Source organism: Cryptomeria japonica, chromosome 5 (genome assembly GCF_030272615.1).
Source record: "Cryptomeria japonica chromosome 5, Sugi_1.0, whole genome shotgun sequence".
Classification (NCBI taxonomy): domain Eukaryota; kingdom Viridiplantae; phylum Streptophyta; class Pinopsida; order Cupressales; family Cupressaceae; genus Cryptomeria; species Cryptomeria japonica.
This window is the reverse complement of record NC_081409.1, coordinates 195,844,270-195,988,448: the sequence shown is the minus strand read 5'-3', so window position 1 is coordinate 195,988,448 and position 144,179 is coordinate 195,844,270. Positions and strand designations below refer to the sequence as shown.

Here is a 144,179-nt window from a genome sequence, read left to right as displayed (position 1 = left end):
ACCCTAGTTGTTCTCCCCTCTTCCAACTCCGAGGAGAGAGAAGGGAGGTTCGCTAGGATTCGATGGTTTTCACTTAGGGGAGAGACTTTACATTCAAAAGAGGGGTTGAAACCCACTAGATCCAATCCCACGCAATGCAAGATTGGATGCTAAATGTGTTTCAAGGGTTAAGACAGCAAGGCTACCCTCTTTTGTAAAGAATGTGCATAGAGGAATTGAGCTAGAAATGCATAGAAAATGACAAAGATTTGCTTATAAACTGAGTTCGGATTATAGGATGAAGCTGTGGACCTGGAATTAGCAGTAAAATGTCGATACGGCGCTGTCCTGCAAATTTGAGCAAAAGTTGTTGGGACGATGGCACCCGGCGCCACGGTCCTCCGAAAAATCCGCGAAACGAAGGGGGATCTGTTCATCTCTGCTCAAGGATTCCAGATCTTCAATTTCAGCTGCGTACCTGCAACCTACACATAGAAAAGCGAAGACGATTGGGGGGTTAGGGATTAGGGGTTTGCCTTTAGGTCAAACCCCGGTTTTGGAATTAACCAAGAAATGAGCAAGAGCTGTAAATGTAAATGACTATAAAACAAGTACTAATACCTTGTTCTAAGGATGTTTGTATCCTTATGTGCGAAGGTTTAGATGTTGTATGTAGCATGTAATATGTGATCTCCTCTTCAATGGTTGAATCCTTGTCTTGAATGCAACACTTAGCCTTGAATGGAGACTTAGAAGGAATGCTTGAATGCTTGAATGCTTGAATGCTTGAATGCTTGAATATAATTTCCACGCCTTTTCCATCATCTATGCAAATGAGAGAGGAAAATGTAGTTTATATACTTGTCATTTAGGGCTGATAGACTGATTTTCCCGACCTTAGGCCGACTAGGAAAGTTAATTTCCAAATTGCAAACAAAAAGACCCGAGCCCCTTAGGAGACCGGGCCCAAAATAGGACCCAGGGACTAGGGCGCTAGGTGCCATGGTCCTGGGGACCAGGGCGCTGGGCGCTCTGGTCCCACCTCCCGGGACAGCAAGGTGCAAGGAGGTTCAGGCCAGGGTGCTTGAAAAATGCAGTTTTCAGTGTCGTGAGCAAGTTTCAGGGTCTCCATTCAGGTTGCGTGTTGCGTCATCATCATGAAGACCAAAATGCAGTCAAAATTGCAAGTGTCGCAATTTTAGGACGCTACAATCTAAACAAACAATTTCTGGGTTACTTAGATCTCACTCTCACCTTTCCAAATCATTTTGTGATTTGTGATTTGGAAAATAATTGAAAATTGTCATTGAGTTTTTAATTCTACTAATGTAAAAGACAAAATTTTCAAAGCATTCATGAAACTTTCATCTAGATTAATTTAGATTGGTAAATTAATCATGCAACTTTCATTTAGATTAATTAAGGTTGGTAAATTAATCTTACATTCATTCAACTTTCATCTAGATCCATTTAGCTTAGTAAATTTATTAATCTTGCATTCATACAACTTTCATCTAGATTAATTTAGGTTGGTAAATTAATCTTGCATTCATGCAACTTTCATCTAGATTAATCTAGGATGCTAAATCTGACAGATTTCACACAGATTAATCTAGGAGCTCAAAGAATCACAAATTCAATGGATTGATTTAATCATATGGTTATTTGAGATGTATTTGTTGTAATCTTCAACATGTTTGACTATGAAAATAATAATTTGTCTTGGCTTAAGATTACAATATGGTTTTGGTGATTTATAGTTCTTGAGTTTCTGATGTTGTTGGCAACTTTGTGGCAAATACAAGTCGAAGTTTAGAGCACAAACTACTAATGTATCTGATGCAGGATGCAGTCAAAGAAAGAATTTCAAACACAGTGTTTGTGTTTTCTAGCTTAGATCACATTTCAATTTCATAATGGGTAAAAGAGTGATTGTCTTTTGTGTTTTATGCATCTATATTATGTAGAGAGGATCCACCGCTGCACTTAATATCCTCTCCTCTTTCCTTCGAGATCTCAGGTGTAAGAGAAAAGTGATCAATAATGCTCAAAAAAATTATTTTTGTAGAAGGGCCTACCTCCCAATTTGTGAGAGGAAACGACCCAAGCAGTACTTTACTTCGGTCTGCTATATAAAAAAGGCCTAGGTGAAAGTCGAAGCTACCTAGTGACATGCATCTAGACTAACAGTTCCCTCGGTATCCACATTCATGTGAGATGTGTAAAAATCCTTTAACAAGGACTAGACTAAGCTCTTAAGAGAGTCAACGCCACATGGATAGACATTGGGAACCCGAAGGACCCATATATGAACCAATGTTTTAGCAGCCAAAAACCCTCTAATCATTGATTAAGGGAATGTGGATCTATCTCGTAGATACCCCTCATGTACTCTTCAATATGAGATAGATAATTTCTTGAGAACTTCAAGTCTTTTGAAATTTGAAGTTTGGTGTGCCCGAGAAGTGTGTCTTGTGTAAGGGGGAGCCAGTGCCACCAAACTTCTATCTATTTGTATTGTATGTAGTATTTTATTACAGTGAGGGCCTCAGCGAGTATTGCCTTTTCCGAAGCCTAGGTTGTATGTTTACAAGTGATTCCATTTTAAATTCAAGAAGTCAAACAACAATTTTGTCTACTTTTTCTTATGTGTGTGCTTACAATAAAACTTTCAAAATAAAAACCACAACAAAACAAGTCACATCCAACAAATTGGTCACAAAGTTCAAAAAGGTTCTCAAACTCCAAACTTGTGTTGAACATTTAAGCTATCATCCCAATTTCAAAAATATGCATCAAAAACTTGGGTTCTTTCTTTACAAGATCCATCTCACTTTAAGTTAGGCTTCACATAAACCTTATTGTTCATTGTATTGTCCAATTTAGGCCTTATAACATATCCATTTCCCTTCTTAATGGTCTATTTTATTATCATTGTCTTTTTGCATCTAGGTCTTAAAATAATATCCTATCTCTTAGCTTCATCCTTGCATTGTCCTAAGTGTAGGCCTTAGTTTAGTCCAACCTAGTCATTATCATCTTAGCTCATGACATTTTCCTTCATATCCTTCATTTATACCTTAGATCTCTAAGCTAGGTTTTGTAAACTCCAAAAATCAAATCTTTAGATTGTACCCTAAGTCATTGTTAGGAGGTCTTGTCCTTGTCCAAACCTCTTGTCAACATTATCATGTCAAACCCTAGGGGGTAAAATTGTCTTTTCAAGCCTTAGTTTAGTATCCAAGCAATAGGTGATACACTTGTTATTTTATCCTTTTGTCCTTTGTCACTTAAGGTCTTGACTTCATTTCAGTATTCAAAAGTTACATCTTTAGGTTAGTGTTCCTAAAAGTCTATCAAAATATTCAAAATCTCCAAAAACATAGCTTGCATTATCATCCTTTACGGTTGCATCTTGTCATTTCTTAGTCCAATTTTTCAAAAATACCAAAAACATATAATCGCATTCCCATCCTTAGATCGCATCATCATCCTCTAAGATTGCACCTAGTTGCATCCCATTGTCATCCCAAATATTCAAAAAGGTCCAAAAGCATAAGTTGCATTTTCACTTTTAGGGTTGCATTTTTAATTCCCTTAGTTGCATCTCATTCCATCCTTAAAATCCAAAATCCCAAAAAAATAGCATAGTGGCATGCCTGTTGAAACAAGGTCAAAATCCAAGAAACCTCAAGAGTCTACATATCAAGCCATGACTTCCCTAATGGATGATTTACCAACAACACAAGTTCAACATTATCAAATGCAACAAATTGATGTAGATCCAAATGTGGGTCCTCCTAGCAATACATTACCACAATATGGGATGGTACAATTAGGAGCACCACTACACTATAAACCCATATTTGTGCCAATGAAACTAGGATGTAAAAGTGTACCACCAACACCATCAGGAAATGTGCCATTTGATTTCAACCAATCAAATCAAGAACATGTCCAACAAGCATCAAATTCATATGAGGAATCAAATCTCTTACAAGGAATTGGATTAACCATAGACCTTCAACAAGAAACTTAATTAGATTACTAGAATCAGACCCATCCACCAATTCAAACTCCTCACTAGTACATTTGGGTCAAGATTTCAACGGCCAATCATCGGAATTCCGACCATATTTCGTCGCACTACCGACAAAAAAGGCCGTCGAAAACTTTGTGTCGGAAGTTCCGACTATCCTTGTGATCGTCACAATTTCGACATTACCTCCAACCTTTCCGACGACCACCATGCATGCTCATTCCACGAACGAATACCATCGCCATCTCGGGCTGTCATCAAAATTCTGACACCAAAGTATAAAATTCCGACAGAGGAGTGTCATCGGATGCATAGCATCCTTGTCGGGCATTTCATTAGAGGTCGTCAGAATTCCGACGACAAGAGATGATGTGGGTCGAACAGCTTTGTCATCGGTGCATGAAAGCATTGAATGAGTTCTACTTTTAAAAATTACATGAAACATTTTTAATTTATTTGATTCAGTGTTATTTGCAAAAAATGATTATCAATGATGTTTCCTTTCTCCAAGAATTGTCTAGGACCTTTCCGTCAGATAATATGTAACATCGAATGACTAAATTTTTTCTTTACAATTTCTTATTTAATTTAATTATTATCTCAGCGTGAATTAAAATTTATATCTGTACGAAAACAGAACATACAAGTTGAAGAGTCTCTTGCATGCAAATTTCCTAAAAGAAAGCAAGTAGGCATTATCTTGAATGACATGGAAACAAGCTCATCAGCTGCCTAGAAGAGAGCAATTGGAGAATGGTAGAGGAAAGTGTTTAAGGGTGATAAATAGATAGATAGTATGCAATATAAACAAACAATGTCCGGAGTGTCTGATGTGACATCTCTAATTTATGTTTGGAGGGTCTAACTGGTTTTGGAGTTCCTGCGAAACCTATTGGGCCATGCTTGGAGGAAATCAATGTGTTCATGCAAGGAGCACCTTTTTTCTATTATGAGAATGATACTTTTGCACCTAGGGATATTTGGAAGTCAATATCCAAAAATTTCTATAGTGTGGAACAAGAGTTGGCAGACTCGAAGTATAATTGCCAGCTTTTAGAAGACCAAGAGGTTATGTACACAATCTCCCAATAGAAGAGCGACCACAAGAATTACCTCTCCCCCCCATGACTATTCAGGAAGCACTTCCTCAAACAAAGGACTATTGGCCTCCATGGGATCAAAGAAAAAAATTAAAGCATAGACTCTAGACGATGTGGTGGTGCCCTCAGTGAAGAACTCTACACTATAATTGAAAATTCACAAGGGAAACTGCAAGATAGTGAAGAGAAATACAATCTTGAAAAGTGGGAAGAATGGATCTTGGTTTGGGTGGGGCCAAGTCAGGTGGCTCCTCTAGAGGTTGACGAGATAGAAATCATATTAGGATTTGAAAAAGATCACACTCGTGGAACTTCGTGTGCGAGTGATCGATTGCAGTGTTTGGGTAATGCATTCCAAATAGATACAGTTGCATTCCAAATGGGTATCTATTTGGAATGCATTACCCAAACACCACAATCAATCACTCACACACGAAGTTCCATGAGTGTGATCTTTTTCAAATCCTAATATGATTTCTATCTCGTCAACCTCTAGAGGAGCCACCTGACTTGGCCCCACCCAAACCAAGATCCATTCTTCCCACTTTTCAAGATTGTAATTCTCTTCACTATCTTGCAGTTTCCCTCATGAATTTTCAATTATAGTGTAGAGTTCTTCACGAAGGACACCACCACATCATCTAGAGTCTATGCTTTAATTTTTTTCTTTGATCCCATGGAGGCCAATAGTCCTCTGTTTGAGGAAGTGCTTCCTGAATAGTCATGGGGGGGAGAGGTAATTCTTGAAATTGCTCTTCTATTGGGAGATTGTGTACATAACCTCTTGGTCTTCTGAAAGCTAACAATTATACTTCGAGTCCGCCAACTCTTGTTCCACACTATAGAAATTTTTGGATATTGACTTCCAAATATCCCTCGGTGCAAAAGTATCATTCTCATAATAGAAAAAAGGTGCTCCTTGCATGAACACATTGATTTCCTCCAAGTGTGGCCTAATAGGTTTCGCAGGAACTCCAAAATCAGTTAGACCCTCCGGACATAAATTAGAGACGTCACATCAGACACTCCAGACATTGTTTGTTTGTATTGCATACTATCTATCTATTTATCACCCTTAAACACTTTCCTCTACCATTCTCCAATTGCTCTCTTCTAGGCAGCTGATGAGCTTGTTTCCATGTCATTCAAGATAATGCCTACTTGCTTTCTTTTAGGAAATTTGCTTACACATGACTCTTGAACTTGTATGTTCTGCTTCCGTACAGATATAAATTTTAATTCATGCTCAGATAATAATTAAATAAAATAAGCATTTGTAATGAAAATATTTAGTCATTCGATGTTACATATTATCTGATGGAAAGATCCTAGACAATTCTTGGAGAAAGGAAACATCATTGATAATCATTTTTTGCAAATAACACTGAATCAAATAAATTAAAAATGTTTCATGTAATTTTTAAAAGTAGAACTCGTTCAATGCTTTCATGCACCGACGGCAAAGCCGTCTGACCCACACCATTATGCATGATAGAACAAATCAATATAATAGGCTATTATAAAGAATATATACAAAAATATGAAAGAACATTAAATTACCATTACAAACCCATAAACCATTAAATAGTGAAAATAGATATAAATTTGTAAATGTCTCCCTATAAACACCACAACCATAACCAAAACAAAAAAAATTCTTACCCGCAAAAACTTAGTTGGTGAGTTGAAAGTCTACAACATCTCTCAGATGATCAAACCGTTTCTTAATTTTGTTCTTCTGGTTAGTCAATGGATTTAGTTGCATGTTCAATTTTACTATTTGAAGCCTTCCGTTTCCCTATATTTGAGACATAATAAAATTCTTGTGAGTAGGAAATTGATTCAGGAGTTACGTGTGAAGAATTTGGCAAAGTAAATGATGACAATCAAACTCAAATTTTATCTATCTTGATTAAAGACTTTTATCCTGATGGCATTAAATTAAAGTTATTTCTCTATTTTTTGGTGATCTCTAGAGCAGAGGTTGCTTTGCATCGACCTGGGATACATTTAACTTGTGTTGTATCTACGGAAATAGGTATCCTAGGATGATGCAATGCAACCTCTGCTCCACCAATACCAGATAGAAGAGAAAGTACTTTAATTTAAAGCCATCACAATAAAATTCTTTCAAGACATATATTAGGTATAAAAGGAAGCCTACCCTGTCATTTGAAGGGGTTTACCTACAGTTCAAGTGATCTCTTAATTATAAAATCAATTCAATTCCAAGTGAACGTGCAATCAAGCATATATCAAGAATTGAAGGAGAAATAAAGTTAATAAAGATATTTAATAAAGATATCATCTTTTAAATTAAGAAATGGGCAGGAGATTAAGAGTACAAACCTTCCATATTGCACACTTCAAGGTATATTAAAATTAGTTTAAAGTGTATTCATTTAGGGACCTTTCATAAAATATTTTCAACTTACATATCATAAAAGGATCTGCTCCACCAATACCAGATAGAAGAGAAAGTACTCTAATTTAAATCCATCGGGATAAAATGCTTTCAAGACATATAAAATCAAGTGATCTCTTAGTTATAAAATCAATTCAATTCCAAGTGAACAAGCAATCAAGCATTGAAGGAGAATTCAAGTTGGTGCAAGTGAATTTGGAAGACAAAAGGACTCAATGAAGCCATTAAAGACTTTTGAAGGTCTTAGGAGTGAAGAGCCAATCAATTATGCACACAATGAAGCCATTAAAGATAATCACTATTAGCATAGATTGCAAGATATGCACAAGATGTGTTTGAAATGGATTTAGAAACTTCCAACCAAATGTGATTAGTGAGTATAGATGTTGTAGTGCAATTGCCCAGGTACACATGCATGCAAAATATGTAAGCTTAGATAAGGCACATGAACTATTTGACATAATGCCTCAAAGATCACCCAATATCCAATGATGGTTGGGAGAAAGAAAACATCAATTTTTTGATAATCTTAAATATTTCTTTATTCATCACTATAAATCTATTATGAATATAGTCTCAATATTGCAGAAATTTATTCTATTATGAATGCAATATTTAGGGATGTAATCTTTATATTTTTTTTTTAATTAGCAAAAGGTCCTAATAGAATCCCCAACTAATTAATCTACAGAAAGATACCTCTAAAGAAAGAAATTCAATCCTCACCACTATGGTCTTGAAGGCTTTTAAGACACTTGGATTCCTATTTTGGCCCACTTTTCCTTGACCCTATGTTAAGATAATAAACTGTTTGAGAGAATCTATTGGGTGGGAAATTGTGTATGGTTGCAATTATTTTCATGCATGGAAAGTGATTTAAAGTTTGGACCAATAGAGGATAAGTATTTCTTGAACCTTCAAGGACATGCGTAGAGCACCGCATGGATGTTTCTCCATTATTGAACTCTTTGAATATGTAAGTAAATTATTTTTGGTTGATGACACAGTAAGTGTGGTATTTTTCTTTTCGATATGTTGTGGATAATATTAATCAAATATGGAATTTTTTTGATGCTATATACACTATGTTTTGGATTGAATTTAGGTAAGCGAAGAGGTAATGGAAGAATAAAAGAGGTACATAAAGGAAGAAGAGTGAAATAGGTGGTTTGGGATGGAGGTTACCTTATCAACATGAATGAATGCCTCATCTACAGAAGTAAAAGGTACCTCTAATGGTTTCAAAATTTGTCAAAATAGTTATGATATACCAAATAATCAAGTGGAATATCCTTTAGGTAACTAATATTATCTTCAAACTATTTATTTTGATTTTCATCATATCCTTTCCATGTGCATTTCCCTTGGTTTTAGTCCCATTTTTTCTTTATTTTATATATATTTAAAACAAAATTTATAGATGCCTCTACTTGTCTCACCACTCATTAATTGTTTGGGATTTTCATTCCATTCACCAAGGTTGGCATCCATTCTAAGACTTTGTGTCATGGCCAAGCTAAATTATTATTCTCTCCATCTTGTTAATGACCATTTCATTAATGAATCCTTCCTCATAATTTTGGATAAGTGAGACAATGTTAGCTCAAGGAATCTTTTCAATCTCTTTCAAGATTCTTTCCCAAGTAATAATCTTGCATATTGGAAAATAAATTACGCTTCTATTTTTCCAAGCTACTCTTCCTTGTAATGTTTATATTTATTCTAAAGTGCTCATTGTGACTCATGTTTACTACTCTTCTTATTAGTCTCATTCCAATATCTCCTACAAAAATATGGAATGATTACATTTATATTTTATTTGTGTCTCCTAAATATCCACAAAATTTGGAACAATAATACAATTTTTCAATAATACTATGACCATCACTTTGATGAAATGAGTACTAAGTGATCCATTCTTATGAGGGGTTCATAAGAACTACTCATGAGAATGGGTCAGCTTGACTCTAAAACTATGCAAGTGAATCTTGATATAAATATCATAGTATGAAAGTCTTGTGAAAACACTCATTCTTCTAGCATTGAAAGTTGTGAGAGAGTTATTAAGGGGATTCTTGTGTGTATAGATTCAATGTATAAGTTCAAGACAGATTTTGAGGTGATATTTCTTTCCTTTTGGTACATCTATCTTTAAATTGGATGTTCTTTTGCCTTCATGGTAGGGAGTAAGTAATTTTTATGTGGGTTCCTTTTTTCATTCTTGGATTATTAAGGAAAACATAGTTTGTGAAGAGGAGGTTTTGCTTGTTATCTTATAAAAAAATTGGGTATTAGCTATTATAATAAATGATAGACAAAACAATGTCCTCTAAGGATGTTGAAAAGAAATATCTATATGATGGATTCTCTTCCCAATTTATCTTCAAAGTTATTTAGTAAATATTTGGGAAACCAAAATAGGGTATGTTGATTTGCAAAGGAAGAACTAAATCTCCCAAGCTTGTTCCAACAACCATAAAATTTTATGATTGGGATGCAAGGGAGATTAGTGGATTTGATGGGTTGGCTTTGGCTAGATTCACCTAAGACAATTGATGATTTATTAGGCATTGTTGTCGTCGATGCATTGTTAAGGTTATTATGGTTGATTATCAAAGCTAGTGGGATTCAAATATAGAGGCGTGTTTAAGATAATTCTTATCATTGGTTGGTTAATAAAAATACGGTTTCAAGATTGATGCACAAACATATTAGAAGGGCACTTTTATGATGTATGTGAAATAATCACATTATTAAGCAAACTAATAGTTAATCTATAGGCAAGAATACTCCATATATAGATATTCTATATGAGGGACATGACTAATTCCACAAACTATAAGATTGACTAGGCTTTTCTCATTAGTGGAATCATATAATAGCTAGTGTGTATTGTTGGCTAGATGTATGAATTTGTAGTTTCCATACAACTAAGAAATGATAATGTTTCTAAGTACAAACCAAGTGGGAACTATAGACCCACTAATCTAATTTGTAACCACTCGCCACGACTATATTATGATAACTCTCTTATTGATAATAGAGAGTATCTAATACATTTATTAAGACCCTGATTATGGTCATGGTAGACCACACAAAGAATGACTTCCATAGGAGGCTAAGAAGGTGATCCATGAACATGAGTTTGTTTCATTCAATCCTTAACATTAACTATCGTTAAGGTGGAGAAATTTTTGAGGTGAGAAATTTAGTGAAATATTACTTAACATTCTAACTGGAGATATTACATACTAATCATGAAGTGTGAGTTCATATGACTCACTGATATATAATGATAAAGTATTACATAATTAAAATTGTAAAAAACACTACCTACTTGATATTAAATTTATTATTATTCTAATGTGCAAAGAATAAACAAGATTATCTAGGAATTAAATCTGTTACAGTTTCATCATTAATAGATGGATGGATTGAATGAGTGATCGGTGAAGTAGTTGCATTTGTGCCTATACTTGTAGAGGTTGGAGAGTTTAAAAGTATTGCATGTACATCGATCATTGACGGTTGAATTAATGCATCTACTTGTGCACATAAACGGCCCACATGAATGCATCTTAAAACTTACTCATTAGATATGCTTTCTACTATTGCTTTGTCAATCACATCCACAATATTTCCTCTCGCAAAAGATTTCCATACCTAAACAAGAATGACTAATACTCATCTTGATGAGATATATAATATAATGTACCTCTCTGTCTGGATTCTCTGTATTACATGGGGAGAAATGGGGGTGATGGGGGAGGAGATTACAATCTTGTATCAGGATGTAGATTTATTTTCCAACCATATTAATGTAACAAAAATGAACCGAAAATTATCTTGATTAATCTGTTCTAATACCCTAACTAGAAAGGAATTTTGTTGATACAACTGTAGCACAAGTTCAAGAAAATTTCACCGCAAAATACCAGTCCTCAAGAGAGCTCGCATCCATAAATCTTTCTCAAAGATGACTTCTTCCTCCGTCTGTAGCTCTTATTGCTATTGACGAAGGCCTGGGCGTCGCTGTTTACACAGCCCATTTTGGGCTCCCTTGCAGTCGTCCTCGCTGGTTACGTGCCAACCCTTAGCACTTTGTGCCCATGGCACTTCATTCCCCCGTTCCCCGCTGTGGTCGTGTTTGTCACACCAATGATCGCTACAGAGGCGGGACGAATGAGATAGGCGGGATTTTGTAAAGAGGCAAGATTTTGGTCTTTTCTTTTTTTTTAAGTAATGCACGCGTTCATCGAAATTCTGACAAACACGGGCACTTTTTCAAAAAAAACCTAATGTCATTGGATTATCGTCGGAATTCAGATGAAATCGGGCATTTTTTCAAAAAAAAATCAAGTTTGATCACAAAATACCTTCTCCATCGAAAACCTCCATCGGAATTTTAGGCTAAATGTATTAGTGCCTCAACAGAATTGGATATGGCTATTAATGACCCCAAGATTTCCAAAAAAATGGATAAGTTAATGGACAAGTTGCTTAAAAGGAATCCCATGAAATATTTCAAGATGATTAAAGAAAAATTCATCCCAATATTAGAATCTCAAGATGATGTTCAATTGCAATTTGAATTAATCAATCCATTAAATTTTGAGCCTTCTCAAAATAAGATTAAATTACAACATGGGGCTCCAAGAACATTACTTGAGAAGCGTACATTCAAGAGTTTAAGTCTAGAGATTCCCCCAAAGTCAACACTTGAAGCAATAAATAACCCATCATTCAATACAACCTCACTTGTGCAAAATCAGAATGTATTATCACTAGCAATTGTGACAACAAGAACTATGGCAAGCACATTTAGCCCAAAACATCTCAAGTTCCTCAAATTAGTTCACAAAAAGAGATGCAAGAGACCTTCACTATAGGGATGTCATATATTCCCAATGTGCAAGGTGTTAACACACAACAAGATACCTCTCTTAAAATTAGCAATGTGCAAACCAATTAAACATCACAATGAGGCATTTATGTGCAACCAAGTTCCACAAATATGACAAGCTATACGCAAACAAGCTAGATTTTCTTACAAAATTTAAGTGCCCAACTAGGGGCTTCTATTATGACTATGCATCGTGCAACTAGCAATACCCAAACGTAGAAAATGCTACAACAACAAATCAGTTTGCAAAAAAGTTCTTCAATCATTTTGTCTTATCCCATGTCAATTAATGTTTAAGTAAACTAAGTGCAACAAAAGATTCATATCAAACAAAAAGAAACACTAACTCCTTTGGTTTCACAAGTTATGATACCTTATGTGGTGCCACAAGTTAACACAAACATACAACAACACCAACTTAGGCATGATCTACAATAAACCAATGTGAGTATGATACCAAAAGCTAAACCTCAAAAAAAGAAAGAGCCTAAATTTTTCACTCATGACTTATTAAGCTTGTTGGGTCATGGAAAACCCAGTCAAAGTCAACAAATTCCCCTTCAATATCAACATCAATTGCAATAACCAATGTCAAATCGGAAAATCCCAATGCAAAACCAACAAATGTTTATGCAATATCAGCAACCTCAACAACAAACAAGGTAATACCAACAAATGAGAAATTCAACTAAAACAACAAATGATTCCCCAATATGTGGGACAAAGGAAATCTAATTAGTATGTGCCTCAACAACAATAAGGAAATGTTTACTATCAACCTAGGGTACAATTTCAACAACCAATCCAAATGAAAATGGCAATCTCATCCCAACAAGTACAACTAGTTGATCAATATCAAAACATGGTGATGGCACAATAGCAAGAGCAACAACAAAATGTGTCAGAGGCAAGTACTTCAAAGATGGTGATGTCCAAACATCAGAACCTAGTTGGTGGCACCATGTATCAACAAAGAGGAAATTTGGGCATGAACAATAACCCTCCAAAATTATCACATTCTAATGCATTGATGCAACAAGTCAAGAAATTACAACAATAAGTTGAGACTTTTCAAACAAAGGGACAAAGAATTTTTACACCGAACAAGATTTATCTCCTAATTTGTTTGATAAGAGTTTGTACATGCCTCATTTCCCCAAGAATTTTGAAGCACTCACCTTTGTGAAATATAAAGGAAGGGGCATCCCTAAGGATCATATTCATGCCTGTTATGCATCATGCATAGAAGTACATCATGATGATACATATGTCATGCGTCTTTTTCCTCGAAGCCTCGTTGGACAAGCTATGGATTGGTATGCTCCACTTCCTAGTAATATCAAAATATGGAATGAATTGGTTGAGAAATTTATTCATCACTTTGCCTTCAATGTCAATAACAAGGTCACCATGTCAAACGTATGTGGAACCAAACAAAAACCAAGAGAATCATGGGTCAACTTCTTGCAACAATGGTGAAGTTTGGTTAGTCAATGTCCCTTTGATATTCTTGAGGAACAAGAAGTAAATTTATTCATCCAGAATCTGGTACCAGAGATTATGTATGGGCTAAAGATCAAGATCCCTAGCACCATTGGAAAGATCATTAAAAGGGAATAAACATTGGGAATGCTCTTGTGTCAAAGGGAGTCATTAAAATAAATAAAGATAACAATAATTCAAACAACTCAAATGACAGGAGTAACTAGTCCAGAAATAGAAATGTCACCAATGATGCAGTTGTTGATACAAGAATAGTTAGTAACACAAAGCCAAAAATAACCCTTAAAGTACCGACTATTCCTAATACTCAAGCACCTAACAAAACTCAACAACAAAATTAGCAATAGAATCAGATGACCAACATGATTCAACAACAAGGTCAACAACGCAAACCTTTTAGGTCAAGAGATGTGCTTCCCATATAGTTTATGCTATTGGGAGAACCCATTGAATCAGTATTGAAACAATTTCTCCAAGCAAATTATATCAAGTTGCTTGAGATAAAAGAAGAACCACCAGTAAAACCCAATTGGTGGAATGATAATACCTATTGTGAGTATCATTGTTCTAAAAGGCATAAAATTGCCTCATGCTTTCAATTGAAAAATCTTGACCAAGGTGTAATTGAGTTTGATCCTCCGATCAGATCTTCCAACACTAATAACACTATTTTCAAGAATCCTTTACTTGATCATGACAAGGGAAAGGCCACTTCTTCTAGTTCGAACCAAAAAGGCAATACCAATTATGCTAGTGCTTCCCACATTTACACCATAAATTGCCTTTGTGAATTAGCCTATTATGTACCCACCATAAGGATTAAAGAACAAAATGCCCCATGTGCATTGTCCACTCGTGGCTCTAAGCTAACATTACAAGGAGATCCTCCTAATCCTCCTAAGCCACCAACGACAAGCCAGTGTAACCTTTTTGACCATCTTGAGAAAATTCCCACACAAATTTCAACCCTTGAATCGTTGAAGATGTCCCCCATGCATAAATGTGTTCTCAATAAAGCTTTAAAAGAGTCTATTGTACCTATTGATATCAATGTTGACCATTTTGAGGCTGGGATAGGGCATCTTGCCACCTCCCAACATATTGCCTTTATGGATGATGGCATCCCCCTATGACAAACCATAACATAATGATCCCTTGCACCTAGAAGTGTTTGTCCATGATTGCAAAATCAAACGAGTCTTGATAGATGGTAGAGAAGGCTTAAATATTTGTACTTTTAGAGTCATAATTTCTCTTGGCTTTATTGAAAGTGATATAGATCCTTCTAGGAGGATAACAATAAAATCTAATGATGATGTTGAACACTTTTCCAAGGGAGTAATCACTTTGCCTATTCGAGTTGGTCCAGCTACAAAAAACACTTTGCTACAAGTGCTAGACCTAGACCTCCCCTACAACATGATTCTTAGTTGCCCCTGGATCCATGAGATGAAAGCAGTCCCCTCTACTTACCATCATTGTCTGAAGTATTCTTACAATGGGACCTAAATAATAATTCCAGGAGACCCTAATCCTTTCTAATTTTGTGCCAATTTGAAAGGGACACACGCACAATAGGTACCAGTCAATAGAGAAGCACCCTCTTCTAGCTCCTCTAAATATATTGACCCTCAAATATTACTAAAAGAAGCCAAAGGAAAGATAAAGATCCAAGATCAAGGATGTGGAGAATATTTCATGGCTCAATCATTTCTTATTGGTAAATCACCTATCTCACCCGTCATATGGGAAACCACGTCTTTTATAGAAACAATTTAAAACCATCATCTAGTACCAACCCCTACCGCATTTGAAAAGTGGGGAGAATTGAACAAAGGAACCCTTGATGTAGATGTGTTAGATTGGCTCTACAAAGATGAAGAAAATAGAGCACCCATCCAGTTTCCCATGGAACAATATGGAAAAGTTTCACCATCATGTAGAAGAAGGGATATGATGGACATAGTGGTTTGGGTTTGCACAAACAAGGTATAATTGAACCAATTATACCTTAGATGTGATATTAAACTTTGGGGCTAGGTTTTGTACCATTACATTAAATTGGAACCTTATCTACCAAAGTGACCTCATGTGAAAAAGGGAGCAATTCTAATGATGAAATGACACCTGAGGAACCCTACATTGAAATTGACTCCAACGAATTGGAGTGGGACTCTTATTCCTCCATCTCGTATGCTTTATATAATGTCTCGATTGATCCCGATGAATTACCCATGGAAGACAAACATGGAAATAATCCCCAACCTCCCAAAACCTATCCTCAAGCTTAGATAGAAACAATTTGGGATCCTACCACAAAATCTAAAACAAGCAGTTCAGATAGTGATTACATGGACATTTATGTTTTCACTATTACAACCCAAGCTTTATACAATATCTATGATGACATTCCCCTTGTCTACTCCAACCTTATCCAATGGGACTAACAAGAGCCACTAAGTCTAGGTTGTTTTGAAAATGACAAAGTTGTTGTAGAATTCTTTGAGCTTTAAAATGCATACCGTGAGGTGATCATAAAGTAGGCTTTGCTATTACTTTAGACTTCAAAACATATTTTGGGGAGTCAATTCCATCTTCTAGTTGCAAAAGTAAAAATGAAAATAAAGAAAAAAATGAAAAGAATAGGTCTCTTGATGAAAACCACAAGGCACCTTTAGACCATAAAATAGTAAAAATAAAGGATGTATCTGAGGGTGAAAGCCTCTCTGAGGTTCCCAAGGATGGAAGTTTGGACATAACCCGATAAAGTTAGGAAAAACCATCATTGCTTGTGGAGATGACTGAATAAATCAATTTGGGCACACCTAACAATCCTAAGATTATTCATTTTGCAGTCTCTTTATCAAATCAAGAAAGGCGGAATTCATCAAGTTCTTCATTAAAAAGAAAATCAATTTTGCATAGTCTTACGTGGATATGCTAGGCTTAGATCTTGAATCAGTTCTTCATCTCCTTCCATTGAAGCTTGGCTCAAAGCTAGTCAAACAAAAGTTGAGGAAAATGCACCCACAAATTGCATTATTTGTCAAAGTTGAGCTCAAAAAGTTGTTAGATGTGAGTTTCATAAGACCTTTTGACTATGCGTAGTGGATTTCCAACTTAGTATTGGTCAATAAATCCACTGGGGGCATCAGGATTTGCACTTATTTTAGAGATTTGAATAAAGCATGTACCAAAGATGATTTTCCTCTGCCTAACATTGACATCATAGTAGACAGGACAGTTGGCTATGAAATGTTGACATTAATGGATGGTTTCTCAGGCTATAACCAAATCAAAATAGCTCCTGAGGATCGGCATAAAACAGTCTTCACATGTGCATGGGGAATGTATTTCTAGAATGTCATGATATTTGGCCTGAAGAATGTTAGAACAACTTATCAAAGAGAAAAAACAAACTATGACTTTATGCACACACTAATGGAAGACTATATAGATGACTTATTGTGCAAATCCCTCACTAGAGACAATCATCTTGTCTATAATCTTTGACAGAATGGAGGGATACAAGCTTCAGTTGAACCAAAAAAAATGTTTTTTGGTGTTGTATTTGGAAAATCAATGGGATACATTATTTCTTATAGAGGCATCAAAGTGGATCCAGCAAAGGTGAAGCTATTACAGATATGCCTCCACCTACCAATCTTCACTAGCTGAGAAGCCTTCAAGGAAAGTTGCAATCAACTCGAAGATTCATAGCATAGTTGGCAAACAAATTCCATCCCTTTCAATATTTGCTTCACAAAGGGGTAGTTTTCAAATGGACAGAGCAATGCCAACAAGCATTTCAACACCTCAAGGACTCTCTTTTGTCTTCACCAGTTTTAATGCCTCTTATTAAGGGGAAACCTTTCATTTTGTACATCTCTACAACAACAAAATCATTGGGAGCTCTCTTAGCATAACATAATGAAAAAGGAAAAGAGAGAGCAATTTATTATATCAATAGGACATTAGTTGGATATGAGTTAAATTACACTACCATCGAAAGAGCATGCCTACCAGTAGTTTTTGTTATCCAAAAGCTTTGACACTACACATTGAACCATAAGACTTTACTGGTGGCCAAAATTGATCCATTGAAATATTTACTCAACAAAGAAACTCTCACTGATCAACTGGCAATATGGGTAATGATCCAGAGTGATTTTGATATTGAATAAAGTGACAGAAAAGAAATCAAAGGACACGTCATAGTTGATCAGCTCACAAATGCGCCTATTCAAGATGATTACCCCTTATTGACTTATTTTCTTGATGAGTCAATATTTGCAATAATACTCTCTGATGAATGGCAACTATTCTTTGATGGATCACATACAAGATTTGGTTCAAGGGCAAGAATCCTATTTATCACTCCTCAAGGAGATGTCATTCCAAAGTCCTACAGAATCACTTTTGATTGTACAAATAATATTGCAGAATACGAGGCTTTGGTCATTGGACTCAAAATAGCAGTTCAATGGTACATCACACATCTCCATGTTTATGGGGATTCCCAAATTTTCATTCGATAAGTAAATGATAATTATGGGACAAAGGATGAAAAAATGTTCCCCTATAAGAAATTGGTAGAGTTTCTTAAGACAAAGTTCATTGCCATCAAAATCAGCCAAATGCTAAGACTTCAAAATAAATCAGTGGATGTCATGGCAACAATTGCTTCAATGTTGGACATGCCTCAGAATGTTGAAAGGTGTGAATTCTTAGTGAAACAGTTATTAATGCCTACTTTTGAGATTCCATAGTCAAAACTTGTGCGTCAAATTGTTGGTCCCATATCCCCTTGGTACAAAGACATATATGATTGCCTAAAATTCTAAATTGTACCCTCGAACCTTTCCCATAACTAATGTCGATCCTTCATACACCAAGCTGCAAAATATGTCATCATCGGTGATACCCTTTATTGTCGCTCCTTTGACCAAACCCTCCTCAAGTGTTTGGATTTCAAAGAAGCACAAGTGGCTTTACACAAGGTTCACGATTGTATGGTTGACATTGGATTATCATTGATGTCAACGTGAAAGAGATGAGTGTCACAGAGATGAAGCAAATTCGCAAAGTCAATGCAAGGAGTTGAACAGACAGAAAGAATCAATGCAAGGAAGGAGTCAAACAAATAGAAAGAAGATGAAGTAATTCGAATCGACAGAACAAACAAAAAGAGGATGAGTGCAAATCAAGAAAAAAAGGCAAACATGTGGGTGTGTAATTTGATCTTAACCATCAATCCCACATTGGTAGTATGAGGGCAATTTTGAGTCTTTTTATAGACTAACATGTGGAGGTTAAGTGAGAAATAGCTCACATGCTTTTGTTACCCAACCTGGAGCATGCGTCAAGGTGACTGAGAAAACAAGGTAATGTGTCTAATGGCATGGATGACCCATTGTAGGTAGAGTGTTGACATGGGTTGTTAAGTGCAAGTTCGCAACGGTCAGGACAAACCATTAGGTGAAGGTTGTGATGGAACCGTGGGAGTTAACATGGAGTGTTAGGCGCAAGATCATAGCATTCAGGACAGATCCTCAAATAAGGTTGTAATGTTGCGATGAACAGCACATGATCACAACGGTTTAGGTTGACTGCCAGAGGAAGCTACGATGTTGTGATCAACCATAAACTGTCACAGCAAAAGTTGAGCCGCATCCTCGCGGCTTGGAGGTAATAGTAGAATGTTAGCTCGTGATGTGGCGAGAGACTGCCACATGTTGTGTTGGGGTCCACATAGCTAGAAGGATAGAAGAGAGCACAGTGTCACATGGAGAAGTGATGTCACTGAGAAAGGCTTGAGATGAAGTGATCATCGCCATGTGTCCCTGACAATGTGACATAGATAAAGACACAGGGAGATTGTGTTGATAGTAATGTGGTGTGGCGCATGGAACCATCACGATGACAATAATGACCAAATATTTTTGGTCATATCATGAGAATCAACAGTCCATATTTAAAGATTTAGAAGGAACTTGTTTTGGTGTGAATAACTGGGCATTCTGGGAACTTGCACAAGTCAACTTAGATAGCTATTTACTTAATGCTATTGGATAGTTACAAAATGGGGTAGATTCTCCATGCAATGATGATAAGAACATAATGAAAACCAACTAAATGAACGATCCTAAAGCATCATAGAGAGTTGTACAAATCATGGTGTATGATAACGATGCAAACTATGTTCCGTTTGATCTGTGATGAACTATGTTTTGGCCAACCTTATGGAGGTAAATACAGAGTATACAACTAGTATAAGAATTGGCATAGTTTGTAGTGTATGTTGAACAGAGAAGAGAGTGAGTTACAAAGTTGAAAGAGAGTGAACCAAATTTCTGAAGAGGCGGAGAAAAACTACAGAGGTTCATTGTTTTAAGAGTGTGTGGTCGAGAGAAGGAGCGAGAGAGATTGCACAGAGCTTTGGACGCTTATCTAAGAAAAGGTGCATAACAATAAGTGTGTATGCATAATAGAGGAGGAGAGGACACAAAGAGAAGAAGAATGCAAATAGAGGAGAAGAGTAGAATAGAGAGAGAAGCAGAGGCAAAGGTGCAAAATACATATCAATATTACAAAATATCATTTGTAACAAGGTACTTCATTGTAATTGAAATTCATCATAAATCTCAGGGGTTGGTGCTCCTCTGGGTTGGTGCCCATAAAATTTGTAATTAAATTATTTCAATTGTGAGGTTATATTAGAGCACTAGACTCTAGCATCATTTCTCACCGAGGTTTTTCCCCACCATGGGTTTTCCTCGTATACTTGGTGTTATGTGTATGCTTTCCTTGTGCATGTGTTTTGATCTCTTTGTATTTCAGTTAGTTGTGTTTGATTGATTATAAAGTAATATTTTAATTACCATTGATTCACCCCCCCTCTCAGTGGTTCATTTGTGTTCCTTCAATTGGTATCAGAGCCCTAGGTACCCTATCAAATAAGCTTTCTCTAGCTTGGGTAGATTCACCCTTCGAAAAACTTATTTTATTTGATGAATTTCACCAACACAATACAAAAGAACATGGTGAAGTTACATGTCCAAAACTATTAGACATGACTCTTAGAGAAATGATAGATGATAAAATTATATAAAAAAAAAAAAGTCAATATAGTTGGAATCGGAAAATTAAGAACATGGACATGGTAGAATTCTACTCAATGAAGAATTTCATGAAAATATTTGAACCAACAATGTAGAAAATAATTATGAATGTCAAGATTCCCTACATTTGATATAAAATCAAATAAAATTTGAATTGTAACCAATCCAGATGATGCAAAGAAGAGTGAATGTAATGAAGAATATATATAAATGATTCTAACTTTTATGAGGGCATTGGTAAAATGATGGTGAGATTTTTAAGAAAGTGAATCAAAACCAAGAACTAAAATTGTTTGTCTCCACCTCTATATCCTTCCTCTATATCCTTCAAGTGATAAGGAAGAATAAATTAAAGTCACAACAACATATTTGCATTCAGATCTATGTCAATAAATAGATGGGCTTTTGGTTTTACCTTATATATTTCTAATATCCCCATAAAAATATTAACAGACTACCACTTTTCAATTGTGATGACATCACTTTTGTTGTATTTTTAAATAGTTGAGCCCCACTTTTAATCCTCTCATCTCTCACTTGTTTCTTAGCACAACTTTAACCGATAAAAAGAAAAAGAAAAGCATTTCCACAAGTAAATACACACAAGTGTGGTGCCAAATAGGCAATGTGTAAATAACATTGTGTTGGAGTAATACGAAAGAATGTAGATTGTCTTAATGGAGGCAAATTGTAGTGTTCAACAACTAGATTTTAAAAAGGGTGTTTTATGTGATGAGACTTTCGTAGGAGTTGTAAATTCTTACTATTAGTAGGCATATTCTCTTGAAAGCGCTATTGTCATTATTATAATTGGTAGTGAAAGACATTGAAATTCTATGTTTGAATGTTGATTTAATGTCTACATCCATAAGAATATATACAAATTTTAATATAAATTGTGTCAAATCTTTTATATTAATATTTAAGATTATATTTCATGATCTATAATTAAAACATCTTAGATAGTTGTCGATTGTTATCATGAAATATCGCTATAATAATATATCAATTTTACATCGTAATCATGCAATACCATTCAAATTTAAACATAATTTTAAATATTAATTTAAATATAATTTATAGTAAAATTAATATATATTTATTGTTACCTATTACTCTTAATTCAATATAAATTTTTGTTTGTATATACATTAAAAATTATTAATTTCCTCTCATAGGATGTCAATACAAATATGTAAAAAGATATTCAATTAGTTTGCACCAATCAAACGTGATTATTATTTTTTCTTAAAAAAAGAAGCTTGGTTTTTGTAAAGTTAATATTTATATTTTTAAATTTAACATATTGTAAAAATTATTTATCTACACTATGATTGGTTGTAAAAAGTATTGCAAATTTTTAGGGATGATAGATTTTTAGGTTTTTTTTGGATTCTTTGTTGAAATGTCTATTTTAAATTGTTTTTTCATTTTTTATCATTTGTAATATTGTAAATAAAATATTTTTTCTAAATAAACATATAAATTTTAATAATTATTTTTTATCTCAAAATATAAATAATAAAATCAATTATAAGGATTCCATTTAATTTAAATGAAATTAAATGAAAAATTAAATACAAATATTTCTATTAAAAAAATAAACCTAATTATTATATATATTCTTTACAATTATATTTTATATATTTTTTGAAATCATTCTATTTTTTAATACTTTTTTTAAGTCATAAAGTTTTTAATCATTTTAATGTATACAAAATAATTTAATAATTTTTAATGATAAATTTAAATATTTTTTTTAAGTTATTTAAAAAAATGTTTATTTTCACTTTTATAATTAGTAATAGTTATTTTATTAAAACTAATTATAATTGATATTACATAAGTATAAAAAATAATATAAGCTTTATTCAATTAGTTTGCACCAATCAAACATGATTATTATTTTTTCTTAAAAAAAAACAACTTGGTTTTTGTAAAGTTAAGATTTATATTTTTAAATTTAACATATTGTAAAAATTATTTATCTACACTATGATTGGTTTAAAAATTTTGGTATTATAGGAGCAAATTTTTAGGGATGATAGATTTTTTCTTTTTTTTTTGGATTTCTTTTTATTTTAAAAATCGAAATGTCTATTTTAAATAGTTTTTTCATTTTTTATCATTTATAATATTGTAAATAGAATATTTTTTCTAAATAAACATATAAATTTTAATAATTATTTTTTATCTCAAAATATAGCTAATAAAATCAATTATAAGGATTCCATTTAGTTTTAAATGAAATTAAATACAAATATTTCTATTAAAATAATCAACCTAATTATTATATGTATTCTTTATAATTATATTTTATATATTTTTTGAAATCATTCTATTTTTTAATACTTTTTGAAAGTCATGAATTTTTTAATCATTTTAAGATATACAAAATAATTTAATAACTTTTAGTCATAAATTTAAATATTTTTCATTAAGTTATTTAAAAAATATTTATTTTCACTTTTATAATTATTAATAGTTATTTTATTAAAACTAATTATAATTGATATTATATAAGTATAAAAAATAATATAATATTATACTACAAATTAGTAATTATATTTGAGATTAATTTAATTATTATAATTATAATTATAATAAATTTTTAAAATTAAATTAAGATTATGCTTTTAAGAAAAATATATATTCACTATAAAATTTCTATTATATTATAATTATTATGTCGAAGCATTCCCTATATGAAATGAACCACCTACTTATTGAAATCAATGGTTTAAAATTGGGGAGAAGAATGAAGACTATAGAATTAATCACTTAAATTTATATAAATTTTAAAAAGGAGATCTTTTATAATAAAAATAAAAAATATACATTTTAATATTATTTATTAGGAGTTAATTTTTCATTAAGTTTAAAATTTATTTTAATTATTTATCTTTTTATAATAATTACAAATTATTATAATTTAATCTATAATTATTTGTCTTATTAAAATTTTCATTATGATAGAATAATTATATTTTGAATTAAATTCTTTCTTTTCTTATTATTTTATTTTAATATTATCTTCTTTTATTAGATATTCTATTATTTATTTATTTATATCTCTCCCTCTCCCCCCTCTCTATTTTTTTGTATGTTTTTCTTTCTCTTTATATCTATCTCTATATATCTTTTACTCACACACATTTTGTCTTACTCCCTTCTTATATTTATATCTATATCTCTCTTACTCACACAAACACACAATCCAGCCTATTTCTCCCTCCCTATCTCTATTCTATCTCACTATCTCTAGATATTATACACTCATCTTCCTTCATCTCTCTCACTCTCCCCATATCCCTCTCTACCTCTCCATATATCACTTCCTGTATCTTTATCTTTCTATCTCTCTATCTCCCCCTCTCGAATTCTCACCATCTTTCTATCTCTATTTCTTCCTCTACCCCTTTTTCTCTCCTTCTATCTCTCTCCCTCTTGCTCACCCCCTCTATATTTTATATTATATTTACTCTCTAGATCATTTCTATCCCTATAACTATATCTTTATATCCTTATATATCGCTTCTCTCCCTCTTTCTATCTTATCTCTCCCTATCTCCCCATCACTCCCTCTTTTTATATTTCTCTGCTTCTTCTCTCTAATGTATATACATACACTCCATGTTTCTCCCTCTCTCTCTATCTCTATATTTCCCCCTCTTTATCTCTCTCCCTCTCTAAAGTCTAAACCTTTCGCTCTTTATTACTTCTCTTTGTCAACTCCTTTCTCTCACTCTTGCCCCCCCCCCCTCTCTCTCATTTTCTCCATATCTCTTGCATAATATATCTTTTTCTATATTTCTCTTCATCTCTTTTCAGCTCGTCTATCTATCTCTTTCTATACATATATCTCTATCTCTCTCTCTATCCCTCTCTATCTATCTATATTTTCCTTTATCTATATCAATTTCCCCCAACACACTCTCTCTTTGGGCCATCCCTCTCTTTATCTTACCCTCCTCTCTATTGCTCCCCATCTCTCCCTCCCCCATTCCCTCCATATCCCCCTATTTATCTCTTTATCTCTACCTCTCTCCCTTTTTCTTCATGTGTATCTTTTTTTTTTTGAAGGTAAGTGCTATCTTTATGGGGATAGCTCCCTTTATTGATAATGAAAAAATTTACATTGAAAACTGCCAACTCATGGCAGACTATACCAGAGAACATTAGCCCGACAATCCCCTCAAGCAGCTCCAGAATAGCTATCTAATTACTCGAAGAAACATAGCAGCAGCAGAATTCTACATACCCCCCAAAAAAAACCTAATACATACTAGGACCATACACAATTCAAATGCAATTACATAAGGTGCAAGATGGTAGCCGCTCGATTACCCAGAGCTACCAATTTTTCTGTACTTTCATCTAACGAACAATTTACCTCAATATTCATCATCCTACAAAAGGGAGCCAAGGCATAGTTGATTACCCCAATTCGGAATACCTCCCAAGACTTGACTAGAAAGTTTTCCTTCCTCTTTCTCTTCATGTATATCTTTATATCTCTCTATTTCTCTTCCAATAAATATCTATGTCCCATATTTCTCTCACCCTCTCTCCAGCTCTATTTGTCCAATAATTTATCTGTCTCACTCTTCCCCTCTCTATATATATCTAATTCTCTAGTTCTATCTCACCATGTGTTTGTGTGTGTGTCATCTCTCCCTCTTCCTTTATATCTCTCTCTATCTCTTCCTCTTTGTATCTCCCTCTCTATCTCCTCTCTTTCTATCTTTATCTCCCCCTCCCTTGATTTATCTTTTTTTCCGTCCTCTTTTGCTATATCTTCATATCTACCTCTATCGTCATCTCTCCCCTTAATCTTTAGACATGCCTCCTATCCATCCATCTCTCTCATTCTCCCTCTTTTTGGACCTCTATATCCATATCTATTTTCCTCTCTATATCTATCTCCCTATCACTTCTTTCATTTATCCCTCTATCTTTATCTCTCTGTATTGGACTATATCTCTCCCTCTCTCTCTATATCACTTCCTATATCTTTATCTTTCTATATCTTCATCTCTCTCCAACTATTTGTTTTTATCTTCCATATCTATATATTCCTCTCCCCTCTCTCTTTGTCTCTCTCATATCTCTCTCCTTCTCTCCATCTTCCTCTCCCCATTCTCCATCTCCATCTTTGATTCCAACTATATCTTCGTTTTCTTCTCTATCTCTTTACCAATCTCTCTATCAGTCTTACCCCTCTATGTATCCCTCTTTCTAGCCCTATCTCAACTTCACTCTCGTGCTCACCCTATTGCAAAGATAATATGAGCCCATTGCTAATAAAAACTTGACTATCTTCTCAATTCAAAGGTTTCATTTTAGTTATGATTGAATCCTTGTAAGTGGATGCATGGTTGATTTTAATCTATCACCTCTCAATTAAGCCGTTTGTTATACAAACATCATAGCCACAAATTGACCTCATGCACTACACAAATTATCCAAAATATGGACCAAATTTTTCCCAATTGACCTTCCACACCTCTCTAGAATACCCATTGCACACCAAAGTGCAATTGCTAGTTTATATTATTTTATTAAAATAAGAGTTGTATTTAATATTACATAAATATAATTATTTTGATATAACTTTAAAATAATAATGATTTAAAATTATAATAATTTGTATTACAATACTATGATGACAAGTACTCGCCACTACGTGGCACTTATATAAATTGCAATCAGTGATCATTGCACTTTGTTTCGATGATGCTAATTGTATATACGCTAGAAAGTTTGTGTCCCTGAAGAACAATAATTGGTCATGCTAATATCATTGAAGAACAATAATGGTCGTGCTAATTATATACGCAGGGAAGTTTGTCTCTCTGAAGAACAATAATGGTCATGCTAATTTTATAAACGCAGGGAAGTTTGTCTCCCCGAAGAGCAATAATCGTCATATATTGAGCTCATGAGGATTTGCATGTCTAAACGTAGAGCTTTGAATAATAATTTCATTATCATATATCCCTGAGAGATGATTTGTAATTATAATGTATAGATGTTTGTAGCATTTCACTCTGAGTCATGGACTCTTTTAGATAGATTCATGTAATATGATGCTCAACAATTGGCCCCGACACTTCTGCAGGGAATTCTAGGGCATCCTAAACGATGAATAGACTCTAAATATAAAGTCAAATAATTTTATGCTTTCCTGATGTTTGCAAACTCTTATAGCTCAAGACAATAACCACTTTTGGCCTTTTTGGTTTTCGCCACTCCGCGTGCTTGAAAGTAAAGGATTTCTTTCGTATTCTATATTTTAAAGGTTGCATTGCACAAGCATTTAAATACACGTGTTTGAAATAATCATAGCTTTCTCATTATAAGACTCATGGTACTGTGGATTAGAGCATCACAAATTTTTAAATGTATTCACTTCGCCAAGAGGACAACAGTTTCCCTAGCTTTTCAAACAATCCAAACCTTAGTTGTTAGTTTCTTCAGATTGGATAGTACTCAAGAATGGGTGATTTTGGTACTCAGAATAGGGGGGAAGATTAAGAGCTTCCTCAGCAACGTGCCTGTCCTCGTGAATTCTTTCTATCAAACTTTCTAGTGATGGGAAGTTAGCCTGCAGTTACCATAAAGAAAATGAGAAACAATACTTTTCAGATCAAAATCAGAAACAATACTTTTCTGTTAAGGAAAAACTTGTAATCAAATACAACAGGATGTCTTTGTAGGAAATACCTCAGGACGAATGTACCCAACAACAACAAGACGCAGTTCCTCCCCATAAAAGTCTTCTTTGAATTCATGAAGAAGCCATGGTTCCTTCAATTACATTACATGCAGTACACATCTCCAAGATTAAATCAGATTTTATGAAATGCCTTACAAATTTCTTAACCTTTTACTTGGTAAACAAACTGGAAAAAAAATTCAAAGTTGTTGTCATATCCATTACATTCCATATACTCACAATTGTCTTTTTGGAATTGTTGAAGTATGGGTTCCATCCTATGCTCATGACTGTCTTATAGATACCATGTTTAGCAAGTCCAGCCCACCCAAAGTATACACCACATGCTTGCTGAGTAAGAATTGAGAAGTCGTCTGCTGATAAATTGGCTGAAGATGGATCTCGATGAGTTAATCAGATTCAGCAAATTGCCAAAAACATAATGACAGACAGTTTGGTTTTGAAGGAGCCTTCCTGGCTTGTTTTTTTTTAGATTTTTTGGCAGACCTTACATTGACATACCAGTAGGTATTCCAAGCATCTTTGAACCACGACCAAATCCCTTAATAACAGGTCCTCCAATGTACCAGGGTTCGACTGGCAAAGTGTTTGCTATCCCTGCATGCAAAAAAACAATTAAGTCATCTATGGTGTTGTGCTCAACTTAAACGTTTAAAACCATTTGAACAAAAACCATGACAGATTTTTTACTCCAAATAAAAATGATCACTTTTTATAGTAGAGCTTTGCTTACACAATAAATTGCATTTTCCCAATGTTAAGGAATAGCTGTAGTGGGGATGAGATATTTTTGTGTGAAGCGCTAAATATTTAACTTTGGGGTTGCTTTTTCAATAGGAAAAGGAATCACATGGGTAAGTTGGGTGCATGGACATGGCTTAGTGTTTTTTGATGGATGATTATTTTATGCTTAGGAAAAATGATATTGTAGCTGGGCGCCTAAGGCATTAAGAATAAAAGGGAGGATGCTAGTTAGGTTGGCAACGTGGACATGTGTATAGCCATGCATGTACAAATTTTTGGTATCACCTGTATGATTTTTTAGAACGTGTCCAACTGACCATGTTTTTATTGTTATTTTCTCATTAGGACAATGGTTTGGAATGGGTTTTCCTCTGATCACAATTGAGACTCGTAAAAGGATCCTGATCAAACCTGCTTTGGCGAATAGATCTGCAATCCTGTTGTGATTTTTTATTTCATGTTTTATATTAATATCTTGGAGATGCTCCATTATTGTGGAGATGTTCCATGCACTACATGATCTTGACATTATGTATTATATTTTTCAGTGACTGGCAGAGGGACTTCTATTCATCCTATATTCTGTTAATGCCTTCCTTACTTTGCTGACCAGAATAATGATAATCCGAGTCCCTTCTCTATATAGGCGAAAAATATAATTTTCTTCTGCCAACTTGACTCCTTTGTGCAAGACAAAAAGCTTGGCATAGTTATTGTTTGTTTGCCAGTGCTTCATTCTTATATTACGATTCATTTTCCCCTTGTGTTTCTGATGATCCTGCGAATCCCAGCCGTCCCTACTTGCCTTGGCTGCCCTATCAAAATTTAATTTGTAGAATCCTAGAGAAAAAGGTCCCATGCTTCATACTGATAATGAATAGTCCAGTGCAGATAAATCTGAAAATTTGTCATACTTGGCAATTGAAACTTGTTGGATGAGCTTGTTGTGTATATCAGAGCAGTGGTGTGTATCTGTGTGTGAACTAGCCAGGATAAATTCCATAAATGAATCCCGATGTTAACCTATGCATGCATTGAATTATCTCATCTGTCTCCAGTTTTCACAAAAAAAATAGGACTTTTTGCAAAAGAACTAAGAGTTAAGAAGGTGATGCCAAGAGAGTTTAGTGGAGCCTTACAGATTGCTTTGGCATAGGTATAGTCTATAAGTAGATGCACTATAGTTTCCTAACCTTTCTGACAATTTGGACATTTTTTGGAACCACTCCATCCTTTTCATTGCTTGTTATTTTGCCATGAAATACAAGACATATTAAACGTTTCATCTTAGGCCAGACTTTCATTTTCCATTGGTCCTGCTTTCTTTTATCGAATCGCAGACAATGGCATGTTCTATGAACACTGTGCATTCTTCCCCTGTGGTTTACGGCCAAACTTATGTCTTCTTTAGCAGAGTAGAAAACAGGTTGTTGTTGGATACTTCGGTTATTAAGGTCTTCCTGCATACATTGTTGTTTTCCAAGGTGGCTGCATAGCCTACTTTGTATTCATGCCTGTGTTTATTTAATTCCACAAATTGTTGTAGCTTCTTTAGTTGGAGATTTTTAGTGGAATGTGATTCCAGCAATGTTCCACCAAGTTTCTAAGTTTCTAGGATGGGATTGCAGGGGATGGGAGGGGCATTTCCAGGACGGATATTTTTAGGAGACAACAGGGGACAGCTATATAAAAATAGTTAAAAAAATATTCAAATATAGAAAAATTTCATATATGATAATATTGACAAGGCATTCATCGTATACATTATAGATTTTAATACACAACATTCGAGTTGAACTGAGACTTCACAAGAGAGTTGAATAAATTAACAAATGTCAAAATTTAATTGCTTTCATAATTCTTTGTCAATGTCCATATGATATATTAATATATTATATAAATTTAAAAATTATAACAAAATGTCCAAAAGCTGCAAGTTTCAACTACAAAATGACAGACATAGAAAGTATGATGCTGCCCCTAATTACCATCTGCCAACATTGCATCGAAATTGGAGTCTGACTTTGAGGCACTGTCACTATTAGAGAACCCCTCGTCCACTGTAACTCCAACCAATCCCTCTTATGCCTCATTTCATCAATCTAGGTAGCATCTTAGAAATCAGCATCCCACCTTAAAGCTGGAGTTTGTCAATACTCTAAAGTCTGACAATCCTCCAGTTGCAAAGCACTATGTGTAAATGATGTTCAATTTACATTCAATATCTAAGTTATATTCTATTATCTAATTTTGGTATTATTCTTATTGTATATATCTGACTATATTCTTTCTTGTGAAGGATGAGAGGAACATTTAATATTTTCTATGTCCTATCTCACGAATGCCACTTACTATAAGTATATGACAAACAAGGCACGGTCAAGCAATGCCTTGATTGGTCATGACCGATCAAGACATTACTTGATCGTGTCTTATTGTTAATACTAATAAACTGCATGTTACGTAAATGTCAATCGGTGTGGAGTATAACCGATAATTATCGGTGTTAACCAAGCGCTACCACCCGATAGTATATCGGTGGCTGTCAATGCTAACAGCCGATAGTTATCGGTGTGTTAGCCTTGACAACCAATAACTATCGGTGTAGACTAACACACCGATAACTATCGGTGACTAACATAACACTAACCGATATGCAATTGATATATACTATATGCACCCTGATATAATATGCAACCCGATCTAATGTAATCCGATCTAATGCAATCCGATAATATATTAATCGGAGTCATCATTATGTTAGATCGATATTCATCTAGATACAAGATTCATTAGATAGATGAACATGAGAAAGATGCATAGTATGATTTAATCAATAGTTTGGTCATATACAAATATAGAATGACTATCAAGGATGATTCAATTGCTTGATGGTTTTATCATAGTTATCGATATGATAAATGATTGAATGAGAGACTTCATTTATCTCTCATTCAATCATTTATCTTACCGAAGCTATTATGCATTAACACTATGCACATAGCTTCTCTACTCTAGAGCTTGGATTAGGGACAGCTAAGTGTTTTGGTAACACTACAGATCCCAATAAAGCCTGATGGCTTCCAGTTTTTCTACACCCAGGCTCTTAGCATTTTGGAACTTGGATAAGCCCCTATGAAATGTCTAATTAATGCTTGTCTTTTGAGCACTGAAATTCTTTGTTCCATCACATCCATGGTGAAATGTAATTCAGATTATCAAGTAACCACCATAGTATTTCCATTGTTGGGAAGTTAAGCCTAAATATGGGTTTTTGTGCATTCTAAGGCAAATGTTTGATCAGAACATATCTAGATACCTAGCTGGTTTCCTCGGAGACTATTAGTACCTGCCCCAAAATGCAGAAAATTTTCTAGGTCTGCTGCTCCCTTATTGCCTTGGCCTTACTTTTCCCTTTATTGATAAATGATTAGAGAATTATTTTAATGCAACCCCCTTGATCAAATTTTTGCTTGGTGTTGTGTTTTGCCCCTCATCCTTTTGCCATGTTTCTAAATGTCAAAATTCCAAAAAAAATCCAAGGTTTACAGTGTTTGAGTCAATTTCTGGCCCTGAGCAAGTTTTCAGGTCTCTCCTTACCTTGGTACCTTATTCACAAGTTCCCTGTTTCCCGAACCCCCATTCTCCTTATACATCGAAGTTTTTGGACTTTACCATGCCAATGTCCCTTTTCCTTCATTTCCCTCAAGTCCCCAATTCCCCAAATCCTCACATTTTGGGGTCCTGAAATTTTCATTCTCGGCATGCCTTCCTCTTGACCCCCAAGCTCCCGTTCATATGTGATGATATTCTATTGCATCATAAAGTCTCTTCGTATTTCAAAGTGTTTTGCTTTTCATTAACCTGATGGGCATTGAAGCTATGTGGCTTTCTTCTTTCTTTAGTACATTTCCCTCCAAGCTCCTATTTTCCGCAAGCCTTGATCACTATTAAGTGGCAAGATTGCAAACTTTTCCCTTCCATCTTCTCTAAATAAAATCGCATCACAACCCCAAACCCCAAACCTCAATGGCCTTTCAATCCTTCCTTTACCTCAGCATTGTGGTATCAAGTATTCTATATCTCTGATCCTAGCTCACGTCAAATATCTACTACTCTTGATCTCTGCTCACCCTCTCAAGCCATTTGCAGGCCCCCCAAAAAATTCCATCCCTTGTTTCTAAAGGCACAAGGTATCCCATATCCTTGAATCCCAAACCCTAGGTGCCATTCAGGTCTTCTCTTTTCCTCCTATGTTGTAATATCGAGTATCTCATAGCCCAGATCCCTACTTCCCCTTCAAAATTGCTCATAGGCTTTCATATTACTGCATCCCCTATTCCAACTCATATTAGCTATGTCAAGATCTCGATCCCCACATCCCTACTCCATATTTCCCACGAGTTTTCAAGATTTTGCTTCCCTCTTCACATTTCATCCTATGGTAGTGCATATCCCATTTTCTCAACCCCTATTCCCCAATCCTAGATTCCTCCTTAGACCTCTAGTATTTCTAATACTTGCCTAACTGTGGCAAAATTGTTCCCTGGCATCCCAATTCTCCAAATCTCACTATTCATCTATTCTTCCTCTTGGGCCCAAGAGCTTTTGTTTCCCTGTCCACCCTTGCATCCCAATCTCCCAATCCATGTGCCTCCGTTTGTTACTCTTGCGGATTTCCAACCCTTTTTCATGCAAATTCCCAAATCCCTGCCATTTGAACACCAAACCCTACCTACATCCTTGCACACCCAAGGAAGCCACTAATGGCCCTAAATGAATGCAATAAGACAAGAGAAGGCTCTCAAACGTTTCTCAGCACATGGGGACCCCTCAAGGATATAGTTGTCAATTCAAGGAATGTGGTTTTAGGTACCAATGTCATGTGAATGTGATGCTAGAAGGCATGGGTGACATGTACACTTGCAAACGAATCTTGCTCTCCCTGCAAGATCACGCAAGGATGTCACAATGACATATATATGCAGCTTTCATTTTGCACAGGAGGTGGATGAAAATAGGTTGCAAAACATGGGACAGTTGCAGTTTGATGTTTTGATAACCTGTTGTAGACCAAGTGCATTTCGATTGTAGTTTTCTAGGTTTTCTCCCCTGTTATGTAATATGACTATGTAATCCTGAGCAATTATAATGTGTGGATTTGATATCTATTTGAATGTCTCCATATGAGCATTTTATGAGCTCTCGATGGTTTTATTGACTATCCAAGTCACATTTGCTGATCCAAATTTTACTCTTGAACAGTTTGTCAGCTAAAAGATTGTAAAAGTAATTGCAAAGATTTTGTAAGACATATTATCAAGGCAATATATGAGGTTTGTGTGTTTGTTCATGGATTATAAAGGTATGTTCAACTAGATATGTTGTAATTCTCTGTGTCTTTTAGCATGCATGCATAGAGCCTAACTTATGTACAGGAGTGTGAAACATATCCCTTGTCACCTCATTAAGGTGTCTTCTGCTGGATTACATACATGTTATTCTTTGATTGGAAACATAGACTCTATCTCAGAATTTCTGCAAGCTTAACCGTAAGTGGGATGTGCATTGTTGTTATTTTACATCCATGTATGATTGTATGCTAAAAGTTGGACATCATTAAGCATTAATAAGGAAATATCTTTGGACTCCTTACATGCCTATGTATTTGCTTAATGCAGGTGTGAAGTACTTGTATCAGCAAATCAACATATATGATATAGGTGCTTAGTGACAACCAAATTGGAGTTTCATATAAAATGGGTATGGTTTGTCTCAAGGTCCACTCTTTTGTCATTTCTATTTAATTCTCTTGAAGATAACACCACAAGGAATATTGCATGCATGACCACAATTGGCACCGCAAGATTTGTCTCTAAATCTGCCAGGAGTGGCAGGAATGGGTAATTATTTCTCCAAGAAATATTGACTAGTAATTTATCTCTGCATCAGGAAGTTGGACAGAGAGATTTGTAAAGAGGCATCCATGTTAGCACGCGATAAAGCTAAGGAAAACGTGATAAAGCCCCATTGGCTGTTTCCATCATTTGTAAAGATTTAATAAACACTCCGCGGGCCAATATCAGCATACAAAAGATTAGTCGTATTAACTCTGCAAATTCTACCATTATTTGTTTTTGGTATATTAAACTTTTGCTAAAGGTCCCACTGGCTTCTGCACAAGATGTATATGACTACAATTTTCATTTTGGTTTTTCTTGATACAAAATAAATCAGGGAAAATTAATAGACCAGATAATTACAATCATCAAATGGTGGAAGACCCCAGTGTTCAGGCCGCAAGTCAAACAGATTACTCAGCACAGTATCAGCTTCAGTGTACAAATGAGCTTGTTTTGGAATAGATGGCACAGCTACCACCTCCATCCCAGCAGCCTTTGCAGCTCTAACACCAGGCCTGTTAGATATGAAAATCATTATAATTGGAGAACTTTCATCAAGATTGATATACTTTTGAAACACAACATTTCATTTATTTAGAAAATACCATATGCACAACTGTGTTTTAGAGGCACAAAGAAATTGAAACCCAATTCCAAGTTTCTAACATCTAAATAAACCCCATTAAGTTCTAAAGATAAGTAGAAACTGGTGGAAACAGATCTGAGATGGGACTGAAAATAGTATTAGCATCTTGACAAATTTGAATTAGAAGACAATAGTCCGTTTCAAATATTAGTGGAAATTTATTGAATTTCTAAAATATATGCATAAAACATTTGGAGGCATTGGAGTAAACAATTATTTTTGCCATATGAGATTAGCGGGACTTTGATGCCTCCAGCCACTGAATATATAGAGGCTGTAAGAATAACTGTTAAAAACTAGAACTTAAGGAGAAACTGGAATAATCAATTAGCTCAAGCAACACATCAAATTCGTCATTAATATTTGTATTAACCATTTATGAATAATGTAGATTACAATCCCATGTATTGCTACAACCTTATATAATATATACAATGTATAAACTTGCTACAATATGCTGTGTTGCAATGTTAGGTGAATTCTGATGGAGATTTTCAACACATCAAAGATTCACACACATAAAATGTTATGGACCATTTTCCATATATTTCTATTCAATTTTAAAAATTTGAAGCTTGATTATCATTCTGAACTGTAGAAAAATCCTAATGAAGCATATTTAAAAATAATGTCAAATATTTAAATGAAATGCTTGTAACAATAGCTACTTGAATTTAGGAATTATTTGAATCTCAAAATAATGGTGCACATCAGGTATGTCATCATTAGTTCAAGAGAGGCTAAGGCAAATTTACTATCTGAACTCTCTAAGCCTCACTGTCCTCTGCCACAACTGTTCTTAATTAAGAATCAACTAGTATCATATTGAAATTTTGGGTAAATTCTACCTTTTTCAATGTGAACTAGGTATACTTCAGAGCTTCATTATGCATCTTGAAGAGTATCAAGTGAGACTCTCCATTGCAGATGATACTGTAATGCTTATTTGATTATCATGCTAACCCATTGATGAATTCCACTTTGTGCAGAGCTTCCACCACCATTTCTCTACGATTCCCTTCTCCTCCTAAACTAGTCATAAATTTTAGGCCTGTCCAGACCTTTAACATGCTGGACCTAAATTTAAGTTCCATCCTACCCTTTAGTGTTGTGGTACTTAAGCTTAGGCATATCCCACCCCTTCACACCTTACCATACCCTTTAGTGCTCCTCCCAATCTTTTAGGCTCAATATAAATTCACATCAAGGAAACCTATTCCACAAGCACGGCAACATTTACCTGTTCTCACTGTCACTCATTTCTACTAGCCCTCACAGCCCTGTGCACTAAAGTTGTTGGATATACCAGAAAGATCATAGACAGGACTTCTACCTTGCTCTTCCATGCCTCCAACAGTACTACATCAAATTTTCACAGGTATCAATTTTGTGCTTACCAGTAGCATTTAGCATATGTGTTTCTCGTCATATTCTTCATATCGTAGGCACCTTCTTCGTGTCATACTGTCATACAGTCCTAGGCTGCTTGAAAATTGGTAAATGGTCTCTGTATATGCATTTTTGGAGAAGAGCTGAAGGGTCCCACATTAGTTGGATAAAATCTTTATTTTGTATCACTGCTATCTTTGCAAATCGAGGGTCTGGAGTCTGGACATCATTGATTGTCATTGCTTATGTTAGAGCACCATCTTGGTTACATATGTCACATAATTTTTAACCCTGTTTCTATTTTCATAACACCTTCTCTCACCATATGCATTTTCAAATGCGTGTATAACTTCATAGAGTGGAGTGGCAACAGTTGTTGCCTCTTCAACATGAAAATATTTTCCAGCCCTCTTCATACAATCTTCAATTGTTTTTGCAAACGTAAAATTGAATTAAAATTGTCTACAAGTTTCCAATTTCTTGAATCATGTCTCCACTACCAAATATGGTTCAAATCTTTAATCCCCATCAGCTATATCCTCCAATATGACCACTCCAAATTGAAACCTAAAGAGAGTAAAGCTTGGAAAGATATACTGCAAACAAGAACGTAATGCTTTCAGAAGATTGTTTCAGGAATATAAGGATATCTTTGGGTGGATCTATGACGAATTGAAGACATCACACTGACATGATCAGTCATTCAATACCCACTAAGACCAGATGTTAATCCTATCAGGTGAAGAAAGGGTCGGTTAATCCTAAGTTGACACCTGCAATATAGGCTGAATTGCAAAAGCTACTTGATGACAAGATTATATTTTCAATTCACTAATCCTCTTGAGTCACATATTTAGCTGATAGGCTATATTATATGGGAGGTTTTGACCTGAAACAAGTCCCACACTGTCAAACAACTACCAGGTTGCCATTAAACTGTCAAATAGTTGCTGGTTTTCAGTTGCATACTTTCTGTAGGACAATTGCTATTTAATTATAAATCTTCCAACAAATCTTGTAGCTGTCAAATCATATCAAATATGCCTGTCAATGTGGTGCCATAAATGACCCATTTTCCATGGTGTTGATGATTTTTTATTTTGTTTGATAAAGCCCCAAATTTCGTTTATTGTGAACAGATTGAAGCAGACTGGTTTTGGTTCATCTCATCTTTTAAAATTTCTGCTTTGGTCAGTTTTAATTATATTTTTCCTTCAAACTGTACCATTTTTTTCATCGGCACCGTGGACAGCATGACAGAATTTGTGCAGAATCTTGAGGTAAGTCACTTGCCATGGTGTCAGTGATTTTAAATTTTGTGAATCTATACCCGGCCAGATCATTCTTTGTTGTGTTTCATTTCATTCTAAAAGAAATCTGTCTATATCCTTCAACTGAATATCACTCACCACTTGCAAGGTCTTTTTTCTATGTAGGATTGCAAGGTCAAGTATCATGTACTCCAATGCATATTCAATAATATTGCAGGTGGGTAGGTTTCCTTTTGGTATTTTTCTTATCTCTTCCTGCAGTTAAAGCTGAAAAGGCTCAAGGCCTGGATGCTCTTGATTAAAAGTCAGAAACTAGAATCATAATATGTCACATATACTCAAAGCATATTATCATACAGTATGACACAGGCTGCATCAGCAGAGCATGCTCTGATTAAGGTTAGCTCGTTCCCACTGCCTTACCAGCAGGGTGTTATGCAAATGAAATACAAGTTATCTACTAGGATTATTTCTTTACTAAAATCCAAGTTTCATTGTAATTTGTTAATTTTGAGAAAGTAAAATAAAAACCCAAAAAATCATTATATATTTGGACTTGAATCCATCCTCACAAGCTTGGACTCCATAGTTTTAAATTATAAGAGATACAGTTCATTTGGTTATTTAATATCTTTAGTAATTCACACCAAAAATGTTGTTCAGAACAGGTAATGTATGAAATTACAGAAAATCCCCTAGGCTTAGCTTCCATTCATAATTAAGACTAGAGAATGATGAAGCTATGCAGATTCTTTAAATAATTTCAAGATTATATGATGGATCTTCAAGACTAACTATTTCTTTCATCCTAATGATGGATCATGTAGTCTGATCCGAAGTGTTGATGATGAAAAGTATCACACACAGTTCAAACCAGAAAGAGAAAAAAACTAACATTATGGACTGTAGAAATTACATGACTTTGACAACTGTATATGTTAGAACTTATCCACCAACTGATAAACCACAAACTAAGGTTAAGGATAGTGTCTAAGTTCTATTATAGAACTTTCCCTGCAATAACTGATCGTGAATACATAACACAATTGTTCTGTAACAATTGCATCTTCAATTAATACCTAATCTATAACATTTAGTTGTTACACGAAATAAAACATGCAGGATATTTGTTAATACATTATGCTATTTATAGCTTTAGCTTACAAAATCTAAGTAAATTAACAAAAGCACCTTATCCAACAAAGAATTCAGCAAAGGAGTCCTCTAATTTAGACAGGTCCCTTAATCCTAGGTGTTCAGCCTCACCTCCATCAGTGGATGGATATAAATCCCAACATAGTTTATATCAAAGGCAGAAGAAAAGGACTTACAACCATGATAGCAAGGAGAAGTTGTGATGATGGAGATTTAAGAATGTAAATTGTAGCTCACATAAGAAATGGTTGTCCATTCTTTTTGTTTTCCAGGAAGCATGCTTGTATCATTCATTGTTAATTTTGTAGCTTTGTGCAGAAACAAGCTATTAACATGAATTTAAATGTACTTTAAACAGAACAATAAAAAAAATTGAGTTCATTTGGCGATATCTAAATTAAACAGAAGCGTACAAATCATTCTGTTGTACTTAACAATTTCCTATGCAAACAGTGGGCAATTGTCAGCAAGAAATATTAGTATCATTTTGAGCTAGCTGGTTTTATCTATTGAGTAATGTGGAGCGCATTGTGGTTAGCATTAAATAATTTACAAAGAATATAATGATTTTAACATGCTAGGCAGATCTACCCAGCAATGAAGAAGATGAACTTTATCACTTTGCAGCATAGGCCAACTATGGTTACCTTTTGTTGCTATGCTATTTTGTCCTTGATTTTAAGCTGATGATAAATTGCAAATGTCACCACAGAATTTTTTTATGATGCTGAATATTTTTACTCTAGAATAAATACACTCTAAGCTTTATATTATTTTTTAGCATTCACGCTCAAGTCTTTTCAGGTCTTGCAAACATGAATATTATAGTAAACAATATTTATTGCTTTTGAATGTTAATTATCTGGTGTCTTTATTGGAACTCACGATTACTGTGGTTGAATTATGATTAACAATGCTACCGCTGGTTGGCTTGACCCCCACTTAGCCTTGTGCCCTCACTGGTTCAAACCGGTTGGTTCTTTTTAGTTAAATTCTATCAATGAAATGTTTTGAAACGATTTTCATGTGATTTTTATTATTTAGTTAATGAAGTTATCAATGGAAATCAGGGCATGAGTTAGTGACTCAAATTGGTTAATTTGGATAAATTCTGGATTAAAATGCCTATTAAGAATTCATGTTTTATTCGCTTGAATATTTAATGTGAATTTTATCCTTGATGGGATATTGATTTGGAAATTGAATGAGGTGTGAATGTCATGAAAGAGTGTTTTATTTAATTTTCAATCAATGATGTTGCAAGTGCTTATGATGCTGATTTTCTCAAAGATTGTCTGAGTGCGGACTTAGTGAATTAGCTGTCCTTGCAAGTGTATATTGTGTTATTTCTGGTTTGTGGTTCAGTCGTCCTGTGATGGAGTATTTGGTACCTTTGAGCAAGTGATATATGTTGGCTTCGTTGTCTTAACCATGTAGTGTCTTTGCCTTATGGTTAGCCAAGAGTCAGTATGTCCTTGTTTGACCATTTGTTTGTGAAAGTGGTGTAATGGTTGTCTGCTTCGCCATAGGGTCCTCGGGGAGTGACCATGTCTGTTTAGTGTCCTTTGAGAGAATGGCTTTCGAGCAAGGGCTGCGCCTAGAGTGGTTGGCAGGTTACCCCTCGAGAGTCAAATAATAAGTGATAATCTAATTAATTGATTAGGTGGGTAGTTCATAACATTAATAAAGATATTGTACCTCGCGCATAGGTGAGTGCTTGTATTGAGGCTCATAATGTAGTGAGAAGCCCTGAAATGGCAAATTGACCACCTTGTCTTCACGAAAGGTTGGAAGGGTCCGCATGAGACTTAGTTGGAGCCAGAGGTTCGGGAGAGGTTACCAGGACTGAGAACCGGGACCTATGAGGGCCTACCGAAGTAACCATCAAGCTATGCGATGACACTCTCTCTTTAGGTTCACTGGTGTTTTGTGATGTCAATTCACTTGTGTTTTGTGAGGTCGAGTCACTTGTGTAATTGTGATGTTGAGTCACCTGGATTATTGTGGAGTCTCTTTGTGTTTTCATGGTGTCGTATTGTTTTGTCGACCATGTCATGCCTTTGCTTGCTTGAGGGTCCTCAACTACTCCTAGCACGGTGGGGTGATTCCATTTTAGGAGTTACATGGTCGAGTGGTAGTGCCACTTCCCATTGGATGTTCTAGTTCGTATCTTCATGCGAGGATTGGCTTCGCAGGGGCTTTTGTGGTTTGTGGCTCATGCATAATCTCATGTTGGAGATTATTATTCTTTGGAGACCTAAGTGGTTCTTGTATCATTGAACTTTTGTAACCTTGTATTTGGTTTAGTTGTATCTTTATATGTATTTTGAGAAGCTATGTATTGGAAGAGCAATGTAATCCTATGTATGGGATGTTTTTATCAGTTCCTTTATGATATGTATAAATGCTTATTGAAGTGGAATTATATTGTATCCTTTCAATCTTTCAATGGTGTAATCTGTTATTGCATACGGCTTCTTGTGATCATTAAGTTAATGATGGAGATTGGATTAATCTCAATTGTGTAATTTATCTTTTGGTTAATTCTTTGTTGGTAACCCTTAAGGAATTCTGGTGTAAGTCTTCCGCTTGTGTTATCGTGCATGTTGTGTAAATGCACTTTTGATGTTTATATTTTAAAAAAAAATTGTTTCACCCTTGTTGTGGGTTTTCCTTCGGGGTTCCTGGCAGGGTATTACATGATTTAACAATTTACAATATACAAAAATAGTAGAGTTGCATTGGAAGATAACCCAAAAAATTGGTTGCTGAAATATAAAAAACATTTCATTTGTCTTTCTCATTTGGTGTAGGTTTTGTTTATACCAATTTTTATTTTTTAAATTGCGTGAATGAAGTTTTTTTAAATTAAATTTAAGAATATTTACGTCAAATTTTGAAAAAATCGAATAACATAGTATTTGGCTCAATTGGAAATCAAAGTTTTTTGGGCATATGTGGGTACAGTATCTGACATGTATCCGGGTTGTATCCGATATGGGGATACGCGCGTCCAGGGAGGGACACAGGAGTTTCCGGCTACTCTGAATATAATCCTAGTTACTCAGTAAGATCAACATAACATAACACTCAGTGCTCCTTAGGATAGTTTTCTGCATATTCAAATGTCATTTGAACTCGTGATTGTGGAAGCAACATTCAAGAGTAGATGTGAAAGATAAAAAAATGGTTGCAAACCATAATGGTCTTACTATGTTTAACTAACATGGCAGATAACTTGAGCCATCTAAGGTGAGTTTTTGATGGATACCAAGAGTTTGGAGTATCACTAAATTCAAAGTGACTTAATGCAAGCTGCTGGGACACATCATATCTAAGGATGAAGTAACTACAAGTGCGTTGAAGCAATTGCTCAAGTTTCTCTCCTAGAAACAAAAGGGATAGACAAGTGCCATGAACTAAGTCTTATGTGACTCAAGGCAAGCTGCTAGGACACATTGTATGTATGGATGGAGTAGACTCCAAGAGAGTAGGTGCAATTGGTCAAATTTCTCTCCATAGAAATAATAAGGATATCCAATCCTTCTTCATGAAAATAAATTTCTTTCAAAGGTTCATACCAAACTTTACAAGATCATGGAACTAATTGTCAAAGCATTAAGGGATAAGATTTATAATGGATGAAGACTTGAAAGGAGGCATTTGAGCAATTTAAAAAGATGCTTGCAAAAGTGCAACTATCGGTAAGCCTTGAATATGGAAAACCAAGGTAACCTGGGGACGCATCCTCATCTTGAAAACCCCCGTCCTAGTCCCAGGGAAGGCCAAGGGATGTTTCCCCCCTGTCCCCAATATGCCAAGATTTTCCAGATAAGTCTCGAAAAAGGGGAGATGTTGGCTCTCGCTGCAGGGGGACGTCTGTTCATCTCGAGGACGTCCCTTGACCATCCCGAGGACGGTCGGGCGTCCCCCACGGTTAGGGCATTTTTTTGTAAGTTAAAAACATTAAAAACACAACATTTAAAAAAATATATATATATTCCTAATGTGGGCCCCTACCTCCAAAAACACCCTACATCTATTCCTTGACTCATTTGGTCATTTGTGTGTGAAGAAAAATGTTGGAGCAGCAAGAGGGTTTGAAGGAAGCCATCGAAGGAGGAGGTCCAGCAGTCAATAGAAGACAAAGTGGTTCAGTCTAGGACAAGTATCTTCTTTCAAGCTTGAAAGAGGTAAGGTTCATTCTTCCATTTTTGTATTTTCCATTTATTTTCAAAATTTGAAGAATGAAATGAGAGAAATGTCTGATTTTTTTTTAGTTTTTGTATTTTATCAGTTTAAACTTTCATTCAAACTCAAAAAAATGAGCAGCAATGAGGGCGATAGTAGTAGTGAGAATGAAGTGGAAGTTGTTAGTGGAAATGCAAGTGGAAGTGCTAAGAGAAGTAGTGGGCAGCAACCTAATATATTTAAATGCCCTTCAAAAATTATGGAAACATATGCAAAGGGCCCTTTCAATTAAAAAAAAAACTCTTCTCCAATATGTTACACCTAGAGGTGAAAGGAAAAGAAATTTGGAAGGGAGTAGGGTGTGGGATTGTCATGTTTGTTTGACAGATTTTAGGGGCAGCTACACAAGGGTAAAATCTCATTTTTTGGGTGTTCCAGGCCATGGGGTCAAAGCTTGTCCAAAACTAGGGATCAAAGATGAGGAGAGGATAGAGTGTCACAAACTGCATATGGAGGCAGAAATGGAGAAACAAGGTGTGGCAATACCGGCACCTTTTTTTGCATGTTCACAAACATCTGGGCTTATGACATCCACTAGTGGTAGTAGTAGTCAAGTTGAGACAAGGAAAGAGGAAGATGGGTAGTGAGAAGGGAGGGTCGGTAGAAGCTTTGTTTAATGCACAAGGACGTGAAGCTACAAAGATTGCTAGATTTTTTTTTGTTAATGCCATCACATTTCATGTGGCACGTTCCTCTTAGTCCAAACAAATGGTCAAAGATATAGCCACTATCAGTCCCACATTCACACCCCCTAGAGATCATAAGCTACGAACTACTCTCCTAGACAAAGAGTATTCTAAGGTTAATGTGTTAATAGAAGATATGAGACGAACTTGGATAAGGTTTGGTTGCTCTATTGTGATGGATGAGTGGACTGATGTTAGACATCGACCACTCATCAATATCATTGTCACATGCCTTGCTAGATCTTATTTTTTGAAAGTCATGGATTGTTCAAGGAAGTGTAAGGATGCAGAGTTCTAGTTTAGCATTTTGAGAGATGTCGTAGAGGAGGTTGGGGCTACTAATGTTGTACAAGTGATCATTGATTCAGCATGTGTGTGCAAATCAGCAAATTGATGGTGGAGGGTGCTTACAGACACATCTTTTGGACCCCATGTTGTGTTCATGCATTGAACAATGCATTGAAAGACATAGGAAAAATAGATTGGGTGAAGCAAGTGGTGGCAGAAGCTAGAGACATTCAAGTGTTCATTTGCAACCACCACACTTCACTTGCTCTCTTTAGATCATTTTCAAAGGAGTTCCTCAAACCTGTTGAAACAAGGTATGCCACTTAATTTTGTATCAAACTTCCAAATTTTTATTTTAATAAACATTGAATATAGGTATGCACTTAAATTTTTTATTATTTTTAATTTTAATGAATGTAGGTATGCCACTTTGTCTTATTGGAGAGCATTCTTGAGGTGTGTGATCCTCTACAATTGATGGTGGTGAATCCTAAGTGGGCTAGATAGCGAGAATCAAACTCTACTGAAGGAAAATATGCTAAACAAAAGATCCTTGATGACAATTGGTGGTCCACTGTGAGGTAAGACATTGCTGATTTTATTATTAAATTGCTGATTGTTTTAAAAATTAAATATTAGATTGCTGATTTTCATATTTTGATTTTAATATTTTGAACTTTGCACTTGCAGATATGTTTGCTCTTACATCTCACCTATTGTAGATGTCATCAGATATGTTGATACAGACTCTCCTAGTCTTGGAGAGATAATGAGACATTTGACAGTATGCTTGGGAAGATTAAGCAAACAATTTTGGCTAAGGATCCTAATTTGGGGTTCTATGAGCAATATATTAGGCCCATTGTGACACGGAAATGGAACATAATGAACACACCACTTCATATGGCAGCCTATGCAATGAATCCCAAATGGTATGCACCAAGGGGTGGAAGGGTGCCTCCATGTGATGATGATGAGGTTTTAGATGGATTCACATGGGCCATTGATAAGATATATCCAAATGAGGAGGCTTCCATACTTCACACACAATTCCTTGACTTCACAAATATTTGTGGTCCTACATTGAGTAAACCACAGGCGAGGTTGGACATAGCCATATTAGCCCAAAGAGACCCTATTGGATGGTTGACATGGCATGGGATGGATACACCACAATTGAAGTTGCTTGCCTCTCGCCTCCTTTCATAGGTTGCTAGTTCCTCTGTTGTAGAGAGGAATTGGTCCACATATGGCTTTATCCACTCTATCAAGAGGAATAGACTTACCTCTATACAAGAGGATAAACTAGTGGTCGTGCATAGTGCTCTTCAACTTCAGGATCGTTAAACTCCAAAGTATTGGCAAACTCCAGCTTTACGATGGGATGTTGATCCCAAAGATGTGGCCCAAGTTGATGAGGAGGAGGCACGAGGGGAATTGGTTGGGATTCCATTGGATGAGGTGAACATGGACCATGACAATGGCATAGACTCAAAGACTCTAATTTTGTTGCAATGTTAGGAGATGCAGATTAGGGGCACCATTGTACTTTGTTCTTTTGTATTTTCATATCGTAATTGACAATGAAACTATATGGCAGCAGTCTAGCCTTTGGGCATTTTGTATGTTATTTCTTTAATATCTATTATCACATGCATATTGACAATGAATTCTGAATTATGAGTGCATATTTAAGTACTGACAATGTTGTATGTCCAAACTTTATGTTCTAAAATGTTTTCATAGTATCATACGCATGTTATATCCATGTTTTTATATGAATATAATGTATATATGCATGCTTTATCCATGTTTTCATATGAACATTTAAAATTTCCCTATATTTTATATAGCCATCCCCCCCCTCCCCTCGTCTCCAAATTTGGCAAAAACATTCATCGTCCCAGAAACTCGGGGTTGTAAATGATGTTCAATTTGCATTCAATATGCAAGTTTATATTCTAATTTAATATTTATTTTATCTATCATTGAATTGTTATATAAATCTGATTGTCTTCTTTTATGTGGAAGGAGAGGAGGAGCATTTATAAATTTCAATGTCCATTCTCACACATTTCATTTGATATATGTAGTGGGTTGGGTACGGTCAAGCAATGCCTTGACCGGCCATGTCTTTTGGACATGGCCGATCAAGACATCACTTGATCGTGCCCCTTCACGATAATGATGCATGGCATTTTATTTACCAACCGGTGCATATATTAAAACACCCGATAATTATCGGTGGTGCATGGTTATCTTACCACCCGATATAATTATCGGTGGAGCATGGTTATATTAACACCCGATATAATTATCGGTGGCGCATGGTAATATTAACATTATCTTTTACACCTGATATAATCGGTGTATGCCAAACGGTGTATCCTTAACACCCGATATAATCGGTGTGAACATAGACTAATCTAAATATCAAACGATAGTTTAACCGATAATCGTTAAGTCTTATTTGCAAGAATTAACTCAATTTGTCAATCGGTGAATATGAATAGATTGATACTATGATTAATATAAAGGGAATGTTTATCAATTGAATGCTTGAGTTTATTCATTTTAATAATCGATATGATAAATGATTGAATGAGAGACTTCATTTATCTCTCATTCAATCATTTATCTTACCGAAGCTATCTATACATTAACACTCCCTCTTAGCTAGGTAAGATAAATAAGAGTACTGTATCAAGCATCACAATTCAACTGATGGATAGCATTCATTTACATATTTTAATCTTCTAGGGGATCATATCATCTACTCACGAGATATGAAGTATCACCTAATCACGTGATACAAGATGTCTATCACATTAGTCTTGTGATGACAGGATATCACCTCAGCACGTGATACCAGTATTACCTAATCACGTAATACTTAAGGATAATCATATGAGAAAATATTCAATTCTCACCTTTATCCAAGTTATGGTAAGTGCACTAACACTTCATATGAATGTTTTACCATAACACAATCATGGCTTCATCCATAATCCACCAGAGATCCAACATGATAACTGGTTTGGACATTATAAAATCGTCACTTTATAATGTCCACATACAAGTGTTCACTATCTTGAGAGATCGTCACCTCTTAGATGTGAACTCAGGGGATAGAATCCAAAAATTGTCCTATCATGACAAAGAGGTTTACACATTAAACATCTTATAGGTATGCAAACATAGATTACAAAGCAAATTACCTTTCTATCATACCTAAACCTTTTCTGAAGTGATCAACCTTCACTCTAGAAAGAGGTTTGGTCAGAATATCTGCACTTTGATCTCCTGTACATACATATTCCAATTGGATTGCATTCCCATCTACCATATCTCGCACATAATGGTATGGAATCTCAATATGCTTGGATCTGTCATGAAACACTAGGTTTACTGAAAGTTTTATGCAGCTCTGGTTGTCACAGTGTATAACAATGGGTTTCATAGGTTCTCCAAACAACCCCACAAGCAACTTCCTTAGCCATACTGCCTGTCGAGCAGCCATAGAAGCTGCAATGTATTCTGCCTCGGTGGAGCTTTGAGCTACTGAAGATTGTTTCTTGCTGATCCAAGATATCATGGCTGAACCTAGACTGAAGCAACACCCTGAAGTGCTTTTCCGGTCTGTCACACTTCCAGCCCAATCTGAATCTATAAATCCATGTAGATTTATATCAACCTTCTCGTATTTGAGACCAAGTTTTAGAGTACCTTGTAGGTACCTCATAATGTGTTTTACTGCAACCAGGTGTATCTCCTTCGGTTCACACATAAACTGACTTAGAGCATTAACTGCATAACAGATATCTGGTCTTGTATTTACCAGGTACATCAAGGACCCAATCATCTGTCTGTATTGAGTAGGATCAGTGGGTTGTGACTCTATTGATGCTTCTTTAAGTTTATGTAAGTTGGTTTCCATAGGAGAGGTCATGGGTCTACAATTTAGCATTCCGAATCTCTTCAAAATATCCAAGGTGTACTTTCCTTGGTTTAGTATAATGTTGTCAGAATTCTGCCATACTTCCAATCCTAGGAAGTAATGAAGGAGTCCTAAGTCCATATCAAATTCTTTGGATAGATCATTCTTGCATTGATCTATAAGGTGATCATTTCCTGTGATTAATAAGTCATCAACATATAAAATCAGTATTAGCATATCACCTTTATTTATTTTGTAGTAGAGATTAGGATCTGCATCATTTTTGGAGAAGCCTAGTCCTAAGAGATAGGTGTCAATTCTTTCATACCAGGCCCTGGGAGCCTGTTTGAGCCCATAGAGAGCTTTCTTGAGTTTACACACATGAGACTCTGCACCATGAATTTCAAAACCTTCAGGTTGCTCTAGGTCGACTTCTTCTGAGATCTCACCATTTAGAAAAGTTGTCTTAACGTCCATTTGGTGTACCTTCCATCCTTTTGTTGCTGCAATGGCTAATACAGCTCTTAGTAATGTATACCTAGCAACAGGTGCAAAGGTTTCTTCATAATCTATTCCCTCCCTTTGTGAGAAGCCTCTGGCTACAAATATGGCCTTGTGTTTTTCAATACTGCCGTCTGCAACATGTTTGATTTTGAACAGCCATTTAGATGAAACCATAGATTTCTTAGTTGGCCTAGGAACAATCTCCCAAACATCATTTTTCATAATGGACTGATACTCTTCAGACATGGCATCCTTCCATACTTGATGTTCAAGTGCATCTGATACATTGTTTGGTTCAGCTTTAGAGAGGTCATTCATAAGGGCAACATAGCTAGTGAATTTATTAAGCCTTTTGCTTTCTCTGAAGGTTCCTAAGGGAGCAACAAACTTCTGAGCTTCTTCTACAGTTTTGGTGGCCCATAGTGGTCTTTTCTTGAGGTTTTCTCTAGGTGGACTTTGAGTTTCACTCATAGTTTCCTCAGGATTCTCCCTCTGAAGCTCAGGAGTAGGATCTCTATCTAAGCTAGGGTTGGGAATATAGACTTTGGGATCTAGAGAGCTTTGGGCTCTTTTGAAGGCTAAGTTTTCTTCAAAGATCACATCCCTACTTAGTTCAATATTCTTTTGACCAGGTATATATATCCTATAGGCTTTGGAGGTTTCACAGTATCCTACAAAGATTCCCCTTTTTCCATAAGGCTCTAATTTTAATCTTTTCTCCTTAGGTACATGAATATAGACAGGGCATCCAAAAATCCTAAGGTGGCTTATATCTGGTTTTGATTTAGTAAAGACTTCCTCAGGGGTCTTGTCTTCAAGATGAGAGTGAGGACATCTGTTTTGAATATATATAGCAGTGCTAGTTGCTTCTGCCCAAAGATTGATATTTAGATTCTAATCAAGGATCATAGCTTTGGCAGCTTCAACGATTGTCCTATTTTTCCTTTCTGCTATCCCATTTTGTTGAGGGTTGTAAGGTATTGTTAACTCCCTCTTAATCCCTAAATTTTTACTAAACTCTTTAAATAATTCTGATGTGTATTCCCCCCCATTATCAGTTCTTAGGGTTTTAATTTTGTTTCCTGAGTAGTTCTCTGTTAGTGATTTGAATTCTTTAAACCTATTAAGGATCTCTTCTGATTCTTTACATTTCAGAAAGTAGATCCAGGTTTTCCTAGAGTAGTCATCAACAAATATTACATAATACAGAAATCCCCCCAATGAATTTACAAACATAGGTCCACATACATCAAAATGAACTAACTCTAAAATTTTACTTGTTTTCCTAGTACTACTCTGAAAAGCACCCTTACTATTTTTACCTAGGGCACATCCTGTGCATGCCCCTGAATGATATTGCTTTAGCTTAGGTAGACCTGTGACAAGGTCTCCCATTGATGATAAAGCTCTAAAATTTAGGTGGCCTAGTCTTCTATGCCAGATTTCATTGGTATATGTAGTTTCATGAATTAGGGCTAAGTTGGGCTCTATGCATAACTCATATAAGTAGCCTTGTCTTTGACCAATTGTTTTAGCTTTCTTGATGAATGAGTTCTTTGGCCAAGCTAACACTTTGTTGTTCATGAAGGTCACTCTGTATCCATTGTCCTCCAGTGCTGATATTGAGACAAGATTCCTCTTAATGCCTGGAACATATAGCACTCCTCTAAGTTGTAATGATACACCTGACTTTAGTTTGATGGTGCAGTTTCCAACTCCTTTGACAAGGTGTGTCGAGTCATCTCTGATGGTTACCTCTTCATCAATCTCCTCTTTCATGGAATCTAGTACTTCTCTGAATCCCGTGATGTGTCTGGATGAGCCACTGTCGATCACCCAGGAGTTCACTTTGTTTGATGCTTGATTTGTGAGTGCTGAATAGAGTACATACTTCTCGGAGTCCTCTTCCCTTTTCGATTTTCCTGTTTTGGCAAATGTGGCTTGTTTAGCTTTTTCTGGACATTTGGCAAAATAGTGCCCAAATTTGTCACATCTGTAACACTGAATTTGAGAGAGATCCTTCTTGAAGGAGTTCTTGTTGTGACAACCTTTTCTCTTCCTAAATTGCCTCTGCTTGCCTTTCTTGTTTGAGTTTGTATTTAGAGCTTGTAGGTCTTCATCTATATTCTTCTGTTTGATCCCTTTCTTATTTTGCCTTGATTCTTCTTGGAGACAATCAGCCTTTAGCCTATCGAATTTAGGAAAGTTGTCCCTTGCACTGATGCCTTGGACGAATGTTTCCCAGATGCTAGGCAACCCATCTAGAGCAATGAGGGTTAATTCTTTGCTTTGGATCTCATATCCAAGGGTTGCCAGTTCATCCCTTAAGGTAGATATTCGCATGAAGTAGGCATTGACTAATTCTCCTTTTATCATGGTTATATGATTTATCTCTCTTTTTAGAGCCAAGGTTCTACTGGCATTGGATATCTCAAAAGCGTCCTCAAGTGCTTTGAACATGTTGAAGGCTGTTTCGTGCTTCTTTATAATGGGCATAATATTGTTCCTTACCCCATCAACTATTATTTTGATAGCCTTATCATTTCCTTCTCTCCAAATTGCTTGGTCAGGTTCAGTCTCAGGTTCTTTAGTTTCAGTCTTTACAAATGATTCAACTTTGTTATCTTTTAGAATCATTTGAATTTTGAACTTCCATGCGGAGAAGTCATCACCCCCTGCGAGTTTGTCTTCAAATCTGATAGCGCCAGCCATTGATAGAATTGTGATGTTAAATATATACTTGATTTGAATTTTACGTAAAATTGAACAGCCTCAGGTTCGATTTAACTATAGCTCTGATACCATGTAAATGATGTTCAATTTGCATTCAATATGCAAGTTTATATTCTAATTTAATATTTATTTTATCTATCACTGAATTGTTATATAAATCTGATTGTCTTCTTTTATGTGGCAGGAGAGTAGGAGCATTTATAAATTTCAATGTCCGTTCTCACACATTTCATTTGGTATATGTAGTGGGCTGGGTACGGTCAAGCGATGCCTTGACCGGCCATGTCATGTCTTTTGGACATGGCCGATCAAGACATCACTTGATCGTGCCCCCTCACGATAATGATGCATGGCATTTTATTTACCAACCGGTGCATATATTAAAACACTCGATAATTATCGGTGGTGCATGGTTATCTTACCACCCGATATAATTATCGGTGGAGCATGGTTATATTAACACCCGATATAATTATCGGTGGTGCATGGTAATATTAACATTATCTTTTACACCCGATATAATCGATGTATCCTTAACACCCGATATAATCGGTGTGAACATAGACTAATCTAAATATCAAACGATAGTTTAATCGATAATCGTTAAGTCTTATTTGCAAGAATTAACTCGATTTGTCAATCGATGAATATGAATAGATTGATACTATGATTAATATAAAGGGAATGTTTATCAATTGAATGCTTGAGTTTATTCATTTTAATAATCGATATGATAAATGATTGAATGAGAGACTTCATTTATCTCTCATTCAATCATTTATCTTACCGAAGCTATCTATACAACAGGGGTAACATAGTGTAAAAACCTTTCAAATATTTTCATTTGCTTCAAAGCATGCAATGGCAAGCATTGTATTGCAAAAGAATAATGGAGGGCATGAGTAAGCAATTATCTTCATATGCAAGGCAATAATATATGCAAAACTAAAGTATATGAAGGTAGGAAGGCAAGACTATGCCTTGATTAAATCTCTAAGACAATTCTAGAAGTACATTTGGAATTACAATATAGTGGCTTATGTGCCTCATCCCATGGTTGAGCATTGTTAGAAATTTAGAATAATAATGTTCAAGTTAAAGAGGCAAATGAATCACCCAGATCTAGGAGTTTGACCTGGAACTAACACAACTAAACTAGCTCAATACCAAGGGTTCCCAATTCTTATTATCTAACAACCACTCCAATTGATCATTGAATAAATCATTGAATTCATAACATTCAGCTAAATCTTTTTTTTTAATAGTACATTTTTTACTTGTAATATGACATGCTACACATCACTCCACTCATTAGTAGCTTGTAACTTAAACCAACTTGCTTGGTTCAAACAAGACAAGTTTTGAAACACACACAAAATGCCTAGACATGACCTATTCACTTGGGTCCATTGATTTGGACTACCTACATGTCCCAATTGGAGAATCTGATTCATGTGGTTCTCCCAAAGGATTGTAGGCTTTACATTTATCAACAACTCATCGATTAGTTAAGATTATACAATTTACATTCTCATTGCTCAACCATCATGGAAATTACCAAAAATTATCATAGCATTCAATATCTAAAACATTTAGGATTTATAGCCTTGTCCCTTTCTAGGTTGCTTGCAAACCCAGACAGCAATCCAACCAGTTGCCACCCACAATGTAATGTCCCCATTTTGAAGAAGAATTAATTAATTAAGTTGTCCAAATTAATGATATATTTTATGGATAGCTTGATTAAGTAATTTAATTAATAATATTAAGTTAATTATTTATAAAGTTATCAAATAAATTAAAATCAAAAGATGACTTTATATTTAATTAATTTAATAAAAGTGACTAATTAAAATATTATTTCATAAAGTCACTTCTAGAAGCTTCTGGATGTGGGAGTGAAAAAGTATAAAGAGAGATCAAGATGAAGCTTCAAGGCAGATTGGAGAATTGATATTTGAGTTGAATTGGTTTTATAGAACCAAGACGTGTCTGCAGACTATGGTCTTTGGGAACGGAAACTCCCATTGGCAAGCATAACTGAGGGAGTGAAAGATCTCTCGAGGGGTTGCGTTAAGGAGGTGATATTTCAGTCATCTCACTTGGTCTTAATTGGTGGCCAAAGGCCAATTTCATTTGGGCTCAGATTGGAGACATTTCTGGCATCAAGTGTCTTCAACAATTCTGCTTATTTGAGCTGATCTGCACTTCCATTCTCTGAGTTTAACTCAGTAATTTCTCAGGTTTATATCAGATTGGGAGTGGCACCATACTTAGTAATTTTCAGGTTTACAACAGTTTGGGAAAGAACCCCGATTTGGCTCCCTTTGACCTACATCTGCCATCTATATTTTGAGGGAGGAAAGACGTGTGTTTGAAGAACTCTTGGAAATGGAATTAAGTGAAGGTTGAATCAATTTGCAGGTCTGGAGCATTATCGAACTGCATATGCTATACCCTCGATTTTGCCTATCTCCCTCCAAGCAAGCTCCAAACATCATATTGAAGATTAGCGTTTTCTCCTAAGGAAAAGGGCGATCTACTTTGGAGTAATTTGGAATGATCCGAGTGAGTTGCAGCAGGTAATCAGTCTGAAGCAGTTTATCATCTTCCACAATTTTGTTCACCCATCACCATAGTGGCATCGAATTTCATTAAGGAGGACAGCGAATTCATCAAGTGGGCTAGGCGACCTCTTTGGTGATATTTTGAGAGAGCTGGTAATAGGACCGGCCAATATATCAGTTCAAATCAGAATCGGGCCTGAGAATAAGGAACCCCTTTGATTTGGGTTTCATCTCCATGATTTTGCATTAAGGACACATCAATTAGTGAACCGTCTTCCTCTTGGGTTGAGGGTGGCAAGCTAGTTGGTGATCTGAGTCATTTATCTGCAGTTCACATAGAGATCTCAGACCTCTTATCACAGCAGCAGGGGCGGCATTAGTTAAGGTTCGATTTGGCATATATAAGGGTCATAGACAATGAGCATTGCTGGCTTCTCAAGGCAACTTGGTCAGGTTCTTACAAATTGCTCTCATTTGTAATTCTTTGTAGTGTGAATGCATGAATGTAATCACAGTCCTTGTGTCTTCAGACATTCTGAAATTGTCCATTAATGACAGCTCTTGTAATTGTTCTAAAGCTGCCTATATCTTATGTTCTTAGACTGTCATTGTAATGATAACTCATCCATCTTATGAATTAAGGAAAGAGGAGTTAGGATTGCATCTAGTTACAATGTTACATTATCTTTCTGAGGATGCGTGTCAAGTGTTTGATGAAATGACTGTTTGCTGTTAGCTTTTGGTTTGAAGGATTATAATCATATGAGTCAATTGTATATGCATCTATTGTCCATTATCAGTCTTGTGGAATCAACTAGAAGTTGTTTGTTTTGAGATATTTATGTGTGTTAGTCTTCATTGCAAATCTGAAAACATTATCAGCATAACACGCAGTCCTGGCAGCAAATATTCCTTGTTCTCAGTCATCATTTGGACGGGATATTTCACACAAGACATGAGCACATAAAAACTACTATAAACCAGAACCTTATCAAGAACACCTTTTAACATGTTAATCATTATAGTCCAATTCATGATGCTGACATAGTTTATTGATAACCTTGTTAACCAACAAACCACTAACAAATAATAGACGCATATCACCATAATAGGCAATTTTTTATGTGAAACTAAAAAATACCTTTCCATCTGTAATATAATCTTAGCATAGTCTTATTGGTTTTATCATCATCATAAATAATTTTATATATCATCTCAAAATAGGAAATCACATATTCTATTTTGATTGCATGATGCAATTCATTAGATCAACAGTCTAAAACAAAATATTGAAATAACAATACCATCCCTGCCTTGATTGTTGTACCTGTTGACGTGTTTTTTATGACGACGTCTAACACTGAATAAAGTTACCAATGGTCACTTCACTCTCTCTTGATGATCAAAGTTTAACTGTATGCTAAGATTGCGGAAAGTTCAAACGGCTTAACTCCAAGGTTCCTTCATGCAACGGGCGTGACTCAGTTGGCGGATGTGATTGTTGGTAATCCAAGGGGCCTTACATTTGGATCATTCTTTCACTTCTTCACTGTAGCTGGAACTTCATCATCGGATATGGCAATTTTGTGATGTTGCTTCGAACGGACTAAAATGAACTGAAAATAAAGGGGAAAGGGTTTAGAAGGTATTAAATCTATTCCTAAGGGCAGTGATATCAACAATTAATGCTTTGGTGGACAAATTCCAAATAAACCAAGCTCTGCTTCTCCAAGTTTAACTACAACTCTGCAAGAACCGGTGCAATCTTCTGAGGATGATGAAGGATTTTCATATTGAGAAAGCGCATTTGAATACCCAACACAGTGCAATCCAAACGACTATTCACAATCGAACTTAGCACAAATTTGGTGGCTCAAGCTAACTTTACACTGCAACGTACAATCAGAAAGATGCAAAAAGTATGAACCATGGAAATTCATCAAACACCATTACATTCTCCATTGAAATCAAAGCACTATATCTAACAACTGAGAAAATAAAATTCTACTCTAAGTGAGGAAGGTGAAACCATGCAAATTTTGAAAAAATAACTTAAGTAGACACCATCAGAGAACAATGTTTCACTGTTATTTTCTCAAAAACTTATCGCAACAATTTCATACAAAGCTCCCTCCTACTTTACAAATGAGGGGGTCACCCCTTTATATAGGCTTCAAGCCTTGGCTAGATGCAAAACCCTAATTAGGGTTTTCCCCAAAAGATTCTCCACTCAAGATGCAACAAGGTGGGAATCGACAATTACTACCCATGCACAATCAATTCAAATAAGCCCAATAATGGCATCCATTCATGCATTAAATGCACCCCATTACATCAAATTTGCCCAACATACATGTGATGGCGACATGCAGAAGGAATCTGTCATTAAACCATAAATATGGCGGTTGCATGCAAAAGATTCTTCATGCACTCAACATGCACTGATCAGGCCGCCACTTAGTCAAACTATTCCAACAATAAATGCGTCACCAATATGCCTTCACATGATGGCTGCATGCAAAAGATGCTCCATTGACTCAACATGCACTGACCCAACTCCCACTTGGCGAGAAACCCCTGGAGAGAGAAAATTTCGAGAGAGAAGAATTTGATCCATGTAATGTCCCTTGCCAATTCTGATATAAATTTTTCGTACTTCTTGACCCTTGTAGAATTATGTCAAACACTTTGCATATAACTGATGTAAAAACTTCAGATTTGGCTTGACATTATAAACCTATGTTTTAATAATAAGGATGACTTGCAAACTATAAAACAAGGATCTAGGGTGATAACGCAACTATAATTCCTAATGTTTGATTTAATGGCATGGATTGGTATGTAGAAATAAAGATGACAGCAGACTGTAATTAAGACAAACAGTTGGCATACATCATAAGACAATGACAAGATGAGAAGCAACCTTATAACTCCTTTATTTAGAATCACATAGGCTCATTACATTCACTTAACAAGTGGCCAAACACTTAACAATCAAGTACTGGTTTTCAGATTATCTGAAGATATATGGTAGCCAACATTACATGCAAAATACTGAAAGATACAATGAAATTGTGATGTCTAAGAACCTGGTATGAATCGCCTAAGTGTGACGATGAAGAAGCAAGCAATGTCATCTACCAAAGAGCCTCCAATGTGCAAGATCGAACCTCTTCCTATGTCCCAGCTGATCGCCCTCAACCCTAGAGGAAAGCGCCTCACTGAATGATGTCTCAATGCCAAATCATGAAGATATGACCCAAATCGAGGGGTTCTCAATGCACGGGTCCGATTCTGCTTACACACTGTTATATGGCCAATTCTATCACCAAATTCTCTCAAATTATCACAAAGGAGATCGCCTTGTCCTCTAGATGAAATCGCTGTCCTCCAACATGTAATTCGATGCATCAATGATGATGAATGAACCAAATCGTGGGAGAGGTATAATCTGCTTCAGGTTGATTGCTGGCTGTAACTTCACTCGATCCTCCTCCAAAATACACCAAATAGAATCGCCCTTTCCCTTAGGTGAGATCGCTGTCTTCAAACACATGAAAGGGATGCATTCACCATGACCAATGAGCAAAATCGTGGTAGGCTGAAGGTCTGATGCAAATACCTCAAATCTGATATGAAAACTCAATTAGCTCAACGTGAAGAACTGAATGTTCCTCGCTCTCAAGGCAACCCTTCAAAGGATCTTTCACCTCCTCAGTTATGCGGATCGAAGGGAGGTATTGTTCCCTAAGACCAAATCTGCGGACAACCCTTGGCTCCACAACTCAATTCAAGAAGATAACAAACAACTAATGATCATCCATGAATTACCCTCTTCTATTTATTCTTTTCATAACCCATCATAAGATTCCTTCTAGAAGAGGGTAGGTACACTTTATTATTTCTTAAGTGACTTTTTAATTATTTTTATTTTATACTTAAGTCACTTTATTAATTTAATAAAATATAAAGTCATCTCACGTATGTTTTTTAAATAAATATAATGAGACAACTTATATAATATTAAATTAAATAATTTTCCCTTCTTTCTCCAAAAATTTAACACAAACAATTCCAGGCCAAAATCGAGGACATTACAATCCATGAAGAATTTTCTTGAAGTTTTTTGAACTTTCCTTGCTTTGGAGGAGATTTTCAACAACTTTCGACCATCTCCTATTTTTTAGGGATCTTCCACAAAATTAGGGTTTTGGTCAAGGAGAGAGAAAAATTCCCGAGGGGATTTCTGCTTTACCATTCCTCCTTGAACCTTGGATTTTCATGCCTAAGACAATTTCTCTTCATTCTTTGACTTGAACGTGGAATCCAACTTGGTGAAGGAATTTCATTATTTCCATGCCTTAGAAAATTTTTCTTCAACTTCCTGACTAGGCATGGAATTTTGACTTTGATGGGGGAAATTCATTCTTTCCATACTTTCCATAGATCCCTCTATTTGGTGCCCTCCTGACACTTTGGGTGCTATTCTACATTGAGGGAGGAATTCATGATTTTTAACATTTTCCTCAATCACCTCCCTTGGGCGCCTTCTTCTTCCCTAGGGCGCTATTTCCCTTTGGTCAAGGAATTCAATGACTTCCAAATTTTCCTTGCTACTTGACTTTTGGCGCCCTCCACAATGCTAGGGCAGAATTTTGGCTTGAGGAAGGAATTTATGATTTTTTGGCTTCTCCATGACCATCAAGGTTTTTGGCGCCCTGGTACCTAAGGAAAGGAATTCTCCCTAAGGAAAGGAATTCCTAACTTCAACATTTTTCCATGCGACATCCACTTTGGTGCCCTTCCGTGTCTTAGGGCGGAATTTTGCTAGGAAGAAGGAATTTCATCACATTGAAGGTTTTCCAGGATAACACCTCTTCGGCGCCTTCATCATGGCTTGGGCGCTAATCTCCTCTAGGCGTGGCATTCTAAACTTTCTCCATTCTCCTTGAGCACTCCACTTTGGCGCCCTCCCTTGGTATGGGGCACAATTTGCACATTGGGAAGGAATTTCATTGTTTTCCATTTTTCCAAGCTGAGCTCTATTTGGCGCCCTATCCACCTCTTGGGCACTAATTTGCTTTGTTGGTGGAATTTCAACATTTCCACGATTTCCTTGGACACCCTGTTTTAGCGGCCCTTGCCCAAACTTGGGCGCTGAATTGACTTGGGGAAGGATTTTCATGATTTTTTTTTCCTCATTCTCTTCATCAAGATATAAACATTTAATATAACCACTTATACTTTAAGTTATATTTCATGTATATATTGGCAGGATGTTTGAGAGTGGTTTCAGATCTCTAGGAATTATAATGCAAATTCTAGGTTTTAGAAAATCTTTTAAATTGTCAGGCAGTGTCAAATTTCCGGCCATTTCCAGATTAGGATGACATTTGTGGATTGATGTGAATTTCTAGACTTAGATGATTTTATATGCTTTCCACTTATAAAATAGGAGTTCCAAACCTGGCCATTTTTTTAAATCCAACTTGTCTGCCTTCTGACTCTTCCAGATTTAGAAATGATCTTCAGGAACGTTTAGTCTTCAGCGTCTTCAAGGATGAACCTGCCAAAATAGATTTTCCCAAATAGTAAGTGTTTCAAAGTGTTAGGGTTTGGACAAAACAGGTTAGGAAAGCACTTACTAAAAATAGAAACTTACTAAAAATATAAATTACTAAAAATAATAAGTTTGATTTTTGGCAAAATTAGACCAATCTGGGAGGCAATGAAAATTACTAAAAATGGTAAGTGCTCAGAATTTGCTCAAATTTTACTGGGAGGTACCTTGAAGGGTCCTGATTCCAGTTCTAAGTTCAGTTTTTCAAAAACCCTAAAATAAACCCCTAAAATCTAGGACCAAAGGACAAAACCCTAAAATGACCAAAACAAGCCCTAGACTTAACCAAATTAGCTCAAACAAAAAGCAAACTTGATCAAATTGACCCCACTCACTTGCAAGCATAGAGAGACTGACGAGACTGCTGCGAAAAGACCCCAAAAACGAAAGCCAAAAGACTGGGAGGACCTTAAAAAGTAGGGGGTCCCCATTTGCAAAGGGGTGATGTGTGAAAGTGTCACAACAATACCCATACAACATTTTCATATTGTGTCAAGTTTCAAGCTAAAATTTGTTGTTTATTGATCAAATTGGTCATGTTTCGAAACTTGTCCAATCTACTACCTTGTCATCCTTTTGTCCATTTCGAATGTTCACAAGATCATGGAACTGAAATTTTCAAATCATTCATCATGGCAAGGAAGGATAGGCTGCTGCAAAAAAGCATGCAAATGTGCACCTGATTGAAGGGAAGCATGTTTCCAAGTTCCTCGCAATCAACAACTTTGACAAATAGATCTTCAAAATCTGCTAACTATGAAGACAAAGTGTACAACAGTATGAAGGAGTAGTGGCACATTTGGGATAAGTTTTGATATTGATTGAGGCAAACTTTGAGGAGGCATTCAAAGCAGAAAATTGGCTGAGTTGAGGCATGTGCTTATGGGCATTCAAAATCAGAAAACTACCTAACTCATGAAGTTAGGTGCACCCCTTGTTGAAGGAAGTTCAAGCTGAGTTCATAGTGTATGAGTTTGCACCTAGAAGAGGTAATATCCAATAATCTAATTTCTACTGTAAGCTAAATGTGGGAGCATGAAGGGTGTCCTTATACAAAAAAGGATTTGAATTTTCAAAGAAAAAACATAGTACTGTAGTATATGCCTGTAAAGGTAAATAGTCTATTTCAGCTCAAATTGAAATCCACTAGTAAGGATGCACCAAGAAATAAGGATCAAGATTTGCTTTTAGTTTCAAAACACATAATGAAGAGCACATTCAAAGAGAAAATTACGCAAAACACAAAAGTGCATTTGAAGTGTAGGCACACCTCATCAAAGAAAGATTCAAAATCCAAAGGCAAATGCAAATATAGCTATGTTAACCCGAGTTTCAGGGATGTGGGGATGGCGGGACACATTTCAGAGTCCCTGATTTTTGAGCCATTTTTGGGGACAGCCAAAGGGAAGGCTATATAATAATAGGGAATATTTTAAATATATAGGGAAATTTTGAATATTCATATGAAAACATGGATAAAGCGTGCATGTACATTATAGAACCTTAACATATAACATTTGTGTTAAATAGAGAGTTCACATGAGAGTCAAAGTCAAACAAATTAGCAAAACTCAAACCTTAATTCAATTTGTTTACAGAATTCATAATCCAGAAGGAAGTGTGTTGAATTTGTATGAGATTGGTGGGGAACTTCCATTGTTGTTGCTGTTAGATAAAAAAGGTCAGATTGCATATTTTCTGAAATAGTTGGTTCTTTCTCTGCAATCTATATTTCTGTTCATTTATACGTCTTTGAACATCACTGTTATATCAATTGCATTAAACAAGCAAAACTGACATATATGCAAACCTGGAACACATTGAACAGCAGTATTAAAATTTACATATGATCAAAATTTACAGCAGTATTAAAATAAGGTGTTTAACTGTGAAAATTTGGTGTATTGGGAAAGGGGACATTTCCTTTTTTTGCATCAAAAGGGGATGTCCCAGAAACGGAGACAACTGATAAAACTAACCTTGAAATAAAGTAAAGTGCATGTTTCAAAGGAAAACCAATGATCAAGTATGCACCAAGAAAAATGGTGCACACGAAATCAAGGAAAATTTAACTTCATATTTAGAAGATTGAAGGCCTATGTGCAACAAATATAGTGGTACACTTGATTATCAAAAAACAAATTATTTTCAAATTAAAGGTAAATGTCAAAGTTCCAGAGTCTTGAGAGTAGGAAACATAGTGGACGAGTCTTAGGGATGAGGAGACCACAAGCCTAGATTAGTGCAGGATGTATCAAGGTCGAGGGGCAAGGCCTGTAGTGCTTCCCTATCACAATACCACACAATATTTTCAAATTAAAGGTAAATGTCAAAGTTCCATAGAGACTTGAGAGTAGGAAACATAGTGGACGAGTCTTAGGGATGAGGTGACCACAAGCCTAGATTTGGGCATAGTGCAGGATGTATCAGGGTCGAGGGGCAACGCTTGTAATGCTTCCCTATCACTGTTATATTAATTGCATTAAACAAGCAAAACTGCCATATATGCAAACCTGGAACACATTGAACAGCAGTATTAAAATTACATATGATCAGAAATAAGGTGTTTTAACTGTGAAAATTTGGTGTATTGAGAAAGGGGACATTTCCTTTTTTTGCATCAAAAGGGGATGTCCCAGAAACGGAAACAACTGAAAAAACTAACCTTGAAATACAGTAAAGTAAAATGTTTCAAAGGAAAGCCAATGAACAAGTGTGCACCAAGAGAAATGGTGCACGCTATATCAAAAAAAATTTAAATTCATATTGAGAAGATTGAAGTCCTATGTGCAACAAATATAGTGGTACACTTGATTATCAAAAAACAAATTATTTTCAAATTAAAGGTAAATGTCAAAGTTCCATAGAGTCTTGAGAGTAGGAAACATAGTGGAAGAGTCTTAGGGATGAGGTGACCACAAGCCTAGATTTGGGCATAGTGCAAGATGTATCAAGGTCGAGAGGCAACGCCTGTAGTGCTTCCCTATCACAATACCACACAAACCTCCATGGTGCACACCATTTTCACTATTATATCACTTTGTTTTCAACAACACCAAGTCCTTCCTATTTCTAAAATTGAGTGATTTGGAATGAGACTCAAAAGCCTATTCATCAAAATTTTTTACTTAGGGTGTAGGTGGGGCCTATAGACCATTGGGGTTAGGGTTTGTGGCACGACAATCCAAAAAACATTTTTATATTTTATTAAATTGACATTTTCATTGATCTTCTACAAGGGATTCCTAGGAGTCCCGAGTGCCATTAGAAGATTCTTGGGAGTGCCCTACAGATCTTTGAATGTCTTAGAGTCTCAACAACTCCAAACCAAGCAAATACCCTAAAAATGTCCCCTCTTTGAGAAGACATCGCGGAAACATCTCCAGGCATATGGTAGCAATGGTGGGATGGCAAGGGAATGTTTCCCCGAAGTCCCCATGTCTCCCTAATGGCCTCATCCTAGAAATGTCCAATTTTGGGGGAGGACACATCTCTATGGAACAAGGGTAAATGTCCAACTCCATATACAAGTGCATGTTTGGTTTTGAAGTGTGTGCCTTGGAAAAAGGGTTTAAAATGCATATGAATCTATCAATGGGCCACGTTTATAGGTGTGTACCTTGTTAATTAGTGCAACAGAAAAAAAATTTAAGTTCAAAACAAAGTTTGAAAACACCATGCAAAGGCATACATGGCATGCAAGGGTGTGCACCTCACAAGGAAGAGACCCAAGTCTTCATCCCTAAATGAAGGCCCTTTGTCCCCCTGTCCCACCATTCCAAGACTCTATGTAACATGAAAGAACTCAATAATATGTTCCCCGAATTCAATATTATACCATTATGCATGTTTTTGAAGAATATTTTTACAAATTTATGTTTATATCAAAGTTCCCAGACTCAAACTCGGCTCTGACTCGGCAAGGCTGACTCGACTCGTGACTCGGCTCGAACTCGGCAATGACTCGGCAACGACTTGGCAAAATAAGAAAACCCTTGAAATTTAGAGATTTTTAACGATTTGAAACTTGTTTCATACACCCATTATTGAATTAAGCTTAAAGACACTATAACATCATCAAATAGAAGCTAATTTGATCACATACATAAACATACATCCATCACATGCGTAGAAATGTAAATTGTAGCTGAAGGAATTAGAAAACATAGATATATAGAGTTATAAATGTTATCCAATGTATAATATAAAATCCATGACTTCAAATGTTCCCAAACATATATCTAACTGTAAAGTGTAAAAAAAAACAAGTCTATGGCTCAGGCTCAGGCTCAACCTCGTCTATCTGCCTCCTACAAAGGCGTCTAAGGTAGGTCCTGGATGACTGAGTAGCCATAGTCTCTGCCTGTGATGTGCCAGTCTGAGTAGCCATAGCTGCTGTGCCTGATCGTGCTCTATCCTCCTCCTCTGCCATAGCCACAGCCTCAGCCTCTCTGTCTGCCTGGTCAACCCACTCAAGGTCCTCATCAGTGAAGACTAGATCGGTGGACTCAGTGAGCCAATCGAACGCGGGGTCGACTTCCTCTAGAGTGATCGGAGAGGAGTCATCGTCCAAAATCTGTCTGGTCCTGAGATGGAGGTTGTAATGAACAAAGACTAGATCATTCAACCTCTCCACAGAAAATCTATTTCGCCTCTTCGAGTGGATTTGCTCGAACATGCTCCAATTGCGCTCCCATCCAGAAGCGCTGCACGACTGGCTCAATATGCGGATGGCAATTTTTTGAAGGTTTGGGGTTGAAGGCCCAAACATTTGCCACCATCTATCTGAGATAAGGAAAAGAAAAAAACATTAGTCTCATTTCCAACTTTAAAGGTAGATTATAAAATGAAAAATTAAAATGCATGTCATAAACTTTAGAATTTTCTACCTGGCTGCAATTTTGTCCGACCCTCTTTGCACAATTGGCTAGCAAAGATTGCCCCTGATGCATTATTAAATGCATCCATCTCAAGAAGTGTAGTTGTGGTATCAGTGACCATCCGTTGTACTACTGAATATAGCCCGCTAAGAACCTCCTCATCCGCTTTGAAATCAGCACGGAAACGAAATGATGGATTGAGGTAATAAGCTGCTGCATGGATGGGCCTATGAAGTTGGTTATGCCATCTTCTATCAATTATGTCCCAAATGGGCCTATACTTATCCTCAACTCCAGCATATATGGATCTAATGTCCTCCTTGGCCCTATCCATGCCCTCATATATGTAGTCCACAGCGGGCTTCTCCCCATCAACAACTCGTAGGAGAACTACTAGGGGCTCAGTGACCTGCAAATAATGTTAAACAAAAATAGTTAACTCACAAGTGTGCATGAAAATAAGAAAAATTGCAAAGTTGCACAATGCAAACAAAACAAAAATATGCATATAATATTATAAATTTATAAGATTACCTGCACGATCTCTGCACAAGGGATCCAAAAACCTGGCTCATCAAAAATGCAATCTACTACATCCATCCCTGCAGTGGTCGTAGCATAGGATGAGGAAGTCCACTCCTCACCAACAAACATGCGCCTCAAAGATGCCTTTGATTTTAACAAGGATTTCAATGTGAGGAAATTTGAGGCAAATCTCGTTATGTCAGGACGAGCCAACTCCCTTTCCCCCGTGTATTGCCTCATAATGCTAAGGACCAATGCATGATTGTAAATAAATTTGCATATATTCTTGGCCCTTTCAACGCATTCTTTCACCCATCCAAGCTTACCTATATCCTCCAGCATGAGGTCAAGGCAATGGGCCGCACATGGAGACCAAAAGATTTTTGGGTGCCTCTCCATCAAAAGTTTTCCTGCAACAATTTTAAATTAGTTAAAGAATTAGATGTAAAATTTTACCATTAATATTTAAACGTTAAAAAGTTAAAACTTAAAACTTAAAAGAAAACTTTTAAAGTTTACCTGCAACAACATAACTTGCTGCATTATCCGTCACCACTTGCACCACATTTTCTTCCCCCACCTCATCTATAACTTCCTCAATAGCCTCACATAAGTATGCCGCATTTTTGACATGTGAGGAAGCATCGATGGACTTCAAAAACATGGTGGATCCTAAAAATAAAACAAATTAATTATCAATAAATTAGAATGTAAATTATTCAATTTCAATCACAATACATATAGAGAAGTAAAATGATCAATCACCTCCGCTGGAAACAAGAAAATTTAGGAGTGTTCTATTCCTCCTATCAGTCCAACCATCTGTCATGATGGTGCAACCCTTCTGGCTCCAAGATTGGCGGTGGTCCTCTAGGTCAACTTTCATATCTTCCACCATTTCCAACAAGAGAGGGCCACTCAACTCAGTATCACTAGGGGCTTTAAACCCCGGCCCACAAATGGTTACTACATCAATCATGCCTTGCCAATAAGGACACCTGTCACAAATTGAAATAGAATAAATAAGAAAAGTTCAATTTCAATTTCAACTTTCAAATTCAAACCATAAAATTTTAAATTTTAATTTAAAACAATCAAATAAAAAAGTACCTGACTGCAATAAATGGAATGTTGCAGAAGTACCAAAACTTGCAAATTGCTTTTCTTCCTGCATCATGGACCTCCTTGTTCCAAGACATGCTCTCAAGCGAGGGTTGTGCGCCAGGAGTAGTGCGTGGTACAAAAAAATTGTCTATCTTGGATTTTCGCACTCTAGGACCAAAAGTGTGACTAGGAGTAGGAATAGAAGTACTGGCACTAGCAGAAGCACTAGGACAAAAGGGAGGCATAGAAGGACCCTCTCCAACACAACCTATGGATGCAGCTGTGGATGTGGAGCCGGATGCGGATGTGGATGGAGGGGAACCAATATGACATAACTCCTCTCTTTGTCTTTTTTTGGTTTGCTTATGTATTTCAAAGTTTTCTAATAGGACGTAACAAAAACGGATTGCTTCGAGAGTTGCCTTGTCACAAGGCTCAGTATCATGACCACGTATGCCAGCAATATGATATTTTAATCTATTTATCCCCCCATGGTTAATTTCCTTACAAAACATACACTTGGTTTGATTTCTCTGTCTACCAGGGAATTCTTCAGTGTATTTCCATGCCTCATCTTTTTGACCATGTTTCCTAGGTGGAGGATTAGGATGAGCCATTAGGAAAAAAAATTGTTTTCAAAACGTGAGGGCTGCTGCAATAAGACAATTTTACAAATCACCATTTGAGCATTGTGTTTGACAAAGTTTTAAATTTAAAATTTTAAACTAATTAAAAAAAATCAGCAAAGACTAATTTGTGCATTGTGTTTTTTCTTGAAAATTTTCAAATTTCAAAGAAAGAAATTAACAATTTAGAAAAATCAGCAAACCCTAGATTTTTTTTAGAAAAAATTATAAATACATGTATACAATTTTTTCAAAAAAAAAGTCTAGGGTTTGCTATGCTATTGTTCTATTTATGTCATTGTGATTGAATCATTGAAGTATGCAAGCAGCAATATAGATTTGGAAAGCTGAAGTTAAAAAAAAAAAATTTTAAAAATGAAAAAATCCATAATATAGAAAAAAAACCAACAAAATCAATAAAAATTAAAACTTACCTCTTTCAAATTTGTTGACAAGTGTTTGAAATGAGCTCCTTGATGCTCTCAATGCAACTGTAGTGCTGCCCCAATGTGATTTGTGCAAGTATTTCACCTCTTCCTCTCAGCTGGTTGCAAAACTCTTCCTCTCTTTTTTCCTCTCTTCCTCTCTTTTTTCCTCTCTTCCACTCATAAAACTGAATGGCAATCCCTTTTAAGGTTATAACAAAGGCAAACGGCACAAAACATAATAAAAATGTGTTATGTTTTTTTTGTTTTAGCGTCCACTTTTTGCAAGCTGCGCCAGCCGGGTCACGACCCTCGGACTCGGCGAGTCAGGGGGTGACTCGCTGACTCGGCGAGTCAGGCGAGTCACACCCTGTGACTCGTCCGGGCCCGGGTTAGGGTCGCCGTGACCCGACGGAGGTCACTCGGCCCGCTGACTCGCGTGACTCGCCGCGAGTCACGGAACTCTGGTTTATATATATATATATATATTTGTGTGTGTGTCCATATATATATGTGTGTACATATATATATATATATGTACGTACATATATATATACACACATACACATACATATACATATATATATATACACACATACATATACATATATATATATGTACATACATATATACATATGTACATACAAATATATATATATATATACACACACACATACATATATATATATATATATATATGTTTGTACATACATATATATATGTACATATATGTACATATATATATATATATGTATGTACATATATATATGTGTGTGTGTGTGTGTGTGTGTGTATGTGTATATATATATGTATGTATGTATATATGTATGTATGTATATGTATATATATATATATGTATGTATATATATGTATGTATATGTATGTATATGTATAGACATATATATACCCCTAGCATCTCCTACCATCACCAAAAATCGTCCCCCCATCCCAAAAACTCAAGGAAACACGAGAATTGACAATGAAGTTACTCTAATCTTATGCTTGTCGTATTTTAAAGTATGTTTCTATCATAAACATCATTATGAGCAATTTTTAATATTCATCTTTGCTACAATTAAAAAAACAGGTCTTATTTTAAGATCCTGATAGAAATCTAAAGGAAAACACAAAGAAAGAAGTCAAAGATTTATGGTGTACTGAACACGAGGAAAAAGATAACATCACACTAAAGCCAAACACCTAAAGAAAATGATCAAGAATTACAAGACATTTCATCAAGAATTCCCTGTACAAACGTAAAGAACATGACTGTGGCTGTGCAAGTACTCTTTACACAAAAGAAGCAATTGACACCACCCACTGCTGAAAAGCTGAAACAAAAAATAACAAATGGCATCAAAATAACAAAGGTAGAAATCATAGTCAAAATTAATACCAATCCCAAGGTCAGTCGATCATAAAATGCGGGATCTGTAATGAGTGGAGACATTTCACAAGAGATTGTCCCATAAATGAGAATAATACCAGACTTTATAGATCATGTGGGCCCCAGAATCATAATCATGTCAACTACCTAAATCAAACATCTAAAGTGAATGTCAATATAATTGATGTTGCTGATGAAAAGTAAATAATGGTAATTATTACAACACAAGAAAAGAAAACTTGATATCCCAATCAGACCAAGACATAGGAAAGTCTCCCCAAATGGTCAAGGAATGAAAGCAAGTCCCATGATAAGACAAGTATGAGGACCAATCAACTTGTGATGGACAAGGCAAATGCAGGACAAGTCTTACAACTACAGTGCATGTAACAGTAGTAGATGCATTGCAAAGTATTCCAGAACCTGAGAATTTCATGACCACTACTGTACCCAAGCCCCAACATGGTGTAGGTGACAACACATTGAGGGGCAAACAATGGGGAAAACAAGAATCAAAGATATGACCTGTAGTTGAAGCCCCATTGTTAGGCAAATAGAAGCCAACCCTATGCTCTTTACTATGATGAGCACAGAAATAGTGGTGCACATGGAGACGCTTGGGAGAAATTTCGCAAGCACTTTTGTAAATGGCAGTTTTTATGTGAATGCTCTTCAAAAGGATACTTGGAGAAGATACAGTAAACCAACTATTTGGCCTCCGACCTCAATTGGTGGGCAAAGACCAATATTGCATAGAAGTGTTAGGCATACTGATTGCAAAAAAGGTATTCATCTGAAAAACTCATCCTTTTTGTTGAGCTCTATTGTAATCTCATTGGCGAAAGAAGGTCCACAATGAATTGGTAGGTCTCAATTGATTGGTAGCAGCCAAAGCCAATCACAATTGGAAGAAAAATATAATTTCCATTGAAATTAAAGGCCAAAAATATGTGATAGATCTCAAGCATCAAGTGATAAGCAAGGAACTTGCCTCATCGAATTCAAAACTCTGAAGATGAGTACTCCAAAGGTGGAAACCAGGGTACTAAAGAGTCAAAGAATGAAGGGATCTTGAAGTTTAAATTGTGCTTTGAAGATGAGACAAACTCCCTCAATAGTCTTTTCCATTGGCAAATGGAAGACTACAAGGTGTTCCAGTAGATTGCAATAGCATTGAATTTATGAAGGTGGAAAAAGCAGGTTTGCAAAGAGATTACTAGAAGCAAAAGTTAGTTATGTTGAGTCCTTTAAGACTACCAACCTCCTCTCAAAACCTCAATGTGCCCCTAACCAGTTAAAGATGGACCATTATTTGATATCCTTTTCTCGTAAAGATTTTAAGAATTATTCTAAGGATATGAAGTACCTGAAAACACTCGCTACCAAGCAACAGGGGGCAGACTAAAATGCTCAAAGTCCAACAGAACTATAATGCAAGAGTGGGAAAACAGATGGAAGTGAAACTAACACCCTCTATGCATTATCCAGGATGCCGACTTATTTAGTATTAAGGAGAAACTGTCTACTTCAGTAGTTCAGATTTTCATTGTTTATATTGTTTGAACAGTCAGGTTCCCAAGCTAGAGAGACTGCTGCAAATCTCAAGTGCCATCTATATTTCAATGTTTGGTGGAAATCCAAGTGAATAACGAACATCTGTGGCTTGCTCCAAAGGCCAGTTGCTACTTGATAGTGGAGATCAGTAATGCAAATTCGTGGTGGTGATGTCCTACAGTACCTTCTCACTGTTGTGGTACGTAATTATTCAAACTTCCAGTTCCATTTTGTTTTTGTTAGGCTGGATGATGAGGGCGTATGTCCCCAGTGATTGTTGTTATATTGCTTTTGTCATATTTTTATAATGTTTGGACTAAAATCTATACCCTTAGGGCTTATTGCAATACTTAATAATTATCTTCAGTCACAAATAAGAGTGTACATGCAGAGCCCATAGGAGCAGGACTGTGTGCAGACTTCCTGTGAAATTCTTAAATGCCAAGTTGAAGCTAAAAGGATTTTATTTTACACAAATTAGCATCTTGAACAGATGAATACCAAAATCTAAGTTCCTATTATCAAGAGACCATATAAATTAGTACGGAAATCTTTATAAGTATCAAAATATGCAGTGGATGGTGTGTTCTTTCTAATATATGTGTTTTACAAATTTCTCAGTATGACATATTAGAAAATGCAACAAAAACTATCGGTGGAGTATTGAAAATTTGCCAATGGGGATTCACTGTTTATCTACATTGAAAGTTCAGCAATAGCAACATTGTTAAGTTTCCTGTAAAAAAAGAGTTTGAATAAATTACAGTGAGTCCTCAATTACAAGACAGCTTAGAGGTTTGGTCTGTAGTTTTTGTGCTGCTTCAAGGAATCTGCAGTCACAAATAAAAACAATATTAGACAGCTTATTATGTTGGTCAAAGTTTCAACCAATTAATTTGTGAAACTCACATAGACACCGTTGAAACCAACTCAGCATCAATGTTCCTTAAGGTCTAACGAAACTCACATATCAGGTGATGGCTTGCCCTCCTTCACTTCATCTCCACCAATAATCACTGAAAAGAATTCCTTCCAACCTGAAAATACAAGTGAACATGTTCACTTTACCACCAAATAAAACCCAACAGCTAACAGTAAGGATGTCAAGAATACAAAGAAAACAGTTTCATCATAAAAGCTGATAGACTTAACCATGCTGATAAGATAATTTTGCTTCAATATTCGTCCTTGGTGAGTTGGAGGCCAGTGCCATATTTACACCATGACTATTTAGATGCTTGATAAGCCGAACAGCACCAGGAAGAGGTTTCACCTTAGACCACCTGCAATTAATAAAGTCAGAAGCCTCACGTCATCCAGAAAAATTGCCTAGCCTGTTTTTTTGTAACATGTTTCGTACTACTAATGCACTTAACCAAGCCCTTACCTTGTCAGTAACAGTAATTGATGTGTACTATAATTAGCCAATAAATTGGATTGCAGAAAGAAAGTAAAGTGCAGAAATAAATGATCTTAGATACCATGCAGCTTCTTCATATGGTATTATACTTAATGGTGAGATCTCTTCTTTCATGCTGGCTTCATAAGGAAAATCACACTATTAGGCCGGAAAGTGAACCATTTCACAACTATTCCTCATGGAAAACATCAGCCTGGAATTATCTGAGGAATTTTGGTTATTCTAAGTATGTAGATGAAACAAAGCTTGAACCTATGGATGCTAAAGCGTAGTAGTAATAAGAGAATTATGATAGAGCTCTTGGTTACAATTGCATATTTGTGTTCCTTGATTTACAACATCATCCCAAATCATGTACAACACCTCAGAAAGCATTGGACACACCTAAATATTTGTATGGCAAAACTAACAAGATTCAAGGATATTAAATTGATAATGATTTGATGAATCTTGATCCTAACAGCTTTGAACATATCCAGTATTATATCTCATAGCTAAATGATTGTATGTAAGATAGATAAAGAAGATTTGCAATTGATTCTAAATGTGCTATCTAAGATTGGTCTTAAATATTCAGTTTTGATTTCTAGCTTTCATACACATCGACTTTCTATGGGAGTTGCATATGTTGTGCCTACCTTTAATGCATTTTGCAATCTTCTGATTCAAGAAGTAAAGCTAATTCAAATGTGCCTCATCAAGTCTTCTAAGTAACATGCATCAATGGCAATTAAGCCTAAGGGCCAGAAAAAAACAAGGAATCTTGAAAAGAAACTAAAGAACAAAAAAAGACCAAAAAGAGAAAGAGCACAATCAAATTCTAAATCCTCTCCCTTAGAAATGGATTCGTCTAGGAATGATAAGCCCAAATGTGTATATTGAAAGAAACTTGGGCATGTTGAACATCAGTGTTATGCAAAAATAGATTAATGAGCTGAAGCATCTTCTGCAAAAGAATAATATAAAATTGCTTTCAACTTTGTTGCAAGGTTCATCATCATATTCATCTTCTTCTAAAAGTTAGAGCAGCATAAGTGGAAGGGATTTGTTGATATTGCAGGTTCTTATTCAAGGAAATGGCTTCTTGACTCTAGAGATTCAAATCATATGGCTTTGTCACAAACTATGTTTTCTTCATTAGAAACTTGATTCATGCCTCATATTCTATGGGCAATGGCACTTCTACGAGTGTATGTGGGAGAGGATCTATTGACATGGGCAAAGGATCATTCAATGATGTCCTTTGCGTTCCTTGTGAACTAATCTCCTATCTATCTATCATATTACACATAATCGGAAAGGTAAGAGTGTGAGTTTACACATAATTATGTGGTTATTTAAGATTTGTAGAGAAATGATGTCATTGCAGTTGGGGAGGTAGATGATCATTCTACAGTTTATACCTTCTCGAATTCTGCCTCTAACAATCTTTCAACTGATGTTCAGACTCAAGTATCTAGTATGGTCAATTTTCAAGATGAGCAATATGGTCATCTTAATCTTCATGTCCTTTCATCGAATGAGGTTATAAAGACATGAAATTCCTCTCTCATCATCTATTGCCCAATCGAAGTTTAGTACTGCTTTATTAAAGGTTTCCATCAATTCTTTGAAACAAATTCATATCATTCTTGATCTACCTCATTGGGACGTCTACTTCCCAAATATTTCACATCTGTCTGTTCAATACAACCTAACGAATCTTGAGGACACCTTTGAGGACTTAGTCTTCCTGTTTACAAATAGTGATTCTACAATTGTTCTTTCCTTGTCTTTGGTATCTATTCTCCATTTGTTTCCACATAGTTTTGAAAGGATACTTCCTTCAATCAGGTTTAGAACTCCTAGTTTGATTTTTTAGCACCAACATGATGACATCTGAGCAACATCCAAAGATTCTTTATCCTACATTTTCTTCCCTCTTATTCCTTTTTGGAATGGGAAGACCTCCTACATAGTTTCTTGAGTTTTTTCTTCCTACGGGAAGAAAAGTTGTTCCACAATAGTTCATCTTCTTCAACATGTGGGAGGCTACACATTTGGGGGTGAGGGCGAGGGCTACATGGTCTTCCTCTCTCTCCTCTCCTTTCTTTAGGGGAGCTTCTCTATCTTTTTTCTTGAGGCATTTCTTCTTTGTGAGGGATTCATATGTACATGGATACATCATTTGGCTGCACATTGTCCAAAATAGTCCCACAAAGGAGAGGGTCCCCAAACTTTGATCTTTTCTTGGCTCAAGCCATAGAGAATGGAACCCAAAAAAGACCAACATAAAGAATCACCAAGCCCACCAATAGCCACAAACGATGCAACAAAGACACAACAAACTCATATAGACAAAACAAGGTAATGCAAGGCCACAAGGCTAAGAATGAGATGAGCTAATTAAATCAAGCAACACACCTGCCAACATACCTTTGCCATCTCATCACCAACTCCCAAATAAATTGAGCATCACCACACTTAAAGCCACATAATCATTACATTCAAGAGAAGCAAGAGAGAAATACAATCAAAGAACAAATATCAAACATAAAACCATAGGGACCCTTACTCTTACCTTTAATGGAGGCAAATCAATTTCTAAAATAGTGGCAAGGTCATCCCACTCATCCACACAATTAGCCACAAAACAAGTCAAAGGATTTAAGTCCACACCAACATTGGCAAGCAAATCAATCGCATTATTGCACTCATGATAGCAATGATTGAAAAGGACCGCATCAAAACTTTCATAGACACCAAGCACCTCATCCAAAAAATATTTCAGCTTCCAATTTGGGTAGTCCATTTTAATCAACCCTTGAATAGCCACCAATGAATCACCTTCCAAAATCAATTCTTACATCCCACTATTAGGGGTAAAAACGTATGTTAGTACAAATAATAATTATAAGTGTGTTATGTGTGTTTATGTTTTGCTGTTGCCGAGAGGTTCCTGTCGGGTAGTTGGGAGTTGGTGACGGTTGGCAACTTGGCCAACCGTCGGGTCTATGTATTGTTTGGTTGGAACCTCGGCAAGGGGAGGATGTATGGACAATTCTGGACATTGGAATAAAGATATAACTTTCTGGTCTAATTATTATCATTTGTCATTTATGTTATGATGTACAATTGTTTTGTTCCATGAATACTTGGTACGTGCAGGAAGTACTATGTTATATTATTCACCAACTATACATTTAGGACTAAACATTTTGGCACCGTTGCCTAAACGAACCTGGAGATAACCATAGCGGCAAGCGAAAGCAATTAATGGGCCGACCATTTAACCAACAATTAATTGTCGTGGACAGCGACACGCACGAAGAGAGTACCGCGGAAGAGGAACGAGAGGATCAGTTGACGACAGACTTGGTGGAGTTGTGGGACGTGTCGGTCACGCAATACGTACGGCGAGAGGCTCAGGAGAGAGCCGTCTCGGAAGGTACGGTACGTGGTGAACTCACCGTCAACACCCCCGTCTTTGACCTACTCGGAAGTATTCCAAGGTTACTCGCTAGGAATTTGATTGCACTCCGAGACCAAAGGTAGGAAACGGCAAAGGAACTTCAGCGGCAACAAGTTCTCCGATGGTACGAGGAACGGAGTCGTAGGGAGGAAGAGGAGAGGGAGGCCAGTCAGCGTCGTACCTCTGGCAATTGATGCCCCTACGACCGAACAAAGACAGACGTACCACTGCTACCGAAGGAGTAAATGAGGGAACTGTACGGCGATCTCTCCGCATAAAAGAACAGGCCGACAATAGACGGCGACTAAGAGAGGTTGCCAACTCGAGGAGTCCGGAGAAACACAGCAGAAGTCGGAGTGTGAGTTGGAGTCGTAGTCGGGAGAGGCAAAGCCGTGTACATGGAAGGAGTTGGCCGAGGTCGCTAGGAACCTGCCACTTCCAGACGTAGCGGAGGAAGATCTCGCCGACCAGGCCCCACACTCGACGTCAAGTGAAGAAGACTCCAGAACTGAATCGCAAAGCACCCAATCGGAATTTTCCGAACAAGGAGAGGAGGCGGTACGAGACCTGCACGAGGAAATCGCCACTATTTTCGAAGCAACGTTGTCCGGCATTAAAAACTTGTCCTTGTCGGAGGGCATCAAAATAGGAAGATCGGATCCGGAAAGCCCGGGAAGGAGGGACTATAGAAATGAAGGTGACCAAAGCCCGGTTGGCAAGGGCCCAACCAAACCAGGAGCGTACAGTACCCTCCGGACACATAGTACCTTCCCGACATATAGCCATTTCCAGGCACTACATAAAACCGCACAGAAAAGAACGATAGCACGCACCCCGGAGAAACAAAAACTTTCAAAATTCATGGGCAATGGGTCAAAGGACCCCGTACGGCATTGAAAGACATGCGTCACCATCTGGGAAGCAAATGGCCAAGACGACCGAGACTACTGGGTGAAGGCATTTCCGGCCACTCTGCGAGGAATAGCTATTGAGTGGTACACAGACCTTGATGCTCAGCATAAAACATTTTGGAGCAATCTGAAGAAGGCCTTCGAGGAAAAATTCAAACTCCTACGGGATGAGAACGAGATTGTGGCGGAAATTTACAACACCAAACAAGGAAAAAACGAAAGTGTGCGCGCATATAACAAAAAGCTGAGGGAATTGCTTAACAAAATGGAGAACCAACCGGCAGATGGCCTCAAGAAGCGGTGGTTTGTGGAAGGATTGGTACCATTCCTGAGAAGGACGATGAAAGTAGTCCCTCCGCCATCATACGATGAAGCATACAACCGCGCCATGGATATTGAAAGTGAAAACAAGACATCCCGGGAGAAGCGACGGACCAGTAATGGTGACAGCACGGACGAAGACAGTGACGAGGGATCCAAAACCGTGCAAGCACTCCGGAAGGATATGATGAGGATGATGAAGGAGTTAAAAGGTGACAAAGAAAGTGGTAGGGAAGGAAAAGAACTATGGTGTACTGACTGCAAGATTGAAGGACACACTAAAGGAAGTTGTCCCCGTAAAGTTTTCTGTGACATCTGCCAAGTAATGGGACATTCCACTAAGGAATGCCCGTACAACTTGAAAGCACGGAGCACACAAGTGCTCTACGCCCAACCCGACCAAGCCACACCGCCGGCGACACCGCCAAAGCCAACAGCAAACTCTGACGCCTCACCTGAAGGGTACAGAAACAATCGGGGTAACAATAGATCCAATAATAACACACCGAGGAGCAGAATTCAATACGACGGGAAGGGGTGACCCATGATTCAGTGCAGGAAGTGCAACGAATGGGGTCACTTTGCTCGAGAATGCCAAAACGGAGGTGATGTAGGAAGTCTGTTGTGCAGATGGTGCGGTCCAGGAAATCACGAGGACATAGATTGTCCAAAACAAAAAAGGGTGAACATGCTCGATGTGGAGGGATCAAGAGAAGACGTACTGGCAATCACAAGGTTGCAGAACAAGAAAGCCATGTACCCGAACCCTCGCACAGAAAAAGAAAGACTCCAGGAGGCAAGGGCGGATATCGAGCGGGCGATGGCTGGAGAGCAGAGGGCCTCACATCCGGTTGCTGATACACCAGTCCGAGCGCAGCCAAAGAAGAATATCATCAAGCAGATGTTACAAACCACAATACCCGTACGGGTGTCAGACCTTCTACAGACCATGCCACAGTTAAGGATGGCTCTGACAAATGTAACCGGGGACACTACCATCGGTCAGGGACACCAAACAATGAAAAAGTCTAGTACAGACCCGGTGAAGGGATCCAGTACTGATGCCATGAACCCTATGCTACTAGCGGTGGGCGTCAAACGGAAACCCGCAGTGGTAGAGATGGATATATTGGGACAAAAGCTGACAAACACCATTGTTGATGGTGGGTCCAGAGTCAACGTACTGTCGAAGGAAACTTGGCGGAACCTCGGCAAGCTGACTCTATGGCCACCAACCTTCCACCTGGTCGGTGCAGATCAACACGGCATCAAACCCCTTGGCACCCTCATGGCACAAAAGGTGGTAATTGGGACGCAACACTTCCTTCTGGATTTTGTAGTCATCCCTTTGGAAAGGAAAGCGTACAACGCTCTTCTAGGAAGGGGTGGCTGATCATGGCCAAAGCTAACCACAACTGGAAAAGGAATACGCTTTCAATCGAGAGTGACGATCATAAGTATGTAATTGATCTAAGGAACCAGTCCGTTAGCGAAGAGCTCATGTCATCGGACTCCGACTCGGAAGATTCAAATAGATGGGAGTGGGGTTCTACAGGAGACAGAGGAGGGAAAGAACCCGACGAGGAAGGAGTGTTGGAACTGGACGAATGTTCTGAGGATGGAACCAATTCACTGGCGGGAACCAATTCACTGGCGGGACTTTTTCATTGGCAAATGGAGGACTATGAGGTCTTCCACCTAGAGTGTCACATGCTTCAAATATGTGAGATAGGAGAATCAAGCGGCGGGATGGAAGAACAATCCTTTTCCCCGAAGTGCGGTAGATACCAAGAGGGAATGGCACGGATGGACGACACGCCAACCCACCAGTTTGAACGGGATAAACCCATCAAGTACGAGGAAAGGGATGTGGAAAAAATCAATCTAGGCAAGGACGAGGACCCGTAGGGGATGATTGGAACCCCGTACTAGATCACTCGTACGACGTATGCCAGTCGAGGGAGTGTTTGAGTTATCTGTACGGTGTACGATCGGCAAAGAAGGGAGACTGGCATAGCCCGTACGATGTACGACCTGCAAGAGGAGGAATACCGTACGGCGGAACATTGCACCCACAGGAAACTAAGTCATACGATCTTGTACGACTAGCAACAGATAAAGGAGAAAGATTGTACGATCAAAAAATAGACAAACCGTACGTGCAAGATCCGTACAATCCCCTCCTTCACGGTGTTTGTACACGCAGGGAGCGGTTGTATGAAAAGTTTGAGGGTATCTGTGCAGAGATTTGTGCCATCGATGTGAAGCTAAGTGAAGAGTTGGCACAGGTTGAAGAGGTCGTACGACCAGGGAGCGAAAGTGCACAAGTTAATCCGTACAATGTAGAGGCAGCAGTTGGTCCAATGGTCCGTACCAGTATGGCAAACCAGACAATGGCAGAGGAGGCCGCACTAGGGACAAACGAGGTCGTCGTACAGGTAATTGGTGCTAGTATGACAGGTTCAGGTACTGGTACGACGATCACTGGTACCGGGTCGAAAGGACAACTTCTGGCAGAACAAATTCATGTTTTTTTCAAGCTGGAATACAAGACATTATACATGTGCCATCATGTTATTAGCCTATTCCTGGACGCCATACGCGTGCAAGTACCACCAGAAATGTGGGGAACCTTTGAACCTCGCAAACGGGTTGAACCAAATAAACCCACCATGTACTACTACATTCACCTGGACATCCTTGGCGACACAACACAGCCCACACGGAAGAGGAGGAAACTAGACACATCTGTAGAAATTGAAGAGGTTAGCAGCGCAGAGGATTCGGAGGAGGTGGAAGAAACAGAAGAACAGGAAAGTGGGGATGAAGGGTTCCACCTGTCAGGACACACCGCTGTAGAGGAGGAAGAGGTAACAGAGTCATGGCAACAGGAAGAAGATGAAGAGGAGCAACAAAAAGGATTGTGAGCGCAATGGAAGAGTACGAGGGTGAAATTTACACCCTCGAAACTAGCCTCGACACACCTGGTACCTCAGGAGGCGCTTGCAGTAGCTAGCCCAGTGGGAGATGTACGACCAGTGGGGGTGTTGTTCCAAAAGATTTGAGAGGGGGAACCGTCGGCACAACGACTGGTATCGTTGCCACAGATCAGTTTGGCCGTACTTGCAACAGGAACAGAAACCAGTACGACGACAACAGAAACTGGTACGGTGTCTGTAGAAACTGGTACGACGACCGCAGAAACTGGTACGTCGGCAGCAAAAACTGGTACGATGTTGACAGAAACAAAAACTGGTACAGCGGCAACAGAAACTGGTACGGCGGCAACAGAAACTAGTACGACGGCAGCAGAAACTGGTACGGTTTCGGCAAAAACTGGTACGGTTTTGGCAAAAACTGAAACTGGTATGACGACAGCAGAAACTGGTACGACAATAGCAGAAACTGGTACGGTGTCTGCAGAAACTGGTATGGTGCCAACATGTACTGGTACGACATAAACTGGTACGGTGCCAACAAGAACTTGTACGGTGCCAACATGTACTGGTACAACAGAAATTGGTACGATGCCAATAGGAACTGGTACGGTGCCAGCAAAAACCGGTACGGTACTAGTAGAAACTGGTACAGGTGACTTGGAGGCAAAAACCGGTACGGTACCAACAAAAACTGGTACGGGTGACTTGGAGGCATTAGCAACCCAAGTGGTGACACTCACTTCATAGCTGGAACAAAAAGATAAAAAGCTACTGGAAGCTGCTCACATGGTAAAGAAAGCTCGGGAACGACAGTTAATGGCAGAAAAGAACCTGAAACTCCAGGTCGGACAGCAGCCTCCTACCGCGACCACTATAGGGACGCCTCCTCCCTCTTCTCGGTCTTAGCTATGTTTTTCATTTCAGTTTCTCTTGTCTGAGTCGTCTGGAAGACAACTACATTTTTGGGGGGGCTAATGTTAGGGGTAAAAACGTATGTTAGTACGAATAATAATTATAAGTGTGTTATGTGTGTTTATGTTTTGCTGTTGCCGAGAGGTTCCCATCGGGTAGTTGGGAGTTGGTGAGGGTTGGCAACTTGGCCAACCGTCGGGTCTATATATTGTTTGGTTGGAACCTCGGCAGGGGGAGGATGTATGGACAATTCTGGACATTGGAATAAAGATATAACTTTCTGGTCTAATTATTATCATTTGTCATTTATGTTATGATGTACATTTGTTCTGTTCCATGAATACTTGGTACGTGCAAGAAGTACTGTGTTATATTATTCACCAACTATACATTTAGGACTAAACACCCACTTCCTAGTAAGATAAGGCCCTTCAATGATTGTCATCCATTCAGCTTCATGATTGATGCCAATACCCAAGAAAAAAGAACCTCCTTTCTCAAAACACCCTTTATCATTCCTCAAAATAAATCTAGCACCATCAATGTCAAGATTATTGTAAAAATTAATATAACACAATATTTAAATATTCTAGTAAATAATAGATACCGATCACAAAGAGGATCATCTCCTTATATAGACATTGGGGAATGAAACCATGCAAAAGGATAAACATGACATGACTCACCCAACGCTAAAAATAGAAAACTAAAAAAGCAGAAAAAAAAACACTTGCCATTAAGGTGACTTTATTACAATTGCTAGCCTTATCTACTAATAATTATTTAATATTATTCTAATACCCCTCTTTAAGGCTTCACTAAAAATCAAAGCAAACTAACATAAGCATATCAAACTAAAAATACCCTAAGCCATGAATTCGCCATTTACTTTGAAAATAGACCATACACCAAGTAGAACTCCATCAAACTACCTGAAAACTTCATAAAGGTGTAGCTTCCGAGCTGAATTCCCAAGTTCCCTAATTAGCACCTCCCTGAACACCCGAATCAATAATCTTCCAAACCATTGGACAACAATCCATGCTAAGCTACACTCACAGCTCCACCAAGGTGTCTCATAACCCTTGTAAGGATATGATTCCCATGATCATAGACTCCCAAGCTAACTAGGGAACCATCCAATTTGAATTTTATCTATATTGGGTTCTGTTGGTGTACGTTTTATCATTCACCGAACATTAGAATACAATGTCAAGGACACTCTACCCTCTCTTGAACAAAATCACTACGTGTGCCAAGATTGCAAAGAAAGACCACACGGCAACTCCAAGGTTTATATGTGCGAACAAGCGAAGCTTCCTTGGTTATGTATGCTGAAATACAAGGGGACTTACGCTTGGCTCGTTCAATTCACAATGAAGGTCTAGACAATGAAGCTCTATCGTTTGGGTCTTGGATCATGGACTTCAAGAAAACTGAAAAGGAGATAATGTTAAGAGGTTCTAATCTATTCCTAAGAATTCAAGAGACGGTATTGACTAAGGTGACTTTATTACAATCGCCAGCCTTATCTACTAATAATTATTTAATATTATTCTAATACCCCTCTTTAAGGCTTCACTAAAAATCAAAGCAAACTAACATAAGCATATCAAACTAAAAATACCCTAAGCCATGAAATCGCCATTTACTTTGAAAATAGACCATACACCAAGTAGAACTCCATCAAGCTACTTGAAAACTTCATAAAGGTGTAGCTTCTGAGCTGAATTCCCAAGTTCCCTAATTAGCACCTCCTTGAACTCCCGAATCAATAATCTCCCAAATCATTGGACAACAATCCATGCTAAGCTACACTCACAGCTCCACCAAGGTGTCTCATAACCCTTGTAAGGATATGATTCCCATGATCATAGATTCCCAAGCTAACTAGGGAACCATCCAATTTGAAATTTATCTATATTGGGTTCTGTTGGTGTACGTTTTATCATTCACCGAACATTAGAATACAATGTCAAGGACACTCTACCCTCTCTTGAACAAAATCACTACGTGTGCCAAGATTGCAAAGAAAGACCACACGGCAACTCCAAGGTTTATATGTGCGAACAAGCGAAGCTTCCTTGGTTATGTATGCTGAAATACAAGGGGGACTTACGCTTGGCTCGTTCAATTCACAATGAAGATCTAGACAATGAAGCTCTATCGTTTGGGTCTTGGATCATGGACTTCAAGAAAACTGAAAAGGAGATAAGGTTAAGAGGTTCTAATCTATTCCTAAGAATTCAAGTGACGGTATTGATTAGGTGAACCCAATAACAACACTTTGTTTGCCACGGTAGGACAACTACACAAAGTGGGTGCAATCTTCAAGGGATGTGCTTATGATTTTCACGTCATGAATAACTACCATCAAATCGAACAATATTCATCCAGACAGAAGTTAAGCATCCACAAAGTAAGCTCGGACTAACTTTACACAATGAACAAAAATCATTTGTTCATCAAAAGTATGAGCGGAAGATTCACCATAAATCAATACTTATCAAATCTTGCATTCGTCTAACATACATGAAATAAAATCTAAACTGTGATGAGGGATAAGAACCATGCAAACTCCAAAATAAGAGAAGTAATCACCATCAATTTGAACAATGCATTACTTATTACTTCGGCAGTCGTAAACAACAATTTGCTTATCTCAACATGTTTTGCAACATGCTCCCATGATTTACAAATGAGGGGTGAACTCAATTTATAGGCTCCCCAATTACAATTCAATGGCCAGGATTGATTTCAAATCAACGGTTGTGATTACAAAATAAAACCCTAATTAGTGTTTGCTACAACTAGCTACCCCTCAACCAATGAGAAAATTACATTTGAGAAACTTGTCCTTCTTGCTAAATATAAACCAATAATAAAATAGAAGGTTGTTGCATTGTGAAGTGTGCCTTCTAGAAGCTTCTGGATAAGTCAGGTTCATTGAGCCTAGACATGTTGACTTGGAACAATCTGATCCTTCTTGCTAAATATAAACCAATAATAAAATGGAAGGTTGTTGCATTGTGAAGTGTGCCTTCTGGAAGCTTCTGGATAAGTCAGGTTCATTGAACCTAGACATGTTGACTTGGAACAATCTGATTGTTGAATGTCCTCCCTGAATTCTCCAATTTGTGTTGAGAAATTGTCTAAGCATGGAAATTTGTTTGGAATACTCTTCTTGCCACCATCTGATTCTAATTGGGAGCTTGTCTTTAATTCTTCAGGAGATGAAATCCTTCAAGAAGTTGCCCTGATTGCTTCAATAGATTTGGGATTGTAAATGAAATCCTCCAAGGAATTTCTTTCTATATTTTCGCCAAGCCTAAAGACTTTCCTTTCTTGATGCCTTGAAATTCTTTCATGTGCACTAAATTTGGAGAACTCCCCTGTGCCTATGCCACAATGGAGGAAATTGGAACTTTCTTTGTGAAGTATTTCCCATACTTTGCCAAATTTTGGCTATTCAATTTCATTTTGTGACACCTTCATGTGAACCTTCCAACACCTAGCCGAGATTTTGGTCATCTCTATGCTCAAATGAACTTTGCCTGTGGATTTGCCCTCAATTCTGAATTTGGCTTGTGCTAAGTAGGACAAACTCCACCCTCAGACAAGGATTTTATTCATTTCCTCTTTACTTTTCCTCTTTATTCTTCTTCTTTCTTCTTGTTTTCTTTCCAACACTTGGTCAAATTTTGATTCTTTTGTTGTGGAAAATTCCACAATTAGCCAGCTTTATTTATTTTATTTTCTCTTGGCAAATTCCAACACTTGGGTCGGACTTTGGAAATTCCTTTGCTTCCTTGGGTAGGTGAATGTGTTGGCAAAGAGCCTTTAGAAATTCACGTGTGTTCAGAAAATTTCAAGTGTTGAAGTTTTTGAAAATTTATGTGAGTGTTGAATTTATTTTCCCTTTGAAAATAATTCTAAGTGTTGGAAAAAAAATATAAAAAATATTTTAGGTGTCGAGCTTTATTTTCCAACTCTTTCAATCTTGATTGATCTTTCAATTGTGGATCTCATGCTTCTTGTCCAATTTGTCTGTTCCTCTAGCCATTTTCCTCTTTCATGGCGAATTTGGTCTCTTGCTAGGCCGAATTGGTTATCTTGTCATCATTTTCTAGTCATGGCGAACTCTACACATGTTTGGGCATACTAACTTTGTGCCATTTTACCTTGCTACCTTCAATTTCCTCTAGGCGAACTTTGTAGATGTCTAGTCATGTGTAAGTTGATTGGCCAACTTCTCTAGGTGTTGGGCGGACTTTAACCTCTTCAAGCCATCTTTTCCTTCTCTTTGGCGAACTTGATCATCTTTGTGTCTATCCCAAACTTCATAGTCTTCCAACCATAGGTGAACCTCATGAATATTTGGACACCTTCCTTAGCTGGGTAGACTTTAGACTTGTCTCGCCATCCAACCTTACTCTCTCTCCTTGGGTGGGGCGAACTTGACAAGTGTTTAGACATTTTTCTTGACTCTTTCCTTGGCGGACTTTGTAGATGCCTTGCCACTTTCTTACATAGCTGGGCGGACTTTGGATTGGCCATTTCTTGAGCGAAATTCATCATAGATTGGACATTTTCAACTTTTCTTTCAATCCACCAACACTTTAGCCAAATTTTCCTTCATCTTCCTTGGGCGGATTTGCTTATTGCTTAGGGAATTTCCTTGACACTTAACCAAATTTTGAAATTTTATTCTCCAAGGAATCAACACTTTGCCAATTTTCTGAATTTTCTCCTTGGCAGACTTCAACTTGTGCCGAACGTTGTGCAACTTGGCTGGGCGGATTTCACAGCTGATCTAACGAGTCCAACCCTTGGGCGAGAATTTTGGCAGGCTTTTTGGACGTGCCCAAAACCTTGGGCGAGAATTTTGGCAGGCTCTTCGAACATGTCCAAACCTTGGGCGAGAATTTTGGCAGGCTCTTCGAACGTGTCCAAACCTTGGGCGAGAATTTTGGCAAGCTCATCGGAAGTGTTCAAACCTTGGCGAGAATTTTGGCAAGCTCTTCAGACATGTCCAAACCTTGGGCGAGAATTTTGGGCGAAGTGGATGGATGCTTTTCGAGGGCGGACTTGACATTGGTCTAGCCATGTGCCACGTTTGAATCCCTTCCATCTCTGCCATCCTCAAGTTTGATTTTCCATGTCGACGATTGATCTGCCATGTTGTCTATCTGGAACATCTTGAACAAAACTCTAGCCTGGAGTTTTTACCCTGCATTTTACACTTGGAGACATAATTTTTTTTATTTTGAAGACATGGGCACTGATGCCATGACCTGAGGGACCCAACCCTAGGTCTACTTTCAAAAAAGAAGAAAAAAGAAAAAAGTAACCCAAAAAAGTTGCTTCCCGAATTGGTTCCAAAGTGCCAAAAATAAAAAATAAAAGAAAAAAACATAAAAAGCAGAATTTCTAAAAATAGAAAGTTTTCAGAGACTTAGAATTGACCCTAGGCAATTGTGATCTCGAGCCATTTGAGCACTTTGATGACATCTAGACACTGTTCCAAGCATGAATTCCCTATTTGACCTGGATGACTTCTCAAAAACTCTAACTCCTCATTGCAAAAAGACTAGTGATTAGCAGTTGCGACGCCAAGGCAAAACCCTCAAAAAAAAAAAAGAAAAAAAAGGGGGTCCCCATTTGCAATGGGGCAATGTGTGAAAAAGGTCACAACAGGTTCCTTCTTGCATTCAAAGTGTGGGCTTCTTAAAATATGTGTAATTCATCATTCATCTTGGTATGGTAATCTTTCTAGGCTCTCTTGGCAATGGATATGAAGGATCTTCAACATGGCAACAAAGTGTGTTGACATTAAGTTCAAGAAGTACCTCAACACATTTCACTTCATGATACCCATAGGAGAAGTGCATAATTGTCCAACTATCTGGGTCTGCTCTATCTTTATTGTACTGATCATTTAGAGCAACTCCAATGAAAAGAACACGGAATGCAACTATTTGAGTCAATGCTACTACTACCTTAATTGCAAAAGTAAGATTGTCACCCGAAATCTCAACATCATAACTTGAAAAATGTTTGGATAATGTAATGCCCCCACCTAAGGCCAACCATCTAGAAAAGGGGTGCTCCAATCCTTAAACACGGTGATTCCTTCTAATAACAAAATAAATAATAATTAACTCAAAACTCAAGGGGTGCTTAATGAAGAAAACACACACTTAAACTGAGAGGGTGTCAAATCAGTATAAGACCAACCTTTTCAATTTATAATTTTAGCAATCTTAAAGCAATGAACAAAACATCCACACAATTAAGATCTAACAAAAGGAACACAAAATGCACACACAATTTTACGTGGGGAGAAAACCACGGAAAAATATTGCTTTTATAGAAAAACTTCTTGCAACTTCGTAGGCACCAACCCACAGGAGACACCAAACTCCTCCACCGAGCACCAACTCAGCAAGAGACACCGATCCCTTTGAGTGAGAGGCTCCAACCTCTTGAACTTGCAAAGTAGAAGGCACCAACCTTTGAAAAACAAAGTGATTGTAATGTTTTGGATCTGTTGTATATCCCTTCAAGGACTTCAACTAATCTGCACACTTCTTCTTACAAATCTGCCTTGAACTTCTGCTCTCAAATCTGCACTCAAATCTGCAATGATTGCTCCCAAATCTCAAAAGTTATCTTCACAAAATTCTGCATTAGGGCTGCTCTAAATGTGTCAGATTTCTGCTCATAAATGTCTGAAATTTTCTGCTCATAAAGTCTTCACATACCCTTCTTAAATCCTCCTCTGCTCTAATCTGCCTTAAAATCAGAAAGATATTCAATGAATTGATGGTATAATGATCCTCAACAAACTTCCATTTGCAGACCTCGATATGCCCCTTCACCAACGGTCATATCCCCTCAAGGTAGGTCAGCCAGCAGCAGGTTTATTTATATAATTTTTATTGTTTACAAACCCTTGCGCAAAGCTGGGCAATAAACTCTATGAGGTTGGACCTAGCATTGATAAACCCTCTTTTTTTATCTATTTATTTATTTAAATTGCCTTTCCAACTAGCTCGGCCAGGGCAGATTTAATATTTATTTTTTGTTTACAAACCTTTTCCAAGGAGGTTGGCCCTCTTAGGCAGATAATTTTTTTTATCCTTATTTATTTTTGCTCCTCATTCTCTCTCAAATTTCTGCTCCTTATTTATTGCACTTGCTCTTAAATGCAGTCCTTTGACATCAATGACAAAATAATCCAACAATCTCCACCTTTGTCATTGATGGCAACCCTTTAAAAATAATCTTCTGACAGCAACAGGCAGACTGAAAAGCTCCCCCTGACTGTATGCTCCCTCTGACTTAACTTCTCCCCCTTTGACATCAATGGCAAAAGGTATCTAGTGCTAACTATATAAGGCAATGAATAGCTCCCCTTAACTCATGCTTCCCTTTAAGAACTTGGTGAATTGATGAGAGTAACAGCACTCCCAATTTCTCCCCCGGGCCCCAGGTACTCAAAAGTCTCTTTTGGAAGAGGCTTTGTGAAGATATCTGCAATCTGCTTTTTAGTAGCAACATACTCCAACTTTACTTGCTACTCAAGTACTTGCTCCCACAAAAAATGTTACTTAATCGGAATATGCTTTGTCCTTCAATGTATTACTAGATTCTTTGAACTGTTAATGGCACTTGTATTATCATAAAGTATGGGAATGGGATGCTCATACCCAATTTTGATATCTTTCAATGGTTGTTTCATCCATTGAACCTGTGTGCAACAAGCTACTGCTGCAAAATACTCGGCCTCTGCAATAGATAATGAAACTAATGCTCGTTTCTTGCTTAGCCAAGACACAAGACAAATTGCCAAGAAAAAATGCACCTACACTGATCCTTTTTGTATCATCAATACTGCCAGCCCAATCCACATCCGTGTATACTTTAAGAGTGAAAAATTCACCTCTTGGGTACCACAATCCAAAGTTCATAGTTCCCTTCAAATATTTCAATATTCTTTTGACTACATTGACATGGCTTTCCTTCGGAGCTGCCTGAAACCGTGCTAAACCAACTACTTGCATAATGTCAGGCCTCATAGCTGTGAGGTATAACAAACTTCCAATCATAGATCGATACATAGTTTAATTGGCTACAAGAGATTCATCATGTTTGCTCAATTTGCAACCAGTAACCATAGGTGTACTTGCTAGATTACAGTCTTCCATCCTGAACTTCTTCAACATTTCTTTAACATAGTTTGAGAAATAAAGATTCCTTTATCTGACTGGGAATTTGCAAACCAAGAAAGAAAGATAGCTCACTTAGCATTGACATCTCAAATTCATTTTGCATGTTGAAGGAAAAGTCTTGGCACATCTTATCATTGTCACCCCCAAAAATGATGTCATCGACATATACTACAATTAGCAACTTATCTCCTTCATCTATGATATTCAAGTTGCTATCCGCTACTCCTCTTTTGAAGCCTTGCTCTTGAATGTACTTGTCTAACCTTGAATACCAAGACCTTGGGGATTGCTTTAGTCTATAAAGGGCTTTCTTCAGTCTACGCACATAATCTTCATTCTCTGATAGAATGAATCCTTCAGATTATTCAATATAAAATATTACAAAATTTAAAATTTAAAAAAATGCAATCCTACAATATGTATAAACCAATAAAAGTTCAAAACAAACCCCAAAAAGCATTTTGCGAAATCCAAAAACTTTTTTTTTCAAAAAATTATAGAACTTTAAAAAAAAAAAACAGAAAAATTTGTTAAAAAACTAAAATAATACATTAGAAGAGTTAACCTTAGAGCAATAGCTGTCCTTTGCAAGCTAGAAATGTCCCTCTAGGACTTTACGATCCTTCTCCTTCAAAAAATACAATCAATCTTCCAAAATGCAAAAATGGCAAAATAAGGATGAGTTTGTGTGCAAATATGTTTGTTTTTTGTCAAACTAGAAATACAGTGGACATGTTTTAGGGTTGGAGGCACTTTTTAGGTTTTGTTTTTATGTTTAAATCTTAAAAAAAATATATTTTTTCTATTTTTATAAATTATGCACTTAGAGGTCATGGGAGCGTGTGGGAGCACCCAAGAAGCGGAAAGGGCATGCCCTATCCTCTCCAAGTGCACTCCCATTGTCAGACAGTACCCAACCAAATGGATAAAAGACCACGACCCTTGAGGACAGAACCTAGTAACTTAGTTTTGAAACTAGAAAAATGTTTGTCAACTCTAGACCCTTTATGCCAAACTTTGAACATTGCAATGGATAAGATAGTAGTCTTTTGTTGTTTCCTAAAGTAACAAAAAATGTGTTTTAATTTGCATCTTTTAGTGTGACAAATAATTGAATAGATGTGTGGTAGAATCACTCTTTGAATTATAAGGGAAAGCTCTCTATAAATTAAAAACTAGACTAGAACTGAACAATATGTACTTGCAATTTACAGTCTTTAAGATGATTTTTGGGGTCGTTCATGTCCATATCAAAAAAAACATATATGTATGTCTTTTGGTTTTGCCTAGGGTAAAAGGCTAAGCCGCTCTTTCAACACTAGGGACAGAATTTTATGCTTTTTGACTAAAAAATAAATCCTAAGGCTACACACTTGCCTTGTTTGGCTAAATGCAAAGATTGAACAATATATGCACATATTCAGATTGAATAGGCTAATACATAAAAACACAATGACTTCCATAAAGTAGATGGACTCGAGATTGTTAGAGTTATCTTTTATTAGCTAATAATTATTTATTTAATTATTAGTCTATTATACTCTATACTTAAGCTAAACTTAGGAATCTTATAATTCTTTAGGGTTTTCACCTTTAGGGTTTCGAGTATCCTTTTATAAAGATTCTTTCTTTGTAATTTCATAACAATTGTAATTATTGAATTGAATTCTTGTTGCACAATCAATATGACTCCTCTTTTCTAGATCTTTGAATTCTGGCCTCCATAGCTTTTTTGCTTCTCTCCTTCTATGACAAGTTTGCATGCAGGTGATCCTTGGGAGTTGTAGAGTTGATTTTTCCTCAACTTCTATATGGTATCAAAGCTCCAGATCTGCATGCCCCTGTTCTCTTCATGAGAGATTTTGGGCCTTGTTCTTCAAATCTGTGTATTCGAGGGTTTGTGCAATTGTTTTTTTCCAATTCTGGGGGTAGCTGATTTTTTTGGTACATTTTGGTGCCAAAAGGACCTCACAGTTGGATTTAGGAGGCCGATTCCACGAATTTTGATATAAAATTCGATATATTTTGGTGTCAGGTGTTCGGGAGGCAAAAAAAATTTAGGCCCCAAGCCATACGGCCTCAGGGCACGCAGATCGAAATATATATATATTTTTGGGCAACTTAACGGCTTACCCAAGCCGGATTTCCAAAATATTTTGTGAAAAACCTTTAAACAAAAAAGGTTTTGTTTTTTTTTTAAAAAAAACAAATAAAAAGAGGGGGTTGTGTTGAGTTACTTACAGACTAATAATTAAGGTCATTCGCCTTCCGTCGCCGCCCACCGGCAATTTTTTCCAGGCCACCGTGCCTTCAAGCCTCCCGCCCCCAGACCACCGTCGCCGCCGCCCACCAAAGCGGCCCTGCCACCCGGAGCACCGTTGCCTCAGCGCCGCCGGTCTTCCGTTGCTGCTGTCGGCCACCGCCCATTTTCCAGCCCCCTGCAACTTTTCGACGACTTGGTATTTTTCTGGCAACCATTTTTTTCCGACAAGGAGACTTTTCTGGCCACGGGATTTTTGTTCCAACGAGTTTTTGACAAGAATACTGTTTTTTGCCTGTGACGTCCATACGGCCGTCAAATTTATGCTCGCAGTCAGATAACGTCAGCACTGTGTAAGCAGTCTTCAGGCCCCTTCTAGGCCCATCCGAAGCACCTTCAGTTTTTTGGCCATATCTTGGGCTCACAAAGGCGTTTTTCGACAAATCTTATATCTTTGGAAAGCTCTTTCCGAGCTCTATCCAAATGTGGAGGTTTGAATTTTTTATTTTGCTTTTTTGATGGTATTTTTTGCTATCAAAGCCAGAGGTTCATTTTTGCACTCCGGGAGACATAACTTGAGCATCCGAATTCCGTTTTTCAAAAACTTTATATCGTTGGAAAGCTTGTTCTGTGCACTTTCCAGACATATGAGTTTTCTTTCCAGATTCTGCTCCAGGTATATTTTATTCAGTTTTTTTCTTTTCAGCACTCTGGTGAATATCTTGGATGTTTCAGGTCCTGGGATCTCTTTTTTTTAGTAGGATGTCTCATCTTTGGTTGTTCTTTCTATATTTCCAGTCTTTTGTCTCTTCTGATCATTGCAAACATTTTTTTTAAGCATTTTATTTATGCAAACGCATTGAGATAAAGTGCTACTATGCATTGTCTACTTGGGATCTTGCACATCTTGTGCCTTATTGTACATGCACTACATTATAAAGTGCCATGGGGGGGTTGATGTTTGTCTTTGTTTGCCATCTACCTTTGTCACGTGAGTGTTCCTTCCACGACATTCGCCTCATGGTGTGTGTCAAGTGAGTGTTCCTTCCACAACACTATGTACTTTCTCTGCACCTTCGATGTTCTTGGTTCTTCGTCATGCAGTTCTTGTTGTCATTCAGTTTCAGTGTACCTGTCCCTCTCCCTTGTCAGCATTATGGGGGATTTCTCCTATTGTTCTAATGTTTCCTTGGTTCGATTGATCAGCTCTTCAAGCTTTGGTGTTTTATGCCACCTATATCTTCGAGTTCAGTTGTTTGCCTTTGTTTGCCATCTGATTCGAGTAGTGTCATTTGAGAGCACTCATGCAGATTACAGTCTTTTCTACTTGGTCATATTCTATTTCAGTGGAGGTTCTTCAGATCAGCAATTACTCTTCGACAGTGTTTGCAGCTTCTTAATGCTTCAGTGGTGTTCTTCATGATCTTTCTTTGTTCCTGTTTTCTGGGACATTCTCTTGTTTGGAGGCTTCTTCAGACCTTCACTAGTCCTCATCTCTTTTTGGAGTAGAGTTTTTTTCCCATGTGGTTTTCTCTATTTCTTCGCCTTACAAAGACTCTTTTGTACTTGGGTACCTCATCAAGCCTAGTTGTCGAGACCCATTGTTACTTACATGCTTTTTTGTTTACATGCATTTTTAGTCCTTAGTTGTTTTTTAGCTACTCACTAAGTTCATCTTAAGGTGGGGTGTTAGAGTTATCTTTTATTAGCTAATAATTATTTAATCATTAGTCTATTATACTCTATACTTAATCTAAACTTAGAAATCTTATAATTCTTTAGGGTTTTCATCTTTAGGGTTTCGAGTATCCTTTTATAAGGATTCTCTCTTTGTAATTTCATAACAATTGTAATAATTGAATTGCATTCTTGTTGCACAATCAATATGACTCCTCTTGTTTGCATGCAAGTGATCCTTGGGAGTCGTAGAGTTGATTTTTCCTCAACTCCTATAGAGATAAAGCCACAATATCCAACTTCAGACCTGCAATTCAAAGCTTATAAATTCGGTAGAAGTTTTTTAATGTGACTCAAAACACAACAAAACATCTCGATAGACACTTTCAAGAAAGATAGGTGTCATAAATACTATTGAGAGCTCAGAGAATAAACATCAAACTTTGGATTAACAATCAAAAATACTGAATTCACATCCCTGCATTGTGCTGAAAGTACTTGTGACAATATATGGTATCAACATTGTATCTAAGCATTTCATGATAGTTTGTCACCCTTATTATTTGTGTAAACCATTACCGTTTAGTTTTCCAATCAATACACTTAGGAAACTTCAAAACTTGTACACTTAAAAAACATCGTTGCTTCAATTGGGAACAACAACAAAAATATGCAAGATTATTTTCCAAGCCTAAGGTTGAATCATAGTTACAAATTATTGCAACTCAAACCCTCAAGTTAAATTCCAGGATTTCAATTTTTCTCACACAACTTTGTCTCCTACTGTCCATAAATAAAATGAAATGATATGGTCTTACACATCCACAAGTAATTGCACAATGACCTATAAGATCCAAATCAGCATACTAGCCAATGGAATAAGCTATGGTCTTCATCCTCTTGGTCCAAAATGAATGCATTCTTCTTGATTGTCTTAAAAAAAAATTGTAAACAACAGAAAACTTCATTAGAAGAGGCATCCACGGGCCCTCAAGATCTCTAAATTGTCCAAAAACCAGAGAACACAATTTTTTATTCCTCGCACTGTGGCGCAGTCAATCTAGAATAACTTGACATGGTTAATTTGTACGACAACATATGGCAAATGTACAAGAAGTGGACCCATTCAAAGCAAATAAGGCAGCACCTTTTTTCAACACCTGTTTATTTAGCATTGTTGGCTGATACAAGACAGATCAAAAACAAATTGCTTTTGGAGGCATTTTCCACCGGTAGAGTCTACATTGGCTTGATAAATAGCTGGTAAGATCATTTGTTGGAGGATCCAGAGAGAAAACAGTCCAAGGAATGAAATTTTGAGTGTGATTTAAGGAGTCATGCTAATAGTAGTTCATTTCTTTACAGTTATATGAATGTTGGTCACTGTATTTCTTACTTTTAAGAAGTCTGTAATGTTTTTGTATTGCAGGATTTATGAGTTGCCTATAGCACATCAGGAGAGTGTAGTGTCAATAATTTATCTCTAAAGAGTGATGAGATTATATAAGTGAACATTATTGTCAATGGTTATCCTTGTGTGGGTCTATCATCTGGTGAAGATTCACAGCTTAGGAGGAATTCATTGGTTTTAAATAGTGTCATGAAGCTGTAGAATTTCAGGGATAAGTGTGAATTTTGGTAAAGCAGTCTGTTCTATGTAGTTATGATATTCATAACAGAGTTTTTCTAATAGATTTCGTCCATTGTGTGAATCTTGTTATGGGAAAGGTTTTTGAACTGTCTGAGCATATGATGAAGTTGTATCAACATTTTAATAGTTAAATTCTTTATAGTCTAGATAAATTCTTTCTTCGGCTCTGTTCTTTCTTCAGAACTGTTCTTTTGTTATTAAATTTTCTTATCCTTCTTTGGGCGGCTGCTTGGACTGAAGGGGAGAAAGAACACAAATTGCAGCACACAGTAGCTAGAATCAGAACAAAAAACAGATTATATTATTGCCAAAACAGATTATATTAATGCCTTTTTTAATACAGAGCTGCCAGTGCTCTCTTGACAATGTACATTTATCCAAAAACAGAGTATTCGGACTTCATTCCCTTTTTTTGTAAAACTGAGTATTACAAAACAGAGCTCTCTAAATAGCTACGGGAGAAGCTTCTAGAATAAGCGCCAAAAATGAACCATCTAGATCCATCGAACTGAGAAGTAGAAGATAAGAGGAGTAGTAAATGCGGTGATTGGAGTAGATATGCTATGGAGGCACAGGAGATTAGATATGTCCAGCTGGAGTCCATGTACGCCAACACTCCCCCTTAATCTTTACTGCCATGTATGTCTGCAATACCAATTCTTTCCCGGAGATGTTCAAAAACATTCTTTGCCAGCGGCTTTGTGAAGATGTCTACTAGTTGTTCATTGGACCTGCAAAACTCAAGATATATATCACCATTGTTCACCAATTCTCAAATAAAATGATATCTTATATCAATATGCTTGCTCTGTTTATGAAAGACATGATTTTTTGATAAAGCAATTGCTAAATTGTTATCACAATAAATTTTCGTAGGTTCTTCTTGTGGATGTCTCAAGTCTGAAAGCACTCTTCTCATCCATACTGCTTGGCAAGCTACTGATGTGGCTACAACATATTCCGCTTCAGCTGATGAGAGTGTCACAATTGGTTGTTTCTTTGATGCCCAAGAGATAGCACCTGATCCTAGATGGAAGATATACCCTGAAGTGCTTTTTATATCATCCATGCTACCTCCCCAGTCACTATCTATATATCCAATCAGTTTGTAATCATCTGAAGGTGTATACAAAATTCCAAAGTTCTTTGTTCCAACAATGTACCTTTAAATTATTTTTCCAGCTTTCCAATGTGATTCCTTTGGTTTGTCCATGAATCTAGAAATGAGACTAACCCCATACATGATATCCAGTCTTGTGGCAGTTAGATACATGAGGCTACCAACTAATCTTTTGAATAAAGTTGCATCAACACTAGGACTTTTGTCATCTTTGCTAAGTTTTAAACCCAATGCAGTTGGTGTACGGGCTCGATTCACATTTGTCATCTTAAATCTCTTCAACAAATCATTAGCAATTTAGCATATTTACTTTGACATATAAAAATGCCTTGATCATTTTGACTTACCTCTATCCCAAGAAAATATCTCATGAGCCCCAAATCAATCATATCAAATTCTCTTTCCATGGCTGCCTTGAATGAGTTAATTGGCATATTGCCTGTAAATATCAAATCATCTACATACAAACAAACTATCAAGATTTATCTTTCATCATTCACTTTGACATACAAAGTTGGTTCAGTGCCACACTTACTAAACCCATTGTTCACAAAATAAGAATCTATTCTGCTGTACCAAGCTCTAGGAGCTTGCTTCAAACCATATAGGGCCTTTTTTCAGTTTGTATACCTTATGTTCTTCTCCCAAAACTTCATAACCCAATGGCTGTTTTATATACAATTCTTCTTCCAAAATGCAATTCAAGAATGTCGATTTAATGTCCATTTGGTAAACCTTCCATTTGTTTTGAGCTGCTATAGATAAGACCATTCTAATGGTATCCAATCTTGCCACTGGTGCAAAAGTTTCATTGTAGTCTATGCCCAGTTGTTGTGTGAAGCCTTTAGCTACTAGTCTTGCCATGTGTTTCTCTACTTTTCCATTAGCATTATACTTTGTCTTGTAAACCCATTTAACTCCAATCACATCCTTGCCTTTAGGAAGCTCTACTAGATCCCAGGTTTGATTCTTTTCTATTGACTGAATTTCTTCATCCATGGCTGCAATCCATTTGTCATCTTTAATGGCATCTTCAAAATGAAATGGATCAGCTTGTGTTAAGAATGCAAATTAAGAGCATAAATCATCATTTTCAGCCTCTTGTATTTCATCATATATCTCCCTTAGACTTTGTGTCTTCTTTGAAGTTTTTATAGACCTCAATCTTATTGATGTAAGTGTTGGATTAGAAGACTCATTGTTGTTATTACTTGCTGGAGTAGTAGGATTTGAAGTGGTAGGTGCCCTAGTAGGTGTTGTGGGAACATTTGCTTGCATAGTAGGATTCACAACTTGAGTTTCATTCTCTTCATTCTCTTGTGGAACATTAGCTGCAACTGTAGTTGTTTTGTGCTGCTATCCCATGCTTCTTCTTCAACAAACTCAACAACACAGCTTATTATTAGCTTCTTTTTGATAGGATTGTATAGCTTATATGCCTTGGATTGTTCACTATATCCGACAAATATGCACTTCTCTCCTTTATCATCTAATTTCTTTCTCAACTCTTGAGGTATCAATGAGTATGCCACACATCCAAAGACTCTCAAGTGTGCTATATTGTGCTTCCTTTTGCTCCAAGCTTCTTCTGGTGTTTTATTTATCACTGCTTTTGTTGGACATCTGTTTAATATCTATACTGAACATGCAACTGCTTCAGCCCAATACTCATTTGGTAAGTGTTTTGCTTTTATCACACTTCATGCCATTTCCATAATTGTTCTATTCTTTCTCTCAGCTACTCCATTTTGTTGGGGAGTATACCTTGTTGTATATTGTTTCCTTATACCATTTTCTTTGCAAAAATTCTGAAAATCATTTGATATGTGAATCACCACCTTGATCGGTTCTCAATGTTTTGCTATAATAACCACTTTCTTTCTCAACTTTTGCCTTGAACTCTTTAAAAACAGCAAATGCATCTGATTTATGTTTCAAAAAATAAACCCATACTTTTCTGCTAAAATCATCAATAAATGTCAAGAAATAAAGTCTTCCACTTATGGATGGTGTTTGCATCAGTCCACAAAGGTCTGAATGCACTATCTCAAGTGGTTGTTTTGCTCTATAAGACTCCCAATTGGAAATTTGTTTCTATGTTACTTTGCCAATATGCAACTCTCACATGTTGTCTTAAGTGGCTCTATTGGTGGCAATCCATATACCATTCTTTTCTTATATAACAGTTGTAACCCTTTGAAGTTTAAGTGCCCAAGTCTTAAATGCCGTAGCCAAGATTCATTTTTGTATGAAGCCTTAAAAGCTAATTCAGCAGCCTTTTGCAATCCTTGTGGCTCTAAGAATAGAGCACTTTGAATCCTAAGTGGAAACATGCTATTTTTTGTCATTTCAACTTTTGCAATCAGCCTATTGCTTGGTTTCTTGTCTAGGATCACACATTCACTATTTTCAAAGTATATTCTATATCCTTTTTGCACTAGTTGGCCAATGCTTATGAGATTGTGTTGCAATCCAGGAACATAGTTGTTGACGTGTATTTTGTACACAACCAAACACAGAATAAAATACCCAAGGGTACCTTATCCTCTCTTGAGTAAAGCCTCTGAATGCTGAAGATATCGCGAGAAAGGATCAATCAGGATGACTTCAAGGTTCTTCGTTGTAGGATCTCTATGTGTGGATAAGCACCAGTGGTCGTTGTGAATGCTGTTTCTTCAAGGGGCCTTACGTTTTCGAATTGCAGGAACAGGATTCTCCTAAAGCTAACAGGTTCTCAAAAAGATCAAAAGATAGGGTTTGCAAGGGATGAATTCTAATCTAATCCTAAGAATGACTCAATGTAAACTAGACTTGGTAAGATTCTACCAATTTCAGTATTGCCAAGGAATTACAACTCTACCGGAATTGATGCGATCTTCTAAGGTGATTAGTGATTTTTCAAATCATCAAGAATTATAGACACTACCATGAAGGTACATATCAATAGTTCAATAATGATTGAAGGTTCAAGCAATCTAAATATCTCTAGTTGACCACACAAGGCGTCCTTACAATCAGTAAGAAGCTAGTGGTTTGGAACGTGAATCTCACCAAAGATCAAGCCCAACACTTAGTCCTTCAAACTTAAATACTACTTCGACTGAGAATGATTCAAGAAAGTAAACAACCATGAAAATAGCCACAAGAATTGCAATAAAACACCATAACTTCAATATTTTATTGATCTCAAAGCCAAAATAGACAACAATTGCTTGAAATTCTTTCTTCAATGCTCAATTTTGCTACAAAATAACTTTCTTCTCTCCAAAAGCTCTAACTATCTAATTTCTAATTGCTAATGACAAAATGAAAATGAGTGAGGGTATATATAGCATCCTCAATTACAATGAACGGCCCAGATCAAAAGAAGATCAACGGCTGAGATTTTGACACCTAAACCCTAATTAGGGTTTGTTACAAAAAGTTCCCCTTTTAGTTGAACATTATTAAATGCATAGCCAAATATTTAATTGGCACAAAAATCGAGGGAACATAGACCAATGATAATTAAAATGCCACATCATTTTATAACAACCTCTCTTCTAGAACCTTATTCCCCTTCCAATGTTCTTTTTTAGCATATGCAACGAATTTGGACACAATTCCTTCAATCTCAGCAATAGGAATCTCGAGAAGATTCCTCATTCGCTCCTCCAAGTGGATAACCTGATCAAAGGCCTTGAGAAGAGCAGCTTCCCATCCAGGTTCGAGTTCTTTGATCTTCTCAATTAGGAGTATAGTAGTGAACATTAGATCCTGTTGCTCATCTGTGATGACATTCTCATCTTTGCAAAAGATGACCTTGGCTCTTTCTTCCAACTCTTTAAGGTCCACATCTGTCTCAACTTCGATCCTCCTGCCGAGAATGGTACACAACACTTCAAACACCTTATCCTGAATTGAATGGATGACACCCTCAACTTGATTGCATTTGGTGCTGATGTCCTCGAAAAGAACCTCCTTCATCTGGAGTAGAGTTGACCACTGAAGTAAATTATGTGCTCCTCCATCCATTATCTTTTCTTGTGCTAGGATCTTCCTTGGTGTTTGCCTGATCACTTGCAGAACAGGAATGATAACATCTCTAGTGTGAGCGAAAGCGGCTACTGTTATCATTAGGTTGTGGACGATCTCAAGGACCTGGATAGCTCGGTGGATTGTCTGCATCATTCTTGTTGTAAATTCAACGGCTATTGTGTGGGATTTGTCAATCCAAGAGCTCATAAGTTGAACCAAGCTCTTGACTCTTTCTGCCTCGCCAACTGATTCAAGGGGAAGTGCTTGCACAGGAGACACAGCTGGATCCTGACGTCCCAAGGGCTGATTGAGATGGCTAAAGTAGCCTCTCCAAGCACCGACCTCTCTCTCAAGCTTTCTATTCTTTCCATTTCTTCCTTAAGCTTGTCTTTAAGTGTCTCAAATGAATTGGTTGCCTCATCTAGTGCCTTCTCAACAGTGAGTGGACCAAGCTCAAATGTTTCTACGTCATACTCTTCTGCGAGAATTTCACCTTCATACTTGTCCACTACTGGTGTAGCAATCTGCAATTTCCTAGACCCTATCTCATCTCTGATTACCTTGGACATCTTGGTGGCCTTCTTCTTCTCCGTTACTTCTTGAGAATTCCCTATAAGGCCTTCTAAGTCAATCACATCATCTTCATCTTCAATCACAATCACCCTTGTCAGTCTCTCCTTCAACCAATTTGGAATGGCGGATCTCGTCTCTCTAACTTGTATTTCCTTAAGCAATGGTTCGTCTTCTCGGAGAGGGGATGTCACTTCATCATCATTCTTCTCTTCATGTAGCTCATCAACTTGGGGAGATTGACTCGATGAATGCTGAGGTGCCTGCCCCTTTTCAGGTTTATCATTCTGTACCATCGACTCCATAGATTCGTCAACCTCAGGCAACGTCTTCTCTTGTCCAATTTGACTTGTCCTTTTCTCATGTCGAGAAGATGTGCCTGATGAGTGATCTCGATTGGCTTCTTGCTTCTTCTTGGAGGGTTCCCTTTTCTCAGGTCTTTCTTTCCTCTTCGCACCTCTAGGATGAGAATTGCCTTCACTTGCGCTTGCTCCTCCTTCTTCTGGTCTTTCCTCCAAAGTAAAAGTCATTGGTACGTTCTGTTCTCTTAACTTTTGATGTTGTACATCCACCCATCTGCGAGTACATGACAAAACTGGGGCCATTAAAGCTCTCAAGTCTGAAATCTCAGGCTCGTTCCAATCTATCTTCACTGCTTTGTCTTCTCTGTCATAGGATGACTGGAGATGTCTACCACTGTCCTAAGCTTGATCGGCCACTCTGTAAACTTGGCACTTCCTAATGAAATCTAAAGGTAATTTGGAATGCATCTTTCTTTTCACTTCTAAATCACTTGAGAGATTCATCCAAAAGTCCTCTACCTGAAATTCGTGTTTGTATTTCCTACCAGCTGTCTCTTCCATATACCCATAAGGATCAAAATTCTCCCTCAAGGCAAAGAACGTGAATGAATATAAAGCCAATTCTCTCTCTGCATCATCCAAGGCTTGAGCATTAGGACATACCTCAACTAAATTCCCCAATATGATGGGCACGGGAATTCCACTTCCATGCCTGTGTCTGAATGCCTTCGCATAAGCTGCCAACTGCCTAGTCACCTCAAGTAGCACTATCTTGTCTGTCGGATATCTCGGCAACATGTAGGGAGGTGAAGGACACCCATGAACTCTGATATATGTAAACTTTTGAAACTGGATGAACCAAGCACCATACCTCTTTACAAGCTCTTGTGCATCCAGAGATAGTCGATTGTGAATCCCGCCTTGCAATATCCTAGTGATGTTCATCGTGAAGGTATCATTGACTAACTTGTAGTCACTTCCAGATGGATGATGCAAATGAACATAAGAGTCACAAACTCTCACCTCTCCGAGTCCTCTTCCAATCACTCCTCTGTGAGGTAGCCCTGCATATTCGAAACTCCTGATCAAGGCATATATGACGTATGAGCTCATGTGGAATGACTTGGTAGGTTTTAGTCTTCTTAACTGCACATCCAGGCAATGGCTAATAATTCTAGCCCAATGAATCGTTCCTTTCCCTTGAACTATCACTTGGATGAAGTAGAACATCCACTTCTCAAAGTAGAAGGCTTGAGGAGCCTCTATAACTCGATTGAGCAAAGTTATCAAATCTTTGTACTCCTCCTGGAAGTTGATCCTATGTGGTGTGTTGGGAATCTTGCTCAGGCGAGGACGACTTTTGAGTAACCAATTCTTATTGATGATGCTCAAGCAAGTGTCTGGATCATCTTCATACATTGACCTGGCTCCTTCTAGGCTTTTGTAAATCATATCTTTATGCTCTGGAAGATGGAGAGCTTCACTTATAGCCTCCTCTGAAAGGTAAGCCAAAGTGTTCCCTTCCTTGGATACGATCGATCTTGATTGTGAGTCATAATGGCGGGCACACTCGATCATCAGCTCATGACACTGGACTGCTGGCGGGAAACCGGCCGCCTTGATGATGCCACTTTCAATTATTCTCTTTGCGACAGGTGATGGCTTGCCAATGTAGGGGACCTCTCGAAACTTCTTCACACTGAAGTTTCCCAAGTTGGTATCTCCAATATTGCTCCACTTGGACACGATCTTGGTCTCCAATTCTTCGTTCCTCTGATCTTCCTTCATGAGAGCTGGACGACTAGTAGATGCTCCTGCCTTTGGAGTCGCCATCTTGACACCTACACAACATTTCATAATGAGTAATATATTTTGAAGCGTAGAAATATAAAGTAGAAAGGAAGATATAAGATTTTAATTAGGAAACTTCATGATAAATCTTGAGTTATCATTTCCTAATTGACTATGCAATTTTCAAAACCAAAATTCAAAACTTCAACATTGGGACTAGGATGATCTCGCCATACCTCCACTTGAGTATTAATTCTAAGAAATGATGCAAAAATAGGAGAATTCGCTAGGCAAAAAATGTAGATCAAAGCTCTCATTTGAGCAAAATGCGCCTCCTTTAGTCTTCACAAGAATCAACTCCACCACCTTCTAGCCTCCAACACTTGAGATAAATTCACTCCAAATAGACCAGATTTCGCACTTGAAGTAATGAGTGAATGATTTGAATGATGAAAAAACACACCCCCAATATATAGAGCGCTCACCACCCTACTCCTGGGCCGACTTGGCAAAATAGGCCTAAAAAATAAATAAAATTGCAAAAAGGAGAGGCCGACTTGATAAAATAAATGAAAATAAGCCCCCAAGCGCTCCATTTTAAATTTTAATTTAATAAAAAATTAATTTTAAATGCCTTTATAATAAAAATTCGATTTTTTGAGGCTCAAAATTTATTTATTAAATGTCAATGTGTCTTTTATTAAATGCCAATTTAATTTTAATTTTTTCAAATATTTCGAAGTTTTAGCAATTTGGCATCTAATGCATTTTTAGAGGATATCAACGCTCAAATATGATGAAAATAAGGAATGCCAATAACTTCGCCCTGGACCCTTGGAGAGGGACAGGAGCGAACTTGCAATTTAAGCCTTGCATTCTTCATTTTTAATTGCCAAAACTTCATCTAGGCATCTAAAATGGCATTTTTAATTGGAGCCTTGAGTTTAATTTCACTTGATCTCTAGAAGGGAAGTGCATTAGGGCATTTTCGCCCTGGACCCTTCCCTTTGGGACAGGAGCAATTTTTCACTGTTGTCCTCAATCCTTCATCTTTAATTTGTCGATTCTCGTTGTGGGGTAAGCAATGATCCCTTTCATTCATTCTATGCATGCTTAACTCGTTTTTGCAAGGCAAAATAGGTTCTCCAAAGATTTTCGCCCTGGGCCTCCAGTGAAGGACAGGAGATACTTTTGCATTTTAGCCTAGGATTATCAAGTTTTAAAGTCAAATCTTTGTTCACCATGCCTTAGAAGACCTTTCCCATCTTGCACAACCTTGCCTTAGCGTAATCTTGGAGGGAAATTGTTGATTTTGTAAAAATCACCCTGGTCCTTCAGTGAGGGACAGGAGCGCTTTTTGCCTTCTTGTACAAGTTCTTGATCGCTTCAATCTTCCAATTACTCTAAGGCGTAGAACATCATTCTCCACTCCCTTTTGAGTGTTGTAAACAAAAGGTTATCTCGAAATGCAAGGTAAATGGGCACATTTGGAAATTTCGCCCTGGACCCTTGGAGAGGGACAAGAGTGACTTTCCTTATTGTCATCAAAATTTGTAAATCTTGCATCTCAATTCCATCTCAAGGCATTTTAAACATCCTTTCAAACTTGCGCCTTGGCTTAGATTTGTCCAAACTTGGAGAGAAGAGCTAGATACTACGTTTTTTCGCCCTGGTCCCTCAGAGAGGGACAAGAGCGATTTTGCAATTTCAAGCTTATCCGTCCTTTGCTAGCCTTTCAAATTATCTTCAACGGACAAATCATGCCTTCTTCCATTCATTTCAATCACAAAACTTGCCTTGTCTTTGCAAGAAATTTGCACTTTTTAAAAAATCGCTCTGGACCCTTGGAGAGGGACAGGAGCGCCTTTTGCCTTCTAGGTATATTTCTTTGTTCTGTAAACCTCCCAATTGCATCTGAGGTATAAAACATCATTTCTCCCTCCTATCCAAGTTAGGTTTTGCCTCAAAATCTCAAACAAAGAGGAGAATCTTGAAAAAACGCCATGGTCCTTTAGTGAAGGACAGGAGCGAACTTTGTCATTTGGGTTGATTTCCTCCTTTGTGGACCACTCAAATTATATTCAACGGACAAATCATGCCTTCCTTGATCTCTTCCAATCATAAAATCACTTTGATCCTGCGAAAAATAGTGCAAATTTGAAAATCAAGCTCCGGACCTTCAGTGAGGGACAAGAGCGAACTTTGCCTTCTAGGCCAAAATGCTTCATCTTTCACCATGAAATGTCTTTGCTAGGGAAGATTTCATCTTGTTACACGCCATGAATAAGAGTTCCAGTCCAAAGAAGGTCTAAAAATGTATATATAAAGAATTTCGCCCTAGACCCTTGGTGAGGGACAGGAGCGAAATTACCCTTCTAGGCAAAAACTCCATCATTTCATTGTCTTTAATCACGTCTGGATGCTCTATCATGTTCATTTCGTCCTCCACCATGCCTTTGATGTTTCAATTTGACCAAACAAGGTCAGGAATGACTCAAATAAGCCTTTTCGCCCTGGACCTCCAGTGAAGGACAGGAGCGATTTTGATGATTCCAACAAAATCCTTCATCATCCCAAGCTAAAACCCTTTCAGGCAGATGGAGAAAATCACTTGTTTTCCAATCATATCCAACACTTGGTCCTTTTTCACTGCCAGATGAGGGAATTCAAAATTTCGCCTTGGGCCCTTGGTGAGGGACAAGAGCGATTTTTCCCTTTTACCTTCAAAATTCTTCATTTCCATGCCTTCAAACCTTCAAAAGCATCAAAACACGCCCAATCATCTCTCCTGAGACCCTGCACAAAACAAAATAGAAAAGTCAGTGACAAATATGCATTAAATAACATTTTCGCCCTGGACCCTCAGCAAGGGACAGGAGCGATTTTATCCTTTCTGGCTAATCCATCCAAAATTTAAGTCTCCAATCACTTCACAAGGCAGAGTTAGGTCATTCTCAAGGCCAGGAACCAACTAGCAAGCCTATCAAAACAAGAAATTGCACTTTAGAATGAATTTCGCCCTGGGCCCTCAACAAGGAACAGGAGCGATTTCTCTGTTTCAGGCATCATCTTACCTCCAAAATTTGATCAAAATTTTCCTAGGCAAGAACACACAATTTCACCTTCAAAATGCTAACACTTAGACAAAATTTGGATTTTACCTCAAAAACCTTGATTAGACCTAACTTGAGACCTATCTGACCTTCCTGACAAGCTTACCCTATCGTCTCCATCTCAATCCTCGGGAGGACGCTTAACAACTTTCAAAATTTGCCTGGACTTAGCTTGAAAAACATTCAAAAGAAACCCCTAAGGTTTAGCCCTAGCCCAGACAGACGACTTACTCACTCAAAAACCCTAAAAGCAGAGAGAAGAACAGGCAAAACAAAAGCGAAGAAGAGGGGGTCCTCATTCTAATGGGGCGATGTGGTGAAGTGGTTTCTTGTCTAGGATCACACATTCACTATTTTCAAAGTATATTCTATATCCTTTTTGCACTAGTTGGCCAATGCTTATGAGATTGTGTTGCAATCCAGGAACATAGTATACATCAGAAATATGCTTCTCCTCACCTTGCTTAGTTCTTATGTTAATTGACCCTTGGCCCATGACTGAAACTCGTTGATCATTTCCCAATTTTATTTCTGATTTTACCAAATCATCCCTTGTTGCAAACATCTCCTTATTCCAACTCATGTGATTACTACAACCACTATCTAGGTACCATACTTCTTTGGAACTCTCTTGTGCTACATTGCATGTTATCAATATGGTGTCTTGTTCACTAGTGTTTGGTTGGTTTTCATTTGTAAAATGTGTCTTTTGCTTGTTCATATCATATTGCTTTTTCCTACATTCTGATGCAAAATGCCCAAATTTATTGCAATAATGACATTGAATGTTGGATTTATCATACCTTTCTCCTTGATGGTGGCTATGAGAATGATTGCTCCTCCTTCCTCTTGTTGGTGTAAAATGAGTATGCGGGCTTGACGTTGGTTTTTTGCTTTCAAATTGTGTATTTACACTTTCTCCCCTTGGTGTAAAACGTCCTCTACCTCTACTGTAATTTTATCTTCCTCTTGTTCTACCAAATGAAAGTTGAGTCTTGAATGCATTCTCCAATGATGATGTTCCTGATCGATTTAATCTTTGCTCATGTGCCAAGAGTGATCTCATTAATTCATCTACTGATAACTGAGTGAGATCTTTGGACTCCTCAATGGCCACTACAATTGGATCGAACTTTGTAGGTAAGCTTCTAAGTATCTTCTCTACAACCTTTTGATCCCCAATGGTTTCTCCATATGATCTAATCTGATTTACTATTGACATTGCATGAAAGAAGAATGAATCTACTGAATCTAAGTCCTTCATTTGCAAATTTTCAAAATCCCTTTTGAGAATTTGTAATTTTGTTGTTTTCACCTTACCTGTGCCTTGGTATGCTGTTTGCAAACTTTCCCATGCCTACTTTCATCTTGTGGCAATTGATACTTTTGGAAAAATCGATTCCTCCATTGCCTATTGAATGAAAAACAGTGCTTTGGTACCTTTCTTCTTATTTTCCTTCAACAAATCCTTCTCAGCTTGTGGAAGAGCCTGATAAGCTTGTTGGTCTGCTAGTTCAGAAAACCCATTTTCAACCAAGTCCCAAACATCCTGGGAGCAAAACATGGTTTTCATTTTTATGCTCCAAAAATCATAATTTTTGCCACAAAAAATTGGAATCTGGTGTTGTGAAATGCTTCCACTTGTTCCAGCCATGATTAAAACAAAACCTTGCCTCTGCTCACGATATCTTCAAATCTTCTACTGTTGGCAACTTTAACACTTACAACTTTACCCTTGGATGGGATTGCAGCCTCTCCAAGATGCTTGGGGTTCTTTTGAATCAAATTGTAATCTCCTATGTCAACTCTGGCTACTTCAACAGTTTTTCAATCTTCCAACAACTATGCTCAGTTCACTGATTGCCCAATACTAGAGGCCTCTTAATCTTCGTAGGCTTCCTACAACAGAATTTCTCACTGAAACTTCTACACTTCCCTGATTTCCATGCTTTGATACCAGTTTGAAGGGGAGAAAGAACACAAATTGCAGCACACCGTAACTAGAATCAGAACAAAAAACAGATTATATTATTGCCAAAACAGATTATATTAATGCCCTTTTTAATACAGAGCTGCCAGTGCTCTCTTGACAATGTACATTTATCCAAAAACAGAGTATTCAGACTTTATTCCCTTTTTTTGTAAAACTGAGTATTACAAAACAGAGCTCTCCAAATAGCTATGGGAGAAGCTTCTAGAATAAGCACCAAAAATGAACCATCTAGATCCAATGAACTGAGAAGTAGAAGATAAGAGGAGGAGTAAATGCGGTGGTTGGAGTAGAAATGCTACGGAGGCAGGGGAGATTAGATATGTCCAGCTGGAGTCCACGTACGCAAACATGGACCAACCCTCCTTAACTGGGATCTTGGTTCTTGGTCCACATTATAAAATTATAAAGAATTGATACTTTCAGTAAATGAATGAAGGAATTTTAATGACGTCCATGAGACCAACAGTCTAAGGGATCCAGAACCAAACTTATGTCATCTTCATGTTCTTCTCAATATCTGCTCTTCGGTTATGGATCTTTATAAAGAAACCAGCAGTTTTGTATAGCCTTTCCTCTTCAAAAAGTAGGTTTAGACAACCCTCTTTCAAGTTGTTCTCATACTGCCCACGGATATCTTGGTAAACAGCACACTCAAAAATGAAGTGCCATTTAGTTTCACAACTCCTTTATTGCAGAAAACACATATTCTTTCTTCCCAAGCCTCTTTGGGAACCATCCATCTACCTGTTTCGCACCTTAGATGGTGAGACCCTTATCTGAATTGCGCCACTAACAATCTAGCCTTACTCTTAATTACCACTCGTAAGTAGTCTTTCTCATCATGTTCTCAAGTGGGGTTGAACTCTTACACATAATGGGCTTTATTCCGCCCCATTTTTTTTTGTCCACATGGCAGCCCTTAATTTTTCTAGCACAAGTCTTTTTATCTCTTCCTTAGTATTGGGACATGTTTGCAAGTCGATGTCCCATTTACTCAACCATTCCTTGATTTGATTCATCCACGTCTTTTTATACGAGGATTACGGTTTTAATCCCCGGGTGACATGACAAAATTGAGTAAAATACGGCAATCAACTAACTGGTTAGGAGAAAGCAAGAGTGAAATTGGGTAAAATGCATCCAATTCCATGTGTCTAACACGGCAAAAGAATCCATCAAAGGACACTAAAAACCAGGGGATTCATCAAAGAACACAAAATACCAGGGAAATCATCTAATTATACAAAATCAATAAACAAATAAATCCCTTACGCCCAGTTCGTGATCATATTTTCATTCAAAACAGCAATTAAGGCTTAAAAAATGAAAAATGCAAAAACAACACTTAAACCTTACATGTCATCAAACCATGGGTATATTTCATCCATGAATTGTTGAGGAGTGCAGGTAAGTTGGTAATCCTGAATGATTGCAGAAGCTGCTTCCAAGGGGCGCTTGCCCAATCGATTCTCCTCTCCTCTGCCGTCCCACTGCTTCCCATACTTTGCTAAATACATCTTCAGCGCTTCTTCCACGACGCACTCTGTAAAAGAAAAGCAGAGGACCAACATTACTGTAAGTTCCACGTAACATTATCAAAGTAAGTTCTGCTGCAAGCAAGGTCATAAGCAATTAAGGACCTGTGTCGAGGAGGGTGCCATCCAGATCTAAAATTACATTGGTTTTTGGGTTCCGGGAGGAGTTTTCACCCATTTTTTTGGAATGCCAAAGAAATCTGTGGTAGATGGAAAGGCAGCGCCGCATAACACGCAAAACTATGTAGCTTATTAACAACGCCGGATCAATTGGATCGTTTTCTCTTATATGTCCAATCAAAAGCACTGTTCTAAGAATCTTTAACCCTTATGAATGAGCATATTCTGTAGTGCTCTATTTTAACCCCAATAAAACGAATTCTCACTGGTAAATACCAAAATAAAGTGCCGAGCATGACAGGATCACTGGTAAACAAGTGCCGGATAGTGGCGAAGACTTCTTTTCAGTTTTGTAATTAATTGTACTTGTAATTCTAAATTCCAAATGTGATTATAATTCTAATTTAAAAAAAAAAAATTAAAATTATTCAATATGTTTTATTTACTATAAAATTATTAATTATTATTTTTTTTATATATAATTATAATTGTAATAATAAATGAATTGTAATTAATTTTCATGTTAATTAAAGTTATTTTTTAAAATATAACAATAATAAAAAATAAAATAACTTTTCTAGAGACATGTTGGATGATAGTTTTAGAGAATAGATTCTTGCAAGAGATATGTGTGCGATGGAATTGGAGATTCAAAATATTGTAAAACCAAACAAAGATCCAACCACATAAAACTCTAATTCTACAATGAAATCCACCATACACCAATGGAGAACCTAAAAACAAGCAAAACAACAAAATAGAAAGTTTATACCATTCATATGTTTATTAGGGTTTGATCTACATTGTTTCCTATCTTCATTGATCTTGCTTGATATTGTTGCTCTCAGATTTTGTATTGTGCACAAGAGCTCATCAAAGAACGGATTGTAGTTGTGTAGTCGCTTGAGTGATTGATCGATATAAAAGGTCACATGAGCATTGATTGATTGAGTGATTAAGGATCATAGGGATTGATAAGGATGAAGGATCTCCTTATACAAAGAGTATCGTAGAAAATGAAGGGATAAGATTAAGAGGTAGAAGGATAGATGGTCGGGTCGGATTGAAGGGTAGGTATAAAAAATAGGAAAATATTAGAGAGGTGGTTAAAGGTAAATTAAGAGATGAATCAAAAGAGTTGTGGAGGGAAAAAGCTAATGAATTAATTAAATAAAAAAAGATCTATTTAATTAATAGAAAAAGTGGGGCCAATTAAATAAATATTTTATTTATTTAAATTTGACGAAAAGATAATTTAAATAAATATAAGGAAGGATAGAAAATGATAAATGAATTAATTAAATAAATAAAAATATATTTAATTAATAGAAGGCTTAGGACAAAAGAATTAAATAAATAAAATATTTATTTAATTAGATTAGGACAATTTTAGGTGTCTACAATATGCATTGCAACTACATAGTAGTGAGCATTGCAATTGTATTATTGTAATAAAATTATTTGTTGTATGCTTGATAAAAACATTATAGATTAATATTATTCATGTGAGATTTTGCCAAGATCAAGAGCTCAATGAAATGTACAAAATAGAGACACAATATAGGACAAGAATAAACTGTATTCTCATCAATAGAAAATGATCAATAATATCAAAATTACATACAATGTAGATGAGTTTGCTTATATAGGCAAGGCTAGGGATATGTGAGCACACAAACATGACATGTGGCTCAATAAGAAACAAGGGTAGGTAGGAAATAGGTGTGGGTAGGTAGGAGAAATAATATAATAGTCCACATGAGGTGGATCACCCACTGAATGTGGAGTGTAACAACAAGATCAACACCATAAAAGGTGGAATTTCTCCTACACGCACTATCCCAATGTGGCACAAACACCCAAGTGTCTCATACCCAAACTACTATGAAATGTATTTCCTAAGTAAACATAAGTAAGTGTAATAATATCCAAGACGAATAATTATTTACACCAACACCCCCCCTTAAGTGCAACTTAAGGAAATGCACTTAAGTCTACAATGCAACTAAGCAATGCAAGATGGGTCTCGACTACGAGGCCATGATAGGTACCCATGTTCAAATGCAAATGCATGCAAACCAATGCAATGAAAACTCTCACAAAGTGGGGAAAGAGAGAAAAAACCAATGGGAAAAAACCCTCCCCCAAAAGAAAGATGAAAAACTAGATACAAAGAACTCTCATAGAAGTATGTGAAGGACAAAACCCCATGTGAGGAAAAAGTCCCCCCCATATGAGAGAAGAAGAGAAGCTAGGAAGCCCCCCCTCAATGTGGAATCTGCACCAATGATAGAAGCTCGATGTATGAAGAAACTGCTCCACGAACGTCGAACAACATTCCTCCCCTTAGGAAGAAACAAAACCAAAGGTGTATCCATGGTCTCCCCAATCATGAAGGGAAGATGTATGAAGAAAACTCATGATGAAAGGAATCTCTGAAAACTGCTCAAGTGTCCCCATGTCGATGCTGAAAGATACCCCCTCCAAAGGTGGTAAACTATGCCACTCTGGTGAAAAAGGCACTCCAAGATCTAGTGGAGATGGATGTAGAACATGTCCCAAAGACTCACATGTCTCCTCAAAAAATAAAGAGACCTCCTCCAACTGTTGTACATAAGTATCCACAATCATGTCAACCTTGAAAGAATGATCATGTAGAGAATGAACAAGAGGGTCAGAGTGTGCCCTTGGAACAATCGAAGAAGGATCATCTTCATCAAATAGAAGATGAATGTCATCAATGATGTCTCCCAAATTTGCAATGTAGGATTCCATAAATAAACCTACAATATCTGTCAAGTAATCATCCCATGAATCTAAAGCTGGAAGACAATGAATATCCTGCTGCACTGAATCACATAAAGGCAAAAATGTCGCACTATCTGCATCATCAGGTGCAATAGGTGATGTGATATCAATATGAGGAGATGAAATACAAGGCTCAAGAATGGGGTCACATGTGAGAATCCCCATGTTCAAGTGCCCAAAGTTCTCCTCAAAATCTGAACCATCACAAGAAGTGTGATCATAATGTGTAGAATCATCAAATGTGAAATCATCATCATCAACAAAATCTGAAAAGGAGTATAACCGAGATGCATGATCAACCACCCCAGTTGCAATGATAGCTCTAGTCTCCAAGTCTCTAATGAAAACTGAGTCAGGTGTGAACTCCACAACTCTCTTAGTTGCGCCATGTGTGATTTGATAGATAGAAAGGAGATTGTTTGTCAAGTGGGGTACACACAACACATCATTGAAGGAGTTATCCCCAATGTCAATAGATCCTTTCCCAATCACATCCATGTATGTATGATTGCCCATCAAAATCTGTCGCATGGTGCAAGGCTCAAATGTAGAGAACATAGACTGCGAAGATGCCATATGATGAGAAGCCCCTGAATCTAGAAGTCATCTCTCTGAATCATGACTGATAGTAGCACATAGAGCTTTTCCTTTTCTTGTTCCAAAAGAGTGAGTCTTCCCACTTGTAGAAGCCATGAATGCTTGCCCTTTTCCTTTTGAATGTGAGGAAGTGGAAGTTGATGAATCATCCTTCTTGTAGACTTTAGGCAAATCAATGTTATGCTTTTTGATGATATGTGTGAGCTCATCAATCTTCTTAGAATGGCAACGATGCTCCTCATGACCAATCTTTTTACAATAAGCACAAGTAGGTCTCTCCCTCTTTGGTGAATTATCTCTCTTGGAAGAGGATGAATCTCCTTGTTGTGGAGAAGATGGTGCTTTTTCTTTAGGCTTTGATTGCCATTTCTTCTTGTTTGAGTTGTCCTTTCCTTGATTTCCTTTGTTCCCTTGATTTGCCACTAATGCTTGAGACTTAGAAGCCTTAAGAATGCCCATGCTTATCAACTTAGTTTGTTCCATCATCAACATTTCATTGAAAGCATCAAATGTAGGCATTGTGTAGCTTGAACCCATTGTCATCCTATGGGTTTGGAAACTAGAAACAAATGCTGCATATTCTTGTGGAAGCTTGCCTATCAAGTTGAATATCAATTGAGTATCCTTCTTATCAATGCCACAATCTTTGAGTTGTGCCCTCAACTCATTTGCCTTAGTGACATAATCTTGTATAGTATCAAAGTTCTTGGGATCTAACATGGTGAGATCACTATCAATTTGATATCCCCTAATCTCATCAACTTGACCATACAAGTCTTGAAACTTTTGTCAAGCATCCTTGATTAGAGTACATTTCTCAATATGAAAAATGAGATCCTTTGATACATACTTTCTTAAGGTACCAATTGCCATGATATTTTTAGTGATCCAATCCAAGTGACGAACTGAATCAACCTTAGGATCAGCGGGAGCAACAATAGTTCCATCAATGTAATGAGTTAGTCCTTTTTCCATAAGTTTACTCCATGCATCAATTTTCCAAGTAGCATAATTATGAGGAGTTAAGAGAGGAAATTTAGAAGAACCCATAGCAGCAGAAAGGAAGGAACACAAGAGCACAAAAGCACAAGATACACCCCCCCAAATTCACTCAATCAAAGTACCCCCCCAAAAATGATGATTTTGGCACTTTATATGTAGTGCGTGTACAATAGGCCACTTGCAAACAATGGCAAGGTGGACTTCTAATTTTGTTTTACAACTGCCCCAATAGGCTAAGAACTACAAAGAAAAAGATCAGAAGATAGATCTATGCAATACAAATGCCAAATTGGCCAAATAAGACCATATGATGAAAGTACAATTTCTACCCACAATTGCTGAAAAATGATAGCGTATTCTGAGAGTAGACAAAAAATAACGCACTTTCAAAAAAAAACGGCACCTAAAAAGGAGTTCTTATGAGCCTGAACGGAGACCTGGAAGTTGCAGAAACGGGGATTGGACAAGTACAGTCACCAAAAACTGAGAATTCTAAAAAATTTGTCCATAAAAATTAGAAAATAATTCCACCACGTGAAAGTACACGAAATTCTAGCCCATTTCAAAAAAAATTGCACCCAAAAAGGAGCAAAAATGAGCAAGTTATGGCCATTTAAAGTTGAACTGCAAAATCAAAAAGCTCAATGGAGAGGGGTCCAAAAAATTTTCAAAAAATGCTGATGTGGCACTAATGTCAGCAATTCACTATGTTAAATTTGACGGTCATATGACCGTCGCAAAAACTTCGCCTCCCTGCTGACTGGGCGTCCGAACTGTACGGACTGCTGACTGGGCAGGTGACTGTGCAGGCCATACAGATGACGTGGCAATTTGCGTACGAAGGTATAGTTTAGCCTGCATGCCAGTGGTCACCTGCCACGTGGCGGATGCGGGGCCACCTGTCTTTGGTGGTCATCGGCGAAGGAAGCGGCCGGAGCCGAGGGAAGCCGGCGGCGGCATGCAGAGATCGGCGGGCGAGCGATCGCTGAGCGGCGGGGAGACCTAGGTGCTCGGGCGGCGGCGGGCGAGCGGTCACTAAGCGGCGGGGAGATCTGGGCGCTCGGGCGGCAGCGGCGACGTGCGCGGCGTGCGGAGCGGCCGGCGGGAGGGATCACGGTGGCAGCGGCGGGTACAAGTACGTGGCAGCGGATACAGGTACGCGGCGAACGACAGAGTACAACCCTACGACACGCAGGTACGGGGGGGTTTGCGAACCCCCAAACACAAAAACCTTTTTTTTTTTTTTTTTTTTTGAAAATTTTTCAATATATATTTTTTTTTTCAAAAAATTAATAAAAAATTTCAAAATCCGTATGATAATAGCAAAATTGGCGAAAAAAATTTTCTCACCAAAATAGGTCGACTTTATAACCAAAATTCATGGAAACGGCCTTCTGGACGCAATGGCGGGGTCAGATCTGGTTTAGGACGCCTCTAAAAGATGCTGCTCCTCAGATCTGCCTCTTGACATCGCAATAATGCCTCTTCAAGATGAATCAATGAAGCCCCAATGGCTCTGATACCATGTGAGATTTTGCCAAGATCAAGAGCTCAATGAAATGTACAAATAGAGACACAATATAGGACAAGAATAAACTGTATTCTCATCAATAGAAAATGATCAATAATATCAAAATTACATACAATGTAGATGAGCTTGTTTATATAGGCAAGGCTAGGGATATGTGAGCACACAAACATGACATGTGGCTCAATAAGAAACAAGGGTAGGTAGGAGAAATAATATAATAGTCCACATGAGGTGGATCACCCACTGAATGTGGAGTGTAACAACAAGATCAATACCATAAAAGGTGGAATTTCTCCTACACACACTATCCCAATGTGGCACAAACACCCAAGTGTCTCATACCCAAACTACTATGAAATGCATTTCCTAAGTAAACTTAAGTAAGTGTAATAATATCCAAGATGAATAATTTTTTTTTGATAGGTAATTGGCCGAAGCCTTAATAGCTTTTGACTGGAGCTATGAACCAGTGGGGCCACAGTAGGGGGCCCCATCCCCATTACATATCTTTGAATTATTATTATTATTATTATTATTATTGTGTTTGATTAGATTGACCCCAAGACCTTCCCCATCCTATGGAAGGCCAAGAGTCACAACTTAGAATTCCTCTTTAGATGTCCCTATTGGGAGTTGAACTTGGGTCTCCACCATGAGAACCCAATGTTTTAACCGGTTAAGCTCAACCCCTTGGACATATCCAAGATGAATAATTATTTACACCAACAATTCATAAAAGTGTGCAAATTAAATAATTGTAAGTGTATCCATAAAATGCAAAGGTGACTCTTCTATGTAAAAGTTTTTAATAGATGTAATTATAATAAAATTTTCATATAAATAAAATATATAATTTTAATTATTTTTAAATTACATTTAATAATTTATACTCACATATAGACCTGCCTCCTCTATGGTAGAAACAAAACCTGAGCAGATGATGATTCCAAGCGTTTAGTTTCTACTGTAGAGGAGGTATGTCTTAGAGAGTTTACTACTCAATTATTGAAGGTAGGTAAGGAGATTAGATACTAGAGGGATCCCTATGAGAGTGTAGTACCAACTTATCAGAGGGCATCCAGCTATCCAGCTACTCAATCACATAACAGGACTCGTTCTTGAAGGAATTCTAGTACCAAAGGTGTATTGGGCTTGATGAGGCCACCTCAACCACCACATATATCATCTTCAAGATAGAATTAGGCAAGGCCATCTAGGGCCAGACAGACTTGTCGATTCAGAGGGTAGAGTGAGCACTAGTTGATTCTTATCAAGACACTCATTTTTTATTGAGCTTGTGAACTCCACTTTTTGATACATGGTTTATGATGCTTATATTTCTCTATGATGCTTGTTATTGTTGTGAAAAAAACAAGTTTAATGCCAAAGATTATGAAGATCAATCTCTATCCGACAAACTAATCAAAGAATGAGATTCAAGGATTGGATAGTTGCACCATGAAAATCTAAAACTCATATGCAAATATGAAAAATTAAGTTGCCTTAATTGTGGAAAACTAAAATTATATCCTTCTTCTTAATGATGTCAAAAAATAGCTTGTAAACCATGCTTAATAAATCCATCTTAGGTGAACATATTTAACAACAATAAATAATGATTAATATCAGTATAAGATAGAAGGAATAAGACATAAATCAACAACATGGCATCCACACATTACATAGGATTTACGTGGAGAAACCCTTGCGAAAAAAAAATCCACCAAGAAGAGAGGATAAGATTCCATTATCAACAATAACAATACTTACAATAAAATCACATTTATTCTCCTCTTTGCCTCCAGCATAGTAGCACCTATGTACATGTGAGAAACATCCTTATCTCTCATTTCTCCTTTGTTCCTGCCAATAAGTCTGTATTCAATTGTTACATATAAAATTACACCCAAAGGCTGAATTTATAAAATGGCAAGAGCTCCAAAACCATCAATAAAGGTTCCCAAAGGAGCCTCTTCATTCCTCACGACCACGACCCTTGGAATGCCTCCATGGAACTTGAAAAGACACCAATTTAGATTTCAATACTTTTCCTCCAACTTAGGCACCCATACTTGCAAGACAAACATCATATTAAATGTAATAAATGATTGGATACCAAGAGACACTCGTTGCCTCCTCCATGCTCCCACTTGGAGAATCCCATAGGTCGCTCTTTTTCTAGTTCCTTAAGCCATTAAATATCTTATTCTAGACATCCATAAGTGGACAGAATGATATTAATAATTGTGTTCATAACCCACTTTTACCGCTATTAGTGGAACCCATCAACCCTTATGAATGTATTACAAATAATGGTGAGAATTAAATATTACAAATTATTTTTCCAATACATCTTAAGTGCCTCAAGACACTTTACAAGGATGTTGGAACCATGTCATAGGATTTACAAGGCAAATGACACCTTAAACCTAACAATTATGTGATGGATTATTTGATGCTTATATGATCCTAATGCATGTACTATAATGTTTTGATTCTATATGATGTTTATGATGCCATGATGCAAGTTACTATGTGATTTCAATGAGATGATTTAATGATCTATGGATGAATGTCTTATCTATATAGATGTGTATGATATGGATTAATGCCATGCTTTATGATGTTATGGTCTATGGATGATTACTAATAACTGATGATTATACATATTGTATTCTACTCGTGCAAGGATTCTTAAAGCATATGTGAATACCAACATGTTTTGTATGCAAGATGGTATGACCTATGTTTTTATATTTTTCAAATGCATATGTAATGATCCTATGAGATGTAATGAAATGATATGATGTGTCATGCTTGTGTTTATGACTTAACACGTATATGGATGCGGGATACATTTGTTTTTGCGCATGAAAGTGTTATGTTGAAATGATTGTAGGAACTGACAAAAGAAATGTTAGGGGGGAGAAAGAATTAGTAAGAAGTGAATAATGGTTGGTATGATGAATTAGGGTTTGATCTTCCACTTGTGCACTTTTATCATCATAGAGCTTTATTACATGGCAAATAGATATCTTTGCACCAAGGCATAGAAAAACTAAAAGTGATGTCGTTATCCCTTTGCATTAACAAACACATTGCAGATAGGGAATGTTTTCATCCAATATAAAACTTGTATGTCCAAGGTTGAGGTATATGTGATAGTCATAAGCATAATGATCCATGACCAGAAGGTTTACATAGGATCCTCACCAAATGGACATGCCAACACATACACCAAGAACACACTTTCACTGGAACTCCATGAAAACATCCCACAAACAGAAAATGAAAACAAGATCAAGAATCATCCTCACTCCTCTAGTCACTTGTGGATATCCTCGAGTACCATAGTAACGTGATCTAAGATAAGACTTGCTTGACCAAATGAGTCAACAACCATATTGATATTTTTGTTAACGTTGAGTGTTTGTGAGGATCATGATTTTTGTTTCCAAGAATGGAGTACATCGTATAAGATAGATACATCTGGTTTCGAGCATACCACACCCTATATAAGACATATGATGGTTGATAGAGATAAACTAATGTTTGATTTAGACAATTTGATCAATTAGGTTATGGTCTAGTTTCATAGTTTATCTGTTGATATCAGACTTGTTAAGCTCAATGTTTCGTGTGTTTCGTGTATATATCTTCTCAGGTGTTTGTCTTTGCAAGGAATAGTTTATTATGGATGGTGAATGATGGATTTTTTTTGGTTTTGATTGTTTTTTGAGTTTTGAATTTTCTAGGGTTTTATGATTTTGTTGGATTATTTCATATTATTAAATGCTTTTTTGGGTTTTTTTTTGACATTTTATAATTTTTTGGATTTTTTCAAGACATTGGTATTTACAGAAGCAATAGGTCCTCTAAGTTTTTTTCAAAGACTTGAGTTGAAAACCTAGGTAAAGGGATTATCCCTGGCTAGGTAGAGTAAATTGAATTTATTATAGATCGGGATGACAAACAAATGACACTAAGCACTAACTAGTCTCAAGCCATGAAAGGTGCAAGAAGTTTTATTATGGATATGTGGATGTGGGATTTTATTATGGATGGGTGAAGGTTTATTGTGGAAATGGTGAAGAGTCAAGTGGAATGATGGTAGATGGTGGAGAAATGACCTTTTACACATGGTGCTTGTTTGCCAAGTTTTCACCATAGTACTTACCCAAAGCGTCTATTTGCCAGGATTTTCTCAAGGTGGCATTTTTTTGGCTTTTTTTTTTTTTTGTATTTTCTTGGTAGGGGTTCTCCAAGGATCAAGTGTAATACGAATTAAGGTGCATAATGTTAATTGGTTCTTGAAGTGATTCACCTTCACAAGTGGTAAGCTCGTATGCACTAGATCCATGTGTTGCAGTAACTATGTAAGGACCCAACCAATTTGGTTCAAACCTGTCTAGCTCATATCTATCATGTTGATCCTTTTGATTTTATTTAAGAACCAACTCACCAATTTCAAAGTGTCTAGCTCTAACTTTCTTATTTTAACTATGACGAAGATGATTTTGATAGACTTGGAGGTGAACTAATGTAAAATTGACATCTCTCATACAATAGCTCTAGCTCAGATATTCTATACTTTGCATCAGCTATCAGGCATTGCAGAGAGACTCTCAATAATAGTAACTCAACCTAAATAGGTAACATGGCCTCAAAACCATAGACTAGGAAATAGGAAGTGGCACTTGTAGGGGTATAGATACTTGTGCAATAAGCCTATAAGGCAAGATTTAAATGTCTGTGCCAATCTCATCCATCGTCTTTGAAAGACTTCTTTAGAATTTTGATTATGGTTTTATTAGACATCTTAGCTTGATTTTTGTTCTATGGGTAATAAGTGGAAGCAAAATGGTGTTGGATATGAAAATTTTCACAAAGATCATGGTCATCCTGATTCTTGAATGGACACCCATTATCCATAACAATAGAAAGGGGTATTCCATATCGACATATATGTAATTTAGGATAAACTTTGTAATTTGCTTGCTGGTGATATAGGTCATGGGAATAGCATCTATCCACTTTGTAAAATACTCAATGGCAGTGATGATAAACTTGTGGCCAATTGTAAAAGTGGGATGGATTTTGCCTACGAGGTTGAGTCCCCATTGACAAAAATGCCATGGAGACGTAACAAGATTAAGTTCTTATGTAGGTGCATGAATCTGGTATATGTGAATCTAACATTGGTGACACCTTTTAACAAATCTATATATACGTCACTCCATGTTGAGCCAATAGTATCTAGTTCTCATGAGATTTTTGGCTAGAATAGGACCACTAGAATGGGCTCTACATGTACCATTGTGTACCTCACATAAAGGTGCTTGTGCCTCTTCTAAATCAAGACATCTATAGAGTTCCTTGGAACATGTTTCGTGTTAGGTTCACCAAAAATGTTGACAAGAAAATTGGGAAGGAAGCAATGAAATATGTGAGAAACTACTAAACCCTAGTTTCAAAGCTAAGTCCTAAATCAACCAATGAGGAAATGAAATTGAAATGCAATGAATATAACATCAAACCAAAACCTTGTTGCATCCATTTCATCAAGCCTCCATTATTCTTAATCTTCTCAAAATGCTCTTTGATTTTTTATTAAGTGTGCACAAATGCAAAATCAAAAAGGTCAAAGAGATGTGATGACAAGAAGATATTGAAGATTGTGGTTTAATTCAAATGAGAGAATGATTCAAAATTTATAGAGAATAATCATTAGGCTTCCCTCCTGGATTTTGTAATGTGGTCAAAACTTTGCTATGTGATGCCAATGCTGTTATTGAAGTCAATGGGATAATGTCCTCCAATTTTGCACTAACTAGATCCATTAGACAGGGGTGCCATTTATCCCCTGCCCTCTTTGTGCTAGTTGTTGATGCAATGTTCTACTTACTTAAGGACTCCTCTTCTACTCCCCCTCTTAGGGGTATTACCTTACCTAACAAGGGGGAACTTTGTAATGTCCAATTTGTTGATGACACTACACTATTAATTAAGCTTGGGGAAGAAAACTTTGCTGCCCTGATGAAAAATATTGACCTCTTATGTCTAGCATCTAGCAACAAGATTGCTATACACAAGTCCAATCTTCTTGGTTGGGATGACAATCCTCTGGGTTGGCTCTCAAAGTTCTCTCTCAATTGGTTGGGCCCAACATAGATTGTAAAATATCTAGGTATTCCCTTTTCTGTTCTCCCAAATCTAAAAGAAATGTGGGAATGGGTAAGGAACAAGATTGATAAGAAACTCTCCAAGTGGAATAGGAACTTTCTCTCCTTGGCTGGAAGATTCCAGGTGTGTCAAAAAATACTGGCCTCATATAATATCTATTTCTCATCAGCCTGGCTCTTTAAGAATTACCAATTCAATCATGTTCAAAAGCAAATTAGGGAGTTCTTATGGTCAAATGGCAAGGGTACTAAGAAGCAACATGTAGTCAATTAGGAGTGGTGCACTATGAATAAACTATTTGGTGGGATGGGGTTGAAAGACCTGAAGCTACTTCCAAATGGATTCTTAAGGCCATGGAAGGTAATGAACCATGGAAAGTTCGTATAAGAAATAATATTATATGCTCTGTCCCTAAGAAAGCCAAGAAATGGAAAGACCTCCCAATACTTGATAGTCTTATGGGATGGTTTGAGGTAGCTCCAGCTGGCTTTGATATTTTCAAGTCCTTATGGAAGGCCTGGGAACATGTGAAACACTTGGTGCATATCAAAGTTAATGGCACTAAACAAGGAAATATTGTTGATGACAGATCAATATGGTGGAATCTATTTCATAATGGGAAACCGTTGGCCAGTCTCCAAGGTTGCTCTGCATTGAAATGGCATAATATAGGTATTAAACATTTTGAGAATCTGTTTGCAAATGACCAACTCAGATCGTGGGAGGAGCTGAAACTTACCTTCTCCATCCCGACATCCTAGAGTAGGACGTATAACATACTTAGAATGGCATTATCCTCTGCTCTCCCCCCCTCCCACCCCCCTCTCCCTCGCCTCCCCCATGACTGTACTTTGCTGGACCAATGGTACATCTCTCCCTTCCCTCAAATCCAAATGCATCTATTCTACACTCACTGAGGCTGATACCATTTTTCTGCACCTCAATAAATGCTGGGACCTAAACTGGGAGCCAAAGACCTAGAAAGATAGCCTGAGTAGGTTTTGGATGGCCCATAATGAACCAAAAAAACAATTCTTTGGTTGGCGTCTACTGTTAAATAAAATCCCTATAAAAAATAAGGAAGGTACTTTATTAAGTTGTAACATATGCAGATTGCCTGAAACTGTGAAACATATCTTTTTTGAATGCCATTTTGCAAAAGAAATATGGAGACTATTTGGCTTTAATTTAGAATCTGTTTCTTTTGAATACATAGATACTATTTTAGGCTATATCAAGGGCTGTAGGAGAATTGCAAATATCTTCTGGTCTAGTTTTTCTTTGGAGGTTCTTTGGCTCATATGGAAGTATCGTAATGATGACATCTTTAGTAGCAATACCAGACACCTCACTGAGTCTCTTAGGAGACTCATTGTTCATTCTATTTCCATGTAGGTCGTGGTTGTACTTAAGCTCGACTCATTTAAGTTTGACAGGTGGATCAAGAAGGGGGCTACTACTGTTTACATCCGTGAACTATCACACGGATTCACTTGGGAGAGGGATGAACCAAGCAAAGCAGCTTTTGGACAAGCATCGATGGCCTTCATGAGGCAATTGGATCGTAGACATGCATATGGAGATTATTCAGGAGGAGGCTGGCGTGATTTGTGAGCACACCTCCCACCCTCATAAAAAGGATATACTTGATGGTTGGGTGGAAGTATGGTAGGATGGAAATATGGGGTGGGTGGCATGGCTCCCCCCACAGGGAAACAACCATGCACTAGATGCTGAAATTTCAATTCCTTAAACTGTTGCTTAGATCTCTTTACTTGTTTATAAATATGTATATCTAATGCAATCATCCCTGATATAGTGGAGGTTCCCGATAACTATATATTTTGTATATGCACCTTCTCTTGGTGCCCCTGATACTACCGAACTCAGCTTTTTGCTGATGCTATGTTAAGTTTTTTTGATATCTAATCCAAAAAAAAATTTATAGAGAATGAAGATCGAATGAAGGGCTAAGATTGATTTTGGTTTCAAGAGATTAATAGTTAAGATTGCACGAGAGGAAGAGGTAAGTAGAGAGGGAGGTGAGATAAATTAGCAAGTGGGAGTGAGAAGTGGAGAGGTGGAAGAGTTAAGCGAGGAGAGAAATTAGGTAAGTTGGAGTGGAGAAATAGGATAATTAGAGTGGGGAGTGTAGTGATAAATAAATAAATAAAATTTATTTATTTTAAGCCACATTTTAGTGATAATCAAATAAATATTGAATTTATTTAATTATGGGGATTTAGGAATTAGTATTGATTAAATAATATAAGAATTATTTAACCTAGGAGGAGTGGTCAATTAGGGATTAAATAATTAACAATTATTTAATCATTAAAGAATAATTAGCTTTGATTAAAGAGACTTATTATTAGGTCAATTATGTAATCAAGGGAAATTAGATGATGAAAATTGGTCAATAAAAGCAAGAATTAGAAGAAATCATAATTAAATAATTTAAGAATATTTAATTATGAGAAGATAGAAGAATGAGACCAACGCTAATTGAATAACTAATATCACTCAATTAGAGTAGAGGAATGCTTAATGAAAAGTGTTGTCCTAGGCAAAAGATAATTTTTAGTGTCTATAGAGAGATCTTGGTAGATTTAGTAAATTTGAGTGTGTTCTTCTCATACATTATATGATGACCCAGAGAATCAAAAAAACTATAAAAAACATCTAATTTGTGGTTGCCTCTTTGTAATTTTTTATTATGGCTTTATATTGTAGTGTGTTGGAGCAAATATGAGCTCACCATTGAGTTCAAAGAATCAAAGAAAATTGTTTTTTCCTTTTCTTTTACTCAAATTGGCTTGTGAGGCTAGATCTACAAGCATTTGAAGTTAGAAGGTGGTTGGTAGATCCAAAAGGTACTTAAATTTTTGAAGCACTTTTGATCGAAATAGACCCTACCATTACATCCATAAGGCCTGCAAACGTTAAGATTGACTATCAAATTATGAAAATCAAAGACTTTTTCCCCATGCCCTCAAAGATTTTTCACCTCATCATTGTTTTTGTACATTTGTATGACATTTGTACGATTCATACAACCACCTTCCATTAGATGGCACTATATTTTTATAGTTGCGAGCTATTCTATAGGAATCAAGCATATTCAAAATATATTCTTTGACCTAGCATAGTCATTACATCACCAACCCTGCATAGTTGGTATGACTCCTTTTGTCATCATTAGCATCCATAGAAGTACAATTTGATGTCAATTGTTGCCAATAATTTTTTATTTTTATATAAAAACCATCTATTTAATTTTTCAATGCCTTGTGTTAGTGTGCAACCTTATCATGATCGAGGGCTAAGGTGGCAGGTGTGTGTCATTTGCCGCTTTGCCTATGTGATGTAGTCATCGTCGAGTGGTGTTTTTAATTTTCCAGTGAAAAAAACCCCAAGTCATGTTTGTGACTAACCACAACCCCCCAAGGGCCTAAATTTAACCCCCAAGAGCCCTAATATGACATTTTTTATGGGCTATAACTTCTTGCCACAATGTTGGTTTTTTGCAGATGAGATATGGACAAAAAGCTAGTTTTGCGTACTTCATAGTGGTACAAGTATTTTTGCAATATTTTGTTGTAGATACATTTTATTGTTGACTGAAATTAATTTTCCCCTTTTGGACCTTCGAGCTCATAATTTTTTGCCAGTTTATTTTATTTTGGTGACTCCAACAACAATTGAAATGTAATCAAGAGCTCTATCATTCTATCCATGCACTTTTTTTAGATACAATCCTAAGTATATTTTATTTAATTTTTGCAAATTTTGCATAATCATTGATTGCTTGGACATACTTTCTCTTGGATAATTTCTATTTTGTAGGGCTTCATTTTATCATTGACTCAAATTCAAGAGGTTTCAACCAATATTTTGTTAGATTTTTGTCTATTTCTCTCTCTTCGTGCTTGTTGAGCTCTAATGGATGAACTAGGGTTTAAGATACTTACTCCTTATAATTATCACACATGGAAGGTAAAAATACAACAATTACTTTGGTCTAAGGCTTTTTGGTTTACCTTGAGTGACCATTGACATGATATTTCTAGCGAATATGAGATATTTTTCTCATAGGAAAAAATGTGATTAGGCTATGGGCTTGATTGCTATTTCACATTGAGGAGTGTAATACATCTAAGCAGGCATGAGATAGGTGCAAATATTTTTTTGGTTTTTTTAGTGAGGTTCATACTATGTAATTGGAGGCAAAATTAACATGTCTTTTTACTAGTACTTTTCTTATCATTGAAGAGTATTTGTTAAAATTCAAATTTCTTTGATATCTCAATTGGTGATTGGTCTCCACTATATACATAAGGTTGGCATAGTATGTCATCCACTCAGCTCGATCAAAATGCCCAATGAGGTAACCTAATGTCCTAAGTAGGGGACCATTTAATTATCAATCATGGACGTATCTTCTTGGATGATGTTGACACTATATGTGCAACAAAGGTTTCTTAAGCTTTCTATCATTGCATGAAGGAAATTTTGATGAAGGAAAGCGTAACAATTTTGGAAATGGAAATTAAATTATACAGCAGTTGTTGTGGGTTACTTGAAAGGTGACTTACTAGTGGTTATAGGTAACACTATACTAACTTAGTTGCAACCAAGATTCTAGCTAAGTTATTGTATTAGCAGAACTCATAAACTAACCAACAACAATTAAGAGTAAATTTTTTTTATCTAATGCATACATAAATGAAACTAATATAACAAAAGAAAGAAAGGGAGAGTTACACTACCTCGAGTGGACGTTGCTTAAGGAATGCAATCTCCTGAAAACAACAATATGCTAACTTAGAGTATAATAATCATTTCTTATTCATATTTATATGTTCATACTAATGACAATGATATTCACAAATATTCTAACAATCTAGTATGCAAAATGATTATCTATTAATTGATTTGAAAAAATTGTATATTGGAGAAGAAGTAACTCGAACAAAACTCTCCTTTTAAAACAATGTGGGAGAGTGGAGCATTTACTTATTCAAACTAATCCTACAACATGTGTTGCTCCTCCCTACTACCGAGGATGACTTATTCAACAAGGAAACTGTAACAATAACTATATATAACTAGAGTCCTAATCTAGAACAAACTCTTTTATTCAACAACAACATAAAACCAAGAACATGTACATGTACATTGAAATGAATTTATGAGGCACAACATCATTTTTCTCCACAACGATACAATCTATGTACATATTTGTTTTGTAGACAGAGTCAAACTAAAAGACTCAACACAACCATGCTTTTCTTTGCAAACCCTTGACCGCTTCCACACAAATTGTGAGGAGAATCTCACTTTGGTTGTGGGTGAATAATGATCTCTTGTTACACCCCATTGTGACTTAACTATTTAATGTTACTTGTTTTACTTAAAATGCTTTGTTGCATGGATATGTTTTGGAATATATATGTATTTTGATTAGGAATCAAATGAATGATTATGAAATCAATATGATAATTTGATATGAAATATATATATGTTTTAATAACAACTGACTACTATTGTGATGTGCAAAGTTGGATGCAGGAAAAGAAACAACCTCCGAACAGGAGGAAGAGTATCACTCAGGAGAGGAATTTGGTTCCATAATCTTATATTTGTGTCTTATTAAGCTATCACACACTCACAACCTAGTTGGTCAAGTTGAGTTAGATTAGATGGGTTAGTGGTAAGATGCCTTTTGTCTTTTGAGTAACATTTAGTATGGTTTGATTATCCTTGTTTGAAATGTTGGATTGAATCTCTTTGATAGATTTTAACCCTTGTATTTTCTTATATATATATATATATATATATATATATATATATATATATATATATATATATATATATATATATATATATATATATATATATATATATATATATATATATATATATATATATATATATATATAGTTTCCACGTAACTGTTTTGGTCTACACCCTTAATTATTGTTATGCAATTTTGGGTTTGTGTTTGATTGCAGGTTATTGGTCTTAAAATGTAAAATTATGAGTCATTTATTACAGGTCTTAGGTATAAAGGAGTAAGTTATTTGTCTCATTTAGGTTCCCACCTTGACTTATCTTTACACCGAAGGCATACCCTATTTGAAGTAATTGAGTTAACTTTGAATATCAATGGTTTACATCTTCTAAAAATTGATGCAAGACGATTGAACTTGTCATGACCATCGATATTGAATTCACAAATTTAAATTAATCATATTTTCCTCGTCACTCAACATTCCTTTTTCCTCTTTGGCCAGTTGGGATTGAGAAAGATTTTATTTGTAAGCAAAACAAAGTCTTTTTTCCTCATTGGGCAATTGGGATTGAGAAACATTTTTTTTGTAAGCAAAGCAGAGTATCAATTTTTAAAATAATATTATAATTTTGTGAGAGTATTTTATCAAAAAAAAAATAAATAAATAAAAGTTTTCCTACTTGATCGATATTGAATTCACAAATTACATTCTTTTTTCCTCATTGGCCAGTTGGGATTGAGAAGGATTTTTCTTGTAAGAAAAGTAGAGTATCCATTTTTAAAATAATATTATAATTTTGTGAGAGTAAATATTAAAAAAAAATTTAAAAAAATAAAAGTTTTTCCTCATTGGCCAATTGGGATTGAAAAAGTTTTTTGTTGTAAGCAAAGTAGAGTATCCATTCTTAAAATAATATTATAATTTTGTGAGAGTATTTTATGAAGTAAATAAATAAAAGTTTTAGTAGTGGATCGATATTGAATTCACAAATTTTAATTATTCTTATTTTCTTCGTCACTCAACATTCTTTTTTATTACAATTTTGTCAGAATATTTTTTGAAAAATAAATTAATTAATTAATTAAAGTTTTAGTTAGTAGTGGATAGAGATTTAAGTGAAAAATAGAAATAAATCATAGTAAATTATAATATTTTGATTTTGACTGCTTTCATTCCATGTTTTTTCCCTCACAATTTACCATTTTATAAAACAAGATTAAACTTAATTGTTCATATTTTCCTTGTCACTCAACATTCTTTTTTCCTCATTGGCCAATTGGGATTGAGAAAGATTTTTTTTAAGAAAAGCAAAGTATCCATTTTTAAAATATTATTATAATTTTGTGAGAGAATTTTATAAAAAAATAAAAAAATAAATAAAAGTTTTACTAGTGGATTTATATTAAATTCACAAATTTTAATTAATCCTATTTTCCTCGTCACTCAACATTCTTCATTTGTGGCAAATATTCCACCTGCACTTAGAGAGGTTGAAGAGGTGCGCTCTTTACTACAACTAGGGAAAGGACGACCAACTCCTACTCTAAATTGGCCACCCATTTCTCCATCCCCCATAAATGAATACACCACTAAAGGATTGTTTGCAATGGCATCTCCAACTTTGTTTCCAAAGGGAAGTGCCATATTCAAACATCAACGCATCAAAGAAGTTAAGTTACATGAATATGCTATGCATCTTCTATGATACCATGATAATAGATTTGGGCAACACCCATGATTTAGATACTTCATACTAAACATATTGATGTGTCATCGAAGTCAAGCCACATCCCCTATTTTTATGCAAAGACAACTAGATGATTCTCTACCAACAATAATTTCTGATTTACGTCAAAGACTAAAGGACTTTCCTGATGACAAGCTTGTTGACCAACTCATGCGGTTTACCTCATCAATTCATGGCACGCACCCATTCTGGAACTAGCATAGAGGAGAGCTCTCAGACATAGTTATTCAGATTGGTTGCCCAGCACTATTCTTCACGCTCAGTGCAACAAATACAAAATGGCCAGACTTGCATAGTATCATGCCATCCAATGCACCTACAAATCCATATGCAACTTCTAGATGGATGATGCAAAATATAGTTCAAAACCCACACCTTACTGCAGTATACATGCACCACAGATTTACAACATTTTGTGAAGAAGTCTTGGAAAAACTCCTTGGTGCAAAAGAGTATTGGTATACGTATAATTCTTAAACTATTGTAATCTTGTACTACAACACATGATACTTATATCACTCACTAAAAATTCCTTTCGTGGGTATGAGTGGCAACACAGAGGATCTGCGCATATCCATGGTTTCATTTGGCTCCATGAAGCACTTGACTTTGAAAAATTACAATGGAATAACATTCAATTAGTACAAAATGCACTTGACTACATTGATAGATATGTCTCTACATGGAACCCAAAAACCATTGAATTAAGAAACATAATGATTCATAGATCTCCTATTGATGATCCTTCCTTGATGGACACAAGAATGATAATGACAATAGACCCTTCCATTGACTACAATGAATTGGCAAGCCGTGTATAATGCCACACAAAGTGCACCCTACAAACTTGTCTCAAGAAAAATGGGACATCTCTTGTTTGTCATTATAAAGCCCCTTGGAGCATGCAAGAGAAATTAATCCTCTCCAATGAATGATAATGGCCAACCTAAACATAATCGTGCAAGAAATGATGACCGTTTGAATCTTCACAACCCATCTATACTCTCTATTTGGAGGGCCAAGGTAGATTGCCAACCTGTTCTCTCAATAAATGCAGTTCTAAAATATATCACAAAATATGCAGCAAAAGCCGAACATAAATCTAAAACATACCATGCTATGCTATCTCACATTTCAATCAATTTTGAGCCTGACAAACCTGCCCCAATTGCCTTCTGAAAAATGCTTACCGATACTCTTGTAGATTGAGACATTGGTGCTCAAGAGACTTGCCACCTTCTGTTAAAATTACCACTCTCCATATGTAGCAGGACATTTATTTCTTTAAATATAAACTGAAAAAACTTTCAATGTGTTTCAATCTCACCCACATCCACAACCACGTCCCCAAGTTATATAAATGCTTATATGGCACAACCTACACATCTAGAAACATTGTCACTTATTCAAGTCACTCAAAAGTGGACCTTCAAAGCATCTTGCAAGCACAACCAATGGAAAGAACGATCCATACCAGCTATTGTTCGAGTATCTCCATGATTCAGAAGCATCGCAACAAAAGATGACAAAGCTTTCCAAGCATTCTGTTAGACTAAACTACTACTATACCATCCATTTCGGAACATTCTGAATGATATTGGTACATCAGATGACCAAGTTATGGAAAAATGGGCAACTTTATCTTGCAACTACCAACCATGGCATGTGTGATGCACACCTCTGCAACTAGATGAAGAAACTAATACTAGAAGTACACCTATTCAGGAGGACCCCATGCAAGAATATATACCTCATGAATCAAAAATCTTATCAAATCTATATTCAGGCCTCCCTATGCATATTGGTGAAATTGACATGCTTGGTCAATGTGGAATTGACCTCAACCATGATTGGGGAGAGTCTCATGTAAATCTGCAAGAAGAAATAATAGCTACTACTTTCATAGACTCAAATCGACCAACATTTCAAGCTCCCTATGATCTCAATTAAAAAACCCAACTTCACCTATCTATTAAAAAAAAGCATATGATATAGTTGTTTCACACCTACAAGCCACTACTTTGCAACCACCACTTAAGATAATTGTTCAAGGAACATCTGGAACTCGAAAGTCTCACTTGATTAAAATCATCAAGATTGAATTGATGAGCACAACACCAATTGGCCAATCACCACTACTACTTCTTGCACCAACAGGTATCACAACATTCAACATACAAGCACCAACAATTCATTATGCCTTGAGAATACCAATAATAGAAATGACCCCCTTACAAGGACAAACACTAGCAACACTGCAAGATAGTATGTACTTCATTCAATACATTCTAATAGATGAAATGAGTTTCATTGGCCCAAAGCTACTACAACAAATTGATAGTAGATTGCATGAAGCATTCCCAAGCCAAAATCATATCCCATTTGGAGGACGGTCAATCATGCTATTCGGTGACTTAGGGCAGCTATCACTAGTCAAAGATATCCCTATGTATGCTTCAACTTCTTATGGGGGAATATTGTGGTGTTCTTTCACAACAATTATAACTTTGAACAAAATATTTCGTCAAATTGGAGACGATCCAACACAAATTAGTTTTCCTACCCTTCTCTCAAATTTATGAAATGTAGAGCCTACAATTGCATATTGGCAACCTCTAATGTCACGATCAAGCTCCTCACTCACAACTGAAGAGAAATCTCATTGCTCATCCTCCATACATCTATTTTCAATGAATGAAATGGTGTCTTCACATATAAACGTATGTTTTTATCTTTAGCAATGCTAGTAGCATTATCCATAGCAGAGCAACTTAGGGGATCAACATGCTCAAATCCAGAAGAAGAAGAACTTGAATCTAACATACTCCTATGTATTGGACAAATTGTTATGTTATGCTCACATTTGTGGGTGGAAACAGGGCTTGTAAATGGTGCACTTGGAAAAGTCAAAGCAATTGTATATAGACATGGAGAAAGACCACCTCAACTTCCATTATTTGTTGTTGTTCACTTCAAAAATTACAAAGGACCAATTGATGTGGGATCACAATAAACCAAAAAATGTGCCTATAAACCCTATGAGTTGTGGTGTTCGATGTCAAATACCACTAAAAATGGCATGGGCATTAACTATACATAAATCATAGGGGCTCACACTCCAACGAGAAACAATTGACATCAACAACATTGATCGTCAAGGATTGACATTCACAACTATCTCAAGAGTTTGTGAACTTGCAAGCATCCGCATACACGCCACCTTCACATTCGAAAGATATTCACACAAGCAACCAACCCATATGTTGCTCGTCGAAAACAAGTTAAAAGATCTCCAAGTTTGTTCACTCAAGCACAAGTTAAAATATCTCCAAGTTTGTTCACTCAAGCACTTGTTTTCGTAACTTTAAAATGTATAAATTAAAACCATACTTTTTAAACTTGCAAACTATTCAACAAATACTTCCTTTAATTTTGTTTCAATTATCAAATCTACAAATATTTGGTAATCAATGTTAAACAAACAAGCGTGTAACAAAAGTTCTACAATATTCAAATTCTACTTATCTCTTTTCCATACTCTACAGGTACAAATTCTACAAAAGGATAATTGAACACTTATTTGTAATACTATTTTACTACTACTACAAGTGAAAAGATCTCCAAGTTTGTTCAATAAATCACTTGTTTTTGTAGCTTTATAATGTATACATTAAATCTAGACTTTTTCAACTTACAAACAATTCAACAAATAGTTCCTTTAAAAAAATATTGATTACTAAATCTACAAATATTCAATAATCAATGTTAAACAATCAAGCATGTAACAAAAGTTGTACAATTTTTGACTTTGTAATTATATCTCGTTTTCATACTCTACAGTACAAATGTTACAATACGATAATTTCCCTTATTCGCAACACCATTGTATTATTAGTTACTTCCAATTCAAAAGAGTTTGCAAAAATAATTTGTACAAAAAAAGGAACATTACTTGTTAATTGCATATATTGTTCAAGGTCCAAAACTAACTTAAATATAATATCAAAGATATCCTCGGCATACCCATTGCACACTAAGGTGCGATTGCTAGTTAAATATTAAAGTGGAATCAAGCATCTCATTTTATCCATGGCAAAAAGGCTTTTTGTGAGGGACCACGTGGCTCCCAAATCATGGATTGGAGTGAACTCCGAAATAAATACATCCCTCACCAAAATGGCTTAACTCAGAGTAGTTTGTGTTTAAAAAAGTAAAATCACGGGTTCATGAGGAGTTAACTAGAAGTTCAAAGGGAAGCCCTAGTCGAGAGTAGCAGTTGATAGGAGATATCAACAATTAACTGCGAAAAGGGAGATTTTTAGATGCCAAGAGCAACCCAAGGGTGCCACATTTTCAGCCTTCAAGGGCAGATGTTATAAAATTTCAAAAGGATGAGGTAGGTTCTGAGTCTAAAATTCACCTTTCTCTCATCGAATATATCTCCTACGGATTATTTTACTTGAGCTCTCTATGGCTTTTGAAGTGATTATTCATTATTTATTCAAGATGTATTCATTGAGAGTATTCATTATTTTATTCATTATTCTATTTCAACAAGCATCCTCTATCTTGTTCTCGCTGAAAATCATTGAGTTTTCTTAGAGATGCATGATTTTTTCCAAGATCTAATGGTGGTGTTGTTAGATTGTCCATTGTTTCAAATAAAAGCACTACACAAGGTAAGTGTAGTCCAAGAGGTTTGTAGTAGATTGAGCTAAAGTAGTGATTCATGACAAGGAAAAGTCTGAAGGTAAAGACTCTTTATAGAGAAACAAAGAAGGACAAGCAGTTTAGTCTTTCACAGTCATTAGGAAAGGCATAATGGCCATAAGAGTTCTCCACTTTACAATCCAGGCAGAGACGGTAAATAGTGATGAAAAAATTGTTTGAAATCACATGAAGATACAATGATATCACTAAGGGTCAAGACAGAGGTCTCCATGCTAAGGAATAATGAAAGAAGTTAGAGTCAACACATGATGATATGTCCATAAATGACACAGTTGAAAAAGGTCTTCATAGTTATGGTAAGCTAAATCTGAGACAATCATAAAACGTAGATCAAAACATATAATGAGCAGCACAAGGACACATATCTAGAACTGAAAAAGTGCAGTCCAAAGGGAAAACAAAAAGAAGAAAGCAATGCACACTTCTAGCATAGGTATGTTGTCATAGAAAAGAACAACCAATGGCAGCCTAAGAGGGTTATAAGTCCAAGTTTAATGGCATATTAATGAAAAGCACATGTAGCAGTCATAAATGACTGCCTTAGGGTTTGTATCAAGATCCCTCTTTGTCTTGTAATGTAAAGCAGCTTATGTAAAAGTCATAACAATGATGAGAAAGCTTCAAGGAGATCAAATGAATATACCCACTATCAAAGAAACTATAGAGCAAAAATAAATTCTTCAAAGGACATAGATAAAAGTCACAGTCAAGAAGGAGAATAAGCATAGTCCCCTATAAATACAAAACCCTATGCATCATAAGAAAGACCAAGAGGATAGTGATGTGCTTCAAATCATCTTAGTCCTAAAAGTCACAACCCTTAAGACAAAGGCACAAAGTTTGCAGCAATAATCAAGAGCAGTGGTCTCACCCTAATCATTGACAAAGATCACAATCAAGGGGATCACAATTAAGTGTTAGTAGCAAGTGCCCAAAGAACAACCATATTTAGAGGTGCAAATAGTTTGTAGGATCTAAATCAGAAACCACAACCTTCTTACACAATCACTGATGTGGAAAAGACAATGTTAAAGATTCAACAGTGAAACAAAGAATACCTTTAAGGAGACAGAAGCATAGTCATGGCAGACCCTAAATCCATTGCTTCAATTGACAATACATAGTCCAAAATAGGACAAAAACCCATACATTGCAGACCTAAACACAGTCTCAATCCTCTACACAATAATGAGAAAGAAACAGTCACATTACAATGATGGAGAAGAAGATTAGTTGCAGTCCTTTGAGTTTTGGAAGCCACGAGACACAATGAATAGAGTCTAGGTGTCAAAGGATAATGAGAAGATTAAAGAAAGTGCAGCTCTGAGAGCATAAGATTGTTGAACTTAGAAGTCCAAAAGTCAGTAATGTAAGGAAGATAACGATAGGCCTTGCTTATATAAAGACAACAACAACAATATAGACAATGTTATTGAAGTTCTTGGAACATCAAAGAAAGATAAAGAACAGGTGTCAAATTGGAAATTTCAAAGTATCAAGAACAAAGATACCCATTCTTTTAAAATAATTACAATTATGGTTGATCTAAGAAATCTTGGTGTTTGAATTTCAAATTTTGAAATATGTCCAGTTAGAAGCCTAAAAAATAGGTGCTTTGGAGGAGTTCAAAGTCAATTTGGTTCCCAGCAAGAGCCAACTATTGATTAAGGCAACCTTTGAGAGCATAAACAACCAATATCTTCCAATTTTGACCCCTATTTTGAGGGATTTTCAAGCCCATATGTCCAAACAAACAATTTTCAAATAAAAAGGTGGTTTGGTCTTGATTCTAAGGACAACAAGCAGCTAGCACACTTGTAGATCAGCTCAAACATGAAAATCCAAAAGGAGCCAATTTTTCAAATTTGAAATTCTGGAGCAGCTTTCAATAAAGAGACAACTTCAATCATTTTCAGAGTTAGTTCTTGCTATTTCCTATGTATGTACAATAGTGAAATAAGTATTGTAACTCAAACATTTTAAGTTTTTTTTCAAGTGTTTTGATAAATTGTAATCAAATTCTTTTGAAAATCAATAAAGAATATTGTTGTTCCTACTCATTATTTGTCATTTACAATATATTGTGCTGAGTATTCACCATGATTTGTCTTAAAATCCTTTGTTGTCATATGCATCAATATAATGCATTAGCAAGTATTCCTTTGATTTGATAAGGTTATATATTGTGTCAATATTTTATTTTAGCTGGTATAATTGTATGATTCATATCATCTTTCATGCAAACTGAAAAAATTGACCTGTATATGAAGTGCATATGATGTTCATAGGAACCAAATGAGTTGTGAATATAATTAGTTTCTCCATTGAATAAATTATAATCGGACAATTTTAAAGTCAAGAAAAATTAAATACTAGTGCATCACCTCTTTATTTTTCAATTTCAGCAGTCCTTCTATCCCTTTTTCTTGTCAAAAAAATAGTAGCTTTTAGGAATTTTCAAATGGAGCCAACCCTCTCTAGAGGTCTACTTTTGTTATAGGGTACCCACAACCTGAAAGTAGTCCCTTGTTTTACAAGTTATCTGAATCTAGGCTTAGCTAGGGTGTGAACCTTAGTGATAACAATTACCTCTACCTCTACATGGAGGGGGGGCGCTCACCATAGAAGGTAGCACACCCTACTCCAAGGGAGGTTGGTGGGGGTGACCCGCCACCATTTCCTTTAAACATTGCATGGTAAGTGCTATGCATATATCACATTACATATCGACCCCCCACTTTGTAAAGTGGTGCATTTAATGGGATTCGATACTTTGACAAGCATCAATCCATTCCATAATGCTATATGTTAGAGATAGAGGTTGAGAGGGAGAGAGACTTAAGAGAGAAAGAATGGAAGAGAAAGAGAGAGGGAGAGTTAGAGAGAGAGATAAAGAGATAAAGGGTGAGAGGGAGAGATACTCGAGAGAGATAGAGGGAGAGAGACTTGAGAGAAAGAGAAAGGGAGCTCCAGAGGGAAAGAGAGACTTCAGAGAGGAAGAATAGAGATATGGAGATATAGAAGGGGAGGGAGGAAGTGTGTGTGTGTGTGTGTGTGTGTGTGAGAGAGAGAGAGAGAGAGAGAGAGAGAGACAGAGAGACAGAGAGACAGAGAGAGAGAGGGGGGGGGGAAGAAATAAGGTGTGTGTAAGAGAGGGAGAGAGGAATAATGGAGAGGTAGAGAGGGAGAAGGAGGGGAGGGATGGAGAAGGTGTGTGTGAGTGAGAGATAGAGAGTGGTAAGGAGGGATAGACAGAGGAGGGAAGAAGAAGGTGTGTGTGTGTGTGTGTGTGTGTGTGTGTGTGTGTGAGAGAGAGAGAGAGAGAGAGAGAGAGAGAGAGAGAGAGAGAGATGAAGGGAGGGGGAAGAAGAAGGAGAGGGATGGAGATGATGTATGTGTGTGTGTGTGTGTGTGAAAGAGAGAGAGAGTGGTAAGGAGGGATAGATAGGGGACAGAGAGAGACAAAGAGAGGAATAATGGAGAAATAGAGAGGGGAGGGAGGAAGAAGGTTTTGTGAGTGAGAGAGAGAGGGAGGAGGATGGGAGGGATGGAGAAGGTGTGTGTGTGTGTGTGTGTATGGGGGAGAGAGAGAGAGAGAGGGAGAGAGAGAGAGAGAGAGAGAGAGAGAGAGAGAGAGAGAGAGAGAGAGAGAGGGGGAAGAAGAAGGAGAGGGATGGAGATGATGTATGTGTGTGTGTGTGTGTGAAAGAGAGAGAGAGTGGTAAGGAGGGATAGATAGGGGACAGAGAGAGACAAAGAGAGGAATAATGGAGAAATAGAGAGGGGAGGGAGGAAGAAGGTTTTGTGAGTGAGAGAGAGAGGGAGGAGGATGGGAGGGATGGAGAAGGTGTGTGTGTGTGTGTGTATGGGGGAGAGAGAGAGAGAGAGGGAGAGAGAGAGAGAGAGAGAGAGAGAGAGAGAGAGAGAGAGAGAGAGAGAGAGAGATGAGAAGAGAGAGAGGGAGATGAAGGGAGGGGGAGGAAGAGAGGGAGAGGAAAAAGGGGAGGGAGGGAGATTATGTGTGTGTGTGTGGGTGGGTGTGATGGGGAGAGGGGTAAGGAGGGGTAGAGAGGGGAGGGAGGAAGAAGGTGTGTGTGTTTGTGTGTGTGTGTGTGTGTGTGTGTGTGTGTGAGAGAGAGAGAGAGAGAGAGAGAGAGAGAGAGAGAGAGAGAGAGAGAGAGAGAGAGAGAGAGATCCATATGAAGAGAGGGAGTGGAATGTGAGAGAGAAAGAAAATGAGAGAGAGTGAAGGAGAGGGTGAGATATAGACATACTTGAGAGGTGGATGGAGGGATGGTGAGAGAGAGAGAGAGAGAGAGAGAGAGAGAGAGAGAGAGTAAGTGAGATACTTGGAGAGACCTGAGAGGTGAAGGGAGGGATGGTGAGAGAGAGAGAGAGATACTTGAGAGAGGGAGAGAAAGAGAGAGCCCAAGTGAAAGAGGGAAAGAGAGGGAGAGATACCCGAGACAAGGAGGAAAAGAGGGGAAGACCCCTCAGGGGAAAGAGAGGGAGATATACCTGAGAGAGGGAGGGAGGAAGGGAGGGGATAAGTGAGTGTGTGTGTGTGTGTGTGTAGAGAGAGAGAGAGAGAGAGAGAGAGAGAGAGAGAGAGAGAGAGAGAGAGAGAGAGAGAGAGAGAGAGAGAGAGAGAGAGAGAGAGAGAGAGAGAGAGAGAGAGAGAGAGAGAGAGAGATGGAAATAAAGTAAGAGACTAGAGAGAGGTAAAGAGAGGGAGAGAGTGAGAAAGAGAGAGAGTGAGGAAGGTGGGGGTTGAGGGAGAGACTAGAGGGAGTGAAAGTCCAAGAGAAAGAGAGGGAGAGGTGTGGGTTGAGGAAGAGAGAGAGGGGGAATGTATGGAAGAGACCAAAGAGAGAATGCTGATACGAGCATGTTGATTACTGAAATTTATATGGATACTCTAAAAACTAGAATCTACATTATAACTCGTAAATATCTGGAACCACTCTCAAACATCCTAGCAATATATACATAAAATATAACTTAAATTATAATACTTATACTTAAATGTTATATTTTATGTATAAATTCAGAGAGAGAGAGTGAAAGGGCAAGACAATTTGTGCTTTCCTAAATGAAACTTTCTATCAAATACATTTAGCGTTATACTTAAATGTTATATTTTATGTATAAATTCGAAGAGAGAGAGTGAAAGGGAAAGACAATTTGTTCTTTCCTAAATGAAACACTCTAGATGGAATACATTTGGTGCACACCAAACATTTTTTTGCATTTTTCTCATTAGGGGCATGCCATATTTGGCGCGCACCAAACTTCTTGCCTTGGAAAAAAAACCAAGCCAAAGGCTTGGATTTTCCTTGGGCATCCAACCCAAAGGCTTGGACATTGTTCTCATGTTTGAGATGTGTTTTCTAGAAAATATTGAAAATTTTCTCTTTTTTTGTTCGTGCTCTCCATTAGGTTTGTACGTGTTTCAATGAAAACAAAAAAAATACCATACAATCATCAAGCTCTCTCCTAGCTATCCAACCATATAATTCTTTTCAAATTTTGATAATGTTAAGGTCTTGATCCATAATTTCTTATGTTAGTGTGTCCATTTTTTTTGGTCAAAAACCAACATGTTGTATTTCGACCATAGATGTTTACCTGTTTATCGAATTTTAAAATAAATTACTTTATTAGTAACTAGACTCCATTATACATAGTTTTAAAAAAAATTGATTTTTGATTAGTTTTCAAAAAAATTTGGGGGAAGCACGCTCAAATTTCTATTTTTCAGGATGTGTCCACTTTAGAAATTCGTAAAAACTCAAATATTCATAAAAAAATTAGTCGAAAAATCCGTCATAAACTTTAATGTGCTAGCTACTTTCTCACTAGAGCGATTTGCAAAATTTTAAAAAAAAGTTTACGTGGGGTACCACATTTCATGCTCTGTTATGTTTTTCTGAAAAAAAAAGGACCAACAAATGTGGTGCCCCTTTTTGAAACCCTTAATCTCCACCATTTTCAAAACAAACTAGTAGTTTAGGAAGTAAATTCAGAGCACTTCAACTTTTTTCTTGTTGCATCTTCAAATTTTGAGTGTACCTATCTTCAATTTCTTGTCGAAGTTCAAACTTTACTGATTTTTTTTTTTAAAGATGAAGAGGTTTCCAAGTCTAAAATTCCTAGTTTTAAACAATAAAAGCCTTTTGAATCCCTGAATAAGTCTCCTTCTGTCAAAGTTACAAGTTTTAGAAATCCTTTACCTCTTCATAAATCTATGTGGGCACAACTTGAGCTTGATATTCCTTAGGACCAGTCACTTGAAGAGATTTTTCTCCTCTAAGAAGGAACTTAAGAGACTCCCCAAGTTTCCCTACTTGATGAATCTGATTGTGCTATTGTTTTTCAAGATAAAGAACACACTATGAAGGAGGCTAGGAGTATAAATTTACTGCATATAGCTATGGAGTAGTATCGGCTTCAACAAGAAAATATTTCTAAGGATAAACCATTGAATGTTCAAACTGAGCTCCCTTGTTTTATTGAAATTGATGAAAATGTTCTAGTTTTTATCTTAGAAGATCAACCAGAGCAACTTGATGAGGAGTTAGAGGAGGCTTATAAGGAGAAATGTCCTATAATTTGGTGTAAAGAGATACATTCTTCTATTGAAAATACTAAAGAGAGTCTAAGTTTGCTCTCATCAATAGTAGTCTTTGAGCACTAGAGTGATAAAACTCATCTCAATTTGGTGCAAATTTTTTAGTAAGGTGAGAACAGTTTCTCAAGTATCATTGAAGACTTTTGCTCTAATATTGATGATAACTTGATGCCATGTGAACCAACAACAAAATCGGGTTTGTTGCAGCTGTGCGATGAGCATAATCAACTAGAGCAGTAAGGTAACAATAAACAAGAGGAAAAATCAGACATGGAGCAAGAGGAAGAATACGGTCTTGATGAGGATGAGTTCGTTCTCTCAAGTAAAGAAACTTCTAATGACATTGATTTGGAGGATCTTAGCCAGTCAAAGGAGCTTCCTTTCTGCTGTGCAAAAGAGCTTGAGGCTGATAAATCAATTGAACATTTGTTGAAGGAGGTTGTCTCATTGTTTGCACATTTGCCTTCCTTCATTGAAGAAGAAAATATTGATTTGGAGTGTACCTCCTTGGGTAATAATGGGGATGTTGAGCATGGACTAGTTGTCTCTAAGAGCCTTCTGAGAGATGATAGATTTGATGAGTTATTAGGTACCCTAGTGGAAGAGGATGATCCTTTGACTATGGAGGAGGAATCAACATGGCAAGTTATCATGCAAGGTGAAAATTTTATAAAATAAGAAAAGGAATCAACCAGTCCAAAGCTTTCAAGAGGATGTCCTATCAGGCATCTTGCTATAATGGAGTCCAACAATACATCACAGGTCATGCTTGCACCCATCATAAGGTTTCAAATGAAAGAAAGCATACCCATCTATCTTATCCACTTCTAGACAGCATGAATGATCAATATGAGTGGCTAAGTGAGGTTGCATATGGTCTCCAAGAAGTATTGAAGCTATTTGTTGTGATTATATTCATGCTTCATCTCTCTGTAGTTGCCCAAAGACATGTAAAGCATTGCAAATTGGGAAGAAAAGGTAGCTATTTCAAGGTACCTGTCAATGGTTTTGTTTAAGTGATTTTGTTTTGCTGGATAGTTTAGGTTAGGATAGGTTTCCATTCCAATAAGTGTTGTTGCACATAGATTAGATGGAGTTTTCATTCCCTAAGTGTTATGTGCAAAGTTATGTAGGAGTTATAAGGATGTTCTTGCTATAATACATTATAGTTGTAGGAGGAAGGTATTCATCATATGAAACAATAAATTTGTGCATTCACTATCACACACAATAAATATCTCCTTCATAGAACTGTAATAAATTACAACAATATGTAGTGAATAAGAAGGTGTTTTGTTGTTTCCCCCTCATAATTCATCAAGTAGATATATACCATTCATGATAGTGAAGATCATTAGTTCACTGTCATAAAATTTACACATGTACTCAATGGTTTAGAAGAGGTTGCAACAATGTCATGGTGAGTTACAGTGGTGCTATGAAGTGTTTCTCAAATTTTGTTAGGTAAAAAGGACTTTGTGCCCAATGGATGATCTATGATGCTTAGAAAGCAAGCATTTAGTATAAATTGCCAAACATGTTACGTAATTTCACTTCCAACCCAATCAAGTAGAGTTGGAAAAGTGTTTACAACTAAAAAAGGTTGAGGTACACATTTAAATTCTGCTAAGTATTATTTTCTGGAAGAGAAATGCAATCAAATGAACAATAGATTCAATGCAAGTGTTCAAAAGAGAAGAAAATTACATAGCTTTGAATATCAGAAGATTTTTTTCTTTATTCATTAATGATAAAATGTCCCACACAAGTTGTGGGAATGACTATTGTAATGCATTACAAAGAGAAAAACAATGCATATGAAAATGAATCACAAGAAAAGAAGATGGGTCCATCATTGCTTGGAATGACGAATCCCATAGTTGAAATCTCTATCTCCAACTTCAGTTGCTTCGCCATCTAGAAATACCTGCAAGGAGATGGGATAGATTATGTTGGAGCTCAAGATTCCAGACCTTCAGTTATACATCATCAATTGATGCACAGTGTTCACTCTCGTAATACAATAGGGACATGTATCATATTTATTGCTAGATTCTTTTATAGTAAAATCAAATATTACAACATGTGGAGTGAAATGGGCTCCCACAAGGGTTGAGCCCAACAAGCCTGTAGTTGTATCAATCAGACACTCATCATTCATGAACAGTGAGTTGATTCTTTCACTATTTTAAACAATTAGTGTTTGCTCAGTACAACTACAACGAACAATAGCAATGAATCAAGGCTAAATAATACGTGATAGTGAATAAATGAAGGCAACAACAAAGGAATAGTATATGGCCAAGAATATGAAATGGTAGTTATTTGAATGAAGGTAGTCACTAGCCCAATGTATGAGCCTTCCAAGTTAAGAATAAAATGACACACTTGTATAAGTCCGTACCAAGATTGAATGTCTATGTTAAGAATGGATGATCAGATTAGAGCATTATGATTTGTTTCAGTTTCAAAAGAGAATACATCACAATTGTTATCATCTAAGATGATACAAAGAATGAAGTAGAGACATTATTTTGATGATCAATAAGAATACAACTAGTCATGAGAGCAATCATGAAGCCCTTATGACACAAACTATGTTCATTCATGGTAAAACTATAATTTAAACAGAGCAAAAGCACAAGAACAGTGACAAAATCTGGAGAAATATGGGCATACAGTTGAAGTGAATCAACCATTAGTGTAGGCTTAATGAAGGGTATAAGAGTAGTGAATGAGGATTCAAGACATTGGGAATGAGTGATGAGAAATAACAGAAATATCAAAGGTTATGACATATATTTGTAACAATTTGTAACAAGATCCCAATCGTGATAGTTCTGACATGCCTTGGGAAACATCAACCAATGATACATGGATAGTTTGTGATAGAACAAAACACTATATATAGTCCCCTGATAAAATTGTAAGCTTTGACCATTTTTACCAGTGCTGCAAATCATGATGAAGTAAGGAAAAAGTAGAAAGGCAAGATTAAATGGTTAATATGCAAACAAATCAATCAAAACACAAACCATTTTACCTTACTATTTTACCTTCTCATTAGGATTGGGCTTGATGAAGTGGAAGATGCGCCCTTGTGCTCCACTTGTTTGGATTTGCCCTTCTTGCTTGATATGGAATGCTCTCCAATTGCACAACAAATGGATAAGTGGTGGAATGATGGATGCAAGATAGATGGAGGAAGTGGATTGCTATGAATGCTAAGTGATAATGGATGCTCACTTGACTATAGTATGGATGCACAAATGACAATTCTAAAGCTATTAGGCCAGCATAGGTTACTTGAACATGAGATGCCAAATGAGGGGGAGGAGACCCCAATTTATGGATTGGAAGGGAGAGGAATGGACGGTTAGGATTGAAGATGAATCAAGGGTGGAGATTGAAGGAGAGAGTGCACATGGATTGAAGGGACATGGTGTGAAGACCAAGAGATTTTCCATAAAGGCATTTCTTGTTTCCACACTACACAAGGTGCATGAGGAAGATTTCCTCAAGTACCTTGGGGGAATAAAAGGAATTAAAAATTCCTTTGAGAGAGGACAAGGGAATTAAAAATTTCCAAATAATGGATTTCATGGGGAAAGGAAATGGGAAAAGGAATTAAAAATTCCTTGGGAAGGTGAGAGACATGGGAGAATGTGAGATTTTGAAATCCTTGAAATGACCCAATTGGGTGCATTTAAGGTTAGAAGGTGAGGAGGAGACAAGAGGACTTAGTCATTTATGGCTATTGGTTGACTTGGTGGTTAATCATGGGGATTAGCCACTAGCAAATGATTAAGGAGGTGATAAGATGAGGTAATAGAAGATTATAAGACAAGTGGGATTTGTAGGAGGATTTGACAAGAGGAGAGAGAATGACTGGAGGAATTAAAAATTAGAAAATAATGTCAAGTGGGTATTCTAGAAGAATTAATCAGCTTAATGAAGAATTAGGGAGAGTGATTTGTAGGAATCACATGATTTGCTAAAGGGAATTTAGAAGAAATAATTAATTGAGGAACTTTAGAAAAATAGGGAATAATTAATTTATAAAATAAATCAATTATTTGGACTATAGTGACAAGATTAATTAAGGTAAATTCAATTAACCCTAAGAAGAATAAAGAGGATCATAATTAAATAAATTAATTATGTAAAAAGGATAAAATAAATAAATATTTAATTTAATTAATTTTAGACGTCTACACATGATATCACAGTGAAAAAATTATCCAACAATACAACAAACCCAGGGACAGTCATTTGGAGTTTGCAGAGGTTAATATGCACAAGAAGTAGTTATATCGAATCAAAGGAGCAATCAAGCTTATAGATAGAGAGACCATGATGTTTAAGGTTGCCAAAGACAGAGTAATTTATTAGCTAGTGACAGTTATATCTAATGCATGAAGGCACATCACTAGTCAAGCACACAAAAGACCTATTAGCCAAGATGCAGGTTAAAGCAATGAATTAAGGGCCTTTGTCATTTGAACTATTCAATCTATTTTTTGTAAAAGCTTCACTATGAGTAACACAAGATCTGCTTCAAGAAAGATAGTATCAAGTACTGACAAAACACTCAATAGCATTGTTGTAAATACTATACATGAAGAACATACAAAAACTTATAAAGGATAATCTTAGTGGCCTTCTGAGTGATCAAGTTAAGGGTATAGCTATAGTATTAATGAGAAGATATGAAGAAGTCACAGGCCAATAAAACCCTTAGTAGTAGCATCCCCCATTCCTCGTGATCAAAGCATAATAAATGAGTAATGATATCCATGATGGATAGAAGGGG

General features: G+C 36.8%; 1 protein-coding gene across 4 annotated transcripts; it reads right to left on the bottom strand.

Moving 5' to 3' along the window:
* Positions 1-27,402: 27,402 nt before the first annotated feature.
* Positions 27,403-108,656, bottom strand: LOC131027979 (bifunctional riboflavin kinase/FMN phosphatase). Of its 4 annotated transcripts, XM_057958082.2 has the most exons (10): positions 108,327-108,656; positions 108,043-108,229; positions 71,157-71,287; positions 70,972-71,041; positions 70,769-70,834; positions 34,817-34,971; positions 28,311-28,406; positions 28,029-28,177; positions 27,797-27,880; positions 27,403-27,677 (listed from the first exon to the last, which is right to left on the bottom strand). In XM_057958082.2, exons 1-10 carry the CDS (start codon positions 108,448-108,450, stop codon positions 27,531-27,533), a joined length of 1,209 nt encoding a protein of 402 aa, XP_057814065.2. In that variant the 5' UTR covers positions 108,451-108,656; the 3' UTR covers positions 27,403-27,530. The 4 variants fall into 4 exon arrangements, with proteins under 4 accessions (XP_057814065.2, XP_059077306.1, XP_059077307.1 ...); XM_059221323.1 differs by lacking the exons at positions 27,403-27,677; positions 27,797-27,880; positions 28,029-28,177; ... (2 more) ...; positions 108,043-108,229; positions 108,327-108,656 and adding exons at positions 63,798-64,288; positions 64,393-64,792; positions 64,918-65,318; ... (1 more) ...; positions 65,674-65,906; positions 66,019-66,664 and having other exon boundaries at positions 34,823-34,971; positions 70,972-71,035; XM_057958081.2 differs by lacking the exons at positions 27,403-27,677; positions 27,797-27,880; positions 28,029-28,177; ... (3 more) ...; positions 108,043-108,229; positions 108,327-108,656 and adding exons at positions 59,332-59,449; positions 63,798-64,288; positions 64,393-64,792; ... (2 more) ...; positions 65,674-65,906; positions 66,019-66,664 and having other exon boundaries at positions 70,972-71,035.
* Positions 108,657-144,179: the final 35,523 nt, after the last annotated feature.

Excerpts from the sequence above, each read along its gene's own strand:
- LOC131027979 (XM_059221323.1), bottom strand. The coding sequence starts at position 66,629 with ATGGCTCATCCTAATCCTCCACCTAGGAAACATGGTCAAAAAGATGAG. Across the intron at positions 65,581-65,673 it reads TTTTCTTGTTTCCAGCGGAG|GATCCACCATGTTTTTGAAG; the intron begins GTGATTGATCAT and ends TTTTATTTTTAG. Across the intron at positions 64,793-64,917 it reads CTTGTGCAGAGATCGTGCAG|GTCACTGAGCCCCTAGTAGT; the intron begins GTAATCTTATAA and ends CATTATTTGCAG.